General features: G+C 42.3%; 9 protein-coding genes across 11 annotated transcripts; 3 read left to right on the forward strand and 6 right to left on the reverse strand.

Annotated features, from left to right (window-relative positions):
* Positions 1-9,505: 9,505 nt before the first annotated feature.
* Positions 9,506-11,103, reverse strand: LOC135707489 (transcription factor grauzone-like). The gene is made up of 2 exons (XM_065229333.1): positions 10,937-11,103; positions 9,506-10,870 (listed from the first exon to the last, which is right to left on the reverse strand). The coding sequence occupies exons 1-2, from the start codon at positions 11,057-11,059 to the stop codon at positions 9,509-9,511; spliced, it is 1,485 nt and encodes a 494-aa protein (XP_065085405.1). The 5' UTR covers positions 11,060-11,103; the 3' UTR covers positions 9,506-9,508.
* A 9,241-nt stretch (positions 11,104-20,344) lies between these two features.
* On the forward strand, positions 20,345-20,971 carry LOC135707502 (uncharacterized). Its single transcript, XM_065229351.1, has one exon. It carries the CDS (start codon positions 20,345-20,347, stop codon positions 20,969-20,971), a length of 627 nt encoding a protein of 208 aa, XP_065085423.1.
* A 1,108-nt stretch (positions 20,972-22,079) lies between these two features.
* LOC135707476 (transcription factor grauzone-like) lies at positions 22,080-24,798 on the reverse strand. Its single transcript, XM_065229313.1, has 5 exons — positions 24,537-24,798; positions 23,588-24,471; positions 22,875-23,528; positions 22,440-22,815; positions 22,080-22,296 (listed from the first exon to the last, which is right to left on the reverse strand). Exons 1-5 carry the CDS (start codon positions 24,657-24,659, stop codon positions 22,144-22,146), a joined length of 2,190 nt encoding a protein of 729 aa, XP_065085385.1. The 5' UTR covers positions 24,660-24,798; the 3' UTR covers positions 22,080-22,143.
* Positions 24,799-25,404: 606 nt separating this feature from the next.
* LOC135707481 (transcription factor grauzone-like) lies at positions 25,405-27,457 on the reverse strand. The gene is made up of 3 exons (XM_065229320.1): positions 27,305-27,457; positions 25,853-27,238; positions 25,405-25,800 (listed from the first exon to the last, which is right to left on the reverse strand). Exons 1-3 carry the CDS (start codon positions 27,422-27,424, stop codon positions 25,465-25,467), a joined length of 1,842 nt encoding a protein of 613 aa, XP_065085392.1. The 5' UTR covers positions 27,425-27,457; the 3' UTR covers positions 25,405-25,464.
* A 236-nt stretch (positions 27,458-27,693) lies between these two features.
* On the forward strand, positions 27,694-113,156 carry LOC135707522 (uncharacterized). Its single transcript, XM_065229365.1, has 12 exons — positions 27,694-27,832; positions 49,354-49,470; positions 49,536-51,110; positions 51,172-51,357; positions 61,811-62,911; positions 71,619-72,318; positions 72,372-72,663; positions 72,725-73,121; positions 94,775-94,909; positions 94,983-96,175; positions 112,421-112,594; positions 112,649-113,156. The coding sequence occupies exons 2-12, from the start codon at positions 49,354-49,356 to the stop codon at positions 113,076-113,078; spliced, it is 6,300 nt and encodes a 2,099-aa protein (XP_065085437.1). The 5' UTR covers positions 27,694-27,832; the 3' UTR covers positions 113,079-113,156.
* Positions 55,713-57,663, reverse strand: LOC135707485 (transcription factor grauzone-like). Its single transcript, XM_065229327.1, has 2 exons — positions 57,414-57,663; positions 55,713-57,348 (listed from the first exon to the last, which is right to left on the reverse strand). The coding sequence occupies exons 1-2, from the start codon at positions 57,555-57,557 to the stop codon at positions 55,867-55,869; spliced, it is 1,626 nt and encodes a 541-aa protein (XP_065085399.1). The 5' UTR covers positions 57,558-57,663; the 3' UTR covers positions 55,713-55,866.
* On the forward strand, positions 83,405-86,144 carry LOC135707480 (transcription factor grauzone-like). The gene is made up of 4 exons (XM_065229319.1): positions 83,405-83,517; positions 84,081-85,612; positions 85,678-85,858; positions 85,913-86,144. Exons 1-4 carry the CDS (start codon positions 83,410-83,412, stop codon positions 86,117-86,119), a joined length of 2,028 nt encoding a protein of 675 aa, XP_065085391.1. The 5' UTR covers positions 83,405-83,409; the 3' UTR covers positions 86,120-86,144.
* On the reverse strand, positions 92,729-94,548 carry LOC135707487 (transcription factor grauzone-like). Of its 2 annotated transcripts, none has more exons than XM_065229331.1 (4): positions 94,484-94,548; positions 93,724-94,413; positions 93,371-93,662; positions 92,729-93,307 (listed from the first exon to the last, which is right to left on the reverse strand). In XM_065229331.1, the coding sequence occupies exons 2-4, from the start codon at positions 94,406-94,408 to the stop codon at positions 92,752-92,754; spliced, it is 1,533 nt and encodes a 510-aa protein (XP_065085403.1). In that variant the 5' UTR covers positions 94,409-94,413; positions 94,484-94,548; the 3' UTR covers positions 92,729-92,751. The 2 variants fall into 2 exon arrangements, with proteins under 2 accessions (XP_065085403.1, XP_065085404.1); XM_065229332.1 differs by having other exon boundaries at positions 93,724-94,425.
* On the reverse strand, positions 96,994-98,895 carry LOC135707493 (transcription factor grauzone-like). 2 transcript variants are annotated; one of them, XM_065229338.1, is made up of 5 exons: positions 98,839-98,895; positions 98,061-98,694; positions 97,836-98,001; positions 97,603-97,779; positions 96,994-97,538 (listed from the first exon to the last, which is right to left on the reverse strand). In XM_065229338.1, exons 1-5 carry the CDS (start codon positions 98,890-98,892, stop codon positions 97,187-97,189), a joined length of 1,383 nt encoding a protein of 460 aa, XP_065085410.1. In that variant the 5' UTR covers positions 98,893-98,895; the 3' UTR covers positions 96,994-97,186. The 2 variants fall into 2 exon arrangements, with proteins under 2 accessions (XP_065085410.1, XP_065085409.1); XM_065229337.1 differs by having other exon boundaries at positions 98,752-98,895.
* Positions 113,157-143,065: the final 29,909 nt, after the last annotated feature.

The following is a 143,065-nucleotide window of genomic DNA, read 5'->3' on the forward strand; positions in this document are numbered from 1 at the left end:
ATTAAATTCCGAGATTTGTGTAATTGAAAATTCGAAGGCGGCCATTTGTGGACTCTACAAGGAATCACCTTAAGATAATTGTCTATACTAAATCGGTGGAAAGTAAAAATACCCACCAGAGTGGTTCAAAACATTCATATCACGAACAACATGTGAAAAGGGCATGTTAGTTAGTTCGTTTAGGTCAAATTCTTAATTCTAAATTTGTTTAAATACCATTGCTTAAAAGTAAACTTACCACTAGATATATGCACTTAAAAGTATTTATATTAAAATCCAAATCCTAGAGTCAATTATATATCATCCTTTTCGCACCACCCTATTACCTGTAAATCGATGTCGGCCTTTTACATGTGCCTCATATACTCTCACTGAGCCGGGATTATCACAATAGCCTATTCTGTGATAGCACCAGCTTCTCTGGCTCTGTGGATAGTAGGTAGTCATCGAGTCTCCACCCGGTCACCGATCTGGACGTACACACGTTGCTATCGGTCGTACAATTTTATTCGGTGGAAGAAAGACTCGGTCCGTTTGCCTTCTCTTGGTGTCCATAAGATTACCGTGTCGGCGGAGTTGCGAGTTTCGTCAGTTCTCGTTTCGAACATAATAGTAAGTTGCTGATCGAGCCAGCGAGATAGCAGATGCATCGGTTGGTGGAAACCGGCGAAAATTCTGCACATCGTCGCAAGGAAGCCCCGATTAGTACCATCGGCATTTCGATAGTATTTTCATCGCTCTCAAAAACCAGGTGGGTTCGTTCCTTTTGTATTCCGTTGATATTTTGTGGCGTGTCGGTGTCGGTTGGTGGTTACTTGAGGTATGACCATGTCGAAGGAAGCTATGGAGGCCAAGAGGTTGGAGTACGATGTCCGAGGAAACTACCTCATCTCTTCGGTGGCTGCGATCGAAACTCTCGAATCGTACAATGCCAATTTGCATGCGGGTCAGGTATAGGTCAGGTTGGAGAAATTGGAGTGCTTGTACAATCAGTACGTTGAGGTGATCATTCAGCTCCAGCTACTGCTGTCCCCGGAACCAGCAGTCGAGTACGAGACGCTGCTGTTCAGGTTTGAAGCTCAGTACTACGAGCTGAAGGCGCAGTTGGCTTGTTTGTTGGAACGGAAGCCGCTTAATGTTCCGTCGACGTCTCGGAGAAATACTTCCCTCACCAGCCACATCAAGTACTCCGAATTGAAGCTTCCAGAATTTTCTGGAAATCCTCTCGGATGGCGTTCATTTCACGATTTGTACAATGCTGCTGTTCATTCGTCTGACAATTTGAGTTCTTTGGAGAAATTCCAGTACCTGAAGAGTATTCTACGAGGTGAAGCAGCGGGTCTAATTGCGGAAATTCCCATCAGTGACGAAAATTACGCTGAAGTCTGGAAGCGTTTAGTCAACCGGTACGACAACAAGCGGATACTGGAAAAATGCCATCTCGCGGAGCTCTTCGACACTCTTCCGATGAAGCAAGAATCGGCAGAGGGACTGTTGAACCTTGTCAACTGCTTAAATCGGAACATCGCCATCCTCAAAAAGCTTTGGAAACCAACGGACACCTGGAGTACAATTCTTGTCTATCAGCTCAGCCTCCGCTGAATGGGAAAACCATATTGTTCGCAATGTGATTGCGAAGGAAGAGCCGCAGAACATCCAGATGCCAAAATACTCGGATATGGTAATGTTTCTGCAAGGCCATGCTCGCGTTCTTCAAGCTCTCGCCCCCAATCTTGGTCGTTCCCGTGAAGTCAAGGTAAAGTCTTCACCGAAGCATTCAACGTTGCATGTTGCTCAATCGTCGTCTGGGGAAACAACAGGCGGTCGCAAGTGTTTGCAGTGCGGACGCGATCATTTTCTGTACCAGTGCTTCAAGTTTCACAAATTTTCTCCAAGACAACGATTCGATTTTGTGAAACAGCATCACCTGTGCTTGAATTGTATGAAAACCACTTCGCATGGTTGCAAAGACTGCTCTTCGGATGGCTGCAGAAAATGCAAGAAACGTCATCATACGCTTGTAGTATAGTAACGCTATTATATAATCGTAATGCCTGTTGGCTTAGGGGTCTGCGTTGACTGATGCGGAGAGTACAAAGAATAAAGACAGAAGTGTTTTAGAGAGCAGCAGATAACGACGTGTTTTCCTTCCATCTCCTACGGTCCTCGACACTACATTTGGCGGCGAGGAATAAAATGGCGAATTCATTAGGTAAGTAATTGAGCAGAATGTTTGCGGGAACAAGTTTCACGAAATAAATAGATTGAAATGGATCAGTCGCTTAAATGCGGGATACAAAATGTCTGATTCCATTCTGCGTAAGAGGAGGAATTAATTTGGAAATAGAACAGTCGCTTAAATGCGGAATACGAAGAGTCTAGTTCTATTCTGCGAAATAGCAGGAAAAAAAGTAGCACATAGATCGCTTAAATGCGGATAGTGAACGATTTAGCCTGAATCTGTTGGTGATGGAAAAAAATATTTCGATGAATTTCCTCAGTCGATTGAATTTCACACATGGAAAAATAAGGTCGAAAAGCGCAGTCTTCGTACCAGTATGAGATAGTTGCATGCATAACGCTATATACATGAATGCTCTCTTGGGAGAGGCAAAGCGTGTAATAAATAAGCAAACGAACAAGTGCCATGGTATGAGTGAGCGGTGAATCGGGAAAAAGAGACAGAAATGTGATACTACCACAAACGAAGCTTGTTTGTATAGTACTCTATTTGCATTGCGAGGCAAGTTTTGCCTGTTTTACTGTTACCGCAAATTCGTACCTCACTCATGCTCACCTAATTCATACCGACGAGGAAATTCACGAAAGGCTCAGAAAACAAAACAGTGATGTTTGTGTATGTATTTTGCAGATATGATCCGGTTTCTCGGTTTGCAGATGCAAGTATTTGACTACGCATCCCATACTGACGACGTTGGTATCGAGTGGCGTAAATGGTTGAAATCGTTTGAGACGATGGTTCGAGCAAGCCGTATCAGCGACGAAGAGTGGAAGAAGGATTTGTTGCTGCATTACGCAGGTCCAAACGTTCAGCAACTGTTCGATACGTTGCCAGATTTGCCGAGTAGTGAAATGCGTGGCCCATTGATGAATGTGGATAAACACCGAACATGACGAGCTACGAAGAAGCAGCAGCAAAGTTGAATGCGTTTTTCCTTCCTAAGGAGAATTCTACTTATGAACGACACCTGCTGCGGCAAATGAAGCAAAAGGTTGACGAGAGTATTGATTCATTTACGGTCCGATTGCGTGTTCAAGCTGAACGATGTGGTTTTGGAGATAAAGTTGAAGAGAACGTCAAGGATCAAATCATTGAGAATTGTCAATCGGCAGCCCTGCGTAGGGATTTACTCAAACGAGGCGATGCTGATCTGCAAGAAGTTTTGAGAGTATCGAAGATTTTTGAAACAGTGGCCCTGCAAGAAAAATCTTTTACCAGAGGAGAAATGCTGAAACTAGAGTCGGTGTATAATGAGTCACGCCAAGAGTGAAGCCAAGTCTACCTATTGAACTGTCAAAACGGCTACCTATCGTGCAAAGTAAATAAACATTACGATACTATGAAAGGTTCACGAAAGGTATTGCAATAAAATATAAAATATAATCGAAGAAATGAGCATAAACACGCAGTGAGCGTTAAATTGTCATGGGATACGCTCGGTAATGATTAGTAATGAGAATTTCTAATATTTTTTGTTAAGATATTTTGACAAAATCACTGATATAATGATTTACTACAGCCGCAGTATTTTTTCTCTCGCTAGAAGTCATTTGAAGTTGTTGTAGAAGTCCTCTGTTGCCAAGTGAAAAGAATGGGAATCTTTCGAAAACCGTGATGCGAGTTCAACTGTTTTTCTCTTGGCGTGACTCATTATACACCGACTCTAGCTGAAACCACAGATCAGTGAGGTAAACAGGATTGAAGTAAAACCCTCCTACGGCAAGAGAAATCGGTTCACTGATTCGGTGCGAGTGGAATGCCATCGCTGTGGATATTTTGGACACATGGCAAGAGATGAAAAGTGCCTGGCGAGAGGAAAATCATGCAACAAATGTGGCGGACGTGACCATTTCGCGAAAAAGTGTCGTAAGCGAAAGCAACTGATGACGCAGAGATGTGATTTTGTACCAGCGACGGCTGATAATGGAAGTGATGATAACAGGAATCAAGGATCAAATGATGTTAATCAAATCGTCGACACGGAGACGGAATATGTATTCAACGTAACGACCACTAACAACGACGGTGAAGTGCAATGCGAAATAGGAGGTGTGGCTGTTTCCGTGGTAATTGACTCGGGCTCGAAGTACAATTTACTGAGCGGTGGACAACAAACTGGATGAGCTGCTGAGTCAAGGCGTGATCGAAAAGGTGAACGAACCTTCCAAGTGGGTGTCTCCAGTTGTCGTTGTGCCCAAAGGTGAAGATGTGCGCATATGCGTTGATATGCGGCGGGCAAACGAAGCAGTCGAAAGGGAGAATCATCCATTACCGACGATTGAGGATTTCCTTCCAGATCTCGCTAAGGCAAAAGTTTTCTCAAGACTTGATGTAGAAAACGCATTTCACCAGGTGGGCTAAAGTTGATTGATTGAATCCAAATTGACAGCGCTGCTAAATTGAACGAATTGAAGAATTTAGATATATGTTACGAACGGATTAGTTTAGTTTGCTGTACTTGCGTAACGTTATGATTTTTGGGGTTTATCCTAGTAGCCTGATAGAATTCCAGTCTAACTGTCAATTTGTGATACTTTATTAATAAATAAGCAAATGGAATTTTGATGTATTGAGTTTTATTTTTAGGTTGAAATATCTCAGAGATCCAGGGAAATTACAACGTTTATCACGCGTAGAGGTTTGTACAGGTATACCCGCCTGATGTTTGGCATCAACTGCGCTCCTGAATTGTTTCAGAAAATTATGGAACAAGTCTTGAGTGGATGCGAAGGTTGTGTAAACTTTATCGATGATGTGATTGTACACGGATGTGATCAATAGGAGCATGATATACGTTTGGAGAAGGTACGTTGTAAGCTGCAAGAAATGAATGTTAAGCTAAACGATACCAAATGTTTATATGGAGTAAGTGAACTGAAATTTTTGGGGCATATTTTGTCTGCTAATGGGATTAGACCTGACACAGATAAGTTGGAGTCGATTCGTAATTTTCGAGAGCCATGTTCCAAAGAAGAAACTCGAAGTTTTTTGGGATTAGTCAATTATGTGGGAAAGTTTATTCCAAACTTAGCGACCCTAACTGATCCTCTCCGGCAGCTAACTAAACAACACAACAAGTGAGCATCAGGTAGCGTTCGACTATCTGAAAAGTCACATGACGAATCCTACAACCCTAGGTTACTTTGACGTTGAGGATCGAACTCAATTGATCGCTGACGCAAGCCCTGTTGGTCTAGGGGCTGTCCTTATTCAGATTAACGACCGAGGCCCAAGAATAATTGCATATGCGAGTCGAAGTTTGACCGATGTCGAAAAACGATATGCTCAAATAGAGAAGGAAGCTCTAGCATTGGTATGGTCTGTTGAGCGATTCCACTTTTATGTGTACGGCCGTTCATTTGAATTGATCACAGACCATAAACCATTGCAAACGATTTTTGGTCCACATCAAAGCCCTGTGCTAGGATCGAAAGGTGGGTTGTCCGGTTGCAGGGATATAAAGGAACAGTTATATATCGACCTGGCAAATCCAACATAGCCGACCCATTATCACGACTGGCAGTTACATCCAAGGTAGATGGTAAGACTTTTGAAGAATGCACGGAACATTATGTGCATTGGGTAGCTACAAATGCTGCTCCGGTTGCTTTGAAAATAGCCGAGATTGAGCAAGAGTCTGAAGCGGATAGTTCGATCGGATCTGTCAAGACTGCATTGCAACAGGGTATATGGAGTGAAGATGCAGCTCCCTTTAAACTGTTTGAGACGGAATTATGTTTTGCTGGGAAACTCTTATTGCGTGGAACACGAATGGTTATGCCACAAAGCCTAAGAATGCGAACACTTGACTTGGCACATGAGGGTCATCCGGGTATGACGTTGATGAAGCAACGACTGCGTGCGAAAGTATGGTGGCCAAAACTTGATGCACAAGTTGAGAAATACATCAAGAAATGCCGAGGCTGTATGTTAGTAGCAGCGCCTGCAGCACCAGAGCCGATGAAACGAAGAGAACTGCCATCAGAGCCTTGGCAACACTTGGCTATTGATTATCTTGGCCCACTTCCAACAGGTCATTATTTGTTTGTGGTGGTTGATTACTTCAGCCGCTACATTGAAGTCGAGATAATGAAGAAAATAGACTCCAGTGAGACTATTAGGCGGTTGTCTTCGATTTTTGCTCCTTTCGGTCTGCCAATTTCCGTCACAGCCGACAACGGTTCACAGTTCGCTAGTGAGGAATTTCGAGGTTATTGTGAATCGAACAACATCATGTTGATCAGCACAACTCCATATTGGCCACAACAAAACGGCGAAGTGGAACGACAAAACCGATCCATTTTGAAAAGGCTTTCTATTAGTCAGGCAACAAACACGGACTGGCAATGTGAACTAAATAAATATTTAATGATGTATCGGTCTACTCCACACTCGACAACCGGAAAAACACCGTCGGAAATGCTTTTTGGCTACAATATTCGTGACAAAGTGCCATCCATTAACCAACCGAAGGATGTTGATGAGGAGGTGGCTGATAGAGATAAAGAGAAAAAGAATAAGGGAAAATTGTATGCTGATGGGCGACGCAATGCCAGATCCAACCCTATCTCTGAAGGGGATCAGGTGCTGATAAAAAAGATGACGAAGACCAACAAGCTAACACCGAACTTTGATCCAGAGGTATTCAAGGTGATCAAAAGGAAAGGCGGAGATGTATTGGTGGCTTCAGAAGAGTCAGGAGTAAAGTATCGCAGACATGTATCACATTTACAGCGCATCAACACTGATAAGGAAACCAGCAGCACCAATTTGGATATAAGTAAACCATCATCATCATTGCAGGAACATCATGTTGCAGTAGCGGAAAAGGTTCGAGGAAATCTACACCTGATTTGGAACCCAGAGCTATGAGGACAAAGCGACAACCAGCATATTTGCAGGACTATGTTCATCATGTTTAAGATGTAACAGTGAACCACAAGAAGAAGAAAAAACAATAAGAAAAGAGAAAAGTGATGTAGTATAGTAACGCTATTATATAATCGTAATGCCTGTTGGCTTAGGGGTCTGCGTTGACTGATGCGAGAGAGTACAAAGAATAAAGACAGAAGTGTTTTAGAGAGCAGCAGATAACGACGTGTTTTCCTTCCATCTCCTACGGTCCTCGACACTACAACGCTCACCCATCTGCAACCGTTGGAGGCGAATTGTTTAGCATCGTCGTCCAACGCCAACAGCGGTCAGCAATCTACGCCTCCCAAGTAACAATTTGGGTTTTATGAGGGTTCTGTAGACCATGATTTAGACTAGTAGAATGCTATAAAACCACGATAAAACTTGCAATGTTGCTTGGGCTCCCTCCACCTGTCCACCTGATTCCGCTTTGACTCGTCCAGGCCCTAGTGGATCAAACTCTTCCTCAACTCTGGTGTCCGTCCATCAGTCTGCATTAGTACCAGTCGCACCCCTGTCCACTTCGTCTCAGCCCCAATCGAACCCACCTGCGGCGCTGGTGGCACACTCGGCGAAGCTTCCCAACGAAACAGTTCTACTGTGCACGGCGCTGGTCAACATTGAGGACAACTGTGGAGCTCGGGTCGTTGCTAGGGTTCTCTTGGATAGCTGTTCGCAATTCAATTTGATGACAGAGTCCCTTCATCAACGTCCAAAATTACAAGTTTCTCCAGAACACGTCAACCTTTGTGGCGTGGGGCAGCTTATGACTCCGATTACGAAGGCAGTTGAAACTACAATCTCGTCTCGGATTTCTGCATTCGAAAAGAAGCTGAAATTTCTCGTATTGAAGACTATTTCTTGTGACCAACCGGTACACACGATTACGAAGGTAGATTGGGAGATTCCCAATTGGATAACGTTGGCCGGTCCTACATTCTCTACTCCAGGACCGGTGGATGCGCTCCTGGGCGCCGGAACTTTCTTTGAGCTATTGCGTTACGGTAGGATAGCTCTCGGTGAACGCTTACCCCTTCTTCAAAGCACTATCCTGGGCTGGATTGTCTCCGGTGAATGCTCGAATCAATCTGCTTTGCCAATCCAACGCTGTTTTCTCACCCAAAACCAAAAACTGGAACAGTTGGTGGCACGCTTTTGGGACTTGGAACAGTGTTCGCCGACTAGCGTCACTTCGTAGCCAACGTATTTCGCAACGAAGAGGGTCGATATCAAGTTCGTCTTCCAGTGAAAGAAGAACTCCTGCTTCGTCTTCAGAACAACAAACACAACACAGTGCGTCGGTTCCTCGCTCTCGAGCGGAGACTGAACGCGAACCCCACACTACGTGCTCAATACGAAGAGTTCATCAACGAATATTTGCGTTTGAGCCATATGCGGGAGATACCACAGGAAGAATTGGCAGCAGAAAACGACGATGTTCCGCAGTTCTACCTACCGCATCATGATACTGGGTTGGTGTTGAGTGAGTAGCAACAGGCGGGCAGCGAGATGGTTTGATAGGTGGGCAGGAACTCACGGTCTCCCAGTGTTGGTGAGTTCTTTTCCGTTAAGGGCGGGCAGTGTTCGACAGTGCCATCAAACAGACGTGAATACGAGTGCGGGTCAGTTAAAAGACGGCGTGTTACAACGACGAGAGCATGTTTACCGTCGATCCCGTATCAAATTCCAGAACCGACCGGTATATTAGTTCTCTTCCGGTAAAAGACGTGGCCGACGAGCACAAGAACGTGTATCCTGCATCAAGCATCCTGCTAGCGTTATGGTGTTTGGATTGGTGGCTTCCGATGGCAAAAAATGAACCCGGTGTTAATTCCAGTTGGCGACAAGGTCAACACGGAGGTCTACATCGGGATTTTAAGTATGTTCTTCCGTGGATCAAAGAACAGTACGGTCCGAAGCCAACTGTTGTATTTCAACAAGATGGGGCTCCGTGCCACACCTCGAACCGCACTCAGAATTGGTTGCAGGAACATCTTCCGTTCTGGGCGAAGGATATGTGGCCGCCATCCAGCCCGATCTTAATTCGCTGGATTTCTCAATATGGCGCGTCATGAAGGCCAAGGCCTGTTCTAAATGCCACCCGAGTACAGCAAGCCTCAGACAAACATTGACCCGTACCCGGAGAGAAATGAATCCAGACTACATTATTACAGCAAGTGGAAACTCGTTCGATGATTACCATAGTTTAAGAGTCTGAGAAACATCCCCCCTTTGAATAAATAAAAAAACTCGGAAACGAATTTTTTTGATTTTTTTTTTAATTTTGACATTGCTCAATGGTGCAAACATTATCACGCATACGGTAGTTTTATATCATGATTTACTGAACATTCAAGAAACCGTTTCGCTTGATCCATCTTCCCTACTGTCGGAGGTGGCATACTTGGCCAAATGATCCTCTAGCCACTCCTGCGGGTGTTCCTTCTTCCGGTGCGTGTACATAGTGGCATTGGAGAAGAACTTTTTCTCGCAGTACGGACACTGGTACAGCGGCTCTCTAGTATGGGCATTTGCGACATGTTCCCGCAGAGTAGTTGCCCGTGAATACTCCTTACCGCACAGTTCACATACATGTCGCTTCCTATCCGGAGCGTGCTTGTACCTCATGTGCACCTTCAGGGCCATCAAATTGATCGACACGTGACCGCAGACCTCACATTTGTACTCTTTACCCTCCTCTTTGTGCCGCTGTACATGCTTTAGCCAGTATGTATGATTCTTCATCCACTTGTTGCAAACGGGACACTGCTTCCGTAGCTGCTCCGCCGTGAGCTCATGCGTTTTGCGATGCGCCAGAAACATGCCCCGCCGGTAGAACCCTTTCGAACAAATCTCACATATGAAATCGGTTGGCTTTTGGTGAACGGCTTTGACGTGTTTCCTCACGAACAATTTATGACTGAAGCACTTGCCACAGAGCTCACATTTAGCCGTTTCGTTGTCCAGTGTTTCATGTCCCTTCAAGTGACTTCTTAGTATCACTTCTTTGGTGAAGCTTTTCTCACATCGATGGCATTTAAATACGGGTTCCTTCTTGGCAGTGTGATTCTCCTTCTTGTGACGAAAGTAACCGCTCTTAGACTTGAAAGTACCATTACAAATTTCACACTTGAACGCTTCCGGATTCAGCACATTTTGCACGTGCTGATAAAGGATAGCACGGGTCCTGTGCTGAGTTCCGCAGCATACAACCGAATCCTTATTATGCGTTTGTATTCGATGACGTTTGATAGCTCGGAAGTTTTCAAATTCCATATTACATTCATCGCAGAAGTAGAAGGTGTGTTGTTTGATGAAATCATCTTCCGCTTGCCGTGCTTCGGGGGTCAACAGTTTACGCGAATGGGGATTTTTCCGTTTCGCAATCCTTTCACCCGGTGGTCGTCGCGTGTACTTTCGTTTCTTCTGTGGTTCCTGGGTCGATTCCTCCTTCAAGAGTTCAGTACATTTTTCCACTATTTCAAGCTTGCAGTCCACTACATCGAACGGTTGTAGATCATGCACAGGCAGGTCTATGTAATTTTCCTGAAGTTGATTCTCTTCAATCTCGATTTCCTCTTGTTTGATGAAAACTGATAGCGGTGCTGCTTCCTGCTGTTCATGGAGTTTCTGCACATCTCGGTAGAATTGATGGAACTGATCCACTTTTTCCCAACAGATTCCACAGACGATAGCAGTTTGCAGGTCATCTTCCTGTGTTCGGAACGGGGATTTGAAATTGAACTCCCAACTTTGACATTGAATGAATAGTTTGCTTACCTTGAACCAAAAATGTTGACAGATTATGTGGCATATATTCAGTTCGGAATCCGACGTTTTATGAAAATTTACAGTTTCCTTACAGCAAATAAAACAATTTTTACCAGGGAAATTTGAGTTCATATTCGTTTGTTTTTGTTAAAATTGAACTCGACGGATCCAAGGTAAGTATAACAACAGAATCACCGATCAATAAAATAATGCAAAATTGTGTCACACATGAAGCAACAAGAATCATGTTGCATGTATCAGTGTGGCAAAATATGATGTCGCGTACGTATTGTATGTTGCATTTTTTTGTATCGATCAGAATAGGGTTACCAGTAAAGTTTAGCAGGGATTATATAAACAATTTTTAACCATTTACGGTAAGGTCAAATTTATGGTTCGCGTTTATGCGGGCGTGCCCATTCGTCTTCCTCCTGCAGCGAGAGAGGTTAAATTTTAAAACAGCAAATTGCAGTTGAAAATAACTGGAGATTTCCGTTGAAGTGCTGAGTACAATTTTTTGTCAATTTCACGAAGGACCCGCATATACAACGACCATAAAGCTGGGTTTAGACAGGGCAAGTCAGTTGAATTCAACTGACTTGAACGTGAATTGAACGTGTAAACCATGCCATTCAACTGACTTGATCAACTCAGTTGAATTTAAAAAAGTCGAAACAGCCTCAACTTTTCAAGCCAATTGAATTCAACTGAGTTGATCAAATGACTTTCCCTGTTTAAACCCAGCTTAAGAAGCGCCTAACCACCAAATTCGGAATATCATTCCAACTTTGTGTGGTATGGTCGTACCATCTATCGTTAGTGTATGGTACCCGTTTGTTAGGGAAGCGCGATACCCAGGGTGGCCACTGAATTGAACAAATTAAATTCCCGGTTTCAAATAAACAGCTTAATATAGTATAACACGAATATCGGCATGATTGATTTCAGCAATTCAGTATTAATGTATTGAGCGAGATATTGAGCATATTAAAACCTCGATTAAAACAAATTAGATCCATGGAATAACTTTTGAATTCTCGGGCTAAGAATTTTTTGGGGCTTGGAAAACAGTTCCACAAGACGTTTTCAGTAGCTCTCGCCTTTAACCAGGAACGAACTGCCACGAGAACACCACCTCCAGTAGATTGCCGACTGTCACAACGGAAAACCTCGTATTCGGATCCAAACGCCTGGCCAAGTCTCGACACGAACGATGACATCGTAGCACCGGTCCGATACAGCTAAGTGGTAGTCGTGAACATCAGAATTCATTCCGCCTACGTTTTGGTAGTATAAAATGACGTCATGTTTACTACGGTTGGTGGTCGCACGAAGTAAGGCGTTTTCCGTGGAAGTCATGGAAACATCAGGCGGCGAATGAACATTAACAATCTCAAGTGGATACTCGCCATACTGAGTAGGTTGGAAGACCCCCTCACCACATCCAACCACAGGCCCGGAACGACTATGAAGATCGGAAGCGGCAGATAGCAGGACTGGGTCACAGGGATTGAGGGCTTCCACAAAGCTTTCAAACAGGAGTAGAAGCATTTCTTTGATCGGTGACGCATGTTCAGAATCATATTTGTACTTGCCTGACACAGCAAGTTGGAAGACCCCCGATCCACATCTAAGCTCAGGGCCAGGACGACATTGATATACGCTGGCTGGAATCGGAACGACTGAGTTAGAGGAACCGAGGACTTCCAATGTACTTTCTATAATGCATCCCGGGTGAGAATCCTCATCTAGAGGAACCAGGAGCTTCAAAAATGCAGTCCATAGTGCGTCCCGGGCGTGAAGTTAGGTGACTCATGCTTTTCAGTGGTTGTTCAATGCCGTTGGCAACAGAAATGCTACTCAACAGGCTGAAGTCGGTGAAGGATTCGGACAAATATCTGTTGCTAATGAAACCATACTTGCCAACCCTACATGTTGACCTTTCGATTGCCAAGCACTTTAAGGCAGGGAACAACTCTCACGCTATGCAAAGCCACCTAGCGGAGTTACTCAGAACTAAGTATGCCAAGTTTCAACACCGCTTCATGGACGGCTCCAAGGCTGCGGGAAAAGTAGGATACTGAGTAGCAGATACGTTCAACAGTTTATTCTTTCGACTTCCCGATCAATGCTCCGTCTTCTCGGCGGAGGCCGCGGCCATCTATTTAGCCATCACTACGCCCTCCGATAAACCCATTTGCGTTCTAACAGATTCTGCCAGCGTTTTATGTGTCTTGAACTCAGCAACATCAAAACATCCCTGGATCCAAGGCATACAAAAGACCGCACCACCGAACACCTCATTTGTCAACAAATTTGCTACAACAAAGGAAGTTTTTAACGAAGTGAAGGATATGGCCACTTAGACCCCAGTCAACCAATTGTTTTATGACCTGAGGGGTCCATGCGCGGTTATATGCCCAATCCAAGGCCGCTATGTCGATGTGGAGTTCCTCGTCCATCGCTTCCTGAAGTACGTCTCCCAGGCCGGTAAAGTACGTTCCGGTGCCGTGGCCGGGTCTGAACGCATGCTGTCGGTGGTTGAGATGGTTGTTGTCCGCAAGGAACCGTATTAGCCGGCGATTGACCATTCATAACCGTTCCATGACTTTGCTGGTACAGCACGTCAGTGAAATCGGACGGAAATTTTCCGGTGTTGAAGCAGCTTGTCTCTGCTTTGGGATGGGGACTACTAGGCTGTGAGTCCATTCTTTAGGCAGGGTGTTGTCCGACCAAATTTTGTTTATTAGATTTAGCAGTTCGATTTTGGTGTTGGGTGGGAGGTGTTGCAGCATGGGATATCCGATGTCGTCTGGACCAGCAGATTTACTTTTGCTACGGGATAATGCTAGATTAAGTTCTTCAAACCGAAAGGGAGCGTTTATATTTGTTGGCATTGGGTCCTACGAATACTCTGTGTGGACGCGTGGTTTTTTTTTTGTATGAACGCCGTGTCGTAACGATTAATGGCCGAAAGTGAAGCGAAGTATTTTGCTTATTCGTTGGCGATGGTTTGCGGGTCTCGTGTGAGCCCACTTGGGAGACGAAGGGCCACCCCTCTGGCCTTTCTCTTTCCTTTGAGGGCGTTGACTCGGCTCCACAGCTCTGACACCGCTTGGTTGGGGTTGATCCCCTCCAAAAATTCTTCCCAGCTACTTTTCTTAGCAGCCCTGATGATTTGCCGGCATTCGTTTCGCTCCTTGTCTGGGTGATTCATGGGTAGGCGTTTGGCTGCACGAAGAGCTTTTCTTCTCGCTTTAATGGCAGACTTTGCTTCTGGACACCACCAGTGTAAGGGTTTCCGGCCGGGGTTTGAACTGGTCTTTGGAATGGAGATTTTTGCGGCCTCAGAAATGATCTCCATGAGTTCTTCAATGCTTGCCACTGGATGGTCGATGTGTGCCTGAGTCACGGTATCGTTGAAGAGTTCCCAGTTAGCTTGATCGTAGAGCCACCTGGGACGCCTTGAGGTCTCTGGAGGTTCTTCCCCTAACAAGATGATGATAGGATAGTGGTCACTCCCTGCTGGATCATCCAGAGTTTTCCAGAGGAGGCGCCCGGTAATGGCTGGGCTGGCTGCAGAGATGTCGATCGCTGTTTCGCACTGGCCACGGACGAAGGTGTTCGATCCGTCGTTGAGGGTCACTAAGTCGAGGGACTCGATGAGTTCCACTATGGTAGCACCACGGAGGTTTGCTTTAGAGCTTCCCCAAGATGGGTGGTGCCCATTGATATCGCCGAGGAGTATAAGAGGGCCATCAATTGGGAGCAAAACTCGTTGAAGTTTGTGTAGAAGGTCCGGGATTTTCCCGTTTGGTAGGTATAGGTTAATGACTGAGACCGGGAATGGGGATTCCAATTTGGCTCCTACGATTGGGAGGTCGGTATTAAGGTCGATAGGGATGAACGGAATGCCATCAGCAATTCCGAGGGCAACCGAGTGATAAATATTGCTTTGACTGCATTTGTTTTATCCACCGGTATTTGCCTGCAAGTGTGCGGTCTAGCTGCATTATGTTGACTCTGTGGGTCTACTGGAGAGCCAGAATCTTGGGTGAGATATTATGAACCAATATGCAATTTCTTGCCTCTCGGTAATAGAGTTGATTGCGCTTCCAAACAACGAGACTGTTGTTTTAAACCTGGAACATTTCATCAAAGTTACGCACTCGTCACACATCCAGAACAAGTTCGGACTTGAGCGGATAATGTTCAGAAAAGTATTGATCAGCTTCGTGTTCGCGCACCTCATGTGTATTATCCTATCAAAGAAAGCCATACAGGAGGTTTCGCGCATTTGTCACAAGAAGAACTCATGATGAATAGCAACTGAATACGCGTGTGGAGATGCTCTAATACGCTCGTCACTCGACTCGAAGAGGAGGTGGATTCAGCTCGCACAGCACTCTGCGCACTCTGACTTTGATAACAATAACACAGCAGTAAACACAAGATTTCCGGTACGAAATTGATTCGGCACTAAGCCGGCGCCGCGCCTTTCAAAAAGTTTTGAAGACGGAGTGCGAAGTTCGCGTTTTTTTGTCGCATTTTGATTGGAGTTTTCCGGTGAAAATCTTTTGCCAATCGAAGCAAATTTACGTGTTATCGAAAGCGTAGCAGTGATATTTGGTTTCCCGCACCGCCGTGCGCTATATTAAGTGGAAATTTTGTTGAATTCCGGCTACGAACATACAAAGCTGAATAAGTGAAAACTCTCTCTAGTGGAAGAGCCAACATGGCCGCCACGGTTCAATTAGTATAGAAGATAGGATGGATGTAATAAGTGCGGTATTCAGTGGAGAAAACCAAAGAAGGAAATCTTAAATTAGCCTCTAAGTGAAAAATAGTATTAAGAAAGTAAAAAATCAGTTGGCTTTAAATAAAGATTTAATTGAAGTTAATTTTAAGTAAATAATCAAAAATCTACGGTTAAAAAATCGGAAGACATCGGAAAGAAAAGATGCCGCAAGCAAGTCAACCGGTCACAGAGTAGAAAAACTGGGTCATCGGCAGCAGGAGGAGCAAGGCGGGAACCGTCAGGCTTACGTACCACAGCAGAAAGAGCGGTAATCAACGCAACCATGGATGCACCAAACAACACAAAAATCACGCCATCGAAGGTAGTTTATCTCGAACCGATCAAGTATGACGTCCCCATCCCAAGCCATCCAGCAGCAGTCGGAAAAATCCTGATCGACGCCGGGTTTGCGCGGTGTAGCGAAATTACGAAGATCGGCAAATTTCGATTCAAGCTGGAGCTGGAATCAGCAGCGGACTTCCCTCAACTGGAAGGAGCCAATCTGGAGCCGAAGAACCTGAAAATATTCATCCCGCAGGGCCACAAACAAACGTTGGTCTTCATCTCCAATGTACCGCGAGAATTCACGGAGGAGGAGATGAGTGCGTCTATCATCGCCAGCGTTCCAGTTAAGAAGGTCGAGCGGATCAGGAAAAAGGACAGAGAAGGCAAGCTAGTGGACACGAGGAACGTTAAGGTGACTGTGCACGGGAGGGAGGCACCTGACTCGATCAAGTTGTATGGAGTCAACTTTCGTGCAGAACTTTACATCTTCCCTGTAAAGCAGTGTAATCTTTGTTGGAAATTCGGGCACACGAAGACCAGATGCACAGGACGAGCACAATGCAGGAAGTGTGGGAAAGCACATGAGCTGGACGCAGAATGCGACAGCCCTCTTCGCTGCACAAATTGCCAACAAGACCACCCAGCAAATGATAGGAACTGCCCTGAACGCGGACGAAGAAGTAGGATTCTGAAGAAGATGCTGACAGACCGAGTGCCGTATGCAGAAGCGGAAAAGGAGTTCCCGATACTACAGAACCGCTTCGCGCTTTTGGAGGATGAGTCTGAATTCCCAGATTTGGATGGACCGGGCACATCCCGGCGGATCAACACCGGAGCCATTCCAAAGGGCTCAGCCAAGGGCAGAAGAGGTGGAAGGTCCGGAGAATTCTGGAAAATGAGACAGGATGAAAACAGGATCGATGAGGGGAGTCTTGACGAAGGATGGGAGCATGAAAACAGGCAGGAAATAAGAAACCAGGGTGGACTTGTCTCAGCGAGAGGGCAAAGTGGGTCGGAAGAACGGGGCAGAGGCTTCAACTTCCATAAAGCTACGGAACTGGAAAAGCTCATCGCACAGATAAGGAAGGATCTCGTGCGGTTCTGTTATGGGAGGAACTGGTTGGCCCCTATAATCGAGCTCAGAAGGAAATTGGAATCCCGCATAAGCCTGGAGAGAACCGAGATCGAGACGGATCAACTGTTGATTGAGGTCAGCATGGACTTGGAGAAAATTGTAGAGGACGCCACAGTAGACAACACGGAGCAGCAGAATAGACTAACAGGATCAAACAATGGATTATAAAAACCTAAAAATAATGCAACATAATATACAAAGTATCAGACAAACGGAAACAAGAGAAGAACTCTACACATGCATGACCTCGAACAACATAGATGTAGCGCTCCTACAGGAAATTTGGCTAAAGAAGGACGAGAATTTCAAGCTGAAAGGGCACACTTTTTTCTCAAGTCGCCGCCCGGACGGGTACGGAGGAGTAGGAATCTTGATAGCAGATAGAATACTTGTGGAGAGCATCGAAATTCCAGAATTCGATTCGCTTGAAGCAGTAGGAGTAAAAATTAAAAAAGGGTTCCAGCAAATAAACCTTTTCTCAGTATACTTACCACCAACGAGGGGCTCGAGTGACGTGAGCAGAAAGGAGATGACGAGCTTTTTCTCATTCCTGCAAGAATTGGACGGAGAGTCTGTACTAGGTGCAGATCTCAACGCTCATCACATTTCCTGGAGTCCGGAATTCACTACGTGCAGTCGCGGAAGACTGCTATGCGACTTAATCGAGGAGTCAAATCTGATTCTGTTAAACGATGGATCCCCAACAATGATCTCCCCTCCTGGAAGCAGGAATTCAGCTATTGACGTCACGCTGGTGACCCCCGGAATCGCCAGAAAAGCACACTGGTCAGTGAAGGAGGAAGAGTTCGGAAGTGTACACATGAGCATTCATCTGGAAATCAGCAGTGACATCCCCAAGGTAGAAAGGACGATAAAACGGATCAACAAAGAAGTCCTTATTAACCAGCTAAACACGATACGGCCGCAGTTCTTATACTCCCCGGAAGAAATGGTTACAGTGTTCAACGAAGCGGTAGAAAAAGCGTCGTTTAGCTTCAAAAATAAGAAAGCAAACTTCCTGAAAACCTGGTGGACAGATGAGATAACAAAACTGTACACAAGCAAGCGGGAAGCTCTCAGGGAGTACAACCGACAGAAGACCACCTTAAATTTCATCCGGCTGAAAAAGGAAAGGGCACTGTTCAAGAAAGAAGTAAGGAAGACCAAGCGGAGACATGTCAGGGAGTTGACCGAGAAGATCGATGAATCAACCCCACCAAGGCAATTGTGGAATCTTGTCAAGGGGATCGACACAGCTCTTACGGGAAACCATAGAAAGTCAGCCGAAATCACCCGCGAAGAGGGGATAAACTTCATGAACCACTACTTCCAAGGAAGATACAGAGAGATTCCACTGCCTGTAGTGTGCACCGAACGTTCTCTCGAAGGTTACGAGATGGCAATCAAGGAAGGGGAGATACTATCCGTCCTTCGACAACGGAAGAACCATTCTGCTGCAGGACCAAACGGAATGTCATACGCCGTGATAAAACAATTAAATCCGGGAATGCAAAGCAAAATCTGCGAAATGCTTAGCCGAGTATTTGTTTCTGAGGAAATCCCGGACCAGTGGAGGTACACCGAGATCAAGCCAATCCCGAAGAAAACTTGCAGTCCAGACTCCCTTAACAGCATGAGACCAATTGCCTTGATGAACATCGAAATCAAGCTGATAAACTCTGCAATCAAGAACAGGTTGGCAGAAATCGCAACCATAAAGGACTTGATCCCCGAACTGTCCTTTGGTTTCCGGAAGCATGTCTCGGCGTCTACTTGCATCAATTACGTGGTAAACTCGATACACAAAGCAAAGGAGGAGCACAAAGAAGCTTTTGTGATTTTTCTGGATGTGAGCATGGCGTACGACTCAGTCGACTCAGCAATACTGATTGGAACCCTAGCAAAATTGAGAGTACCGGACAAGATTATCTCGTGGCTCCACGAGTATTTAAGATCTCGGTTACTGTTACTAAGAACGGAGGAAGGAACAATAGAAGTCGAAGTATCTGAAGGATTACCGCAAGGTTGTCCCCTCTCACCGATTCTCTTCAACTTGTACACGGCCGAGCTTCATGACCTTTCATCCGATGGCTGCGAGTTGGTGCAATTTGCTGACGATTTCGCTGTCATCATCACAGCAGACTTAGTGGAAGAAGCTGCAGATACCTGCTCAAAGTTCCTACCGCAACTTTACGACAGATTAGAAAAACTAAACCTAAAAGTGAGCAGTCACAAATCAGCGATCATCCCATTCACTAGAAAGCGGACTGAAGGCCTCAAAGTGGCTGTACGTGGGGTCAAAATCGACATTGTAAACACCCATCAGTACCTTGGGTATGTGCTTGACAGAGGATTGGCGCACAGGAAACACATAGAGTCTGTAAGAGACAAGGCGGGGAGCAAAATCGGACTACTTAAAATGCTATCAAGGAAATCAAGTGGAGCAAACCCGGAAACCCTCGTAAAAATAGGAAACGCTTTGATCAGGAGCCGGATGGAATACGGAGCAACAGTGTTCGGAAACGCAGCAAAGACCCACCTGAAGAAGCTACAAGTGCAACAAAATGCATATGTGCGAAAAGCAATGAACTTCCTCAGCACCACTCCAGTTCACGTTATGCTGGCGGAAGCAGGCCAACTACCTATGGAACAGCGGATCGAATCCCTTACGAAAAGGGAACTCATCAGGACTCTTTGGTACAGAACGCCGTTGATGAAGTTTGTCGGAGAGACTCTATATAGAGAAATGGGCAACGAATCTTTTCTAACGGAGATCACAGACAAGCACGTGGACCTACTCTTCCAAGTTCACCCTTCAGACAGGGAGTTCCCCCTGTTGAAGAGAAGGCGATTCATTCCTGAAGTCGAGTTCGATAGGATAATTAGAACATCGTTAGTGGAAGCAAGGCCCAAGAAAGAACGCACCCCTGCAGCAGTATGGCAGGCACTTTTCCAGGAAGCAAGCCAGACCTTGTACAAACAGTATAACAGAATTTATACAGACGCTTCAAAAACGGCGTCAGGCACGGCAATCGCCGTGTTCGATGAGACAGATGAGACCAGCGTAGCGGAAAGCATCAATATCAACTTCACGATTACGAATGCTGAATTGCTCGGCATTCTGAAGGCGATAGAGGTAACGAAAGAGAAAGGCTACAAGAAAACGGTCATATTCACCGATTCCAGGAGTGCCTGCGATATGCTGCTGAACGAAAGTCTATACGAAGCAAATTACCTGCTGTGGGAGATCCACAAGGAATTCCAGGACCTTGGAGGACGAACGATCAAGATCCAATGGGTACCAAGCCACAATGGTATCAAAGGCAACGAGACAGCGGACCAACTTGCCGTGACCAAATCACAAGAAAAACAAACATTCTACCATGGAATAACTGTAGGAGACGCCTTAAGACTCAGCAGCACAGAAATATGGGAGGATTGGACCAGGAAGTACAAAGCAACATCGAAGGAGAAAGGGAAATGGCACTACCAGCTCATGGACCGGCCAAACAAGAAGATATGGAGCAAGGATCTCAGGTTGCAGCCAGATGAAGTGAAAGTCTTAAGCAGAATAAGAAGCGGACACAGTCTGACCAAGGAAAGAAAAGCAAGCTGGGGATGGGAACTGCACGATACGTGTGATTGGTGTGAAGTAACCGAAAACTTAAAGCACATCCTATACGACTGCCCTCGATACAACCAAAGTAGAAGCAAATACATAGTACTGGACTACATGAAACCGTTAGAAATGATCCTGACGGAAAACTGCGAAGAAGAATTGAAACAAGTGGTGAAGTTCTTAAAGGAAAACAACATCCACATCTAAGACGGACAACCATTCATCAAAAACCTACATCTTTAAATTAAAGAAACAAAGCAAATTACTGACTACCAGCGGCGAGATGGACCAGCCATGGTCTTAGCCTGTCTGAAAAGACAAATCCAAAGAAAAAAAATAAGCCGGCGCCGGTGGTGTAATGGTAAGCGTGACTGCTTTCTCACCCCAATGGGTCTGGGTTTAATCCTAGCCGAGGTCGGTGGGATTTTTCTGAGGCATAAAAATCTCTGGTCACGTTTTCCTTCAGAAGGGTCCCGGCCCATGTATGTGTTTGAAGGGCGCGATATCCTACGCAGTTGTGGAAGCTGCCTTCCTGTACATTCGATTGCCGTCAATGGATGGCAATCGATGTCCATCGGTGAAGGGCCACGCACATTAGATCCGGATCGGACGCGTTGCGGCAAAGTGACAGCTAAATCTATTGTCTAACTGTCATATTTACGTCAACGCAACGCAAACGGATCTAATGTGGGTGGCCCTTGATTGGCACTAGATTGCGGAACAGAGACCGACGTTAAATAAAGAAAACAAGAAGATTGGGCACTAATTTCACAACTCGAAATATACACTATAAACTAGATTTCCACGACGAACTTCATTTCACGCTGATTGCTGACGTGTTAATGCAACGATACACAACAGAGAAAATAATATTTATTAAATAATATAACCCGCATGATTAAAAAACATCAATCAAACAAGCTCAAAAATCACATCTATTGTATAGGTAAATCTGTCATCGTCATCTATGGGACTATTTTGGGGATTGTAAATAGTATTCAAGGGAACTCAAAAGCAATTCGGAATGAATTCCAAGAGCATTCTAAGCGAGATGAGTTTCAAAAGAAATAATCTAGTTAAGTTTTAGATTCCATACACAGAAATTTAAGATCCAGGATTAACAAAAATGATGAAGAACTAACGAGCAATCAGCAATCGTAATCGCCGGTCGACGTCGACCCCCTTAAGAGAAGTTTTAAGATATACATTCTCTAACTATGATCATTCTGTGGTGGAAATCAAGAAGGATTGTCATCGACAACGCCAAACTTTACTCGACACAATTAGCATCTTCCCTCTATATATTGGATTAATCAACAAGCTCCAGAATAAATTCATCATGACTTACCGACGACAACACTAATCAAACTCGTTCCTCCCTATCGCTGATGGTATCTATGGGCCATCTTCTCGGCCCACTGCTCTGGATGGGACACCTTCTTGTGGGTATACATGTTGGAGCTGGAGTTGCACGTCCGTGGGCAGAACTCACACTTGTACAACAAATCTCCGGTGTGGCCCGCTTCGTGTTCCTGAAACATGTATTGTTGTCAAGATTGTGCTAATTACCCCGAATTTCCCTTCCCCAAACGCCATCAACACTCATTCGGGGTAGTGTAGCCACAACCTGTTGTCAACACTTCTCAATCGAAGCCAGGAAAAGCAAACAACCTACCTTCAACCGAAGCAGCCGCTTGAACGGTTTTGCACAGAACGAACACGAATACACCGTGGTGTTCGAATGGACAAACTTCTTGTGACCCTGCAGGGAGAACACGTTGGAGCACTCCTTGCCGCAGATTTCACAGCTTACCGGGTCGGACTTGCAGCGCTTCAGATGACTGCGCAAGCTGCGGATGTTCTTCATCCAAAGCTTGCAATGCTTGCACTGTGCCTTCTGGGCAGCCCGGCCCTCCTGGGTGTGCTGCTGTCGGTGGAATTCCAGTGCCGATTTCAACGGGAACCCCTTGGCACAAATGTCACACACCCAGCTGGCACTGAGACCGTGCACTGTCTGTTCGTGCGATTTCAACAGCAGATTGGTTCCGAAGCTAGTAGGGAATAAACGCGAGGTATTATTTAAATCCTTGATCAAAGACGGGGAACTTACAATCGATTACACTCCTTGCAGGCGTACTTCTTCTCCTCCAGCGCCAAGTGGTATTCCATGTGTTGCTTCAGAAGGTAATCCTTCCAGAACCGATTACCGCAAACGTCGCAACGGAACGGTTTCTCCGAGTCCGGCGTGTGCTTCCACATCATGTGGTTCGACAGACCGAAACTGTTCTGAAAGGTTTTCGCGCAAATCTGGCACTTGAAGTGGTGGGGATTCTCGTGAACGCACACGTGCTCATACAGGCGACTCTTCTTGCCAAACTTCCGGTTGCAACAGAGGGCAAAACCACGCGTGTCGTGCTCGTTCTTGTAGTGTACTTCCAGCTTGCTGAATGTATCCCCAACGAAATCGCACGTCTCGCAGTTTAGCGAGCAATACTTCCGGATCAACGCGTCCTCCTTGGCCGATTCTTCGGGCGTTTTACGCCGGACCGGTTTCGCCAGCTCCTGAGACTTTTTGATCGACGATTCCGGTTGTTCTGCTGCTCCGTTTTCCGCGCATGGGTCCTGCTTCATAGAATCATCTCCGACCAGTGATTGCTGCATCAGGAAAGTGCCATCTGTGCCGCTGATGGGGTAATCCTCAGGGTTGATCAGTTCAGGGTGATGGGTTAATGTGTGGTTTTCGAGCATTTTAGTATTTGTGAAGCTGGAAAATTTGTAAAAATATCACACCTGTTTTCGATGTTTTTCTACTGCTATACTTACTACTTGTTACACTTCTGGCACACAATGTTCTTCGGTTCCACCGTGGCGTGCCAGTTGAGGTGACTCGTCAGCAACGTCTCCGTCGCAAAGGCCGTCTCGCACATATGGCAGCGGAACTTTTTCTCCTCTTCCGGCGTGTGATGTAGCAAATTGTGCATATTGAGGCCGTCCCTATTCTTGAAGCACCGGTCGCACTCCTTGCAGTGATGTTTGTAAATGTTCTTGTGTCGGCACAGGTGACTGTACAATCCCATCAGTTTCTGGTAAGGACGGTTGCAGCAAACGACTGTCGCTGGGCAATCGTGAGCTTCGCGGCAGTGCTTCTCCAGCTTGATGAAGCTGTTGAACACTTCGTTGCACTGATCGCATACTAGCTTTTCCAGATGCGTCAGGATAAATGCATCCTTCTGTCCCATCGTAGATCTTCGGCCTCGCCGAACTTGCTTCTTCGCTTGCCTTCGTCTTGCGGCAATCGGTTTGCCTGAATCTTCGTCCGATTCCTCCTCCTCATCTTCGTCATCGTCTTCGCTTTCAGTTTCCTCCTCAGATCCATCGAGCTGTCCTTCTGCCTCTTGCTTGATCTGATTATGTTCCTGAGCAAAAATGTCCCCCGCTGGTTCGTCCTGTTCTGCAACCTCGAGCTTCACCTGCACCGGCACAGGAACGATCAAATCAGTGGGCGGCTTCCATTCGTCTTCGTCATCAGAAACCTTTGTAGTACGCTTCCATCCCCGTTTCCTCTTGCTCGATTCCTGCTTCACCTGAACGAGGTCTTGCAGAACATCAATCTTGTGGACACTTGCTACCTCACAATAAAATTTGTGAAATTCTTCAATCTTCTCCCAGCAACTGGTGCATAACGTGGACAGCTCAAAGTCCTTTTTCTGAAATTAGTTTACATATTACCCCTGATTTGTATATAGAACTTTCCCACACGATAAATACTCACATCGAACCAAAAGTGCCTGGCCAGGATCTGGTCAACGTTCTCGGTGTTTGCTTTGTCACAGATGCGCAGGAAGTTGTCCGTCTTTCGCATACAGGTGAAACAATCCGAGAGGGTTTCGTCCATCGTTTCCGGGTTTTGTCAAAGGTCGGGTATCTGGATTTCTTATAAATTTTCGGAAAAAAACTACTGAGCGTTGTTGATGTTCGGTCTCACGGTTTGTTTATCTTTTCGGTGAAATAAATAAATCCGCGAATCCGCTGACGATGAGATGCACCCGATGTCGGTTTGACAGTTTTATTAAAAAAAAAATGCACCTTTTATTGGCGCCCCAGTGAAAATAATTAGCGCGCTCCTGACACCCATACTGGGAATCATGATGAATTAGATTAAACGGATGATACTGGAGGATATAGGTAAAGGTATTGGAGACTCGTGAACAATCATCCATAGACGAGTGCACGCTCTAATAAAAAATATCGTACCCGAACGATAAACCAAATGATAGAACTATTCCTCAAATGGTTTGGATGATAATACACATATTATTAGGGGCGGATGGATTTAAGAAAAAAGTGCCACAAGCATGAAAGTCTTAATTCGAGAGTGTCCCCCGGTACTCGGACAATGCATATCACTCGATCCATCGACACCGTGGCCAACCGCGTCAGTTTATCAGGAAATCTGTATTCGTAAACATAAAATTATGTGTGGATAGCCGAAATTGGTTTCATTCACCAAATTCCCCTACATTCAAAATGGCTAAAGGCCCAATATTCTAAATGGAATTTGGGATAGTTTTAGAACGAACGAAATCCTCCGTCTTCAAGTTATAAGGAAAGCTCTTATACATTAAACTTGCGCACGCCAAATCAATTTAAAAGAACACAGTAATACCTTACTTACTGGAATGGTACGCACCGTCCGGGATTCAGGAGTAGCCTCCGCCGTCATCGGGTGTAGGTAGCAACGGAAGCACTCCGGCGGGCATCAGACCCGGTGGCAAGAACGGAGGAAGTTCTGCTGGCATAGCAATGGCAGTGGCAGCTCCAGCAGCACTGGTACATGCGTGCATTTCAGCGGCAATGACCCTGGTTGGTTGCGCTTCCACTGGTTGTTTTTTCATCTGCAGTGCCTGCTTCCAGTCGGCGTACTCTACCGGGTGCATTTTCCGGCGGTGCGAGTACAGGTTGGAGTTCGAGTTGAACGTTTTGGCGCAGAACTGGCACGAGTACAGCACCTCACCGGTGTGGATGGTTTCGTGTTCCTGTAAGCAGTAGTGAATAAGTCATTTCGTGATTGCAGAGTATCTCGCTTACCTTAAGATCGATCGGTCTCTTGAACGCCTTCTCACAATAGCTGCACTGGTGAACCCGCTGATCCTGGTGCATAAATTTCTTATGGCTTTTCAGTTGCTCCGGATTGGGAGCCATTTTACCGCAGATATCGCAGGCGACCGGTCCCGTACTCTGGCAGATTTTCCGATGGGTCCAGATGGATTTCTTGTTCTTCATCCACTTACCGCATCGTTCGCACTGGATCTTGAGCTTCTCCAGACCCTCGGCGCTGTGCGAAAGCTGATGGGTGAGTAGATCCGAACGCTGTCGGAACCCGCGTGCACAGATGTCGCACACGTACTTTGCAGCTGCCCCGTGCTTCGAGTGCAGATGTGTCCGGTAGGATTGGTTAGTACGGAACGCGATATCACACTCCACGCAGTAGAAGCGCTTTTCTGCGATCGAGGTATGCTTCAAGCGGTGTGACGTCAGATGATAAGCTTTGGCAAAACTCGCTTCACAGACATTGCATTTGTAGATCCTCTCCTCGTCTTTCACGTGCGTATAGTCCAAGTGAAGCTTCAGAGCCAACCCGCTGTGGAATATCTTGGAGCAAGTCTGACATTTGAATTTGTCCGGATTTTCGTGATACTGGGCATGCTGGTAGAGGAATGACCGTTTGTAAAACTTGTGATCACAGCAAATCACCATCGGATTGCAGTTGTGCGCCGTGGTTGTGTGAGCCTTCAGCTCCCCAAAGGTATCCGAACTAAAATTGCACTTGTCGCAATAGATCGGACAGTATCTTCGAATAAACTCATCCTCCTTGGCAATGTCTTCTTTCGTCTTGCCATTTGAAGCTCGATCTTCGTCCTCCTTCCGAGGTTTTCGTGGAGCATACTTTTTCCTAGGTTTCTTCTCCCCTTTCGATCGCTTCTGTTTAACTGCAAATTCTTCCCCAGAATCATCATCCTGCGGTGGCTCCCAATCGGAGTCATCATCAGACTGAGCTTGTTCTTCCGGATCGACCGTTACCTCTACAGTTGGCGCAGGCTTTACTTTCTGCTCTGCCTCAACTTCCACCTCGGGAAGCTTCCTTTTTCGACCTCGTTTCTTCTTAACGGGCACTTCTTCGCTTTCCTTTTGTTCCAGATCCGTCTCGTCCTTCACCTCCTTCACGGGTTCCGCTTTGGCAGCCAACTTGTCCACCTCTTCCACCTCGCCTTCATCATCTTCCTCCTTGGTATCCAAGTTGATTTCTCGCTTGATCGGTGCTTCCAGCGGTTCAACTTTGATCTGTACCCCGACCGGTTCGTCGTCCGCCCGATTGTCCAGGTGAACATTCCGCACTTCGCAGTAAAACTTGTGGAAGTCATCAATCTTCTCCCAGCAGCTGGTGCACAGGACGCTGCTGGCACATTCCGTCTCCTGATGATTGGAAGGTGTTCACTTTTAAGATCCCGAATGCAAGCGATGTAAACAAACTGAACTTACCGAAAACCAAAAGTGGGTGGTCACGATCCGCTCCACATCGTCGGCGTTGGTTTCGTCCGTGATGCGAAGGTAGTTGTCCGTTTTGCGGAAGCACGTCAGGCATGGTTCCACGGCGGACATGGTCGGATTTTTTTTCTGGCGATCTTGCGGGCACTTTGCTACTTTTTCGCTGATGAAATTTTGACAGAAATTCACATCAACAAACCATTTTTTGTTTGTTTTCTGTTTGGCTTTATCTTTTTGTGCGTTGACTAGTTGCTGCCCTTTGGAAACGTTATCGGATGGAGCGTGGGAATTAATTTGTATTCCTGGCAGCATTGGTTTTGTTTACGCTGTCAAAGAGGACACCAAGTTGACAGATTTGAGTAGGAGTGTGTGATCATTTTTGCGATTCCTTCGGGAAAATTCAGTAAACGGTATCACTTCTTCGGTATATTTCAGTGTTTTCACTCTCCATCCATAGACAAAAGTGTGCTTTCTGTGAATTTAGTGAAATTTATTGTAAGTTTGGGCAGCAATCACATAAAAGTGAGTGAATAAATTCTGCGGTTGAACATGATGAATATGATAAATAGGGGTAAAGCTCCTGACCATCTGCAAGCATTGACACAGTAACATAAAACACCTCAAAATATGCGCTTATAACTTTGTCGCTTATGCCTTGTTCAAACTGCAGACCCGATCAACCATTCGACAAACTTCTTCAAAGATCTTCCTTAATAAACAAATACCATAAACGAACTGTATCCCGGATAGGTAAACTATCCCACACATTTGGATTGGTTGGATCATACCCGGACTCGTCGTTAAGCTCTCTTTTATGGTTATTTTATTAGGGATACAACAGTCGCCCCAGTGTTATGGGTCAGCTAATCACATAATAGTGACTCAGTCAGTTCTGCGTGTTAATCAAATGGAAGTGGCCCATAATTGTGAGTGACCCATAATACTGGGGTGATTCTTTATAAATATATGTATCGAAATCAAACCAACTTTAAGGTATACCTTAAAGTTGGTTTGAATTCGATACATATATTTAAAAATCGTAATTTGATTGATACTTATATTTAAGATAATTTCTTTATCGATCATATGGTTATTTCGCTTAACAGGGTATCATCCAAATCCCTTTCATTCCCTTCAATGCCACAGTGTCCAGGAACCCAATATAAGTTTACTGAGTTCTGTTTGCACAGCTGTCGCAACAAGAGAATACATTCCCAGACAATCTTTGATGTACATTTGTAAGCACGAAGCGCTTTTAGTGCTGCTTGACTGTCAGAAAAAAATACAGATATTTGCACATCTATATTTTCTACTTAGGCAAACACTTACACATTCAAGTATGGCCACGATTTCCGCTTGAAACACTGCTGGACAATGTCCCATCGCTACTGAAATATTTGTCCCAGGGCCAAAGATTCCTGCACCTGTTTGTGTTCCAATTTTTGAGCCATCTGTGAAAAATATGATTGAGCCTTGACGAACGCTAGGACCACCGACTTCCCAATGCGAACGCAACATTTCACATACGTTGAAGGAAGTGTCATAATTGTCCTCTGGTTTCATCCAGTCTCCATTCATACTCATCACTTGTCCTCTTTGGAAGTATTGTAAAATGCTTAGGTAATCAACCAGGTCACCATGCATGACTTTTTTTTAGACCTTTTGAGCCTTAGAGCACTTCTTTCCGCTTCTAGTTGCACGTATTCATGTAAGGGCAGTAGATTGAGAATTGCATCTAACGCTTTTGATGGGGTGCTGCGCATCGCACCCGTTATAGCAATACATGCTAGTCGTTGTAGTTTTGCCAGCTTCCTCTGTGCGGTAGCCCCTTTCGTTTTTGGCCACCACACATTGTCATTGTTGGTTTCAAACCCCATTTTCTACCAACAGTTTTGGAGCATAACCACAGGGCACTGGTTGTTTTGTTGATCACAGAATCAATCTGAGCATTCCAATTCGACTTGGCATCCAATATAACTCCTAGGTATTTGACCTGTTCACTAAGATGGATCTGTTTTCCTCCAAGCTTAAACTCCTTTAGGTTGAACTTCCTCTTTCTAGTGAAAGGAACGATTACTACTTTTGATGGATTAATGTTTAGGCCCTCCTTAATACACCAAGATTGGGTAAACTTTAGAGCTTGCTGCATTCTTTCTGAAATGATAGCGTCAAACTTACCTCTAACTACGATGACTATATCATCCGCAAAGCCCACAACTTCGAAACCTTTCGCCTCTAGGCTTCTTAGAAGATCATCTACAACTAAAGACCACATTAGTGGTGAGAGGACTCCCCCTTGAGGACAGCCTTTCGTTGCCTTTACTGTTATAGATGAGCTTCCCAGCCCAGAAGTGACTTTTCTTTTTGCAAGCATATAGCGAATTTGTTTTTGATTCAGTTCCAACCTGGATCGGGTATCAAGATTGGGTCTGCTTGTTGCCTTTCAAACGTCAGTGTGTTAACGTTTGTTTTTGTAACCTGGCTCGGGTTGAGGTTCGCACTGACAATAAGCTCGGGTTCGTACGGGTTGGAACTGGTTCCAACCTGGATAATAAACAAATTTGCTAATAGTATCAATCCAGTTGACGATGTGCGTGTCGAAGTTTCTTTTCTTCATGGCGTCAACCATAGAACAATAAGATGCGTTGTCAAAAGCTCCTTCAATATCCAAGAAAGAACAAAGTGCGATTTCTTTAACTGAAAGTGATTTTTAGATTTTAGTTACCATAGTATAGAGAGCAGTAACTGTTGATTTTCCAGATTGATACGCAAACTGAAAATTAGATATTGGATGCGTTAACATGTAAGTTGAATTGATGAAGTCATGCAACACCTTTTCCATAGTCTTCAGTAAAATTGATGAGAGACTAATGGGCCTAAATGCTTTTGGCTGCGTTTTATCACGCCTTCCCGAAAAAAGTGAATTTCGCAGTTATCGGAGATGGAGGACCTCCGTTGTTAGGAAGAAACTTCATGCGCGAGTTCAAATTATAATTGTTACCTCTTAAGCGTATCAGTGAAGATCGTAGTGAACAGTTAGAACACGTTTTGAATCGGTTCAAGCATATGTTTTCCGGGAAGTTGGGTAAATATACAGGGGCAAAGATTGATTTAGAGGTACAAGTTGACGCAAAGCCAGTCTTTTGTAAACCAAGGCCAGTGCCATTAAGTTTGGAGCCAATGGTTGATCAAGAAATCGAAACGATGGAAACGAGTGGTGTAATAAGCAGGTGTGACTCATCAGTGTGGGCTACCCTAGTGGTACCCGTTCTCAAGGATGATGGAAATCGAATCCGGTTGTGCGGTGACTATAAAGTGACGTTGAACAAAGTATTAAAAGATGTGCGCCATCCCTTACCACGGGTAGAAGAGGTAATGGGAAAATTGGCGGGGGCGAAATATTTTTCAAAATTGGATTTAAGCAGAGCATACAACCAGTTCGAACTATCCGACACAAAGGCGTATTTTTAATGAACAGACTACCGTTCGGGGTAAAGCCTGCGTCGGGAATAGTTCAAAGGGAACTAGAAAAGCTACTCGCTAGTGTCCCAGGAGTGGTCAATTTTCTCGATGATGTGTTGGTATCCGGTAGTTCGCGTGAAGAACATTTGTGTAGACTCGAGCAGGTGTTGACAATACTAGATAATTCTGGACTGACTTTGTGTAAAGAAAAGTGCAGCTTTATGAAAAGCAGGGTGAGCTATCTGGGCTTCGAAATCTCTGGTAGTGGAATAGAAAAAAACCAAGGACAGAATTCGTGCTATAGAAGAAGCCAAACCCCCTAGTAGTGTGTCGGAAATACGCGCCTTCGCTGGAATGGTGAATTACTACAGCAGGTTTGTGAAAGGTTTAGCAACATTGATGTCACCACTGTGTCAGTTGCTGAAGAAGAATTGTAAGTTTGAGTGGACCAATCAGTGCCAAGAAGCATTTGAGAAAGTTAAGGCAGAAATTTGCAAGGACATAACCCTCACTCATTTTGATCCAGATAAGGAAATAGTTTTAATTTGTGACGCGTCAAAGGACGGAATTTATGCAGTTTTGGCACACAGAATCGATAGTCTCGATAGACCAATAGCTTTTGCCTCAAGAATTTTGAGTGGAGCTGATAGAGCTTATAGTGTGTCACACAAAGAAGGACTGGCTATTATGTACGGTTTGAACAAATATTACTTCTATTTGATGGGAAATCGATTCACAATTAAAACGGATCATAATCCGTTGGTATCTATCTTGGGACCACAGAAGGGTATTCCGGTGATGGCAGCAGGGCGGGTGCAACGCTGGTCCAACTTCATTTCCGGATTTGATTACAAGTTAGAGTACGTGGAATCGGGAGACAACATAGCTGATTATCCATCAAGAGCTGCTGTTGAATCATGGGAATTATGGAAGGAAGATGGTTCATACCTGAATTTCATGAGTTCACAAGAACCGAATTTGGTGGACAGAGCTGCGCTTAAGGTGGCTACGGACGAAGACATAGTGCTACGAAAGCTTCGAGAATGCATACTGGATGGAAATAAAGGCATGTGGTCTGAGCTTATGGACTTCAAAAACGTCAAGGAAGAATTGTCAGTGGAAGACGGCGTGATCATGCGAGGTTATCGAGCTGTAATACCGACGAAATTGCGCAGCCAACTGTTAAAAGTACTTCATTCGTCACATCTTGGAATAAACAAAATGAAGAGTGTTGCTAGGGGTTGCATCTGGTGGCCCAATATCGACAAAGATGTGGAATCACACGCCGGGCAATGCGAATCATGTGCGCTGGAGCAACCGTCACCTGCGTTGGCTAAGCTGATTCCATGGAACGTTCCAGACAGGCCGTGGTCTAGAGTACATGTCGACTTCGCTGGCCCCATCAATGGCCCCATCTTTTTGCCAGCATAGTATCAATCCAGTTGACGATGTGCGTGTCGAAGTTTCTTTTCTTCATGGCGTTGTCAAAAGCTCCTTCAATATCCAAGAAAGAACAAAGTGCGATTTCTGTAGCTGAAAGTGATTTTTAGATTTTAGTTACCAAAGTATGGAGAGCAGTAACTGTTGATTTTCCAGATTGATACGCAAACTGAAAATTAGATATTGGATGCGTTAACATGTAAGTTGAATTGATGAAGTCATGCAACACCTTTTCCATAGTCTTCAGTAAAATTGATGAGAGACTAATGGGCCTAAATGCCTTTGGCTGCGTTTTATCACGCCTTCCCGAAAAAAGTGAATTTCGCAGTTATCGGAGATGGAGGACCTCCGTTGTTAGGAAGAAACTTCATGCGCGAGTTCAAATTACAATTGTTACCTCTTAAGCGTATCAGTGAAGATCGTAGTGAACAGTTAGAACACGTTTTGAATCGGTTCAAGCATATGTTTTCCGGGAAGTTGGGTAAATATACAGGGGCAAAGATTGATTTAGAGGTACAAGTTGACGCAAAGCCAGTCTTTTGTAAACCAAGGCCAGTGCCATTAAGTTTGGAGCCAATGGTTGATCAAGAAATCGAAACGATGGAAACGAGTGGTGTAATAAGCAGGTGTGACTCATCAGTGTGGGCTACCCTAGTGGTACCCGTTCTCAAGGATGATGGAAATCGAATCCGGTTGTGCGGTGACTATAAAGTGACGTTGAACAAAGTATTAAAAGATGTGCGCCATCCCTTACCACGGGTAGAAGAGGTAATGGGAAAATTGGCGGGGGCGAAATATTTTTCAAAATTGGATTTAAGCAGAGCATACAACCAGTTCGAACTATCCGACACAAAGGCGTATTTTTAATGAACAGACTACCGTTCGGGGTAAAGCCTGCGTCGGGAATAGTTCAAAGGGAACTAGAAAAGCTACTCGCTAGTGTCCCAGGAGTGGTCAATTTTCTCGATGATGTGTTGGTATCCGGTAGTTCGCGTGAAGAACATTTGTGTAGACTCGAGCAGGTGTTGACAATACTAGATAATTCTGGACTGACTTTGTGTAAAGAAAAGTGCAGCTTTATGAAAAGCAGGGTGAGCTATCTGGGCTTCGAAATCTCTGGTAGTGGAATAGAAAAAACCAAGGACAGAATTCGTGCTATAGAAGAAGCCAAACCCCCTAGTAGTGTGTCGGAAATACGCGCCTTCGCTGGAATGGTGAATTACTACAGCAGGTTTGTGAAAGGTTTAGCAACATTGATGTCACCACTGTATCAGTTGCTGAAGAAGAATTGTAAGTTTGAGTGGATCAATCAGTGCCAAGAAGCATTTGAGAAAGTTAAGGCAGAAATTTGCAAGGACATAACCCTCACTCATTTTGATCCAGATAAGGAAATAGTTTTAATTTGTGACGCGTCAAAGGACGGAATTTCTGCAGTTTTGGCACACAGAATCGATGGTCTCGATAGACCAATAGCTTTTGCCTCAAGAATTTTGAGTGGAGCTGAAAGAGCTTATAGTGTGTCACACAAAGAAGGACTGGCTATTATGTACGGCTTGAACAAATATTACTTCTATTTGATGGGAAATCGATTCACAATTAAAACGGATCATAATCCGTTGGTATCTATCTTGGGACCACAGAAGGGTATTCCGGTGATGGCAGCAGGGCGGGTGCAACGCTGGTCCAACTTCATTTCCGGATTTGATTACAAGTTAGAGTACGTGGAATCGGGAGACAACATAGCTGATTATCCATCAAGAGCTGCTGTTGAATCATGGGAATTATGGAAGGAAGATGGTTCATACCTGAATTTCATGAGTTCACAAGAACCGAATTTGGTGGACAGAGCTGCGCTTAAGGTGGCTACGGACGGTGCTACGAAAGCTTCGAGAATGCATACTGGATGGAAATAAAGACATGTGGTCTGAGCTTATGGACTTCAAAAACGTCAAGGAAGAATTGTCAGTGGAAGACGGCGTGATCATGCGAGGTTATCGAGCTGTAATACCGACGAAATTGCGCAGCCAACTGTTAAAAGTACTTCATTCGTCACATCTTGGAATAAACAAAATGAAGAGTGTTGCTAGGGGTTGCATCTGGTGGCCCAATATCGACAAAGATGTGGAATCACACGCCGGGCAATGCGAATCATGTGCGCTGGAGCAACCGTCACCTGCGTTGGCTAAGCTGATTCCATGGAACGTTCCAGACAGGCCGTGGTCTAGAGTACATGTCGACTTCGCTGGCCCCATCAATGGCTTTTGGTTCTTGATAATAATTGATGCGTTGACAAAGTGGCCGGAAGTGTTTTACACGAAGTGCATAACGGCTGATTACACTATTGAAAAGCTTATGGAATGTATGGCGAGATACCGTAAATCAAAACATTGCTCTTCGGAAGAATCACCAGCGGTTGCTATGATCAACAGGGATATTAAGACAAGGCTCGACATAGCACGTCCCATCATTGCTTGCAGTGGAGAACTGTGACATTAAGAGAAGCCTGGTAAAGCATCAAACGAAACAGGTTGAACAACACAGGGGGAATCGGGAAGCATCTTTCGGCGTAGGAGAGCCAGTATTAGTGCGGGATTATTCAGATCCTAACAAGGCTTCATGGAGCAAGGCAACAGTTCTGCAAAAACAGGCGAGAGGAATTATCTGGTAAAGCTGACCACTTCGGGTAGAACAATCAAGCGCCACACAAATCAAATTGTCAAGGTCAAGGCATCGACATCGGAGGACACTGAGCAGATTTCGAGAAGAGTAGAGAACAAAGGAGAGGAGATTTCGGAAACACGACAAGGCGGTCAACAAAACCGTGCACCGGCGTGCGACAACGTGTCATTCAAAACCGTATTGAGTGATTGTAGTAATCGATGTAATAATTCAGTTTCCGAGATTGTCAGGGCAGAGGAAGAAGAAGAGGAAGTATTAGGGTTTGGTGAAGGAAATTGGCTTGTTAAACCAGAAACTCGTCGTAACAGGAAACGGAAACAAATATTTGATCTCGGCTTGTTGGGAAAACCTTTGAAAAAAAAGTTTAAAGGACCAGTTTTTGACTCACGTATATTATCTCGTTTACAGAAATCACTCTGTAGAAGTTCATCGAAGCAGAGCATTGAGGTTCCTGGAACTCCGATGCAGTAGAAGACTGTAAGCAAGCCTGAGGATCATTTAGCTTGTTGTAGGGGTGTTCAGTACTGGGTAGTCGAAACTGGTCAACCTTTAATGTATCATCTTGTTCGCTCAATAAAATCAGTTTTGTCTCAGCAGTCAACCCACACGCGTGTTTATTACAAATATAACTCTTACCAATCTCCATTTTGATGGAATGTAGTTTAATCTTAAACTCGCCTTATAAATCTTAGTTAGAGACGGAATCAGCATTGCTTCACCGTTTTGAAGTAGTGCCGGGAATATGCCATCCACACCCGCAGATTTAAAAGGCTGAAAAGATCTCACAGCATTCTCCACTCTGGCAATTGTGAAAATTTCATCACTGGCACTGGCGAGGTCTCTATAGAACATATTTCACCAACAGAATCAGAAATATCTGATTCCACACACAATACCGAACCTGGAAAATGTGTTTCCATCATTAAATTTAAAGTTTCAGAGGAAGATTTGGTAAAACCTCCATCATGACATTTAAGATTACCAAGTTCAATCGTATGGTCTTTCGCAAGAGTTTTCTGTAATCTCGCGACTATAGGAGTACTGTTTATATGTTCACACATTAGAATCCAAGATCGCCTATTAGATTTCCGTATTTCACTATTATATTCAGATAGGGTTTTCTTATATTGAGTCCAATCAGAAGTGATTTTCGCCCTATTGAACATCTTACGTGAAACTTTCCGAAGGCGTTCCAATTTCAAATTTCACCACGGCACATCCCTGTTAGAAGACGACCATTTGATAGGACAGCTACTGTTGTAGGAATTTATAATTCTTTCGTTTACCTTTTCAGAAAATGCAGAAGGTGGTAAATCACCACCACCCCATTCAAACATAATGTGTTTATGATCAGAAGGTGAGATTTCATCTGACACACGCCAATTTCGAGTCTTCTAAGAAATTGCAGTGTTGCAAAATGTCAAGTCTAAAACTTCCTGTCTAATGGCATTTGAAAAAGTAGGTTCATTTCCTTTGTTGCATATGTCTATATTATGCACCAAAATGGACGAAATTTTGGATTTCGGTTCCATTTTTCATGCAGATTACGAATAGGCGTTTACCTCAATACGCCTAGACAACCCAATTGACAGCTCGCCCCATACTAAAGTACCACTGAGGGGCTCTATTATAGTGATTTTTAGCCAATGTGATCACTCTTGTTACAGTGCAAAAAAAAAAAATGAAATTTTAGATTTCGGTGCCAATGGTGGAATATTCAGGTTTTACCTAATATCCAAGGTCTAAAATTCCAATAGATCTCGGTTATGAAAAACCGCCACAAAATTACGTTGGATTCCGAATCCACAAATCCAGCGTCAACTCTCGCTTATGGGGTGTTTATATCTGTGCGGATTTACTCGCGCTAGTGTACTCGCTAACTAACACGAATTTCAGCTGCTCCTGAAATTTCATGCTGGTAGACGCTGATGCCCTGTTTGTGGGAGAATATCATTGACCACCTATCTACACACACCTTGGTAAGGTAGTTGAATTCGAGATACTGATCTGATATTTTTCAGTGTGTAGCGATGTTTGTTTTATTTCTTTCAATAGCAGACAACAACTCGTGTATGTTGGACGTAAATATAATTATGTAGTACTGTAATCGGTTGTTCTAAGTTTCATTATCCGAAGTTCCTTTTTCGTCCTTTTCTGCATGTGTTGCTTCCTGTTGGCTGGTTGTTTTGTCCACAGGTTATGGGCCCAGCGCAGGAGAAGTGAAGAAAAGTGCTGAACTGAAAAAGAAACTGTTCTAGTGTTTTTTATTTTATTTTCTCGCGGACTCTAAACGTGTGGTAGCCGTTTTTTTTTTCATAATGGCGGACGGTGCAAAAGTTTCATTCCCCAAGTTGAGTCAAACGAACTGGGCTTCTTGGAAGCAACGAATGGAATGGTTGCTCGAGAAGGAGGATTTGTGGGATGTCATAAGTGTTGCAAAGCCGGAACCGGAGACGGAAGAATGGAAGAGTCGCGATCGGAAAGCTCGTGCGAACATTGGACTTTTTCTCGATGAAAGTCAATTCAAGTTGGTGAAGAATTCAGACAGTGCTCGTGGGATGTGGAATGCTCTACGGGAGCACCACGAAAAAGCAACAATGTCCACCGTTGTGCATTATCTAAACCAACTGTGTAGTGCAAATATGGCTGAAAATGGGAACATGGAAGAACACTTGAACACGATGGAAGAGTTGTTTGATAAGTTGATTGCTGCGGGGCAAAACTTGGACGAGTCGTTGCAGATAGCAATGATTTTCCGTAGTGTTCCTCCGTCGTATCGAAGCTTGGTGCAAAGTTTACAGTGCCGGGCAGATGCTGATTGGACAGTTGTGCTGGTAAAAGCTCGCCTTTTGGATGAGTACAACCAACGGCGGGAGAGAAGTGATGTTTTGTCGAACGATATGAAAGCGATGAAGCTCGATGCAGGTGAAAACAGAAGAGAAAAAGTGTGTTATTTCTGTAAACAACCCGGTCATTTTCGAAAGCATTGCAAGAAGTTGCAGTCGAAGAAGAATATTTGTGAAGATGAGAAGAAACAGTGGCATCGGAAGGATGATAATTACAGAGGTGGAAATCCTAAAGCAAAACAGGCCCATAACGCGGGTGGTTCTGGGGGATCCGTGTGTTTTATGGCTGGTGATGCGATGCCGGGCTGTTGGGTAATTGACAGTGGTGCGACGCGTCATATGACGAGTGATCGATCGTTTTTCAAGTCAATGAACGCTAGTGACTATTCGAGAGTTACGCTTGCCGACGGTAATAAAACGAAAGTGTGCGGTGTCGGTGAGGGCGTCGTTTTCGGTGAGAACGGACGTGGTGACCGGGTAGAAGTAACTTTGAAAAACGTACTGTACGTGCCGGAACTGGATGGTGGTTTAATTTCGGTGAGTCAACTGGCTGCGAATGGATTCGCGGCGAAATTCGATGCAACGTCGTGTGTGATCCAGAATGAAAAGGGTGAATCAGTGCTAGTTGCAGATAAAGTTAGCAACCTATACCGGTTGCGGATTTATGAACGTTCAATGAAAGTTGGCGGTGAACATCATGAGCGGTGCCAGCATACTTGGCATCGTCGGATTGGCCATCGAGACCCTGATGTGCTGAGGCGAATAGTAGCAGATGAGCTGGTAAGTGGTTTCATTTTACATGATTGTGGGGCTCGCATCGTCTGCGAGTGTTGCATGAAGGGCAAGCTTGCGCGAAAGCCTTTTCCTCCTGTGACTGAGCGGAAATCTTCACAGCCCCTGGAGTTGGTTCACACGGATCTGTGTGGCCCAATGGAAACCACTACACCATCGGGAAATCGCTATCTGATGACGCTCATTGACGATTTCAGCCGGTACACAACCGTGTATCTGCTGAAGAATAAATCAGAAGCCTCAGGAAAGATTCAGCTGTATGTTCGGTGGGTGGAGAATTGTTTCGGGCGTAAGCCACGCGTCATTCGATCCGATGGCGGAGGCGAGTACGTCAACCGTGAGCTGCGGGAGTTTTATGAAGCTGAGGGCATAAAGGCGCAGTACACCATGCCGTATTCTCCGCAACAAAACGGCGTCGCCGAGCGCAAGAACCGATCAATACAGGAAATGGCGATTTGTATGTTAGCAGATGCTGGATTAGGAAAACTGTATTGGGGCGAGGCTGTCTTGACGGCAACTTACCTGCAAAACCGGCTACCATCCAGGGTTGTAGTGAAGACACCGTTCGAACTTTGGACAGGACGCAAGCCAAGTTTTGAACATCTTCGTGTATTTGGATGTGATGCTTATGTGCACATACCTGATGCAAAACGATCTAAGTTAGATGAGAAGTCTATTAAACTAACTTTCGTTGGCTATTCTGAGGACCATAAGGGATATCGTTTTCTCGATTTGGTTACTAATCGTGTGACCATAAGTAGAGATGCGATGTTCATTGAGCTTGGTAATGGATCGGAACGATTGGGTGAACGGAAATCTGAGGTTGTGTCAGAGGAGTTGGATGATTCCGTTGTTATCCCGATCAACCCGGTGACGACTGGTCGAAATGCTGTAGACGATGATGTTTCTTCTGATGACTTTGAAGGTTGGAGTTCTGCGGATGATCCGTCAGAAGAAGATTTTCAAGGTTTCAGTGATGAAGGTGATCGCCAAGAGGAGGAGCAAACATTGCAGCGTATTCAAAGGAGAACTAGAGGTGTTCTACCAAGACGGTATGACAATTTTGTTGTGGGTATCGCTGAGTTTTCTTCATTTGAACCAACCGATTACCGGAAGGCGTTGGAGATTTCGAAATGGAAGGAAGCGATGGATTCGGAAATTGGATCACACAACTTGAATGGAACCTGGGAGCTGGTTCATCTACCGGAAGGAAGAAAAGTGGTTGGGTCACGGTGGGTGTTCAAGCTAAAACGTAACGAAAGTGGAGAAGTCGTGAAGCATAAAGCAAGACTGGTGGCGCAAGGCTACAATCAACGCTACGGTGTTGATTACTTGGATGTGTTCGCTCCGGTAACGCGGCAGGAAACTCTACGTGCGCTTCTGGCAGTAGCAGGGAAGAAACGTATGGTAGTGCAACACATGGATGTTAAAACGGCGTACCTACACGGTACCATCGAAGAGGAGATCTACATGCGACAGCCCCCCGGATATGAAGTTGCTGGTAAGGAGAACATGGTGTGCCGACTCAGGAGGAGCATCTATGGCCTCAAGCAGTCAGCACGATGCTGGAATCGTGCATTACATGCGGTGTTGATGAAGCTAAAGCTTGAACAATGTGAATCAGATCCCTGTTTGTATGTTCGACGTGATGGTTCGAAGACGGTATATCTTCTTGTATACGTCGACGACATATTAGTTGCGTGTACGCAAACAGCAGTTATAGATGCTGTGTTCGAAGCACTTCGGAAGGAGTTCGATGTTACAAACCTTGGAAAGGTGAAGCATTTTCTTGGTCATGAGGTGCGCTGCAATGGAGGATTCTACAGCCTACGCTTGACAAGTTACATCGATGCTTTGATCGAGAAGTTTGGTCTCAAGGACTGCAACCCTTCTAAATCACCAATGGATCCGAGCTATGTCAAATCGGATAGCAACAGCAAGCCGTTTGAAGATGTTACTCTGTACCGAAGTTTAGTAGGTGCCCTCCTTTACGTGGCGGTAAATGCTAGACCAGATGTGGCAGCAAGTGTATCTCTTCTTGGAAGAAAAGTGAGCAATCCTTCAGAAATAGATTGGAAAGCGGCGAAGCGGGTAGTCAGATATCTAAAGGGAACAAAAGACCTTAAGCTGGAATTTGGAGCTGGAAAAGGATGGATACTCGAGGGCTACTCAGATGCAGACTGGGCAGGCGACCAAGCGACTCGGAAATCTACAAGTGGGTACATGTTCTTCTTTGGAGCTGGACCGATTGCATGGGTGAGTCATAAACAATCCTGTGTAAGTTTATCTTCTATGGAAGCGGAATATGTGGCATTAAGCGAGGCGTGCCAGGAGCTAATCTGGCTGCGTCGATTGATGGAAGATCTTGGGCAAGTTCAGCAGTGCACAACAGTCTACGAGGACAATCAAAGCTGTTTGAGTTTCATCAAGGCGGAACGAACAAGCAAGAGATCCAAACACATTGATACAAAGCAGCATTTCATCAAGGATTTGGTAAATCAAGGCGTTGTGAAATTGGAGTTCTGTCCATCAGAGATGATGATAGCTGATGCACTAACAAAACCGTTGGGAGCGACCAAGTTTCGACAGATGTTGGAACAAACTGGACTCATCGGATGAATTTCTGCGGTGATCATTGAGGAGGAGTGTGGGAGAATATCATTGACCACCTATCTACACACACCTTGGTAAGGTAGTTGAATTCGAGATACTGATCTGATATTTTTCAGTGTGTAGCGATGTTTGTTTTATTTCTTTCAATAGCAGACAACAACTCGTGTATGTTGGACGTAAATATAATTATGTAGTACTGTAATCGGTTGTTCTAAGTTTCATTATCCGAAGTTCCTTTTTCGTCCTTTTCTGCATGTGTTGCTTCCTGTTGGCTGGTTGTTTTGTCCACACTGTTTACATTATGCTAGTTTGACAGATAAAATGAGGTTTTAGTGGATTTTCCAATGTCTCGAGGGGTGCATCGATTAGTTTGGGACCGAAGATAGTACTAGAGCTGAGCCAAAAAGTTGAGCACGTTTCTTCGGGACCTACTTGTCTTAGAGTTACCTATATGGTGCTGCTGCTGAACCGTGTGTTGCTAAGCCGCAAGAGGATGAATCTGTTCATTCGTCTGACTGTTAAAAGAGGGGTTTTTCCATGCATTATGCAATAACGAACGGTAATACATTCAGTTATGTAAACACTCCACATAGCTCATTAGCGCTAGTGAAATAGCATAAGTGTAAACACCCCATTAGGGGCGTCTAGCGTGGAGGCAAAACAGCGTGCGCTAGAAGAACGTCAGAAGAGACAATACGAAAAGCTGGAGGTAGAGCTGCAGCTGCAGAAAAAGGTAAAAAAAGATACAGTGTGCGTTCGAAAGGAAGAAGATGCAGTTGGAGCTGCAAATGCTCGTGGAAGAAGAAGACCAAAAGGCTTGGCAAACGGAGATGCTCAAGAAGAAGATGGAGTAGATCAATCGGATGAAGGTGAACCTGAAATCGTTCGAGGAACAAATGGCGGATCTTGATCAGGAGTTAGCGGGGCTTTCGGCCGTCAAAAAACCCGTAGAGGTAAATAAACTAGGCCGAAACAAGATGCAAGCGGGACCTAGCAGCAAAGACAACAAAAACCAACCGTGACCGTAAAGCTGGGTAAGGAGAACGTGAGGAAGCTACTAGAAGACCACGAAGAAACCGACGATTCCGATGATTCAAGCCAATCTGAAGCATTCCTGGAAGAGGGGTGAAGGCGATAAAGGGCAAGAGGATTGGGCCGACAAAGGCCCAGCTGGTAGCGAGAAAAGGATTGACGTACAACTCTGCGTATCCCTGATGATAAAATCCCTGGTTGCCAAACTACCCGATCGAGAAAAGCGTGAATGGGTTCACTACCGGAGAGGCATAATGGAACCAACGTTACAAAAGCTAACGGATTACACTTGTGAGGCCAATGTCGATTTCAAGCCATTATACCCGTCAAAAAGTGGGCCATCGTCCGGGAAGAAGAAGTCGAAGGAGAAGGGTGCGCTGTACTGCCACAACGAAGCCAATCGTTCAGGTCCTAGTTCGACCGACCGGAAAAGATTGAAGCCGTGCAATCAATGTCACCGTCTTCGGCACCGCGCGGATTTTAGGAAGCTTCGGTATGCGGACCGGATGAAGGTAGTAACTCGCGACAAACTATGCAACGTGTGCCTCAATGACCGTGGGCATTGTAAGTTTAAAATCCGCTGTAACGTCGGCGATTGCAAGGAGTTCCACCTTCCGCTGATGCATCCAGTGGGAAACGCTGTTGGAATGAGCACACATATATGAGCACACAGATCGACGAATACCAGGAAAAAGGCTATGCACACCTGTCTACCACGGATGAATTGGCTGGACCTTCTTTGACGAGGTCTGGTATCTCCCAATCAGCGTCGTGCAAAACCCCACAAAAAAAAGGTAATGTACGTCTTGTGTGGGATGCGGTAGCGACTATGCAAGAGGTTTCTCTGAATTCGCAAATGCTGAAAGGGCCCGACATGCCCTTTCGCGAATGGCGAATGGCGTTCGGTGGAGATTTGAAAGAGATGTTTCACCAAATGAAGATTCGCGCCGAGGACAAAGAAAAGCAGCGGTTCGTCTTTAGGAAATCTCCTCACGACTCGCCAAATATCTACGTCATGAACATGGTGCCATTCGGATCGACAAGCTCCCATTGCTCGGCTCAATTTGTGAAGAACCGCAACGCTTAAGAATTCACCGCTCAGTATCACAAAGCAGTTGCTGTCATCATGCATCACCACTACGTCGATGATTACTTCGACAGCGTCTACTCAGTGGAAAAGGCTGTGAAGTTTGCGCAGGAGGTGTACTTGGTCCACCAGAAAGCAGGTTTCGCGATCCGGAACTGGATTTCCAATGCACCAAAATTTCTCCAGGCTCTGAGCATGAGCATGAGCATGATTGACCGGGGGTTGGGTTTGCAGCATGGTTCGTTTTGGTAAACGATAAGCTGAATTGATGTCCTAACAATCATATAACGCGAAGGAGCTTGGGATTGAACCCACGGTCTTCTGCTCAGTAAGCAAAAACGTTTGCCACTAGGCAGACGAGCTCCTTTTTAATCATCGAGTTGCTGTTATTACCATGTAGTCATGTTAACAAATAAAACGATTGACGAATCTTGAATGTGGATGGGCTTGAGATTAGACTCATGATGTTCTGCTCAGTAAGCAAAACCGGTTGTTCTAAGGCCACCGAGCCCCTCATATCACATTATAGCGTTACTCAAGTTTTTATAACTATTCAGACCCGGTACCGACGACAATGAAAAGTTTCACAAAATACACGATAAACAAGCGATCTTACCATACATTTTTAATATGAAAGGATCTGGGACCGCGTTTTTCTGTTCAGTAAGCAAGCCACTGCAACCGACGATCTTTGAAATCCTTAAACTAAAAGCTACAAAAGAGGCCTTCATTAAGATCCATTTTCACGCGACGTTAAATGTTTCGATTTTTTCTTTACGCATGGTTCAGGTAATCATAACAAGCTATGACCGACGTGACGATTGTTTGAGACCTGGTTGAACAAGCTTCTTCTTCTTCTTCGCATTTCAAGCTTATTGCATATTCGATTTCAAATCCGCATACGACACAATCGATCGAGATCAGCTATGGCAGATTATGCACGAGTACGGATTTCCGGATAAACTGACGCGATTGGTCAAGGCGACGATGGATCGAGTGACGTGCGTTGTTCGAGTATCGGGGACACTCTCGAGTCCCTTTGAATCTCGAAGGGGGTTACGGCAGGGTGATGGACTTTCGTGTCTGCTGTTCAACATCGCGTTAGAAGGTGTGATCAGAAGAGCTGGGATAGACACGAGTGGCACGATATTCAGGAAGTCCATCCAGCTCCTTGGTTTCGCCGATGACATTGACATTATGGCACGGAACTTTGAGATGATGGCGGAAACGTACATCAGACTGAAGGCTGAAGCTAGACGGATTGGACTTGCCATCAACGCATCAAAGACAAAATATATGAAAGCAAGAGGTTCTAGGGAAGACAATGTTAGCCTCCCACCCCGAGTTCAGATTGACGGTGACGAAATCGAGGTGGTCGATGAGTTCGTGTATTTGGGCTCACTGGTGACCGCCGAAAATGATACCAGCAGAGAAATTCAAAGACGCATTATGGCAGGGAATCGTGCCTACTTTGGACTCCGGAGGACGCTCCGGTCGAATAAAATTCGCCGCCGCACGAAGTTGACTGTCTACAAGACGCTGATTAGACCGGTGGTCCTTTACGGCCACGAGACCTGGACTATGCTCGTGGAGGACCAACGCGCCCTTGGTGTTTTCGAACGGAAGGTGTTGCGTACCATCTACGGTGGAGTGCAGATGGATGACGGAACGTGGAGGAGGCGAATGAACCACGAATTGCACCAGCTGCTGGGAGAACCATCCATCGTCCACATTGCAAAAATTGGGCGACTACGGTGGGCTGGGCACGTCGTAAGAATGCCGCACGACGACCCAGTGAAAATGGTTCTAGAAAGCGACCCAACAGGAACAAGAAGAAGAGGCGCGCAGCGGGCAAGGTGGATCGACCAAGTAGAAGGCGACCTGCGGACCCTTCGCAGACTACGAGGCTGGCGAACTGTGGCCATGGATCGAGTAGAGTGGAGACGACTTCTTCGGACAGCAGAGGACAACAAGGCCTTAGCCTGATTGGTAAGGTAAGGTATATTAGCTTATTGCGTGCTCTCAACTTAGTGTTCTAGATGCACTTCCACAGTTATTAATTGAGAGCTTTCGATGCCTGTACCATTTTTGCATTGATATGATTGTGTGGCAAGTCCAATCATACTTCTATGCCCAGAGAAGTCGAGAAATTTTCCAACCCGAAAAATTCCTAGACCGAACCGGGAATCGAACCCAGCCACCTCCAGCATGGTCTTGCTTTGTAGCTGCACCTTTACCGACTGAGCTAAGGGAGGCCCCAACAAGCTATTCAAATGAAATTACGTTCTCGAATTTTACTTGGCATGTAATGAACAACAGAAATACGCGATAATTCATATTTTCAGCGGTTGGTGGTTAATTTTAAATATACTAACGGTACTGCCTACGACTACGACGGCGATTACGACAGCGACAATAGCGAATTTGTAACTTGCCATTTGTCAAGGATAAACACCTTTGCCCGGCACCTCCACTGGTTCTTAATGTCCGCTATCTGTCACTGTTTGCAAAATATCTAATATCCAAAACTTCTCCAGGCTCTGGGAGAGCAAAAGCCGGCCGTTCCAGTACACTTCGGGCGCCACTAGGAGACATCTAAGGAAAGAGTTCTGGGAGTCATTTGGTATTCGGACATGGATGAGTTCGCATTCTCAATGATGCACCGCGAAGAGATGATACCGTTCGAGGGAAAACGACCGACGAAAAGGCTCGTTGCAAGCCGCGTGATGGGATTTTTCGATCCGCTCGGACTACTATGCTACTATCGCCGTTCACCATCCACGGGAGAATAATAATGCAACACATTTGGCGTTCCAACCTCGGTTCCAACTGCGACCAGGTCGACCGAAGTTGATTCGCTGGAAACGTCTTCACCGATGCCAGCAAACATGGATACGGCTGCGTAGCATACTTGAGAGCGGTCATCGATGATGAGTCAAACGATCCTGGGAACGCACTCGAATCAGATTAGTCTTCTGAACGGATTCTCGAACCGTGTGCAGTTGGCTCAATTCCGACCAACACCGATTCATGCAATTCGTTGCATTCCGGGTTGATGAGATTAAAGAGCTGACAAAGGAAGCCGATTGGAGATGGGTTCCGACCAAGATGAATATCACAAACGTGATGACGAAGTGGGGACAAGGTACGCCGTTGCAAAGTGAAAGAGAATGGTTCAACGGACCGGTGTTCCTGTATCGGTCGCAAGAGCAGTGGCCAAGTGATTGGAGAGACGGATGAGGAAACAAGAGGTGTAGTGCTGTTCCACAGGGTGATCGACGTTGAACCGATTTCGCGCTGGATAAAACTGTTGTGGGTGACAGCCAGCGTATTACGCTTTATCGCCAACTGCCGACGAAAAAGAAGAGGCAGCGAATTACGCTTCGGACAGGATGAGCTCCAGCAGGCGGAAACAATTCTTTGGCGGTAGGCACAGTGAGACAGTTTTCCGAACGAAATGAGCGTGCTCACGGACAACTTTAAGCGTCATCCGGACGGAACAGTGGCGACTGTGAATCTACAAATGTTCACCGGTGTTGGATATCGAAGGCATACTACGTATGGACGGTCGACTTGCGAATGCCGAAGCGAGTTCTTTCGACAAAAGGCATCCGATCATTCTGTCCCGATTCCACTACGTGATCCAGAAACTGATCCAGCTCTATCACGAAGAGTTCGGGCACGCAAATTCGGAAACCGTGTTCAACGAAATGAGGCAGCATTTCCAGATTCCAAGAATGCGTCCGGCGATCCAGAAGGTTAGCGATTGCGCCTGGTGTAAGGTAAACAAGTGTCGTTCACGATCACCGATGATGGCTCCACTTCCAGTTGAGCGAGTCACTCCTCATCCTCGGCCATTCAGCTCTGTGGGCATTGACTTCCTGAGCTGAGTCCCGTCGACGTTACGGTTGGGCGCCGTAATGAGATGTGTTGGGTGGCAGTTTTCACCTGTTTGGCCGTGCGGGCAGTGCACCTGGAAATATACAGAATACTGAACTGAAAACAGCTGCAGATTTTTAAATTCTCCCTGGATGGAAATCTGAGAAACGAAATCTGAAATTTTGAATAGTTGTAGATCTTTAAAATGAAAGTCATGGAAATATCCAGGGAACTTTATTGATATGTCATCGGAAATCCGTGTGTATCAAAAAAGTTCTGTAAAATTTTACGAAAATTCCTTAACTTCTACGAAGATTTCTGTACTTCCACAAAGTTTTTTGAATACAATCTCAATTACGTGAACTCAAAAGAAGCTCCCTGAACTTCTTTCCAATCCATTGAGCTTATCGGGAGTTTTCAGCCTTCCAGTAAAGATCCCTGAACTGTTTCGCAAACTTCTGGAAAATGCTGTCAACTTTCAAGAAGTTCCCTGAACCTCTAAGGTTTTCCATAGGCTATGGAAACTTTTCTAAACTTCTAGCAAGTTAACTGAATTTCTACCAAGTTTGTTGAGCTTGTTCGAATTTCCTATAACTCATAGAATATACGCTGAACATCTACAAATTTTTATTAACTTCTAAAACAAATTCGCTGCTTCTACGAAGTTTCTTGAACTTGTAGCAAGTTCCATAAGTATTAATTCTACTAAGATCTTACAACATATATGAACTTGTCAGAACTTCTGGGAAGATTTGAACCATTTATGTTAATATTGCTGAACATCTGGGCAGTTTCCTGGAATTAAACTAAGTTCTCACAACATCCAGGTAGTTCAGTGTCCTATTCTGACAAACTGCTACGAAGTTCTCTAAACTGATAAGATGTCCGAAGTACTACGATATTCCCTGAATTTCTAAGATGTTTGCTGAGCGTCAACCAAGTTTACCGAACGTCTTAAAAGTTTCCTGAAATAGAACAAAATTCCCAGCACTGGTCATTTTACGAGTTTTCTCGAATTGCTACGTAACTTCTTCAAAGTTCGTTGAACTAACTTAAACGAAGTTCCCTAAACTTTTAAGAATTTCGTTGATTTTCTACGAAGTTTCCTGAATCCAAGTCCATGTTTGAGACCTCCCTTAGCACAGTCGGTAAAGGCGCAGCTACAAAGTAAGACCATGCTGGAGGTGGCTGGGTTCGATTCCCGGGCAATAGAGTATGATTGTACTTGCAACACAATTATACTAATGCAAAAATATGGTACCGGCATCGAAAGCTCTCGATTAATAACTGTGGAAGTGCATCTAGAACACTAAGTTGAGAGCATGCAATAAGCGAATATGCGATAAGCAATAAACTTGAAACGCGAAGAAGAAGAAGAAGATTCCAAGTCCATTAAAAATTGTGAAAATCGCAAGCAGAAGGAAACTGTATCCTACACGCAGAGAAATGGTTTTTAAATTCAAATGGATATATTTTTGACTCAGGGCCTAATGTATTTTTGATATTGTTTCAAATATATTATTAGGTTAATTCAAAGAAAAATATTTTTGAATCAACAAACCGGTTGTAGAGTCAATAATCTGTTTGTTGATTCTAAAAACCATTTTGTTGATTCAAAAATATGTTTTGTTGAAATAGTGATACAATATGTTTGAATCAATAACAAAATACATTAGGCCCTGAAACAAAAATCCATTTTTCTGCGTGTACACATAATGTCCAGCAGAAACTGTTGCGTACCGCGATACCCCGGGAATGGCATTTGGAAATGTTCGATACATCAGGTTAATAAAAACGTGGACGATCAACCGCTAGAGCAGGTCTGCGTTGCCGACCTTCTCGGTTGACACGTAGTCGATGTTGTAATCGTAGAGAGCAGCAAGTAGTTGAGATCGTTGAAGGCGGTTTGCAGTGCATAGACTGGAATTCCTTTCTTGGACTCGAAAATGCAAAGTAGAATGGGTAATGATTGGTCTGCAGCCGGAAGTGCCGTCCGAAGAGCATCTCGTGGAACAAACCTTCACGGTCGGGCTGAGTGTAGTGCTCCAAGAGCGTTGAATTGGACTTGGCTGGGTCAAGGCAATTATTAATGTCAATATGTTACTGGTGATGTTTCGTTGGTAGTTCAATAATGTGGATGTAGCGATTCTGCCCGAAGACTTGAATGCGTAGGAAACTAGTTTTATCTTATCGAATGTTTTAATCTTCCCCAGATGGCGACCAGTGCCTGCATAACCTGCATCAAATCCATCGGATGGGATGAACCATCTCTCACAATTAGCGACAGCCAAGATGTGCAGAATGCCCTGAGCAAACATTTTTGGTTCGGTGTAAGTAGTGACACATTGCTCGGTTGCATTTCTTAACATTAAACAATACGGCCATTTTCTCATAGGAAGATCAATGCCTCAAAAGTATTATTTGTCAGCCATGTTGGCATAAAATTGCCGAATTCAACCGATTCTACTGCGAAGTCGAGCAGCTACACGCTCAACAGACGTACCCTCCGATACATCTACTGGAGATAAAGCAGGAAGTAAGTCTAAATCAGTTCACCCCGGAACTGGACGAACCCGATCATCTGGATACCAGTGAAATCAAAGATGGAGCCGGGAATGAGAAAATAGCCGACGATCAGAGTGACGATAACGATAACGATAACGACGACGATGATGACGAAGGCGACTCCGGCGAAAACATCTCTTCAGATGACGATGATAATGATTCTGATTTCAAACCCAAGCGTCAAAAGTTGAAAAAATGCGACATGGAGGAGATTCAACAGTTCATAACGGCAAATATCAAACTGGAATGTACCGTTTGTTCGGAGAAGAGCGAAACGTTCGAAGATCTCCAGAGGCATTCCTTGATGGAACACGAAACGCGGGCTCATGTGTTTTGTTGCGAGCGAAAGTTCATCAACGCCTACCGACTGAATGGACATGTTCAGTTCCACCTGAATCCAGATTCCTTCAAATGTTCACACTGTTCAAAACAGTGTCCCAACAAAGAAGCATTGAGGAAGCACTTTCAAAAGGTCCATACACCGGAGGAAGAGAAGAAGTATCACTGTAAGGTTTGCCCGAGAAAGTTTACGACTCGAAGTGCACTGTCACTACACGAAAAGAATCACGCAGAAACGGATCCAAAAGACGACGGTAAACCAAGGAAGCGTCACCATGCGAACCGAACCAAGCGCGATATAAATAACGAAAAGATGATTGCCGAAAATGTCAACCTGGAATGCGATTCGTGTCAGAAGAAGTTCGATACGTTCGTAATTCTGCAAAAGCACTCGATGGCAGAGCATAAGAAGCTTTCGTACGTATTATGCTGCGGTCAGAAGTTCAACAAAAAGCCACGTCTCGTCGACCATGTGCTTTTCCATCTGGATCCGACCACGTTTCAGTGTAAGGTCTGCCACAAGAATCTCCCGCACACAGAATCGTTGAAGAGACACATGGACAGTAACCACACGCCGGTGGAGGCAAAAACGCTCAAATGCAGCATGTGTCCGAAGATGTTTTCGCACAAGAAATTCCTAAACACTCACGAACGGTATCACAACCGAAGCTGGCAATGCGAGATCTGCGACAAGCGGTTCATATGTGAGGCGGTAATGAAGCAACATCATCGCTCGGTTCACACCAAAGAGCTGAACTACGTGTGCCACATATGTGCCAAGACGTTCCACATCTACTCGTCCTATCGATCCCATCTGCAAACGCATGACGAGCCTTCTAAGCGGGTGAAACCACGGAGGCCGCCGGTACAATGCCCAGTATGTGGCACAATGACACCCAAGCTATCCCACCACATACGCTTGCATTCCGGGACGAAAACGTGCGAACTCTGCGGTCAGGTGTGCAAGAACGTGATAGCCTATCAGTACCACATGAGGCAGCACGAGAACGGGGATTTCGTTTGTTCGGTTTGCGGAAAAGGATTCAAACGGGATATCACGTTGAAGGTAGGTTGGGTGGTATTGTTTGTTTTAGGTTAAGCATCCGGTTCACTGTGGATCATTTCAGGAACATATGGCATCGCATACGGGCGAGGTGCTGTACAGTTGCGACTTCTGTGAGCGGACTTTCAACTCGAATGCCAACCGTGCGGCCCATCGGAAGAAGATGCATCCTCAGCAGTGGCTCGAGGACAAGTTGAAGAAGAAAGCCGCTAGGCAGCAAGCTCAGCTGGGTGTAACGGAACAAACGGAGTGAGGATATGGATCAAGGTAGGTCGCGGTATAAGGTATGCATAAATTTCTGTCATTGTATTTGGAAAAGCATTGTTTGTAGGGTCGATGTTTTGAAGAATCCGCTAGTTCTGAAATTGGCCATTTTACGTCTTGTTCCTAGGTATACTCACCGTCTTTCCAGAAGTCGTAGTTCGTCAATGTAATAATAATTAACCGGCTGAGTGTTATTCAGGTTAGGTACATTCAAGCTGAAGTCTATCTAGGAAACAATAGAATTGGCGACCTTCTACACACTTAGATTTATTTGCCGAATCTCGCACAGCTGAGTGCTCGGCTATAAGTGTTACTGAGATCTCAGCATCTCAGACATCTCAGCAATGTCTAAAAACTACAGGAACTCAGCGCTGTGTACCTGGAGTTTTTACAAATTTATCACACAACTGAGTAGAAGTGACTTTCGCTCTGAGTTATTCTCATTGGCCATGTTGTACCTATATAAAGGCAAGCGTTTAACCAACAGGTGGAAACTAACGATTTTAAATTGGCTCACTGCTTGACTAGCCTATTGGTCCCAAGCAAATCGATTGACGTATCCCATTGCAGTCAAAATTCTAGTACTACACGATGTTTTGATTCGCTATGAAAGTTTGACAGATAAAATGAGGGGCTCGTGGATTTTCCTATGTTTCGAGGGATGCATCGATTAGCTTGGGACCGAAGAAAGTACCAGAGCTGAGCCAAAAAGTTGAACACGTTTCTTCGGGACCTTCTTGCCTTAGAGTTACCTCTATGGTTTAACTCGGTTTGCAGTGGTCGTTTGATTTGTGTAATCTCCATAATAACCCCAGGAAAGCTTTGAAATTGTTGTTTTCGGCAGGAATATTTGGAGGAAGTCTACAGAAGATCTGGGGGAAGTCCACATGAATAAATGGAGAAAGTCCACAGGAAGATCTGGAAGAAGACCATTGGAAGGTGTGAAAAAAATCACTAGAAAATTTGGAGGAAGTCCACAAGGAGACCACGTGAAGATCTGAAAAAAAAGTTCACAGAAAGATCTGGAGGAAATTCACAAGAATATTTGGAGAAAATCCACAGAAATATTTGAAGGAAGTGCACAGGAAGATCTGGAGGAAATCTACAGGAATATTTGGAGGAAGTTCACAGGAAGAACTAGAGGGTCGACATGAAGTAAAGTCCCTGAAGATACCCATAGGAAGATCTGGGAGAAACCCACCGTAAGATCTAGAGGAAAACCGTAGTAAGATTTGGAGAAAGCTCGAAGCAATTTCACAAGCAGATCTGGAAGAAACCCATTTGAAGATCTGGAGGAAGTCCTTAAGAAGCAGTGGAGGAAGTCAACAGAAAAATCTTTAGAAAATCTACATGATTTGGAAGAAGTTCACAGGAGGAAATCACATTATAGGAAGAGTGACAATGGAAGATCTAGACGAAGTCCACTAGGCTTTAGGAAGGAAGTTCGTAGGACTTCGATAGAGAGTCTTCAGGACTTCAGGACGATTTTCACGATAGACTTAGTGTAGATGTTCTGATTAGATTTCCCCTAGAAGACGTTCTCAGTTCTCTTAGAAATGCTTGCGCTAGAAATCTAATGCAGTTCCCATGTAAGTCTTGTGGATTTTTCTTAAGAGTCCTGCATGGTTCATCTTTTAGAATCCTACCAAAAACCCTATGCATTTTGTCTATAAAATTCTCTTAGAAGTCCGGTCGGGAGGAATTTCGGTAGAGGAAACAGCCAGAGGCGAAAGAAAAGGCCTTTTGTTTTGTACGAGAATATAGCCTAAGCGACGGACAAATTCCAGTTGGGCCTTATTCTTCTTTCCTTTATTTAACGTCGATCTCTGTTCCGCAATCTAGTGCCAATCACCGACGGACATCGATTGCCATCCATTGACGACAATCGATGCAGGAAGTCAGCTTCCACACCTGCGTAGGATATCGCACCTAAAGAACCTGAATTTATAAAGATACGACATGTCAAAATTGGAACAATCTATTATCTGACAAAGTCATTCCAATCGAGCAGAAAACCTGTCAAATGGATAATATGTCGTCTCTTTATAAATTCAGGCTCTTTAATCGCACCCATTCAAACACACATGGGCCGGGACCAACGGCTTTACTTCCCTTCCGAAGAAAGACGTGACCAGAGATTTGTATAGCTTAATTGGCTTAGATAAAAAATTTTCCGCGAATACGGGGACAGCTCGACGACCTCCGCTAAAGCCTGCATGGTCTAACCCACGCCTACGCGTGCTAAAACGTCAACGCTCTGCCGCCCTCCGAAAGTATTGTAACTCTCGCTCGCCGTACTACAAACGACTGTTCAATTTTGCGAGTCGTAGTTATCGAAATTACAATCGTTTTTTCTATAATCGACACGTGAGACGCACGGAAGCGAACCTTCGCACGAATCCGAAAAGTTTTTGGTCGTTTGTCAACTCAAAACGGAAGGAATCCGGATTGCCTTGTTCCATGTTTCTCGGGAATGACTCGGCTAATAGTGAAAGAGAAAAATGCGACTTGTTTGCTCGTCATTTCAAGCAAGTGTTCAACGATTTCTCCGCTTCGCCAACACAAGTGCTGGATGCTGCTGTTGGGATGCCACGTGATGTGTTTAGTTTCGTTATTCCGCGCATTTCAGAAGACATGGTGATAGCCGCAACACGCAGAATGAAGCTATCGTTCGCCTTCAGACCTGACGGCATTCCGTCATCAGTTCTAAAACGTTGTGTAGCCAATCTCTGCCTTCCACTTGCGAGGCTATTCAATCTCTCGGCACAGCAATGTGAGTTCCCCTGCCGCTGGAAACTTTCTTATCTGTTCCCAGTGCACAAAAAAGGAGATAAACGGAATGTCATAAATTATCGTGGAATCACCTCCCTGTATGCCTGCTGAAAACTGTTCGAGATTATCATAAATGGTGCTCTGTTCGCACGCTGCAAAAATTATATCGATACAGAACAACACGGTTTCTACCCAAAGCGCTCCGTGTCCACGAACCTGGTGCAGTTTACTTCTAACTGTCTGCGATGCATGGATTCAGGATGGCAAGTCGATACTGCGTATATGGATCTAAAAGCTGCATTTGACACGGTGGACCATAATATCCTGCTGGCCAAGCTGGAGATACTTGGCATCTCGTCAACTGCTGTGGATTGGTTCAGATCTTACTTGGTGAATCGCTATGTACATGTCAAGATTGGCGCTTCGGAATCGGATGTTTTCTCAAACAACTCGGGAGTCCCGCAAGTCAGTAACCTAGGACCGCTACTATTTTCGATCTTTTTAAACGATGTCGCCTTGCTGATACCATCAGGATGCCGCGTTTTCTATGCAGACGATACGAAAATCTACAAAATTATTAAAAGCCTCTCGGACTGCTGGGATCTCCAAAATATGTTAGGTATTTTTGCTGACTGGTGCTCAAGAAATTTGATGAGTCTAAGCATAGAAAAATGTAACATTATTTCATATCACCGAAAAATTGAACCAATCATGTTTGACTATGTTCTCTACGGACGCTGTCTTGCTCGTGTAGAGCACATAAAGGATCTCGGCGTTACCTTGGACTGCAGACTCACTTTCAGAATCCACTACAATGACATCATCTCCAGAGCTAATCGACAATTGGGCTTTATTTTCAAAATTGCCGACGAGTTTCGTGACCCGCTATGTCTCAGGTCACTTTACTGCTCGCTTGTGCGATCCTTATTGGAGTCAAGTTCAGTTGTTTGGTGCACTTTCCATGCTAGCTGGATCACTAGAATTGAATCCGTTCAACGCAAGTTTGTGAGATATGCTCTTCGTTTCCTCAACTGGCGTGACCCAACGAACTTGCCACCGTACGAGGAGCGTTGCCGTCTCCTGGGAATCGAGCCATTAGAGGTGAGACGGACGGTCGCTCAAGCTATGTTCGCTGGAAAGCTGCTTACGGGTGACATTGACTGTCGAACACTGCTGTCACAGCTAAATATGAGAGGTCTCTTCGTCAACGCGACTTTCTGTTTTTGGAACCACGGAGCCGGAATTATACACAACACTAGCCAATTCGAGCAATCAGCCGACAATTCAACAACTTTTTTTTATATGTTCGACTTCAATGTATCAGCTGACGTGTTTCGTCATCGGCTACTTGGCCTTTTCCGTACCGTTGACCGTAACTATTTAGTTTAAGTTTTATTCATTTAGACAGTATTTGTCAGTTGAATTTTTCAATAAACAATAAACAATGTCAGTAGTGTGCTTTGAACAGAAATTTAATGGTATTTTCTATGGTCATTCATGGCGGTCTGTACCATACGGAACGCTTCTAGAATCTAGAGAAACATCGCCAGCTTATTGGCACCGCTATGTCATCTGTTCCCGAAGGCTTCCTCGCTAAAAAAACCATAAACTAAAGGCTTTCGGAAGAACAAAGGAGCTCCCCTTCTGGTCACTGCGTTTGAAATCTTATTAGGTATCAATATCTAAGACAGTTTACCGCGAATCCATATACGCGGCTATCCTGCTATTCGAACGTATTTTGCTGAACCTCACCCGTTAAGTTCAGACCGGTCACGGTCGGCAGTACACCTACCGGCGGCAGGGCCATTCCACCGCCGACGCCTTCCCGACTGCCGTACTTTGCCAGCCGTTGTTCCAGCCACTCCTTCGGGTGCATCTTCTTCCTGTGGGAGTGCATATTGGCGCTGGAGTTAAACGTCTTCACACAATGCGGACACTGATACAGGACGTCTCCGGTATGGGCGGCCGCCACGTGCTCTTTCAGCGTGATCGCCCTGGCGTATTCTTTTCCACAGAAGCTGCACGGAAAAACCCTTGGACCGGAGTGCATCCGCGCCTTGTGTCCCTTCAGTGCCATCAAATTCGGCGACACATGACCGCAAACGTCGCAGCTCAGCTCTCCTTCATTCTTGTGCCGTCGCACATGGACGCGCCAATAATCGTGATTCTTGCACCACTTGAAACAATGCGGACATTGCTTGCGAAGCTGTTCCGCCGAAACTTCATGCGTCTTTCGATGAGTCAAAAACGTCGATCGCATGTAGAATCCTTTCGAGCACACATCGCAGATGTACTCCATCTGCTTCACGTGACGATACTTGACATGATTCTTCAGTATATTAATATTGCTGAAACACTTGCCGCAGGTTTCGCACTTGGCCGTTCCCTTGTCAAGTGTTTCGTGATCTGCCAGGTGCCGTTTCAGGGCACCTTCCTTGACGAAACTCTTCGGACACCGGTGGCACTTGAAAGCGCGCTCTTCCTCCGTAGCGTGGCTCTCCTTTTTGTGCCGATTGTACCCGAATCGATTCTTGTAGGTCTTACCGCAAATCTCGCACTTGAACGCTTCAGGATTCAAAACGTGCTGCACGTGTTGGAAAAGTACCGATCGCTTCCGGTGCTTTATGCCGCAGCACGTGATATAACCTTCTTTGTTATGCGTGTGCATGCAGTGACGCTGGAAGATGTGAAACTGATCAAAATCGACGTTACAGTCTTCGCAAACGTAGCGCGTGTGCTGCTTGATGAAAGCATCTTCCACTTCCCGTTCTTCCGGTGTCTTGGGTGTGTACGGATAGGTATCTTTCTTCTCTTTCTTGACGCTCTTTTCCCCAGGTGCTCGTCGCGTATATTTCCGCTTCTTACGTGGCTCAGGAGCCACTTCCTCCGGTTCATACTCGGATTGATTGTCATCGGAGAAATCATCGTCAATGGTTTCGTCCTGCTTTTCAGAACCTTCGTCGATCAGTTCTGACGGTGGTTCCATCTTGATCACTGGAACTGCTGGTGGTTTTGAGTTTTCTTCTGCAAAATTCATCTGCTGTTCGATTTGGTTCGGACAAACATCCTCCTCCTTGATGAAAACCGGAAGCGGTATAGGGTCTCGATGATTGTGTAGCTTTTCCACTTCTGTGTAAAATTCATGGAACTCGCTGACCTTCTCCCAGCAGACTTTGCAAATAATATCACTTCGAAGCTCATCTTCCTGTACATTGCGAAATTGGTGGAATGTAAGAATTCGGTCACCCAAGCGAAGTATACGGGACTTACCTGGAACCAGAAATGTTGACACAGTACCCTGCAAATGTCCAGCTTTCGATCCTCTTCGGTCTGAATCGGGTAGAAATTCAACGGCTTTCTGCTACACGTCAGACAGCTGCCTTCATCGGACGGCGGCGGTTGCATTTGGCTCATGTTTACCAAGTAAAAATCCGGATTTTCAACCACAGCACTGAAAGTGAATGCGAATTTTTCAACGCTCAAGAAAAACACTAATGATACCTGGGTGGTAGCAAAATGGAGCTTTCCGTGTCAAAAACAATCGTTCATAAAAATGTTGCACATTAAAATCGGTGCAACAGTGTTATGCGGCGTGCGAGCGAGATGATGCGTGCGATTCTGAAGGGCTGCGACCTGCGACATGTACACGGAAACATTCATAAATAGTACTCAGATTATCGGAGGTCCACGGTAGAGTCGGTGTATAATGAGTCACGCCAAGAGAAAAACAGTTGAACTCGCATCACGGTTTTCGAAAGATTCCCATTCTTTTCACTTGGCAACAGAGGACTTTTACAACAACTTCAAATGACTTCTAGCGAGAGAAAAAATATTGCGGCTGTAGTAAATCATTATATCAGTGATTTTGTCAAATTATCTTAACAAAAAATAGTAGAAATTCTCATTACTAATCATTACCGAGCGTATCCCTAGACAATTTAACGCTCATTGCGTGTTTATGCTCATTTCTTCGATTATATTTTATATTTTATTGCAATACCTTTCGTGAACCTTTCATAGCATTGTAATGTTTATTTACTTTGCACGATAGGTAGCCGTTTTGACAGTTCAATAGGTAGACTTGGCTTCACTCTTGGCGTGACTCATTATACACCGACTCTAGTCCACGGTATCAAGTTAAAGACTCGGTCAAAGATTTCTGAAACCACTCCCGAAAAAAAATTATTATAAAACAATGATATTACAATGATTTTTGCTGTTGAATTTCGAGTACATTAAAATTTATTGTTAAATTCTTGTACACAGCAAAAAAAAAAAAAATGTAATATCGATCAATGTAATTCAAGCTGATGTATGAAATAATGATGTAATCAATGGATGTAATTTTGTTCGCAAAATCGATGTACATCGTACAACGTTATATTACACAACCGATTGATTGACCTGGTTGCAGCATTTTGGATGTAATATTCAACAACTTTTTTTTCTGTGTACGGGAGAAAAAGTTGGTGGGCGTTGGCCAGATTTGGATTTTTCAGATATAATCCTAAATAGGACCTAGATTATTTAATACTCTAGTAACCTCAAGTCCGTGCTCTGTCACAATGTTTCATTGTGATTAATCAACACTCAAAGGGGTAAAATATCAAATTTGGGGTGAATTTGAAAGAAAGGGAACTTGGAGTGTAGAGCGCACTGCTGTAGCATATTTGGTTGTAGCATATCCAATGACTTGAAATTAGGTTGAGCGCAAATGACACGAAACATGCATGCTACAAATATTAACCAAGCCTTCATTTTTGAATCGTATGTTCCCATACTTCTGACCATTAACTTCGTGAAGGTTTATAATTGATGACTTTGTTGTACAAGTATAAACCTCCACTCCAAGCTAAATTATTGCAAACACTTTTTCTCATGTAACGTGGGAAACGTAGAACAACGACCTATGTTATTGCCACTTCAAAAAAAAACAAGACCAAACGTAATACGACTCTTTCTCTATCATAACACAAAGTTCCCACACAGGACACTTCTACCCAATCAATAAAGTTTGGCTTTAGCGTCGATTTCTCTTTGACAAATCGATTCCTTATTGGTTAAGCAAAGATTAGAAGCAACTCCAGGCACCTCCTACCTAAGTGTAGAGAAATGTAAATGTGTAGAATTTAAGTGACATGTAAACTGAAATGCAAAGGAATAAAGAGACGAGATTGAACCGTCAAACAAGATTGTTGATGTCAAGGAAGATATCACAAGTCATATTACACTGCCCACTGGACGATTCTGAAGCCTGGCCATGTGAGTGGGGTATGGGTTTATTTGATTGAACGTCATTTCCAATGTATATATTGATGCATTCAAACCATTGGCATTTGAGATAAGACAAAGATAGGATGCGGAGGGCCCGCTTAGGGGAAGCGTAACCCATGTTATGGTTTCCATTTATTAAATAGTTCAGTTAGGCTGGAAATGACAGGTTCATAGTGAGAAAATGTACCAGATGGGGCCCGTTCACTGATCAAAATCAGATTCACATCGTCAGACCCTGCTCAAGAATAAGAGTGGATTGACGATGTCTTGTCAAGTTTTATTTTGAATTTGCGTTTTGCATTTAATACTCTAGTAAATCTCGCGTCCGTGCTCATTCACAACAGTGTGATGTGTCAATACTCACTGAGTTATATGTCTTAGACCAGTTCCAGATTAGTTTGCTATTAATATCTTCTGCATCGCAGTTCGCGATAGATTACTAAATATGGGTTCTCTTTTCCGACCATAATAGTGTGAGGGAAGGGGGTGAGTTAAACGTTGCTATATGAGAGCGAATAGAGGCAAATAGACAACACCATGACCCAAATAAGTAACCAATGCATGCGGCTCACACTTAACTTGTTCTATTTCTTTCTTTCTTCCTAACATGTAGTAATATTAACTGCCTGAGGACAAATGGGAACACGACCAGAAGTTCAATAGGAGAAAAGTAGCGAGAAAATTGGAACAAGAAAAGAAGAATTAAACTTGCACCGGCAAGAGGAAGCAGACAGAAAGGATCATGCCGGTTGGAAACAGCCAATGTATACTGGACGAAGCTTGTATCTAGGAAAAGTCGTATGTACAGGAAACCGTAAGTAGGATAAGAATCGTAAAAGGTGTGTGCTTGCTTGATAAGATCCTAACTTTACTTTAAATACACGGTAGGAATCGAATATCCATTTATGATTAAGGTTTTGCCCATTTTTCAGTGGGAGTGGCAATTCTCATTGATGAGTGATTTATCGTACCCATTTATTAGTAACCGTTAGCAGCTAATGATTAATTAATTAGTTTCAGCATTTTCGTCATTATAATCAAAAGGTGAGTTTTAAAAGTATAATTATATGCATATAGATAAGTTAATGTACCAGAACCTGGACGGACACGAGCCTACCCAGGGGAGGACCCGGATACGACCACCCATGTGTGTCTAGAGTATCGCACGAGCTGACGAGTGCAACGGGAAGGACAGTAGGTGTATAGACTAGGGAGTTGGTCCCTAGATAAGCTTTCTTAGCGGAAGGCACAGCCTATGCACTGAACAATTACAATTACAATTAAATTCTTGTACGGGAGAAAAAGTCAATTTCAATTTTTAATGCTCAAACCATGAAAATTAGAGTGATGAGATCAAATTTGTTCGCGATTGAAGCGAACGTAATGTGTTGTAGAAGTAGTAGTAGTAGTTGTTTTGTGTAATCGTCCTAACCACTTACCCAATCCTTTAAAACTCTACTAACCCCGAGGCGACCGCGGGTAATCGGTTTCCGAAACTAACCCTAATGTGCTACATGTGTAATTTGTATCAAGACCCTGAAAACAAGCTTTGATCATTTCCTTACGCTGCCGCTGGCTTGGCACGAGCATGCAAGCAGCAGCACCGACCGAGCGACGAGCGACCGACCGACCACAAACCAACGAGCGTGCAGCGAGTGCTGATTGGTTATGAATGAAGGAGAAATGAATGAATGCAACATCAAGAAGAAGAAAGCCAAACACATTTAAAGCAACGCATTTTGCGCGTCGCGATCATACAGTCCACAAGCTTTGTAAAGCAAACACCGAAATATAGCGCCGTTGAAAGTTTTAATTCATTCTCGTTTTTCCTCTTTGGACAAGCCGAAGCCAAAACAGTCCTTTTCAGGGCTATGAGTTGAGTTGGATTTCAGTCGAGCTTTTCGTTGTGTTCCTGTTGGCATTCCCACAGGGGGAATTGGCCAAATCAGCTGGAATCCTCCGAGCCGAGGATTGCCACACCATCTCCAGTGTCCGTGATCGGACATTTTTGGTCCTTCGAGCCGGATCCGTGTGATCCCATCTGTTTCTGTTGCAACCGCAACAGCGTTTCAACAATCTGACGATTGTCGAAAAGTTCCTGCCTTTTGTCGCTGTGATCAGCCGATCGGATTTTCTGCTACCTCACGAAAAGCTCGCAGAGTTTTGTTTTAGAATTTTCTTGTGGCTTGGCTAAAAGGAAAACCGCAAGTTTCTTCGAAAGTACAGTCGCGAGTGAAATCGAACCTGTTCGTCGTCGCGTGTGCAAAACAAAACGTACGCGAACGTCTTACGTCGTGTGCAAGTGGTGGAACGTGTTTATTCCTGTCCGTTCCTGCCTACCGTTGTGCAGGTGATCGCTGTGATTGATGCCAATTCAACACACACCTGTGAAGAACGAAAAGGAGAAGATGGCTGAAGTGAAGACTCTTGTTCACCTTCGTGGGCAAGCGAAGGCCAAAGTGACGAGGATCCGGAAGGCCGTTGAAGAAGCATCTGGAGCTGGAGCAAGGCAATTGAGTATGGTGCAGCTGAAAGTCTTCACACGCAATTTGGAAACGCACTACCAGGAGTATTGTGATATTCATCGGCAAATCGTCGCTTTGACTCCCGCCGAAAAACTAGTGGACCAGGATGAAACGTACATCCTATTCGAAGACCAACACAACGAGGCTTGCATGTTGGTCGAAACATTAATCCAGTTGATGACCGAGCCGCAACCTCGTCCGATGTCATCGTCCCAGCGAGAAGGGATTCCTCGCATCATCGTACAGCAGCCACCACTCAAGGCTCCCATTCCCACCTTCGATGGGAAACCCGAGAACTGGCCACGTTTCAAGGCCATGTTTCTCGACGTCATGAGAACATCCACCGATTCCGACGCCATCAAACTTTACCACCTTGATAAAGCGTTGCTTGGTAATGCCGCTGGAATCATCGACGTCTGCACCTTGAACGAGAATAATTATGCCGGAGCATGGGAGCTGCTGGAAGAACGTTTTGAAAACAAGCGGCTCATCGTAGACACACACATCCTGGGGCTGCTTAGCCTGAAGAAAATGAACCGAACAAGTGCCAAGGATCTTCGGGAATTAGTCGACGAAGTATCCCGACACATCGATGGATTGAAGCTCATGGAGGAAGTGATGAACGGTATGTCGGAGCGTTTCGTTGTCAACCTCTTGGCAACAGCTCTGGATGCCAAAACCCGGATGGAATGGGAATCAACCGTTCCCCACAAGCAAATTCCCACGTACAAGGACACGATGGAGTTCCTAAAGAAGCGCTGCGCAATCCTGGAGCGGTGCGAGGATGCGATCGTGAAGCCGCCCGTTACGAAGCCATCTGTACCAAGCAAGAATCAAGTGAAGAGCATCTCTACCAAAGCTTTTGCTGTCACCGGAAAGGAGTCCTGTGACGTGTGTGGAACTGGAGCCCACCCGAACTTCAAGTGCGAGATCTTCCGAGCGATGACCGTCGTGCAACGCCAAGCCAAGGTAAGAGAGATCAAAGCTTGTTTTAATTGTTTGAAAGTGGGTCATTTAAGTAATTCGTGTACATCGTCATATACGTGTTCTAAATGCAAGGGTAGACACCATACCCTTCTGCATAGTGATAAACCGGTTTTCCAGTCTACCTCGAAATCCAATGTCTCGAACGCTGAATCCCAGTCTGTTTTTGAGGTTTCACAGTCAATTTCGAAGTCTCAACCTTTTCCTGATGCTTCGCAGTCTGTCTTGAAATCGAATGTCCCAAATGTGCAATATCAATCTGTTCCTAAGGAATCCCAGTTCAATAGTGCAGTCTCGCGTTCACTGAAGCAACCCCCACGTCTGAGTCATAGTTTGTTGATGACGCCTAGGGTTCAGATTAAGGATTCGGATGGAAATCTGAAATACTGTCGAGCATTTTTGGATTGTGGTTCCCAGGCTCACCTTACTTCTCGTAGTCTGGTTAAGTCTTTGAATCTACCCCGTTTCTCTACTAACGTTGAGGTAGTCGGAGCAAATGGTCAGCGTTCAACGCTATCTGAGATGGTTAGAATTGAGATACGTTCTTGTAATTCTAACTATGCTGCGCAACTTGAGTGTCTTGTTGCTGACAAAGTTACTGGCCCTATGCCATCTGTTCCATTTGATATAAGGAAGTGGAACATCCCTCCGAATCTTCCACTTGCAGATCCTGAATTTCATATTCCTGGTGAAATTGACTTGCTGATTGGAATTCAGTTGTTTTTCAAATTATTGCTGCCAGGTCAAGTCAAGATGGCTGATGAACTTCCAATCCTCCAAGAAACTCGGCTTGGATGGGTTGTTGCTGGTTCTATCGAAGAGTCTCATGTTGCACAACATTGTTACTCTGTGGGTCTGCAAAGTCTTGCTGATTCTATGGAAAGGTTTTGGTCGATTGAATCCGTGGATTCATGTAATCCTCTCACCAATGAAGAACAGTTGTGCGAAGAAATTTTCTCCTCCACAACCCATCGCGACCAGAATGGTCGTTACATTGTTCAATTGCCCCTGAAAGATTCTATTCATCGGGTAGAAGACAATCGTTCGATTGCTCTTCGTCGATTCTTCATGCTGGAACAACGGTTCCTGAAAAACCCTGAGCTGAAAAAACAATATGCAGAGTTCATCAATGAGTACAAATCCCTCGGTCACTGTATTCAGATTGATGAGTCTCAAGATCCTCCAAAGCTTTTGAAGTATTATGTCCCTCACCATGCGGTTTTGAAGCCTACGAGCTCTTCAACGAAGCTCAGAGTTGTGTTTGATGCTTCATCGAAGGGTAATGGACCTTCCCTGAATGATGCTTTGATGATCGGACCAGTGGTCCAAGATGATATCTTAACGATCAACCTGCGTTTTCGTAAGCATCGATTCGCCTTCTCTGCTGACGTTAGTAAAATGTACCGGCAAATAGCATTTGCCAGAATCCACACTTCTTTGCTTCGAATTTTCTGGAGAGAAAATCCAAATGATCCCTTACAAGTTTTGGAATTAACGACAGTAACCTATGGTACATCTTCTGCGCCATTCTTAGCCACAAGGGCACTTCAGCAGCTTGCTATTGATGATGGTGATCAATTTCCGATTGCAGCCAAGATCGTTCTTGAAGATTTTTATGCTGATGATGTTTATGTTGAAGTTCATGGCTTTGCCGACGCTTCTGCCTATGCGTATGGAGCATGTCTTTATATCCGAACCGTAACCCATGATGGGGTAAAGGTATCTCTTGTCTGTAGTAAGTCGAAGGTCATTCCAATCAAAGGATTGACGATTCCCCGATCCGAACTGTGTGCTGCATTGTTGCTAATCAGATTGGCCATGAAGGTTCTTCCGGCAATTAAGATGAACTTCCACTCAATCCATTATTGGTCGGATAGTCAGATCGTTCTTTCATGGTTAAAAAAGCCTCTATCTCAACTTGACGTTTTTGTTCGCAATCGAGTTGCAGAAATTGTTGATCATTCTGTTGATGCTAATTGGAATTACATCAAGTCGTCCGAAAACCCAGCTGATGTTGTCAGTCGTGGTCAACCCTCACAACTCCTTGCCTCGAACGAACTTTGGTGGAACGAACCTCCGTTTCTGCGAAGTCATAGCTATCAGATTGATGAGCTTAATCCTCTTCCCGATGATAAACTACCGGAATTGAAACCAGTAACCGCGTCTACTGCCGTTCTTGTTCCTGAAACCCTTCCAGTTATGACTGCCTTTAGTTCATTCCGAAAGCTTCAGCGAGTGATTGGATATGTCAGGAGATTTGTTGTGAATGCAAGGTCTCCCAAATCGGAACGCATCACTTCGGAATACCTAACTGTGCGAGAGTTGAAAGAGTCATTGAATTTGATTGTTAAGTATATTCAAGGAGTCGCATTTTCTGACGAAATTCGTCGGCTTGAATCTTTGCGTCGACTCAGTAGTCTGAATGTTATTATGAATGATGGTGTGTTGAGAGTGGGTGGAAGACTGAAGCATTCATGTTTGCCATATGGTTCAAAGCACCAAGCCGTACTCCCTGACAAAAACCCAATTGTCGAATCGTTGCTAAGAGCAATGCACTGCGAAATGTTGCACATTGGTCCGTCTGGTCTCATTTCGTTGGTCCGCCAGAGATTCTGGCTTCTGAATGCTCGTTCTGTTGTCAGGAAAATCATCCGGTCTTGCGTTACATGTTTCCGATCCAATCCGAGGTTGCTTCAGCCATCTATGGGCGATCTACCTGAGGTTAGAGTCGTTCCAGCTACACCTTTCTCGAAATCAGGAGTTGATTTCGCAGGGCCAGTTTTCATTCGCCAAGGCAGTATGAAACCTGTTCTAGTGAAGGCTTACATTTGTCTTTTTATTTGTATGACCACCAAGGACATACACTTGGAATTGGTATCGGATTTGTCTGCTTCATCCTTTGTTGCAGCACTTCATCGTTTTGTTGCTCGACGAGGTCTCATCGAGGAACTGTTCTCGGACAACGGGACAAATTTTGTAGGAGCCAAATCTGATCTGCACGATTTGTTCCAGTTGTTCAAAAGTGATCAACTGCATGGACAGTTGAATGAGTTCTGTCAGGTTCGGGAGATAAAATGGACTTTTATTCCACCCAGGGCGCCCAATTTTGGGGGGTTGTGGGAAGCTGGAGTAAAGAGTACCAAAACACACCTTAAAAAAGTTCTTCGTGATGCTTCGCTGACGTTTGAGGAGTATTACACTGTGCTCACACAGATCGAGGCGATCCTTAACTCCCGACCACTGTTTCCGTCCTCTTCAGATCCCAATGAGCTTGAAGCTGTTACGCCCGGGCATTTCCTCATTGGTCGCCCATTGACTGCTATTCCGGAACTTTCACTTGAAGATGTAAACATTAATAGACTTACACGCTGGCAGCTTGTCCAGCGTATCCGTGACCATTTTTGGAAGCGATGGTCTCGCGAGTATTTGAATACCCTACAAACCCGTCAAAAATGGACAAAGGGTTCCAAGAATGTAACTCCAGGGATGGTAGTATTGTTGAAGGAAGATAACCTTCCACCTCAGGCGTGGAAACTGGCTCGAATTCTGAAGGTCTACCCCGGATCAGATTCAATTGTTAGGGTTGCAGATGTCCAAACCTCTCATGGTATTTTCCGCCGCCCAATCTCGAAGTTGGCCCCTTTACCCTTTGATTCAACCCAGCCCTCTGTTGTTCATCAAGTTCCTCTTTGCCCGGGGGGAGAATGTTCGCGATTGAAGCGAACGTAATGTGTTGTAGAAGTAGTAGTAGTAGTTGTTTTGTGTAATCGTCCTAACCACTTACCCAATCCTTTAAAACTCTACTAACCCCGAGGCGACCGCGGGTAATCGGTTTCCGAAACTAACCCTAATGTGCTACATGTGTAATTTGTATCAAGACCCTGAAAACAAGCTTTGATCATTTCCTTACGCTGCCGCTGGCTTGGCACGAGCATGCAAGCAGCAGCACCGACCGAGCGACGAGCGACCGACCGACCACAAACCAACGAGCGTGCAGCGAGTGCTGATTGGTTATGAATGAAGGAGAAATGAATGAATGCAACATCAAGAAGAAGAAAGCCAAACACATTTAAAGCAACGCATTTTGCGCGTCGCGATCATACAGTCCACAAGCTTTGTAAAGCAAACACCGAAATATAGCGCCGTTGAAAGTTTTAATTCATTCTCGTTTTTCCTCTTTGGACAAGCCGAAGCCAAAACAGTCCTTTTCAGGGCTATGAGTTGAGTTGGATTTCAGTCGAGCTTTTCGTTGTGTTCCTGTTGGCATTCCCACAGGGGGAATTGGCCAAATCAGCTGGAATCCTCCGAGCCGAGGATTGCCACACCATCTCCAGTGTCCGTGATCGGACAAAATTTGTTCGAGAAAAATCAGTTTTTTATTGTTAAGATGCTTAACCCCCCCCCCCCCTTTTTACTGTTAATTTCTCAAATACCATGATTTTCATTGTTATGACTGTACCTCATTGAATTACAATGACAATAAAAATTATTGTATTTTTATTGGATTTTTTTACGGGTTTCTTAATTCAATCCACCAATCTTCATCTCTCACTCTTTACAATTCGGTCTTATGGTCTATTCAGCTCAATAGCGTTCGGCCAAGTGACCTTAATACCAACAATCAATATGAAACTATCGATTTGAAATTGGCTCACTACTTGACTAGCCTATTGGTCCCAAGCAAATAGATTAACGTACCCCATTCTAGTCAAAATTCTAGTACAACACAATGTTTGTTTTGATTCGCTATGAAAGTTTGACAGATAGAATGAGGGGTTATTGGAATTTCCTATGTTTCGAGGGGTGAATCGATTAGCTTGGGACCGAAGATAGTACCAGAGCTTAGCCAAAAAGTAGAGCCCGTTTCTTCGGGACCTTGTAGTCTTAGGCCGTTCGCAATGCTGAGTTTCAAATTTGTTTTGAACGACTCGACAATTCTATAATTTGAAACTGTCAAAAATAAAACTGCAACACGATCAGTGCAACGCACAGTTCCAAAAGATGTTTGTAATCATCAAGTTCCATAAACTTTACTGTTCTCCATGAAGTTCATAGAGTTTTTTGTGAAGCTCTACGAAACATCTTTAAATACATCCAAAGAAATTTGAAACATAGTTCCATTCGTGTTTTAAACTCGCTCAGAAATAAAACAGAATAGTCGAGTAGTTGCAAATCTGGTGCAAAATAGTGCTCGAATAATGAAACTGCAACTCAGCATTGCGAGAGGTGCGTTTCTGTTCTAGTTTCAAATTGAAACAGTCCTTATAAAATACAACAGCATTGCGAACGGCCTTAGAGTTACCTCTATGTTAATACCCCGTACATACTATGGCTTATATCATGTATTATAGGCTGTCTTGCAATGAGAATTCATACATAGGATTTCCAATGAAAACTAGATGTTTGAGTGCTCATTGCAAGACAGGCTTTATTACAAGATATAAGCCATAGTATGTACGGGGTATAACAATATTGGTCAGGGTTGCTTCCACTCACTTGATATAAAAAATTGTTTTTCGGAATTATGAAATCATTAGATGTTAAAATGGTTATTAGTACTTGAAGGTTAAAAGAAGGGGTTGTGAAGTATGTATTTGACACATAAAACCTGTCAATATTGCTTTCAGTGCGTCACAATCTAAGAGGAAGAGGAGACAACTGGCTTCTTACTCTTTTATCTCTATCTATATCTATCTCTATGCCTATCTTACGTACTACAAATCAACCAATCACGAGCTGGTTCGCGTTTGACAGATAAGTGGTTCGTTTTCGCCTCCGTATTGTCTCCTCTTTTCTTAGGTCACAATCAGCGTTTTTACGATTCGTCAGCGCTCACTCTGAGTGATCGCTCATGAATCAAAAGATCACTGATTGTGACGCCCTGAAAGCAAAATTGACTGGTTTTGTGATTCAAACACACACTTTTCACCCTCTTCTTGTTACTTGCAAGTACAACATATCATTATATCATCTAATGATTTCATTATTCCGAAAAAAAAAACATTTTTTATAGCAAGTGAATGGAAGCAACCCTGATATTGGATAACCAAAAGTAAATGGTACTGTCGATTTTGCAGCAGGTCACTGGCCTGGTCAAAACTGAACCTACCCGAAAATGGGTAAACTGTGTTGGAAGTGACAAGTTGACAAATGAACAACATTGACATGAAACCGATCGACGTTGTTTATTTGTCAACTTGTCACTCCCAACACAGTTAACCCTTTTTGGCTAGGTTCAGTTTTGACTGATCTGGGTGGATTCTTCCCTAATTTGTGAAATTTTGAAATAGCGTGTACGTTTGGGTTCCTGCACTTAGAGCACCCGCACCAATGTGTTGCTATTCGGGCTGCTAGTTTGACAACTTTAGCCATTGCTATTGGCAAACCAAAGTTGGCGCTCGTGGAGAATAGAAGAACTATAAAAGTGATGATGGTTTCAAAATTTTCCACGGGGAAGTATACGAGTGCAATCTTAAAATGCTTTTATTTTGCAAATGGAACATTTTATTTAAATCTGGTTGCTGCTACAGTGGTAGAAAAGCTCAAATCTATGTGTACACCTAAAAATCTGAAAAGAAATGAATTTTTCTATATTATTTGTCTATTGAGTAGTCCTTAAGTTTTCTACTAACATAGCACCAACCAGATTTAAATAAAATGTTCCATTTGCAAAATAAAAGCATTTTAAGATTCCACTCGTATACTTCCCCGTGGAAAATTTTGAAACCATCATCAGTTTTATAGTTCTTCTATTCTCCACGAGTACCAACTTTGATTTGCCAATTTTAGTAAGCAACTTGTTTACGCACCGGTTGTTGCTATCACGATTGTGAATTTACGTTTTCGGCTTTCGCACCGATAGTTGCTAAACTTATCGTCGATTTCGAACTGAAATTGATCACAGAGTTTCGTAATTGTTTTTTTTACGTTAATATTGATATCCCTAACCACGAAGACTGAAGATTGAAGATTAAGATCCAACTACACAGGTACTCAAGAAACGGTCCTTCGGAAGATCTGAATAGCCCAGCGATTTTTTTTAAAATCACTTGTTGAAAAAATCTCACATTAGCGAATCAATCTACGACAAATCTATTTTCATCTCTTGCATCTAAACCCATCTACTCGCATCGCTCTCCACCTTTTTACAAGAAATCTTCAAAATCATTATCAATCGTGTTTCTATCTATTAAGCGCAAGTGCATCTCACAACAGCAAAGCAAAAAATTCCTGCATCTTAGAAAGAGTCGCCCCCTCTCGGATTTTTTGGGAAGTTCTCGGAACTTCGCAGATGATTAGAGATCTTCATATCTGTTCGAGGGGGACGACTCTATCTACGCTGCAGGAAAGATTGTGTTGTGTTGTTGCTAGCTGCTCGCACGCTGAGTAGATAGAAAGAAGATTGATGACGATTCTGAAGATTCCTGCAAAAAGATGATGCGTGATGCAAGTAGATGCGAGAAATGCAAGAAGATTTTTCGAAGATTGATTCGCTAGTGTGAGATTTTTTGAGTATCTAAAATTGAGATTTAGATGTGTCGCCCCCCTCGTATCTGTTTCATTTATTTAAGGAAAATTGCAGGATATTTCAAGGAATTCAAAGGAATTATGGGATATTTCAAAAATTTCATGAATTTTGCGATACTTCAGAAACAATGCGAGGTCTTCAGGAAATTTTATAAATATGATTGAAATTTCCGGAACAACAGAAAAATTAATGAACTTCAGGAGATATTCAAAACCTCACGGAAGTCCAAATAAAACTAGGATTTTTACGCGAATTGTCTACTTTTGTGGTTGTTCAAAATCTTCCCGAGAACCACACCGCTACCTGATTGCGTATGCTAGTCCTAGATCCTAATTCATACATGAAGCTTCAGAATAAGGGAATCGTGAAGCTCTTGAATATTTTTTATGAATTGATTACTTTTACGCATGGTCCGGAACTCCCGAAAGACCGGGTTGTGGCCAGCAGAGTTCGCATGCTGGTCTCAGATCCAAATTCATTAATGTAGTGATTTTAAAAAAATACGGAGCTCTAGAATATTTTCTATGATTTACGGATGTTCCGGATCTTTCGAAGGACCGTTCCATGGCCACCAAAGTGCACATACTGGTTTCAAATCTAAATTCATTCATGCAGCATAACAACAAGTTGATTTAAAATTCTAGATCCTTTTTTACTAATTTTCCACATTTATGGATGTTCCGGGTCTTCCAGAGGAATGCTAAGCTGTCCCTTGGGTCCACATTTTTGTCCCAGATCCAAATTCATTTATATAACAATGCTCAAATGAAAAACCAAACAAACATTTCATAGATAGCAACGCTTGGACCGGTTGCTCTCTTTGGAGTCATTATTGGGTATTTTGCTCACTCATAATCGCCAAAAGTGCAGGAACTCAGCGATGAGTTAATTTGCCTCATGTTTTTCCAGGTTTTTCCAGGATTTTCCAGGGAAAAATTCCTGAATTTGAGAAAAGTAAAGATTGGATTCACTCAGTCTATTCTCCAAGACTGAATAAAATTTTCGTCAATTTCCTCATTTTCCGGCAGATTTTTAAGGTTTTCCACAGGAAACCATTAGACAAATTTTACTCATCGCTGAGTTCCTGCACTTTTGGCGATTATGAGTGAACTAAACTCAAATTTGGGTCGTTCTCATTCGCCGTGTATATACCCACCACTAAAGAGGTCATTACCCACCACGACAACAAACTCGTTCAGTCAAATTAAATTTTCTATCAACAACAAACTAACAAATTTGTGCGAGGAAAAGATGGAAGTGAAAATTGAGCCACAGACCTGGAGCCGGTGCTTCACCTGCCTGGACCATTCGGAAGAATGTATGCAAATTTCCAGCGAAGCAAGTGATTCCGATTCAGTGACCGTGGTGGAAGCGCTGACCAAACACTTTTGGTTCCAGCGGAATGAGTTCACCAAAGCACAGCACGTAATTTGCGAGAACTGCTGGAACCGGCTGGACGATTTCCATCGATTCTATCAGGAAGTGGAAGAAAATCATAGGAGTCTAAATCAAAAAACGCCTAAAGTGTGCGAGGGTACGGAACATTCCAACGTTCAAATACATCCTGAAATAGAGGTAAAGGAAGAGGACAATTATTGGCATCAATCTGAAGACGAAGAATCTGAGAAGGAATGCAACACAGCATCCTTGTCGGGTGAGGAACAGAAAGAACCGACTTTGACGGAACGAGTATCACAGCGGCGATCAAAGCGGAAAGTAGAACAAAAGCAACAAGTTAGAGAACTGGATGACGATGATGAAATTATTAACACTCATATGCAATACAACTGTTCCATCTGTGGGAAGAATTGCATGACGTTCCACCAACTTAAACTTCACCTGGTAAAGGTGCATAAAATGGAAGGTAAGTCTATTGTTAGTTTTTTCGACGTGCTTTTTGCATTCTCTTGATTACAGCGAGCATCATCTGTTGTGGTAAGCGATTCTACAAAAGGGTCGGTTTGTTGGAACACGTGCTAAAACTGCAGGATCCGGATCGATTCAAATGTGACATCTGCGATAAAATTTTAACCAATAGCTGTGCAGTCCGGAAGCATAAGCGAGAGATACACGTAACGAATAAGGAAAAGAAGTATCGCTGCGATCGGTGTCCGCAGCGATTTGTGAGGGCTAGCTTGCTGAAGTACCATATCAAAGGACATACTAATTTGGACAAAGGATCGATCAAGTGTCCCTACTGCCAAAAATCGTAAGCGTTTTGTGAAACTCGTACAATAAATAGGAGTTGCTTCAGTCCATTACTGTTTCAGATTCCCGATGATCCATCGAATGAATTGGCACATCAAACTTCGGCACGCAAGCAAGAGTTTTGTCTGCGATCTATGCGAAAAAGGATTTGTCTCGGAACTGGATTTACAAAGGCACGAGGAACAACACAACATGTCTCCTGAGGAACTGCAAGCCCAGTGTGAAATTTGCCACAAATGGTTAAAGAACAAGAATACTTTGAAAATGCATAGCCGGCTGCACACGGGTCCAATGAAGTGTGATATCTGCGGACTTGTACTTGAGCATTACCAAGCCTTAGCGAGACATAAGTATAGAAAACATAAAGTAAAACAAAGGTACGGGTGCGAGAAATGTGGTAAGAAATTCCAACGAGCCATTGAACTGAAAAAGCATGCGACCGTGCACTACGAAGGGACAGTGGAGGCAGAATAGGAGCAAGTGTGCCACCCTCAATCATTTTGAAAATAAATACATTTGCAATAGTGAAATCCATTGTCGTAGTGGTTATAACAAATGTAAACAGCTGTCAAACGTAACTCGCATCATTTTTTAAATTGAAAATTTGACTTTTTCTGTACGTTTTGGTGATCAAAAAGCTTATAAAATTATAGGAAAAGTAGTCTTCTACAAAATGATAACTGGCTTCAATAATATAATTCTAGATAGAGCTGGAATTAGGGCGTAATAGCTTTTGTAAACAATGACTTCTCTCGTTGATTTCTAGCAACTAGAAGGGACGCCTACACAAACCAACATATCCATCGGGTAGGGAAAGTCATCCCCTATTCGATGGTAATGTTGATTTGCCAGGGAGAGTCATGTCTTTCGAGAAATCATCGAGGGAAGTCATTGTTTACAATTGCAATCAGGAAAAAAGTTGATTTTTAGATTACATAATCGCAAGCTCCACCGCTTAACATTTTCTTTGTTGTTGCAGGTTCGTTGCATTATCCCGGGATGCAAACCAGGACAAATTTCCACTATTTCGGGTTCAGAATTCGGGGAGCAACAAATTTGTGCAGTGGAAAAAGGTTGCCACTGTTTACGGATATGCTCCCATCATTTTGTTGAAGCAGACTTTTTAGAATATAAGTCCCAGAGTTTGTTGTCGTGGGTGGGGTAAGCTCAGATTAATTTCATGTGGCAGATCCCCGGGATGGGAACTTTGCAGCACAAACCCATTCCCCTTAATTATTGCTTTGCTGCTATCGCCCAGGTACGCAATATGCTAGGTCTTTAAATCCGCTAGCATGGAGTCCCCAACATAATCCAGTATATCCAGCAGACTGACTTGGACGTCGATTTCGGGATGGAAATCTGCAATCATACAAAACATAACCTAAATTATAAAAACGTATTTCCATATTCTTTCAATGACATTGCAATGAAAATTAACATAACATTACATTGTTCGACAAATTTCCCACATGTATCATCCATAATAATGATCGTATCACACTAATGATTTATCATTCAAACTCTGGAATTTGAACCGGTTGTTATAAATTTATCACCATCGACTAGTACTTTTCCCCGCCACTAGTGACGCATACATTTCACTTGGATTCTACTATGCTATTTAGCTATTTTGAATATTTCACAAAATTATATCTGACCATCAAACAATCTTGGGAGAATATCTGAAAGACGTAATAGAAATATATTGTGCAGGTTAAGATCTTCAGAATAATACTTGATCAAATAAAACTCTTGAATGAGTACTTAAATGAAGTATTCGATCAGCTGGAGATCTTTTGATATTTTCCTGATCGACCTTCCGTCTTGGGAGATTATCTGTGTTATGACATTTTAATTTTTGAGCTTCAAAATAGCACTTGATCGCTCGGAAGTCTTAAAAATATCTAGACGACTTTATTGTTGTCTGGGATCATCAACGAAGCTCTCACAAATTCAACAAAATTTCCTAAATTTCTACGAAAGCTCCTGCACGCAGAGAAACAAGTGCATTGAATTTTTAATTTAAACTCATGTTTTTTCTTGAACCAAAGAAAGAAAGCTCTGTTTCTAATGTACAGCAGCGTTCATTCTTTAAAGCTTTGCTTTTTGATTAAAACATCTTTTGGGAATGATCCTATTTTTTGTCTATGTGTTCACCGCCATTTTATTACATTACATATAGGATTCGGCAGAGGAAAAAAGTGATAGAAGAGCTGGAGGTAGAAACGCTCGGTGCAGAAGATTTGAAATTATCAAAATTATTGAAAACATTTGATTTGTGCAGGGATTTGAGCGAAGAAGTAGCCGCCCAAATAAACGTGTACCATATACTGACGATATCTTAGATGGTGCGACCATACCACATAAAATTGGGATGATATCCCGAATTGGTGGTTAGGCGCATCTTATGGTTATTGTTTATGCGGGCGGTGCTTTCATCGGTAGGAAAATTCTAATTTAATACAATCATTTTAATTATTTCAGCGAATCGATACACACTTGACATCTTGAAAATCACCGATGTGATGAATAATATGTTTTTGGAACCAGCAATAGATTTACGAGAATCTAAAATATTAAATGCACCAATTTACGAAAAACATAAGTCCCTGTTGAGTACTTATGGTACGATTGATAATATTTTTTTAGGATGCGTGGATAAATTTAAAAAGCAAGGGATGATTTTCAAGCCAAATGTGTTATTCTATATAATGCAGCGCAGCCTAATCAGCATTCATGAGCTAGATAAGATAATACTAAATAACGATGAACAATTAATACTTATTTGTTTGAAATGAAAACGATTAATTTACCCAAAGTAAATGAAAAATTGTTGTTTAGATACTGTAATTTTGTAAGTATAATAAATATTGTATCCAAAAAATGATTTTAATTATTTGTTTTCATCTTAAATTAAAAGAAACAAATTAATACGGCAAATAATCAAATATCAGGTTATTTACATTAAATGTTCATTTTTTTTTAGAATCAACAAAAGATTTTCTTTGAAACAAAATGCGTATTTATTTTGTTTAAAAAAGAAGCGCGTAATCGAAAGAAAATAATATACTTGTTTTGATTAAAGAAAGAATATAAAAACAATTAAAGAAAAATATTGTTGAATTTACTCACAGTCACATGGAGAGTTGACTCTAAAAACAACAAGCAGTTTTTTTTTTTAAATCTAATCAAATTAATTCAAAGAAAAAAACTGCATAGGCCCTGAGTCTACAATATTTTTTTGTTGAATTCAATGTAATTTATTTTTGAAATTAAAAGCCATTTCTCTGCGTGTGTGCTTCCACAATGTTTCTTAAATAAATATACTCAGTAAAGTGACTGAATTGGGTAAAGAGGCGACATCTTATCCATTTGACAGGTCTTCTGCTCAGTTGGAATAACTTTTCCTATGACTTTGACGGATAATCGATTGTTCCAATTTTGAAATGTCGTCTCTTTATAAATTCAGCCTCTTTAATACTCCGTTGCATGAACTAATTTTAGTTATTTATTTATTTAGTTATTTATTTATTTATTTATTTATTTATTTATTTATTTAATAAGTCATCTGACAAAGTTGTCTTAATGAATAAACTATTCGTCTTAAATAAGGTTCAGTCTTCTTACTCTATTCACAAATTGAGGTGTGGACATACCAAAATCAAACGTGGACTCGACGGATACAAACATACGAACCATTGCACAAATAGGCTGGTTGTAGCCATAGAGAGTACGATAAAAGCTCGGTTGCATCAGGGATTGCTGACGTAACATCCTACCTGAAGCACGGAAATCAAGCATTAACAGAAGATGAGAGCAATCGACGTCACCATTGAGTAATTTAGCTATAAACGTAGCCTGTTGTAGCTTACGTCTTCGATCAAGCATTTCGAGGTCAAGCAGACGGCATCTATCGGGATATGCTGGAAGGTTCAAAGGATCACGCCACGGTAGGTTTCTGAGCGCAAGTCGTATGAATCTTTTTTGCACACGCTCGATTCTTAGATTCCATGATACGTCGTTTGGAGCCCATACAACTGAAGCATTTTCTAGGATCGGCCTTACGAGTGAACAATACAATGCTTTTAGACAGTGTGGATTCGTGAAATCCTTGACAATCTTAGAGATGAAGACAAGTTGACAATTAGCCTTGGAAATAATCGATCCATAATGGGAATGAAAGGAAAGCTTCGGGTCCAATACGACACCAAGATCCGTCACTTGATCCACTCTGCTAAGAACAGTATCATCGATGTGGTATTCATAAATTAACGGGTCTTTGGACCGATAGAAGGTCATCACATGAAATTTCGCGACGCTGATGACAAGCTTGTTCGAGCGGCACCAGTGAACGAACATGTTGAGCAACATTTGCAGGTGAAGAATAACACAAACAATAACGGTCCCAAATAACTTACTTGCAGGACACCGGACGTGCTACACAGCAAAAAAAAAAATGTAATATCGATCAATGTAATTCAAGCTGATGTATGAAATAATGATTTTTTTTTTTTTTTTTTTTTTTTTTTATTAATTTATTTATTTGTACAGGCTCAATCGAATAAACTTTACAGAGCCGAGTTATCATTTGCATTATACATGATTCATGTCTTAAATCTAGAGTTAAAGGAATTGAACCGATTACTCGCGGTCGTCTCGAGGTTAGTGGAGATTTACAATTTTTTGGATGGGGAAAGGGAGAAGGAGGTTTGAAATATGATTTATTATACAAATATTTAATTAATCCTAAAACATGAACTTTTTTCTATTCATCTTGAAGACAAACATAAAAAAAAAAAAAACTACACGCACAATACACAAACTAAACACAAGGTTAATCAAACTTACAATCTAAGGTTAGTATTCTTAAAGTAAACATATATGAGTTTCATAAACTCCAGATCACGTCTAGCCAAAATATCCCGAACTGGAACATTAGGTTGTCTACCTCGAGCCCGAAGGGAATCGCATAGCTCAGATCTGACTCCACGATGCTCAGCACAAGACCAAAGGATGTGATCGGCGTCTTGGGAAATAATGATGTAATAGCAAAAAGCAGATACAATATTACATCAATGGATGTAATTTTGTTCGCAAAATCGATGTACAGCGTACAACGTTATATTACAAAACCGATGGATTGACCTGGTTGCAGCAGTTTGGATGTAATATTCAACAATTTTTGTTTCTGTGTATAGCAAATGGCGATGAAACATAAGATCCGTGTTTAACGTACATCGTTCTGCCAGTCAAGTACGATGACAACCACGACACCAATCGATTTGAGGCTCCCAATCGCGATAGCTTGCAGGTAGTTTTTAACATCTCGTCGGTCACCACTTTTGTGCACAGTAAACATGTACGATAGTTTCGATCTCATGGGAAATTCACCTATCTCAAACGTACGGTTGAAAATGAAGGCTAGCGGCTCAGCTACTGCGCATGCGCAGCGACGGAAAACAGCAGGAGGGATACCATCCGGGTTAGGAGTAAATGAATTCTTCAACTTTTTTGAAGCACCGATGATCATTGCAGATGAAATTTCTTCTTCTTCTTCTTCTTTCCTTTATTTAACGTCGGTCTCTGTTCCGTAATCTAGTGCCAATCACCGACGGACATCGATTGCCATCCATTGACGGCAATCGAATGTGCAGGAAGACAGCTTCCACACCTGCGTAGGATATCGCACCCATTCAACACACATGGGCCGGGACCAACGGCTTTACTTCCCTTCCGAAGGAAGACGTCACCAGAGATTTTTATGCCTCAGAAAAATCCCACCGACCTCGGCTGGGATTGAACCCAGACCCATCGGGGTGTTAGAAAGCAGTCACGCTTACCACTACACCACCGGCGCCGGCTAGATGAAATTTCGAACGTGTCTAAATCAACTGCATCCAGCACGACATTTGACGCAGCCAGTTTGCTTCTTCTTCACTATTGGACTCTTTGCCATCATAGATCACATTAGGCGGAACTGATGAGCTTTTCCTCTTGCTGTTTACGAAACCCCAAAACCATTCCGGATCGCGGCGTAAACCAAACTGCTCCCTCAAAACGTGTGATTTGTAGAGTGAAGCATTCAACTTTCTGTACCCGTCGCTCGCTTGTTTGAAGTTAGCTTTTGCTAATACGGATTTATGCACCCGGAAATAACGTTACCACCGATTGCGTTCTTTCTTAGATTTCCGAAGAAGGGGCGTACTCCAGGGAGGAGAGACAGGTTTTCTCTTCGTAGGAACGTTTAAGTTCAACCATTGGCGGATGATGGCACACAAATTTGAGGCCATGTTGAGGACTGTCGTAGATACAATTCCAGTCGAAAGCACATCAAAGTCGATTTTGCGGTAATTGAGTGCTCTTTCGAATTCATTTGCCACCGGAAGTGGCCTGCAACATTAACGCGAATATTAAGTGGGGGGTGGTGCAGATCTACTGGCAGCAATGGATCATCAGCAGAATATACTACAGAAAAGCTACCCACGGGCGCGAAAACCAAATCGAGAGTGCGACCCAAATTATTCAGCTGCACGTTAACTTGATTCAGGTTCAAGAAGTCCATACCGTCGAATAACAATGTACTCGCCGGAGTCAAAAGCGTCGAAGAAGCAAGACGAATGCCATTTTCATCCTCAGACCAACATTACGGCTTTTGTCCGGAGATCGACATTACGGCTTTTGTCCGGAGGACTGTAGATATTGCACATCAGGAACCGACGACCACGAATATTGGCAGAAACACACACTTGCTCCAGTCTCCTGCCATTGCAATGTTCGTATCAATGCGCGAGCTGCCATGTCGTTCGGCAGCGCTTGTTGCTATTCAAAAGCAAACCCCACACGCATCAATATATTGACGCGAAGGGGAATTATTGACAATAATATTGATGATGTGAATTCAGAAATATTGTCAATCTCGATATATTGACGTCAATATAGCATGTATTGACAATACGATTATTGTCAATAAAAGCAATCGTGTAGGGTTCACTAAAGGGGAACGATCACAACGGAAAACGTTGAATGAATTTCCAAAACTTTCTTCTTCTTCTTCGCACTTCAAGCTTATTGCATATCGCATATTAGGTTATTGCGTGCTCTCAACCAGGCATGGAAAATCATTTACATTCATTTCATGCATTCATTTACATTCATTTGCCTCTAACTTTTTTCATCAGCAGCATTCCGCAAAATGATGTATAGAGCTTTAGTAGGTTTTGTGATTAGCTACAACTTTTGCTCATAACTAAAATCTGTATCTCTTATCCATCACGAATTAGAGTGGGCAGAACTCTTTACTGTTTTCAGTGATTGTAAAATACATTCACTGAAAAACAGTAGTGGATTCTGTTTGCTCTGGTTCGTCATGCATAAGAGATACGAATTTGAGTTCTTAACAAAACCTACAAAAGTTCCATACATAATTTTGCGGAATTCTGTTGATGAAAAAAGTTAGGGGCAAATGAATGTAAATGAATGTACGAAATGAATGCAAATGATTTTCCATGCCTGCTCTCAACTTAGTGTTCTAGATGCACTTCCACAGTTATTAATTGAGAGCTTTCGATGCCTGTACCATTTTTGCATTAGAATAATTGTGTGGCAAGTACATAAAATCATACTCTACGCCCAGGGAAGTTGAGAAAATTTTCCAACCCAAAAAATTCCTAGACCGGACCGGGAATCTAACCCAGCCACCTCCAGCATGGTCTTGCTTTGTAGCTGCGCCGACTGAGCTAAGGGAGGCCCCCTGAATTTCCAAAAACCTGCAGGGAATTGATGCTGTCGTCTAATCCTGTCTCCGTTAGCATAATGACATCGTAGGTACTGTCGAGAGATGCCAAAAAAATGTCGTCCAGTTTAGTCCTCAAACCTCTCACGTTTTGATAATAAATCCAGGCACCGATGGTACTGGAACTCCTAGGGAACGAGAGTTCTACGATGCTCCCTCAACTTCTTCCCAATCCCTTCAGTTTATCCGAAGTTTCCTTGGCCTCTATTATGTTCCCTGAACTTGTGGGATGTTCTGTTAACTTCTACGAGCTTCCTTAAAGTTCTATGATTTCTACATAGCTCATACGAAGCTCCCTCAGTTTATACGACGATCCCTGTAGTTCTAAGAAGTTTGTTGGATTATTCCGAAATTTACTGAGCTTCTATGAAGTTTACTAAGCTATTCTAATTTTCTAGGAAGTTCACTGAATTTCTTTGAAGTTGCTCAATTGTTCTATAACTTATAGAATGATACCTGAATCTGAATATCTAGAAAATTCTCTTAGCTTCTGGAAAATGTCCTCAAATTTTTCAAAGTCTTCTGAACAACTTCCTAATTCCATATTTTTCTAAGCTCTCTTAATTCTAACAAGATCTCGGAGCATCTATGAACTTCTCCAAACATACAGGGTGACTCTCAACCGGTTCTAACCGAGGTTCTAACAATATTCCTGAACATCTGAAAGGTGTCTGAAATTCTATAGCAAATGCATCAAAGTGTCCTGAAATTGTAGATCTCCGAACATTTGTAGGGTTTGTGAAATTACACGATGTTCCCTGAACTTCTATGAAGTTTCCTAGACTCCTTCAAAGATTCCACTTCTTCACGTTATACACACTTAAACAGAGACCCTGAGTTCGGTAAAAAAATTACCGTCTTAGATCGGTAATGCTAACAATTACAGATGTTTCGGTATTTTCTCGCATTATTGCTGAAAACTGTAAATGAAATGACCGAATTTCGGTAATTTCATTTTAATTTACCGAAAACGGTAAACATTTTTACCGGTAGTTTCCTTTTTTTTAGACTTCCGTGGGCGTTTTGTTCTCGTATGGTTCCTTGAATTTATACGGAGTTCTCTGAAGCTCTACGAAGTTTCTAGAATATCTACCAAGTTTTCAGAGCTGATGTTCCTTGAACTTCTACGATGTCCCTGATGTTTTACGATGTTCCCTGAAGTGTTAAATAAAAATCCCTGATCTTCAATGAAGTTCCTCAAAGTTTTACAAAATTCTTCTAGAGTTAACTGTTTTTCTACAAAGTTTGATGAAGCTCTTCTGAATTTTTACAAAAAAATTCTAAACTTCCATAAAGCTCTCAGCACTTCTACACGCAGTTTACTGAACTTTTGCAAAGTTTGCTGAGCTTCTGCAAAATTCTTTGAACTTGGCAGATTTGCCAGCACATCTCGCCCCTGGATATTCCCTAAACGTCTGTAAAGACTCAGTTTTATGAATCAGAAATAGTGTACAGCCTCACCTGCTAGCAAATTTGAAAAGTAGAGTTGAAGCTCTAAATACACGGCATTAGGCCAAATATTGAATCTAAATCCTTTTCTTTTTGTTTTTGCTTTGAACGAATCAGTCATTTCAGTGCCAACATTTCAAAGGGGCGTAATTGCTTTTGTAAACAATGGCTTTAGCCGTCGATTTCTCGCAAATAAAAGCCCACTCTTCCAAATTACCAATGTTAGCTGGTACAGGAAACATTTCTCTACCTGCTGGTGTCATTCATTTTTATGAGTGAGCTTTCATTCACGAGAAATCGACGACTAAAACCATTGTTTACAAATGCAATTACGCCCCTTTGAAATGTTGGCACTGATTTAACGAATGTGTTAGCACACGGATCTGCATCTCACTGGTCTTTGTTAAGACACATGGCCGAGGCTTGAAACCTCGGTCAGGTCACGACAGAGGCTACGGACTTCAATCTATTAACAGGTAGGGAAGGGAACAATGAAAAGGTACCCTAATAAAAAATAACCATAAACGAACGATAACCCAAATCATTGAACTATTCCACAAATGGTTTGGATGATACCCAGAACACGTCGTTAAGCAAATTAACCATACAATTTTTATTAGGGTACACAAAGATGTGATTGATATATTTATCTCCACTGCCGTTGAATGGCTGTTTGATCTCTCTCGACTGATGACTGATGGTTGTTTACAACTGCAACGAAACATAAACAGAGGGGCGTGGGAAGGGACCACGATGAGAGAACAGGTACTAAAATTTATACACGAACAGACAAAACTCTACCACACTCTCAAACGTTAGTATTCTAAACTGCAAAGTTGGTGATCGACGAAAGCGATGGCCATTTAGAAGCTAGTTGCTTTAAACATGTTTTCAAGTTTCTCATGGAGTTTGGAGTTTAATATTTCGAGAATGCCATCCACAATTCCCGAAAACGTAAACATGGCTTAGAATTAGCTCTATGGCTTCATGTTGTCCTGGTTGTGGAACTAGAACATCTGGAGCCTTGGAAGAACCTGGAAGTCGCGGAAAGTCCCTAAAAAATCAAATGAGTTGAAACCCGGTGGAGGGGCTTTCGGAACATTACCGTTTCTTCCTGGTTTCTTCAAGATGACTCGAGGTTAAATACGAGAGGCCTCCTGAGGCTGTTGCGCGGTAATTTTGGATCACTTCCTAGGTGGGGCTTTGAAATGACTTTCCTCTCCAACTCTTAGCCCATTGTTTACGCCTGCGACTTTGGCCCTTATGTAAAATAACCGTCGAAATAATATGCATATTAATTATTGACACTGACAGCTGTTTGTTATTGTTTACTTCAATGTTCAGTTCGATTCGCCCAGTGAATTTTGGTTTTGTGCTGAAAATGCAGAAAAGACGAAAAAGTTATTTAAATAAACTGTAATTAGAGTAAATAAAAAAACTATTAAAGGTAAGACTTATAGCAAACATTTTGCAATACACACATTAGTTTCGTCCTCCTATATACAGATGACAACCTGTTTAACATGTACGAATGCTGCGGAGCCAGCCGGTTCGATTCCGATTTGTAATAATGGAACCATACAGGGCGCACTTGCCAAGCACTTTTGGTTTAGCGTAAGTATGATTTCTACATCCACGACTAATAGACCGACCGTGATCCAGGCGGAAATTCAAGCAATTCTTCTATACGTTCGCTTGCGTCGATATTATAACCATTTGAATATCTTCATCACATCTGCCAGTCAAGCAGTTTTAAAATACTGCTAGACTTGAATGGAACTATGTAAGTAAATTGTAATTTATTATCGTAACGTTAGCCTGTCGGTTACACCATTGCTCAGGTCAAGGAGAACAAAGTAAAGTTCATAAAATAATAGGTTTTTTGTAAAGAAGTCAACGTAAATTGAGCTACCGGCGATTAAATACAAGATGTTTTATTGAAGAGGCAACCTTTAAGTAAGGCTTTGATCACCTCAATTCATATCACAATATTCTGTGGTGTTTCTGTTTGTTCTCTCAGGAACACTGGGGAAACGCTTGCGGAGACCAACTGGAGACATTTTCAATGAAAGTTTGCTATTTGTCAATCCATTTTGATCGCTTGAAATAATAGTGATAGCACATGGTAATTTCATTCACGCTTCATTACAAAAAGACATCCTTATTTCCGATTGTAGGAAGATGAATGGGCCGAGGCCGTCCTTTGTCAGCCATGCTGGAGTAAAATAGACGATTTCCATCAGTTCTACTGCGAAGTTGAAAGAACACATTCCCACCAAAGTGATCACCCGATCAATGTGCTGGAAATCAAACAGGAACAGCAGTTCATTCCCGAATACGAAGCATCAGATATTAAATGTGAACGAGAAGACGTTGACGACGACGACGACGACGATGAGGACGCAAGCGAAGATGGCGAGGAAACAGATGAGTACTGTCCTAACGAGAAGGAAGATGTAAGTTCTGCGGAGGAGTCTGATCCGGATTTCAAAGAGGGCGATACAGGTGATTCAAAGGACAAACCCGTCCGCAAAAGGCGTAAGAGATTGACCAAAGCTGAACAGGCCAAGGTTAATGAGTTCGTCGCGAAGCACTTGAAGCTAGATTGCAGTGCATGTTCGAAGAAGCATCCCACATTTGATAGTCTGCAAAAGCATTCGATGGCGAACCACGAAAAAAGGGCCACTATCATTTGCTGCGAACGGAAATTCTGTCAGAAGTCACGGTTTTTCGATCATATTCGGTATCACTTGGACCCGGATCAGTTCCAGTGTTCCAAATGCCCGAAGCGGTGCCCCAACGGGGAAGCACTGAAAAACCACATGTACGTCAAGCACGCGACGGAGGGGGAGAAGATTTACCAGTGCGATGGATGTCCCAAGAAGTTTGCTCAGAAGAAGCTGGTGACTGCACATCGAAGGAGGTGCCATGCCGAAAGCAACTTCGAGAGTGAAAACGATTCTGCGGCGGCAAATGATGACAATGATCCTGAGTTTGATGCAGGGGACGAGGTTTCCGACGAAGAAGAGCTTCCGAAGGAAAAGGGGAAGACTCGAGTGAAACCGAACCCGGTTGGTCGCCCGGTCAAGAGTTGGCAGAAAACGATCAAAGACGAGGAATTCATTGCACAGAACATTAATCTCGAATGCGACACGTGCCTGCAGAAGCATGACACATTCCAGGAATTGCAGAAGCATTCAATGGACGAACACGAAAAGCGAGCATTTGTCCGCTGTTGCGATCGAAAGTTCACCCGGAAGCCCCGATTGATCGATCACATCCAGTTCCATCTGAACCCGATGCAGTTCCGGTGCGATATTTGTTCGAAGCAGTTCAAGCACAGTGAAGCCTTGGGCAATCACAAAGCTCAACGGCACGCCGAAGAGGAAAGCAAGACGTTCCGGTGCAGCATGTGCCCGAAGACCTTTTCGCGGCAAAAGTTTCTTAATATTCACGAGAAGTACCACCGAAAGATAAATGAGAAAAATTGGCACTGCCAGAAGTGTGATAAGTATTTTGCATTCGAATCGTTGCTGAGACAGCACGATCGGTTGGTTCACACGAAGGAGTTCTCGTACGTGTGCCACATTTGTGCACGAGGCTTCCAGGTACTGTCCTCGTACTCTTCCCACCTGGCGTCGCATGACGAGGAAGCCAAGCGGGATAGGCCACCGGAGGAACGGGTGCAGTGCAGCGAGTGCAATATTTGGTAGGTTCGGTAACTTATTTAACCCTGGTAGAAACGTATAAAACAATTCCCATCTTATCGTCAAGGGTCTACAAGCAAAACTTTCGGAAGCACATGCTGCGCCACTCGGGAACGCAAACGTGCGACGTCTGCGGTCAGGAGTGCAAAAGCGTCATGGCTTTGCGGTATCACAAGGCTCAACACAAAAGGGATGATTGCTTCTGTTCCATTTGCGGGAAGACATTCAAGAAGCGGTTGACATTGAAGGTATGGCGTGTGACAATTTTTGTTAACCTGAGTTGACATATTTTCCTTTGACAGGAGCACATGGCATCGCACACGGGCGAAGTGCTGTACAGTTGCGATTTTTGCGACCGAACATTCAACTCGCACGCCAATCGGGCGTCCCATCGGAAGCGGATGCACCCGAAGGAATGGCTCGAGGATAAGCTACGCAAAAACCCCAACTTTGTTCAGGAGCAGAAGGATCTGAACGTGCAGCTGCAGGAAAGTATTACGCAACTTTAGGGTATTTGACGGTAGAACTGCTATATGAAGTAAATGGATATGGCTGATGATCACTGAACTATATCCAACCTCTTATTGCTTCTTGATCTTTGTTTTGAAGATAAAATCCATAATCCATCCGATTTATCTCCGTTATCGGGAATCGAGATTTGGACGGTTTGTTCCAATTCATAATTATCAGGCTGGCGGGTATGGAAATCTTTAAATCGATTTATCTCTGTAAATACGGCTCTAATCGAGATTTGGAGGGTTTTCAGGTGTCAGAAAAAAATCCTTAAAAAAATGTCCAAATCCATAATTTTCAGGCTGGCGGGTATGAAAATCTTTAAATCGATTTATCTCCGTAAATACGGCTCTAATCGAGATTTGGAGGGTTTTCAGGTTCAGAAAAAAAAAAATCCTTAAAAAAATGTCCAAATCCATAATTTTCAGGCTGACGGGTATGAAAATCTTTAAATCGATTTATCTCCGTAAATACGGCTCTAATCGAGATTTGGAGGATTTTCAGGTGTCAGAAAAAAATCCTTAAAAAAATGTCCAAATCCATAATTTTCAGGCTGGCGGGTATGAAAATCTTTAAATCGATTAATCTCCGTAAATACGGCTCTAATCGTGATTTGGAGGGTTTTTAGGTGTCAGAAAAAAAAATCCTTAAAAAAATGTCCCAATCCATAATTTTTAGGCTTACGGGTATGAAAATCTTTAAATCGATTTATCACCGTAAATACGGCTCTAATCGAGATTTGGAGGGTTTTCAGGTGTCAGACAAAAAAATCCTTAAAAAAATGTCCCAATCAATAATTTTCAGGCTGACGGGTATGAAAATCTTTAAATCGATTTATCTCCGTAAATACGGCTCTAATCGAGATTTGGAGGATTTTCAGGTGTCAGAAAAAAAACCTTTAAAAAATGGCCAAATCTATAATTTTCAGGCTGACGGGTATGAAAATCTTTAAATCGATTTATCTCCGTAAACGGCTCTAATCGAGATTTGGAGGGTTTTTAGGTGTCAGAAAAAAATTCCTTAAAAAAATGTCCAAATCCATAATTTTCAGGCTGACGGGTATGAAAATCTTTAAATCGATTTATCTCCGTAAATACGGCTCTAATCGAGATTTGGAGGGTTTTCAGGTGTCAGAAAAAAACCCTTTAAAAAATGTCCCAATCCATAATTTTCAGGCTGACGGGTATGAAAATCTTTAAATCGGTTTATCTCCGTAAATACGGCTCTAATCGAGATTTGGAGGGTTTTTAGGTGTCAGAAAAAAATTCCTTATAAAAATGTCCCAATCCATAATTTTCAGGTTGACGGGTATGAAAATCTTTAAATCGGTTTATCTCCGTAAATACGGCTCTAATCGAGATTTGGAGGGTTTTCAGGTGTCAGAAAAAAATCCTTAGAAAAATGTCCCAATCCATAATTTTCTGGCTGGCGGGTATGAAAATCTTTAAATCGATTTATCTCCGTAAATACGGCTCTAATCGAGATTTGGAGGGTTTTTAGGTGTCAGAAAAAAAAAATCCTTAAAAAAATGTCCAAATCCATAATTTTCAGGCTGACGGGTATGAAAATCTTTAAATCGATTTATCTCCGTAAATACGGCTCTAATCGAGATTTGGAGGGTTTTCAGGTGTCAAAAATCCTTTAAAAAATGTCCCAATCCATAATTTTCAGGCTGACGGGTATGAAAATCTTTAAATCGATTTATCTCCGTAAATACGGCTCTAATCGAGATTTGGAGGGTTTTCAGGTGTCAGAAAAAAAATATGTTCCAATCCATAATTTTCTGGCTGGCGGGTATGAAAATCTTTAAATCGATTTATCTCCGTAAATACGGCTCTAATCGAGATTTGGAGGGTTTCCAGGTGTCAGAAGAAAAAAATCCTTAAAAAAATTTCCAAAACCATAATTTAATTTTTAGGCTGACGGGTATGAAAATCTTTAAATCGATTTATCTCCGTAAATACGGCTCTAATCGATATTTGGAGGGTTTTTAGGCGTCAGAAAAAAATCCCTTTAAAAATGTACCAATCCATAATTTTCAGGCTGACGAGTATGAAAATCTTTAAATCGATTTATCTCCGTAAATACGGCTCTAATCGAGATTTGGAGGATTTTCAGTTGTCAGAAAAAAAAATTCCTTAAAAAAATGTCCCAATCCATAATTTTCAGGTTGCCGGAAATGAAAATCTTTAAATCGATTTATCTCCGTAAATACGGCTCTAATCGAGATTTGGAGGGTTTTCAGGTGTCAGAAAAAAATCCGTAAAAAAATGTCCCAATCCATAATTTTCAGGCTGACGGGTATGAAAATCTTTAAATCGATTTATCTCCGTAAATACGGCTCTAATCGAGATTTGGAGGGTTTTCAGGTGTCAGAAAAAAATCCTTAGAAAAATGTCCCAATCCATAATTTTCTGGCTGGCGGGTATGAAAATCTTTAAATCGATTTATCTCCGTAAATACGGCTCTAATCGAGATTTGGAGGGTTTTCAGGTGTCAGAAAAAAAATCCTTAGAAAAATGTCCCAATCCATAATTTTCTGGCTGACGGGTATGAAAATCTTTAAATCGATTTATCTCCGTAAATACGGCTCTAATCGAGATTTGGAGGGTTTCCAGGTGTCAGAAAAAAAAATCCTTAAAAAAATTTCCAAAACCATAATTTAATTTTTAGGCTGACGGGTATGAAAATCTTTAAATCGATTTATCTCCGTAAATACGGCTCTAATCGAGATTTGGAGGGTTTTTAGGCGTCAGAAAAAAATCCCTTTAAAAATGTACCAATCCATAATTTTCAGGCTGACGGGTATGAAAATCTTTAAATCGATTTATCTCCGTAAATACGGCTCTAATCGAGATTTGGAGGATTTTGAGGTGTCAGAAAAAAAAATCCTTAGAAAAATGTCCCAATCCATAATTTTCAGGCTGACGGGTATGAAAATCTTTAAATCGATTTATCTCCGTAAATACGGCTCTAATCGAGATTTGGAGGGTTTCCAGGTGTCAGAAAAAAAAATCCTTAAAAAAATTTCCAAAACCATAATTTAATTTTTAGGCTGACGGGTATGAAAATCTTTAAATCGATTTATCTCCGTAAATACGGCTCTAATCGAGATTTTGAGGGTTTTTAGGCGTCAGAAAAAAATCCCTTTAAAAATGTACCAATCCATAATTTTCAGGCTGACGGGTATGAAAATCTTTAAATCGATTTATCTCCGTAAATACGGCTCTAATCGAGATTTGGAGGATTTTGAGGTGTCAGAAAAAAAAAATCCTTAGAAAAATGTCCCAATCCATAATTTTCAGGCTGACGGGTATGAAAATCTTTAAATCGATTTATCTCCGTAAATACGGCTCTAATCGAGATTTGGAGGGTTTTTAGGTGTCAGAAAAAAATTCCTTAAAAAAATGTCCCAATCCATAATTTTCAGGCTGACGGGTATGAAAATCTTTAAATCGGTTTATCTCCGTAAATACGGCTCTAATCGAGATTTGGAGGGTTTTTAGGTGTCAGAAAAAAAATCCTTAAAAAAATGTCCCAATCCATAATTTTCAGGCTGGCGGGTATGAAAATCTTTAAATCGATTTATCTCCGTAAATACGGCTCTAATCGAGATTTGGAGGGTTTTTAGGTGTCAGAAAAAAATTCCTTAAAAAAATGTCCCAATCCATAATTTTCAGGCTGACGGGTATGAAAATCTTTAAATCGGTTTATCTCCGTAAATACGGCTCTAATCGAGATTTGGAGGGTTTTTAGGTGTCAGAAAAAAATTCCTTAAAAAAATGTCCCAATCCATAATTTTCAGGTTGACGGGTATGAAAATCTTTAAATCGGTTTATCTCCGTAAATACGGCTCTAATCGAGATTTGGAGGGTTTTTAGGTGTCAGAAAAAAAATCCTTAAAAAAATGTCCCAATCCATAATTTTCAGGCTGGCGGGTATGAAAATCTTTAAATCGATTTATCTCCGTAAATACGGCTCTAATCGAGATTTGGAGGGTTTTTAGGTGTCAGAAAAAAATTCCTTAAAAAAATGTCCCAATCCATAATTTTCAGGCTGACGGGTATGAAAATCTTTAAATCGGTTTATCTCCGTAAATACGGCTCTAATCGAGATTTGGAGGGTTTTTAGGTGTCAGAAAAAAATTCCTTAAAAAAATGTCCCAATCCATAATTTTCAGGTTGACGGGTATGAAAATCTTTAAATCGGTTTATCTCCGTAAATACGGCTCTAATCGAGATTTGGAGGGTTTTCAGGTGTCAGAAAAAAATCCTTAGAAAAATGTCCCAATCCATAATTTTCTGGCTGGCGGGTATGAAAATCTTTAAATCGATTTATCTCCGTAAATACGGCTCTAATCGAGATTTGGAGGGTTTTCAGGTGTCAGAAAAAAAAATCCTTAAAAAAATTTCCAAAACCATAATTTAATTTTTAGGCTGACGGGTATGAAAATCTTTAAATCGATTTATCTCCGTAAATACGGCTCTAATCGAGATTTGGAGGGTTTTTAGGCGTCAGAAAAAAATCCCTTTAAAAATGTACCAATCCATAATTTTCAGGCTGACGAGTATGAAAATCTTTAAATCGATTTATCTCCGTAAATACGGCTCTAATCGAGATTTGGAGGATTTTCAGTTGTCAGAAAAAAAAATTCCTTAAAAAAATGTCCCAATCCATAATTTTCAGGTTGCCGGAAATGAAAATCTTTAAATCGATTTATCTCCGTAAATACGGCTCTAATCGAGATTTGGAGGGTTTTTAGGTGTCAGAAAAAAAAATTCCTTAAAAAAATGTCCAAAACCTTATTTTTTAGGCTGACGGGTATGACAATCTTTAAATCGATTTATCTCCGTAAATGCAACTCTAATCGAGATTTGGAGAATTTTCAGGTGTCAGAAAAAAAAACTTAAAAAAATGGTCAAATCCATAATTTTCAGGCTGACGGGTATGAAAATCTTTAAATCGATTTATCTCCGTAAATACGGCTCTAATCGAGATTTGGAGGGTTTTCAGGTGTCAGAAAAAAATCCGTAAAAAAATGTCCCAATCCATAATTTTCAGGCTGACGGGTATGAAAATCTTTAAATCGATTTATCTCCGTAAATACGGCTCTAATCGAGATTTGGAGGGTTTTTAGGCGTCAGAAAAAAAAAATCCTTAAAAAAATGTCCAAATCCATAATTTTCAGGCTGACGGGTATGAAAATCTTTAAATCGATTTATCTCCGTAAATACGGCTCTAATCGAGATTTGGAGAATTTTCAGGTGTCAGAAAAAAATCCGTAAAAAAATGTCCCAATCCATAATTTTCAGGCTGACGGGTATGAAAATCTTTAAATCGATTTATCTCCGTAAATACGGCTCTAATCAAGATTTGGAGGATTTTCAGGTGTCAGATTTTTTTTTATAATTTTAAGGCTGACGAGTATGAAAATCTTTATATCGATTTATCTCCGTAAATACGGCTCTTATCGAGATTTGGAGGGTTTTTAGGTGTCAGAAAAAAATTCCTTAAAAAAATGTCCCAATCCATAATTTTCAGGCTGACGGGTATGAAAATCTTTAAATCGATTTATCTCCGTAAATACGGCTCTAATCGAGATTTGGAGGGTTTTTAGGTGTCAGAAAAAAAAATTCCTTAAAAAAATGTCCAAAACCTTATTTTTTAGGCTGACGGGTATGACAATCTTTAAATCGATTTATCTCCGTAAATGCAACTCTAATCGAGATTTGGAGAATTTTCTGGTGTCAGAAAAAAAAACTTAAAAAAATGGTCAAATCCATAATTTTCAGGCTGACGGGTATGAAAATCTTTAAATCGATTTATCTCCGTAAATACGGCTCTAATCGAGATTTGGAGGGTTTTCAGGTGTCAGAAAAAAATCCGTAAAAAAATGTCCCAATCCATAATTTTCAGGCTGACGGGTATGAAAATCTTTAAATCGATTTATCTCCGTAAATACGGCTCTAATCGAGATTTGGAGGGTTTTTAGGCGTCAGAAAAAAAAAATCCTTAAAAAAATGTCCAAATCCATAATTTTCAGGCTGACGGGTATGAAAATCTTTAAATCGATTTATCTCCGTAAATACGGCTCTAATCGAGATTTGGAGAATTTTCAGGTGTCAGAAAAAAATCCGTAAAAAAATGTCCCAATCCATAATTTTCAGGCTGACGGGTATGAAAATCTTTAAATCGATTTATCTCCGTAAATACGGCTCTAATCAAGATTTGGAGGATTTTCAGGTGTCAGATTTTTTTTTATAATTTTAAGGCTGACGAGTATGAAAATCTTTATATCGATTTATCTCCGTAAATACGGCTCTTATCGAGATTTGGAGGGTTTTTAGGTGTCAGAAAAAAATTCCTTAAAAAAATGTCCCAATCCATAATTTTCAGGCTGACGGGTATGAAAATCTTTAAATCGATTTATCTCCGTAAATACGGCTCTAACCGAGAATTGGAGGGTTGCTCAGATCAACACAAAAGTATGCATTCAATTATCCAATGGCCGTACCGTTATCCTTTTTGTTGGAAGAAGAACGGCCTGCGAGGATTTCGAAGCCAACAAGTACGCCATCGCCCAACATTGCAAACGTAATTTTTATTCCACAATAACCACACAGAAAAGTCACTGCAAACTTCCCGCTGCAGTTACTCCTTGCTGCGCTGCCAGCTGCGCATTCTTCTGCTCTAACCACTCCCTCGGGTGCATCTTCTTTCGATGGGAGAACATGTTGGCATTGGAGTTGAACGTTTTATCACAGAAACTGCACGTGTACAGTGCCTCGCCAGTGTGTGAGGCCATGTGCTCCCGAAGTCCGATGGCCCGTTTAAATTGCTTGCCACAATCCTGACAAGCGAAACTGGGCTCCGTTCGATGTAGGTACCGCTTATGCCGGGCCAGTGCAACAGCATTGGGTGACACATGCCCACAGATATCGCAAGCCGATGGGCCCTGGTTATGGCGTCGGTAGTGCTTTCGCCAACTGAGCTTATTCTTCAACCATTGATGGCAAATGTCACACTGGACCCGTAGATCCTCCGGACGCAGTTCGTGCAGTTTCTTATGTCGAAGGAACTCCGTCTTCGAGTAGAATCCTTTCGCACAGACATCGCAGATGTAATCCGTGGGACGTGTGTGTCGAATTTTAACGTGCACCTTCAGTTGCGACTCCGTCTGGAAACTGAAACAACAATCAACTATGATCAAGAGTTCTTCATCTTAAGGAAACTGATGCCAAACTTACACTCGCTCGCAGGACAAACATTTGGCCGTTTCGTTGTCTAGATTGTCGTGCCCTTTGAGGTGGAACGCCAGCTGACTTTCCTTGGCGAATCGCTTCGGGCAACGATCACAATGGAAAATCTTCAGCTCGTCTGGGACGTGCATTTCCTGCTTGTGCCGCTGAATCCCGTGATTATTGACGAAACTTTTGTGACAGACATCACACTTGAAGCGATCCGGATCCTGAAGCTTCTGCACGTGTTCCAGTAAACGGACCTTCTTGTGGTACCGCGTTCCACAGCAGGTGATACATCCTGTTAAAGTAAAACAAAATCTTCAAATTGCTGTTAAATACCGTTTCAAATCGTCATCTACCCTTCATTCCATGCACGTTCGTCATGTGCTTTTGAAGCTGCGTAAACGTCGGACAGTTGCTGCCGCACGCCTCGCAAATGTACTGCACATGTGTCTTGATTATGTCGTCTTCTTCGGCCAACTGCTTAGCATCCTTCACCTGATAGTTCGCTTTCCGCTTAACCACCGGTGCCTCCGTCTTGATTCGCTTTGTATACTTTCGTTTTGGTTTGATCTCCTCCGGTTCGCTCTCATTCTTGTCACTGTGCTCCTCATCCGAAAGGCAGTCGTCCGCTTTGGTTTCCTCATCGGAGGCTTCCTCTTCGAATTCGTCCAAATTCTCCACCTTCACTGCCATTTGAGCGGGTTCGGTCGCTCCCAGCGCATCCAGTGGTTCTTCTTTACGTTCCTGTTTGACCTCATAGTTGCCGACCTCCGGCGTCGCTAGGTTCAGCGAGCAATGGTTTCGTTCCACTTCCAGATAGAAACGGTGGAACTCGTCCAACCGATTCAAGCACTTCCGGCACAGAACATGGTCCGCGTTGAAATCATCGTGATGGAACCAGAAGTATTTGGTCAAAAGCGCAACGACAGTTACCGAATTCAGAACGCTTGTTGTGTCGCATAGGATTTGCAAGGAATCTTCCGAATGTCGCAGGCAGGCAAAGCAGTTGTGCAGGATCTGAAGTTCATTTTTGAACTCCATTGAATCTTGTTTTGAATCTGCTGGAGATAATAATTAAGAAGAAATTGTTATTGTAAGCATTGACTTCAAACTTACCGAAGCTATCGAGCGGGAGACAGAGGAAGGTTTTCGTTGTCCGGAAGGTTGTAAACCTTTGGTGAATGGCAATGTTTACAAACACATTGCAAAGTGTTGTTGGGGAGAAAGTCGCAACAAATCTGGGCATCCCTAAGCACACGAGGGACTGCCCGGTAGTTTGACGTTTCCGATATTTCGTAAGTTTGTTTTGATTCACGTTCGCGTTGTTTTCCGAAACACATCAAACATCGGCAAAGTTTGCGCAGTTCGGGAGTACTAATTTTCATTAAAATTTAATTGTTGAAATAGCCAAAATATCGCAGTAGAATGGATCATTCACACGGTCACTGTTTAACGTGCTTCAAGACGGCGGACACGGACAATGCTCACAGCACTAGAGATCCGGACATTTTCCGGATCGTCAGAATGCATCTCTGGTTTGCGGTAAGTTTCGACGAATTTTATAATTATCTACAAATCAATCACTGTGAATGTACTTACTGTTCCGTTCCCCCAGGAGGTAGACCTAGTGGATGCATTGATTTGTTCCGCTTGCTGGGACAACATTGACCATTTCCATCGGTTTTACGTTACTGCCGAACATTTATACGAGCAGAAGGAGATCCCCTTGATGCTGGATGATGAAAAACCTATCAAGAAAGAAGCCACCGAAGTATTTCTAGTGGAAATGGACTACGATGAGGACGCGGATATCAAGGAGGAATTGGACAGTGATTTGGGAGAAAGTGATGCCCTCCAGGATCAAGAGGAAGAGGCGGACATGATGAGCGTGGCTCCAATGGAATTTGAAGAATTGAAAGACGAATCTGAGCCTGAAAGTGACGACGAGGAAGACTCGGTGAATGCGGACAAAGAGGAAGAACGGGAAGGCGAGGACCCGGATCAGTTTATAAAGCAGCATGTGGTTCTGAACTGTGATCAGTGTGAGGCGAGTGATTTAACATTCAAAGGGTTAATAACGCATCTGCAAAGAGTTCATAAGGCCACAAAGTGTTTCGTCTCCTGTTGCGGGAACAGATATCACACTAGGATTAGACTCGTCGAGCACGTGCAGTACGTGCTAGATCCAACGACATTCAAGTGCGAACAATGCGAGGAAGTGCAGTACTTCGTGAATGGTCCGGCATTGAAGCGGCATTTAAAAGTACGACACGAGGTACAATTTCCGAAACGGCCGTACAATCTTACGAATCGGTTGAACAAAATCAAACTACCGGTGGAAAAGTCCGAAGAGCAGATCAAGCGAATGGAAGAGCTGGAAAAGCGTCGCAAGGACCGGCTCGACGAGGACAAGATGATGCGAGACCACGTGCAGTTCGGTTGCATCCCGTGCGGGACTACGTTCGAGTCGTACACGGAGCTGTTCCGCCACAGCCGGGTGGAGCACAAACAGAAACCGGTGGTCCTGTGCTGTGGCAATCGGTATCACAACCGACCGCGCCTGCTGCAGCACATCCAATCGATAGTGAATCCGGTTGCGTTCCGGTGCGATCTGTGCTTCCGGTGCTTCCAGAGCGACTACGCCCGGAATAAGCACGTGGCCGAGATGCATCCGACGGAGGATTCGGTCAAGTACCAGTGCGAACGGTGTCCGAAATGGTTCGTGCGGGAGATCAAGTATCGGCAGCACATGCAGGACCACGAGGACTGCGACAAGGACCAGATCAAGTGCGAACACTGCGGGAAACTGTGAGTATTGGATGTGTTTTTTTTATGATTCGAACCGTTTGGATTTGGGGGTACAATTTTAGAGCCCTTAGGAGTCTATGGGTTGGGAAGCCTTTGACAGGATGACTACCTGGGAAAAACCTAGAATTTTTAGGGAATTTTCTAAATTCCTTATACTATGAACTTTAAGTTCGGAAATAATTTCAATTTGGGTTCTTTAATTTTGAAAATCTTGTTGGTTTTTATTCATCATTTGAGAGCGCTTCGTTTTCTGAGCACAACGATATTTTTTTTCGAACCCCTAGTCTTTCAGCTCGATTAAAAAAAAAAAAGATTTAAAGCACAAAATCTCCACTGTTTGACACTGCTCTCATGTGAAGTCCCATCGAGGGGCGCTAAGATGGTGATTTTTTGCTAATATAACCCCAATACTGCATACCACCCTAAGAGAAAGAGGAGACAACTGGCTTCTTACTCTTTTATCTCTATCTCTATCTTACTCACTTCAAATCGACCTGAAAGTCTCTTTAATAAAGAAAGATAAGATTCTAGATAGAACTGGAATTAGGGCGTAGCTGCTTTTGTTAACAATGACTTCTCTCGATGGTTTTTACATAACCGTCGGGTAGGAGAAGTCTTCACCTACCCGATAGGGATGTTGATTTGCGTAGACGAGCCTTGACTGTCTAGAAATCATCAAGAGAAGTCATTGTTTACAAAAGCTGTTACGCCCTAATTCCAGCTCTATCTAGAGATAAGATAAGTGGTTCGTTTTTGCCCCCGTATTCCTGGAAATATTCCGGACGAAGAAAAGGATGCTGTCAGATACATTGCATTTGACCAACTGAGCAAGGATTTCCGGTGTCCAGCCCTAGCACCATTGCTTTCACTCTCTCATAAAAATTCCAAAGACAACTCAAACCCCAAACTAGCTCAAAGCATCTGGGAAACCTCGCACGAACCCTAATAGGGAAGTCATCGCAATGAAACAGCCGCAGTTTCCAGTTCGATTCGACTTTTCATTTGCACTACTTATTTCGAGTAAAACTTGATCTGCTGTTCCGCCTGCCACTCGTGCGGGTGCATCTTCTTCTTGTGCGAGTGCATATTGGCGTGCGAATTGAACGCCTTCAAACAGAACGGGCAGCTGTACAGTACGACGCCGGTGTGAACGGCGGCCACGTGCTCCTTCAGCGTGATCGATTTGCTAAAAGTCTTCGGACAGTAGGTACAGGCGAATTCCGGCTTCTGGTTGCTGTGCTGCCGCCGGATGTGTCCCTTCAGTGCCCGCTGGTGCGGCGAAATGTGCCCACAGATGTCGCACTTGGCATCCGTTCCCCGGTGTTGGTGCATGTGTCTGCGCCAACTTTCGCGGTTCTTTAGCCTGATCCGGACAAAGCATGTTGTTTATAGAATTCAATTTAAATGGCAGAAAAATAACATCTTACCATCGCGAGCAGACCTGACACTGCACCTTGAGCTCCGCAGGAGCTTCGTGTTCCATTTTGTGCTGCAGAAACAGCGACTTGAGGTGAAACCCCTTGGCACAAATGTCGCATATGTAGCTTGTCGGATCGGTGTGGTTGAGTTTGATGTGATTCTTGAGAATGTGACGCGATTTGTAACTGCAAAGAAACATAATTCACACTCACATCATTCCACAAAAAACGAAGAAACTTACATTTTACCACAATGCTCGCATTTGCAGCTCTGACTGTCCCAATCCTCGTGATCTTGCATGTGCCGTTTGTATTTGTACTCCATGACGAAACTTTTATCGCACCGTTCACACTTGAACATCTTCTCAGCCTCGGATGTGTGGAATTCCTTCATATGTCGTTTGATTCCTAAGTTCGAAAACTGATTAAAACAGCAGCTAACTATGACAATCGTGACCCCCTCCTACCCTCAGCATCGCCATAGTTCTTCTGGCACAGCTCACAACGGAACGCGTCCGGATTGTTGATCGCCTGCACGTGCTGGTGCAATCGAACCTTCTTGTAGTACCGCTTTCCACAGCAGGAAACAAAGGCCGACTTATTCCCGTGAGCTTCCAGCGCGTGCTTCAGGAACAACGTAAAAGTTTCGCTATCTTCTCCGCACTGCTCGCAGATATACTTCACGTGTTGCCCAATGTACTCATCTTCCCTCAGCCGTTCCTCTACCGTTTTGGTCGGGGGCTTGCAGTAGGTTCGCTTTGGCTTCAGATCGTCCTGATTCTTCAAATTGTTCCTGGGATTTGTATCCGTCTCTTCTTTCACCGGCAGCAGCATCTCATCGTCATCGTCGTTGGATTCGTCTTGCATTGAAAATTCCGAAACTTCCTCCTGCTTAATTTCACCACCATCCTCTATCAAGTCCATGAAGCTCTCGTCCAGGTATTCAATGTCTTCCGCCTCTGGTTCACATTTAACATCGACCGCAGTAGACTTCAGGACTAGATTTCCATGCAATTCTTCCACGGTCGAGTAGAAACGATGAAAGCTATCCACCTGCTGCCAGCAAGATTCGCATATAAAGCCTCTTTGGAAGTCATCCTCCTGGAACAAACATCCCAATTAGCAGAAAGATAATCACTGATTGGTCACAGGATTTACCGTAAACCAAAAGTGCTTGGCCAAGGCATTTGCTATGGTGGTGGAATTCCCCTCCTCGGCATTAACACTGAAACTCAATAGACTTACGTTTGCTGCTTGCTGAAGGCACGTTAGGCAAAAATCTTCCGGAGACTCCTGCATGGTTCTGACATTTCATTCGAACTATTAATATTATTTGAAATTTTGATTACGTTTCGCTGCGATGTTCTGAAACAGCAAGCAATGTTGCGAAAGGTGAATAGCGATGCGATGCAATCAAAATGATGCGAATGAAGAGAGAACTAAACAAAATGAGAAAATGTCAGGCAGGATCGAGGGGTCCCTTAAAGTGGATGTCGTATACACGCTTATTATGGTCAACTCAAAATTGAGTCGAATGTACTCATCTCAGCGGCAAGTAGGGCTATTCAAAATTGGGTTCTTTAAGCGTATTGAGGTAAATGCATAATCGTAATCTGCATTAAAAATGGAACCCAAACCCAAAATTTAATCAATTTTGGTACACTGGAACTATTTTAAATAAGCACGATTACATTTGCAAAAATCACCTTATTATTATTACCCTCGGTGTCACTTTGTATGGGAGCGAGCTGTCAGTTTGTTAGTTAAACCTATAAGAGAAGAGGTGACAATACGGGGGCGAAAATGAACCACTTTTCTGTCAAACGTGAACCAGCTCCTGATTGGCCGATTTCATGTGCGTAAGATAGAGATAGAGCTAGATAAAAATAGAGATAGAGATAGAAATAAAAGAGGAAGAAGCCAATTGTCACCTCTAGAGTCGGTGTATAATGAGTCACGCCAAGAGAAAAACAGTTGAACTCGCATCACGGTTTTCGAAAGATTCCAATTCTTTTCACTTGGCAACAGAGGACTTCTACAACAACTTCAAATGACTTCTAGCGAGAGAAAAAATACTGCGGCTGTAGTAAATCATTATAGCAGTGATTTTGTCAAATTATCTTAACAAAAAATAGTAGAAATTCTCATTACTAATCATTACCGAGCGTATCCCATGACAATTTAACGCTCACTGCGTGTTTATGCTCATTTCTTCGATTATATTTTATATTTTATTGCAATACCTTTCGTGAACCTTTCATAGCATCGTAATGTGTATTTACTTTGCACGATAGGTAGCCGCTTTGACAGTTCAATAGGTAGACTTGGCTTCACTCTTGGCGTGACTCATTATACACCGACTCTAGTCACCTCTTCCTCTTAGAGTTTAGCGTCAAACAGTGAAGTTATTATTTTGCTTCAAACCTTGATTTAAAAATCGAGATGAAAGTGTGTGGGTTCGAAAAAAATATCGCTGTGCTCAGAAACTGTTGACTCACTTTTGAGTACACGCTAACTTCTGCTTACTCACCAGGTGAGTCGATTGTACTCACTTTCGTCCGATGTATCGAGTTGTCAAAAATTGAGTAATCGAGAAATGTCAAACTGAGTAAAAACCACTCAGTCAGCAAAATCCTGGACTTGGAAAAAATGCCAGTCACTTTTGGAGGTAATCTTATAGAAAATGTTATTTTAAAACCGGCTGAAATGCCTTTGGGTAAGTACGAATTGCTTAGGGAAACGGTGTTGAACCATTTTCTGCTCCGGTAGAATGAATCCGGGGCAGGCAATTTCCATTTCCTTAAATAAAAATCAAAACAAAAACCCTCCCCGCAACTGAAAATACCGGCGAGTGGATTTGACTCAGTCTACGTGAGAATATCGTTTACTCAAAAGTGAGTCAACATAAAGCTACTCAATTTTGAGTAGCCCTACTTGCCGCTGAGATGAGTACATTCGAATAAATTTTGAGTTGACCATAATAAGCGTGTAAACGACGTTCTCCGTAGACCAAGGTGACTACATATAGGTGTTCTAATGTGTCACATTCATGAAGATTCAGCCATGTTGGATTTTTGTATGGGACAGCGACCGAGTTTGTTTACAATTTGCTCTAAAACCGTACTTTCCCCCCCCCCCCCCCGACCTCCTCGCCTATATAGTGACAAAGCTGTATCACCATTTATATACCCACCATGACGTAGACTGAGTCCAATAGACTAGAGTCGGTGTATAATGAGTCACGCCAAGAGAAAAACAGTTGAACTCGCATCACGGTTTTCGAAAGATTCCCTTTCTTTTCACTTGGCAACAGAGGACTTCTACATCAAATTCAAATGAATTCTAGCGAGAGAAAAAAAAAATGCAGCTGTAGTAAATCATTATATCAGTGATTTTGTCAAATTATCTTAACAAATATAGTAGAAATTCTCTTTACTGATCATTACCGAACGTATCCCATGACAATTTTATGCTCACTGCGTGTTTATGATCATTTCTTCGATTATATTTTATATGTTATTGCAATACCTATCGTGGACTTTTCATAGTATCGTAATGATTGTTTACTTTGCACGATAGGTAGCCGGTTTGACAGTTCAATAGGTAGACTTGGCTTCACTCTTGGCGTGACTCATTATCACCCCGGGAGCTATTTGACAGCTTCAGTGTAATGTCTATGTACCCCGAAAATTCTGGTACTCTGGTTCTGTCAAATCGAATAATGGTGGAGTAAATTTACAATTGGTCTTATTTTTGATTAACTCTTTTTTTCACGTTTTTGAGTTTTTGTTGTTGTTTCTATTTTGTGTAAAAACATTGATATTTTTAATATAATCTGTGTGTCTGTCTATGTATGTATGTATGAGAGCGCGTAATCACAATTTTCTTAAACGTATTTCTCGGCAACCACTCTACCGAATTGAACGCAACAACCACCAAATGAAAGGTACCATGATTTTATACAATGTTAATGAACAGATTTTTAATCGAATAACTGGTTCCGGTGATTTGGACGGAAAAAAAAATTCGAAAATCACGGAATTCGGGAACTAAGTGGTGTTCTCGGTAACCACATAACCGAATTAAACGAAACAACCAGCAAATAAAAGGTAATTTAGAATCGGTCAACTATTTTTAGAGATATGGGCGGCACAATTTCCGAAAAACATACATTTTGGGAACTAAGTCATATTTATCGGTAACCACTAATGCGAATTGCTCGCAACAACCACCAAACGAAAAGTATCATGATCCCATAGCCTCACCTATAGAACATTATTGAACGGATTCAGAATCGGTCAACTGGTGCAGGAAATGTGGTAGGAACATGTTCCGGAGAATGTGAACCATGATACTAAATTTGACCGGTAAGGAATAAAACCTATCATGGGACAAAACGAATTATTTCAAAATATGATAACCAAATGAATTGTGGCCATTTCGAGCGTTAGAGATGAACTAGCCTAAGGCTAAAAATCTCTTTAATAAAGAATTAAAAAAAAAACATTTCGAGCGCCCCGGACCACATTTGTCAGTTTCGGGCATTTCCCATTTGCCTTATATGAGGAAAACAATGCAACATCAGTAATACGTCTCACTGATAATTTATTCTTGGCTTGAGTTCGACGACCACATGAAGTGAAACAAAAACATATTTTCTGATGTGGGAAAAGTTGTGCCACCAACGATGGCTGACCCCATTGCTTACGTACGGTGGAGACATCTACAATTTGTAAGTGGGTACGTGAAACTAAGGTTTTCTGTCTAGATACTCAGGGGTTGCTCATTATACACCGACTCTACAATAGACCTGTGCACGGGTGAACTTTAGTTTATCTACTGAAATTTTTTGACACAACAGCGGGGCCCTGTTAACTAAAAATGAACACATGAATAATGCTCACGTAATATTTGACAAGGGCCTATCAACTTTTGTAAATAATTTGCTAGGTCGTTTTCACGAGAACCGAAGTACGCCCACGCAAACCAAGAGCACTATCGGGAAGGGGAGTTAGTTTGCGTGAGCGTATTCGGTTCGCGCGAAAAAGGCTTATACCCCATTCACATTACAGCGTATATCACGTGATATACGCTGTTTTGCAATGAGCACTCATACATCTAGTTTTCACTGAAAATCCTATGTATGAGTGCTCATTGCAAGACAGCCTATATTACGTGATATAGGCTGTAATGTGAACGGGGTATTAACAAGTTTTGTTTACATAAGTTGATATAGACTCGTTTCAAATGTTACGTGAGTATTATTCATGTGTTCATTTTTAGTAAACAGCTGTTGTGTCAGTTTTTGTCGAGTGAGTGAACTTAATTCCCCAGTCTAGGATTTTGCTGACTGAGTGGCTTTTACTCAGTTTGAAATTTCTCGTTTACTCAATTATTGACAACTCGATACATCGGACGAAAGTGAGTACAATCGACTCACCTGGTGAGTAAGCAGAAGTTAGCGTGCATATTGGTTCAGTGTACATTCACAAATATAACTAAACGAAGAAAGATTAAAATTTAAACATATTATGGTTAAGCAATGTTTATGCATTGATCGGCTTAACATTTGATCCCATAATTATTATACTAAGTTCGAATAATGGCGAGGAATACGTCCAATATTTATTAAATTGCAACGTTGACAGGATGACGCTCGCAGTTGTCCGGTTAGTTTTTAAGATTACAATTCAGTTTTTTAGTTCTTACACACTTAATCTAGCTCAGTAAAATCTCTAACAGCCGATTGCCTCGTCATTTACTTTTGCTGATAATTATGTCTGCAAATTATCTGTTTGCTAGCTGAGATCTCAGCAAAATCTAATTTGTTAGCTGAGTCTCGACAAGTGTTTTACTGAATCTCAGCAAAATAAATTACAAAACTACTCGGCTGTTGGAATCTCGGCGAAAAAATAATAAGTGTGTAGCAAGGTTCTTAATCAGACACTCAGGAACGCTGACATCACCGTGGATTTCTTCCGCTGGCCAGCCAGTTGCATGCATCGGAAGCATTGAAGTGTGCGAATGAGCGATCGCCATAGGGCCATCGACCACTTTGAAATCCCGTCGACTTTCCTGGCAAATTCTCCGCAGTGAGGAGTTTCTCAAGTGTTTGATTGCTGGCTCGAGTCGAGTCCGGTTCGATGCCCTTGACACAGAATCACTGATTGTCCTAAGCAACAGCTTACCGACTGACTTCATTGGCGAGGGAATCGATAAGACGCGTGGCAGTTGGTCATTTCAACGGCCTTGTTCAACAAGCAGGGTGGCCAGATTATTTTTTCATTATCGGTAGGTTCTCAAAACTTTTATCGGTAGTTATCGGTAGGCCGTCTTAACTTGAAACCTTTTGTAAGCGGAGGAAGAGGGGGGAGGGGGGGTTTATGAAAACAAATCACACGTAATTTCGCACTTTTGAACCGACTTTTTTTTTAATAAGTATACGATTTCCTAGGTGTCCGACATTCTATTAGTTTTAAACACGAGGTAAACAGAGAGAGATCCGTCCTACAGTGATCAGTTCAATTATAGGAGTAATTCGTACCCCTAAAAAATATGCGAATATTAAGAATAACAATTAAGAATAACAAGTGCTAGTAGGACGAACGGAACACGAAATCAAAAAAAAAAATGGAGAAACAGAAAATAGCATCAGACAGAGAAAGTCGATTAAGCGTAAAAAAAAACTCTTTCGTACACGGTAAGAAAAAAGTACCCAACGGCCAGTTCACGTGACAACAACTAACTTACTTTTGGGCAGAAAGTTAGTGGAAAATTTCATACGAATTTCACACAAGTTAATGAAAACTACTTTGACCCGCTTTACCTACTGTTTTGTTCCTGCACTATCCAGTATTTTACGATCGCTTATGGCCGCCACAATTTGGCTGAGTTTCTGGTAGGGAACATAAGATTTGAAGTTTGGACTGTGTCGTTTGACGTGTAAACGATCAAATTTGAACGTTTACACGTCAAACGACACAACCCAAACGTCAAACTATATTTTACCTACCAAGACTCAACCAGATTGCGGTGGACATAAGCACTCATAAAATGCTGGATAGTGCCGAGATAAGTGAAAAGAACTTAATTTTGCTTTTTTCTTACCGTATACGTTGGATTTGAGTTGCAAAACACATCGCATTCGATCAAACTGACTGACTACACAGAAAACAAAACATAGGTTTTGAACATTTTTCAAGATTACTAAGGCCGCAGCCAGGGTAGACGCGACACGCGACGCGATGCGACTCACGCAAGAAATAATAAAGAATAAGTTTCTTTTCAATTGGTCGCGTCGCATCGCGAAACGCTTCTACCCTGGCCGCGGCCTAAGGCTGGGTTCCAATGGTGAATTTTCATTTAAATTTGAGATATGTAAACCTTTCAAATAAACCTGCTATTCCAGCAGACTTATTTCTGACCGATCACGAATCAATCTTGACAAATACCTACCTTCTCAAAAATCGGACGAGCAACAACAGAGGGATTTTCGAACACTATAATTTATTTTCAAAGTGTAGTGAAAATTCACCAAATGGAACACAGTAGGAAAACCTTTCGTCTGTGAATCGGTAGGCATCTCAAAAATCGGTAGGACTGGTTGACAACAAGCCCCCGTTCAAGAAACTGTATTGCACCAAGATAATCGGTGCTGGCTAGTGATTCGATGGAGGTGGTCCACAAGTGCGATGCGGCTGAACTTAATTAACTCGGTACCGTGCCCGGTAGTGAAGGCATTAACAAACAATAGCAAATTTAACTGACAGAAAAAGCATACTCTAAATACAAATAAAATAGCGGTTATGCATCGAATAAATACAATCACTTTATTCTATCTATGTATAAACAATGTTTATACTAAGTTCGTATTCTCTCACTTTAAACTAAGCTGGCGCATACGGGATTTTTTTGAGTGTACTGAAATAGTACAGAGAAACCATTTCGGACCGCAAATTGACCAAAAAGTTCGGTGCCGGATTCGTCTCCGGGTAGGCTTCAAGTCATACCGTGCCTGTTGACCATATTCAAGGGTTGTTGCTTCATCGATGATGAAACCTACGCGAAAGCCGATTTCAAACAGCTACCGAGACAAACATTTTACTTGGCTATGGCTCGGGGAGATGTTCCTGCCAAATTCAAGTTTGTGTTTGTAGATAAATTTGCACGACAATACATTATCTGACAGGGCATCTGTAGCTGCGGTAGGAAGACAAAGATTGTCATGACTGATAAGACATTCAATAAAGAGCTTTACAGGATGGAATGCTTCCAAAAGCGAATATTGCCATTAATCCGATCCCACAAGCAACCTGTCATGTTTTGGTAACATCTTGCTAGCTGTCATTACAGTAAAACCAAGCGATGGAATCTTACGATTTTAAATTGGCTCACTACTTGACTAGCCTATTGGTCCCAAGTACATCTATAAGCGTACCACATTCTAGTCGAAATTCTAGTACTACATTACGTTTGTTTTGATTCGCTATGAAAATTTGACAGATAAAATGAGGGGTTACCTAAACCACCAGCGCGTGCCATGACTTTTGGCTGTACTATCTGTGCGATGTCTATCTGGAGTGCTTGAAACTATAGTCGCTATATTCATAGTCTGGCGGTTAGAATTTCGATCTATCAAAAAGCGGAACAAATTCAATATATTGTAGACCAACAATTGAAAAGCTACTATCAACTTTTATAAACAAAACGTTGATTATTCTTTCCTCACCAATCGAAGGTAAATTACCAGTATCATCGTATAGGGGAACCTTTCTACATCCTAAAAATGGTGTTAGTTTGTGTAGGCGAGCCTTGAGTCACGAGAAAACAGTTTCCGAGATTTTGTTCGCAATAGCTGATGTGCTCTTTTCTGTTGTTGGTCGTGATTTGCTCGATTGGCTCCGCTATTTGACAGCTCAATTGGTTCCCGAGATTCTATCCGCCAGACTATGAATATAGCGACTATACTTGAAACTGGTGTTCCGGTACGGATCCGAGGGATCTAAGATCTCCATCCGGTAGACGTTCTACACTTGCTTGAACCTTGATTTGAAGCTTCGATCGCCCTGCATGCCTTTTATCATTGAGAAGCTGTACTAGCGGTAGCCGTGTGCCAACGTGGAGCAGGGTGGCCAGCTTATAGCTTATAGATGTACTTGCACGAAAACTGTTTGCATAGCCGTGGTTATAAAAAAGAGAAAGTCGATGAAGATAATCGATCAAAGCAGATAGGCCCTTTTTCCAGCTGTGTATAAATTTATGTTTTTTTTAAACATAGTTTAGCAGTAGCTGAATCCCGTTAAGGTGATACTCTAAGGCTCTAAGGAAGCCTTAGCGTGAAACTTCAAAGGCACAAATGTCAGCTTTGACAAAACATACAAATTTGAAATTGCTACTCTCTGTTTGTAGTAGCACAGCAAACAAGGAGTAGCAATTTCAAATTTGTATGTTTTGTGGAAGCTGACATTTGTGCCTTTAAAGTTTCACGCTAAGGCTTCCTTAGAGTATCACCTTAAATCCTTTTTGTATCTACTTATAAATAACTTGACGCATCTGCTGATTGAACATGATTGCTTTGTTTGTTCACATGTGACGTTTCACTGTTAGCGTATCTGCAATTTTTTGTGTTATCATCTAAGAGAAAGATGAGACAACAGTTGTTGGCTTCTTTTTGTCTGTGGGGGGGGGGTGGCTTTGGCCAGATTTGGATTTTTCAGATATAATCCTAAATAGGACCTAGATTATTTAATATTCTAGTAACCAAGTGGCCAAGTAAGTGGGTTAGGGCAAATATATTATATTAACAATATGATCCATTCATGCCTTTTCCAAACATTGCACTATGGGCAAAAATGGGTCCAAAATTACCCAAAATTCAATATCTCAACAGCACGCTGAATTCCGGCCATGAAAAACAATTTTTCCGAAGGGAAATCGTCCGGGGAATCGATTGCACGTAGTCCCATAGACCGGATAGCCTTGTAGGTATGTGTTTTGAACAATTTAACCCCATTTTCCCCTACTTTTAGGAGGAAATGTTTTTTCACAGCTCTATTTTTCGTTAAACATAAGCAATTTATACATGGTTTAAGAATACTATGTCTTTAAACAACAGTTCATGAGATATTAGGGGAATACGGGGTACACTTTATAGGGGAGTAAGGGGTAAAAGTGAAAAAAACAATCAATTGTTTTTAATACAAAATCCTTTTTTTTAAATATCTTAATATTTTTTCTTAAAAATACTTTTATTTGGTATTTTGAGTTCCGTCATCGGCCAACAGTTCAAAAGTTATAAATTTTTGAAAAAAATAAAAAAAAAAATTTTTTTTGACCGCCCTAATATATAAATAGTCACCCTTATGACAAAATAAAAAATAAGGGTCTAATATGTTGCGACTAGGAACAAAACTAACAATTTTTACAAAATTCTGAGAACCACTATATCGTTTTGCTGTATACAGACAAAAAAAGTGAAAACTCTTTTAAAATAGATAGCAGTAAAATAAAATTTATTTAACCCCAATTAACCTTAAAATTTCAAAAAAAATCTTATTATAGCATGCAACCTTTGGGTTCATTCAAACAATCGCATCGTTCAACATTTTTATGAATTAAAATAAATTTAGCAAGGGTTCACTTTTACCCCTTACTCCCCTATAAAGTGTACCCCGTATTCCCCTAATATCTCATGAACTGTTGTTTAAAGACATAGTATTCTAAAACCATGCATAAAGTGCTTATGTTTTACGAAAAATAGAGCTGTGAAAAAAACATTTCCTCCAAAAGTAGGGGAAAATGGGGTAAAATGGTCCAAAACACATACCTACAAGGCTCTCCGGTCTATAGGACCACGTGGAATCGATTCCCCGAACGATTTCCCTTCAGAAAAGTTGTTTTTCATGGCCGGAATTCAGCGTGCTGTTGAGATATTGAATTTTGGGTAATTTTGGACCCATTTTTGCCCATAGTGCATTGCAATGACGACCCGAAACATATTGCTTCACCCACCATCTAGCGTTGAAAAAGGTCCGCAAGAATCATACAATTACATCGAGGGGCGTGAATATAGCTCTTATTACAAAAATAAAATTCAAATTATTTCCATTAATTACATTTCGTATATTACATGAAAATTTGTCTGACGTGTCACTGTTGTCGTCAAATCAAATAATATGCGGAAATACATACATTTGAAATATTATGCAAATTTTCAATTGGTTTACCCCTTGGGAAGATAAATAAATACAGTGGTAGCCTTTTTGGCCACATAGGCGCTTTCATCGCTAAAAATTCGGTTCGCCAGCTAAGCGAAAGAGTGGATCATATTGTTAATATAATATATTTGGTTAGGGTCTAATGATGTCTCTGAATGGACAATACAGTGCAGGTGAATGTTTTATTTTGTACTCCCTAGAATCAGTTTTAGGTTTTTGGGTTAAAAGCGGCAAACGCGGAGGGACAGCTTAACTCGTTCTATTTCTTTCTTCCTCTCATGTACTAATATTCCTGCCTGAGAACAAATGGGAACTCGGCAAGATGTTCAATAGAAGGAAAAATAGCGAGAAAGCATGAGCAAGAAAAGAAAAATTAAATAAGACATGCATCGGAAAGAGTAAGCAGTCAGAAAGGATCACGCCGGTTGAAGACAGCCAACGGGTAAGTAGGATAATAATTGTAAAAAGGTGCGTGCTTGCATGATTTACCTATTTTAGAATTACCTATAAGCCACATGAGAACCTCATTTCCTTCAATTATTACTATTAATGATCACTAACCTTCATATAGTTTCAGCATTATCGATATTATAATCAAAATGTGAGTTGTAAAGTACTAATTACCATGCATAGAGATAAGTAAATGTACCAGAACTTGGACGGACACGAGCCTACCCAGAGGAGGACCCGGATAGGACCACCCATGTGTGTCTAAAGTATTGCACGAGCTGACGAATGCAACGGGAAGGACAATAGGTGTATAGACTAGGGGGTTAGACCCTAGATAAGCCAAGTTAGCGGTTTGCACAGCCTATACACTGAACAATTACAATCATCTAAGAGGAAGAGGAGATAACTGGCTTCTTTTTTTGTCTGTGACGTGTTCTTCTTCTATTTTATTATGAGCGACACAATCGACTGTTGAAATACAAGAATATAGATTCCCTGTTTTAAAAATTCTCGCGTTTCTATACGTTCGCCCGACCAGTCAGGCGCTGGTTCGCGTTTGACAGAAAATTGGTTCATAAAAGTCCCCCTAGTGTTTCCTCTTCCTCTTAGGTTATCATCACATTTTGACGGTTAAGTCATGTTGACAATAAAAGGGTGCATCAAAACCATTTTAAAAACAATGAAGGGCGTTCATTAAATATACATAATTTATTAAAATTTCAATCTTTGTTTTTAATTAACTCGTCACGCTCCTTCAATGTTACTCAAAAGTGAGTAAAAATCTACTCTTTTTCGGTAACAGTGGAACTACTCTAAAATGAGTATACCTATAGTTACTCACTTTTGAGTAACGCTAGCATTTGTCAAAATCAGAGTAACTGGTACTCAGTTCTGATTTGCGGTAAAAAAGCATATCTGAGTAAATGTTACTCAGTGCTTGTAAAATTTACTGTTTTTCATGATATTGATAAAATATAAAAAAAAATTAAAACGATAAAAAAACAATTTAATTAAAAGTTTAAAGAAAAGATGTGCAACCGAAATATATTTAAAACATTGTGTTTTCGGCGACTTCCTATGTGGCTTCTATAAAAGCAATGGCGAGGCTGATGACCAACGCTCTTTAGCTAGACTAAATGCTTTGCACATGACGCATTCCAATCCCAATTATCTCTTCGGAAATCGTCGATGTTCCATCGGTATTTCTATGTTGTCTGCTATCGACTACGTCCGATGTATCATCCAACATCACATTTTCTAGATAGTCCTCTTGTTTCTCTTCCGATTCCGGAGGATGGTTCATAATGATGTGCCGCTCTAATGTTTTGAATCCGGTGTGTTAACACCCACATTCGGAGTATTTAAACGGCAAATCAGCATTGATGGTATTCAAATAATGATCATGTTGATGAAGGATTTTTGTTCTTCCACATATCCTGGGACAAATCTTGGATACACGGGGAGATGGCCACCAAAAGCTTGTAAAAGAATTAAATTAGGTGCTTTTATTTTCAAATGCTTCGTTTTCTCATCTTTTCATTTTTCGGAACGAATCCCATACCACTGCAGCCACTTGATTCATTATTTTTTCCTAAATTTACAAACTTGAAAGGGTAATCAGAAGTTAAATCACCGTTCAGATTTTTTACAAGTATTTGACATTAGCACGATGAGTAAAATTTGTACACGAAAGGTGAAAATATTTTCCTCTTCCTATGCTTCACGGTGAAAATTTCCACCCTCATCATCCAATAGAAATTAAGCGATTGTTTCAACCTCTGGCGGTGAATAGGGGAACCCTCAAAAGAGTGATGAGGGTGGAAATTTTCACCGTGAAGCATAGGAAGAGGGAAATATTTTCAACTTTCCTGATTAATTTATCCACCGCATGTGCTTGAAATCATCATCCACGTAGAATATTTTTTTCTGTATCGGGTTTGCAGTGATCCGGCTGGTGCTTTCAAATATTTTTGATGTGAAAAATTAGGATTTATAAAATCGTCCCAGCAGTTATGATCTTCCGGATTTTTAATGTGTGGTTATTTCAGCTGTAAATCAGCTCAGATCTGTAGATAATCGAAAAATAAGACCACTCCCGATGGAAATTTGCAAGTTGTGCAATAAAATGTACGTTATTTTGAGTTTTGAAAATCGTCATTATGATGTAAACAAATGGATTGGATGACATTTCCTCTAAAAATCGGCTAGCGCACTTTACATTGATGGTGCATGAAAAGAGCCTATAGGCCTATTAGCATAGAGGTAACTCTAAGACTAGAAGGTCCCGAAATAACGTCCTCAACTTTTTGGCTCAGCTCTGGTACTCTCTTCGGTCCCAAGCTAATCGATTCACCCCTCGAAACATAGGAAAATCTACTAACCCCTGATTTTATCTGTCAAACTTTCAAAGCGAATAAAAAAAAAAACATTGTGTAGTAGTAGAATTTCGACTAAAATGGGGTACGTTAATCGTTTGCTTGGAACCAATAGGCTAGTCAAGTAGTGAGCCAATTTAAAATCGAGAGTTTCGTATTGATTGTTGACTGTACTGTGTGCCGCACTGAACCTTTTCGCCGCCCATGATTCTTTTGGACTGCCCTAATGACCTTAGCTCGTAGTTTTCGGTCATATGTTCCACTTCTACGTTTGTTTTGTTTTGCACGATCCAACGTTAGTGTTTCCCGGTAACGTTTAAGCACGGTATTTACAGTTGATTTTGGAAATTTGAGAGCCTTTGCAATCATTCCTCCTGACCACGTTGGATTTTGCACGTGAGAGTGTGGAATTTTTTCACGCCTGTCACGTTCCATCTGCGATAACTTTTGAACAAGTATCCTGATGAAATTTTCACTACTAAATAAACAATCCTTCCGGATCAAAACGCTGTCAATAGCTACAGTAATTAAAAAGAAACGGCAAAATACTAACTGGAACCAAAGACTTCAAATCAAGAGGGTGCACAAACCTTCTTCTGAGGATGTAATCTTTGCTATCAAATTCGTTCGAAGCATTTACCTTTGAGCGGCAGATGACGCGATTGTACCTGTCTCATAGCATCGCTTGATGGTCATTTTTATTTAGTAATAGTCGCGGTCGGATTACACTCCGTTACCCAATGAAGTAAGTATTTCTAATGCATATATATTTTTTCCCTTTCCCAGGTACAAAAGTCGGCACATTCTATACATGCACATCCGCAACAAGCATCAGGATCCCCGTTTTGTCTGCGATATCTGCGCCAAACCGTTCCATCTGCAGTCGGAGTTCAAGAAACACAAGCTGCAACACGAAAATCCTGACCAGCTAAAGATGCAATGTCAGCATTGTCTGAAATGGTATGTTCGTGACTCACCATTTCCAACACTAAATCAATTCCAATTTCTCAACAGGTTGAAAAATCGCGAATACTGGCGAGCGCACATCCGGCTGCACGTGGTCGGTGAGGTGAAATGCGAAATCTGCGGACGGGTGACTCCGAATCGCGTCGCGTACCGATCGCACAAGAAGAACGCCCACGGAGCTCGGAACCAGAAGTGCGAATGGTGCGGTAAGTGTTTCAACAAGGCGATCACCCTGCGGGAACACATCGCCTCGCGGCACACGGGGGCCACCCTGTATAAGTGCAGTTTTTGTCCGAAGACATTCAACTCGAACGCCAACATGCACTCGCATCAGAAGAAGATGCATCCGGTAGAGTGGCAGGCGGCACGGGACAGTGCCGCAGCGGGTGCCGAACCGGCGTCTGTGGCTGTGCTGGCTACCGCGGTCGCGGCTGAAGTGTCCAGGGATGAAAGTGAGGAGGAGTCGTTTGATACATGAGGTATGATGCACTCTTTCTCGGTTGAGAACATTTAGTATTGTTGCGTAGAATAATTGGGCAGTTGAAAAAGAGTTATAATTAACAAAGATTAAATCGACAGCCATAATTCACGGCAAAGTTATGAAGAATCATTTTGGGAAACAAACTGCAACTGATCGTAATTTACGGTCCAGTGGATGCGAAACCACATTCCACCAGTCATCATCCTCCATTCATTGATGTAAAATCGAAACCAGTTTCGCACACTTTCCTCGCGGTCGATAATTTTGCAAGTCTCGCGCGCGAGCGCATCCAAAATGTCAAACGGTCAAGTTGTGTGCGATAATGCGACGATCGTTTGTGTCACAACCACAACCTGGTTGGTCGGAGATCCGCAGCACAGACGTCTTCGGTCAACAATGGTGCTGAAGATATTAAAAAAAAATCGCCCAAGGTCGGTATGTATTTATCCCAGAAATCTAAATAAATACGCATGGCGACCTGGTGGTATTTTTCCCGGATGGTGTTGACCGATAAGCCAAACGACTTCTTCAGCGTAACAAACATTTACCGACGCCGTAGTGGGTGTGGCGCAAACTGTCGCTGTTTTATGTTGTTTGTAACAGATTTTTATGGAAATTCACGTCCCAAATCCGTGTGGATTTTTTTTTCTCCATAAACAAATTCATTCGAACCTATGGGGCACACCTGATGTTTAATAGAGAAATGTGAACAAATCAAACTTGACGTAACACACGCGGGCCTGGCCAGGAGAGACAAAGGCTAATCTGTATGACTATATACCTTCCTAACATACCGAAACCACGAACGAACCACCTTAACCGGTGGATTTAATTTTGCATGTGTGGTGTAATCGTGGTCACTCTGGACGACCGACGGTCGGAGATGATTGAGATTTTCTCTCTCTATCCAATAATTAAGGTTCGTTTCTTTCCAAGGCGTTCAAGTCACTGAAAGAGATGCGAAGCTAAATATGAAAGAAATCGTCGTGTCATCGAAGCGATATGGACAACCGTTGCTTGCAACAAAATAAAGTTGGATTCTGAATGGGATTTCTTTGACAGATGGGTTGATGAATCGAATTCATTTGCGATACACGGACCGTACCTACATACCTTTGCGGTGATTGAAATGTTTGATTCGATTGCAGTTACACATTGGTTGCGTTCTTGTCTTTCTGGTGTTGCTCAACAGCTTTAAAGTCCCGTCGTTGGCTGTTTTAATTATTGGATTCAATTATAATAAGTAGCAGAGGCAACTTTCAAAACGTGTATGTAACGTACTTGTTGCACACATATTTTTAAGATTGTTGGAGTTTTAATCAAAACAGATTCACTGAATTAATTATTGTGGGTAATTAGATATAAAATTGAGAAATGGATTAGGAAAACCTGTAAGAGGAACCACCTGCGCGAGAAAGAGTAATAAATTGGGTTCTTTGTGCACTTATGCTGGTTCACTAGCGTTGATAGTTTTTCTGCTGACAAAAAATGACCATCAGCATGACACTTAGGACACAATGCGGGTGTCATTTTGATTGCGTTGGTCGGTTGTACGTGTTCTGGTCTGGTGGTGCTATATTTGAATGTTTGGTTAGTTGTCCTTGTGGGGGTAGCAGTGGTCGTGGTTAATGCTACTTCGCAGTTTTGACGTAGAAACCACCGACAGCACCCTTCGTGGTGGGGTCTACTGTTGGCAGTAGTGTCATGTTCATTCCGATTAAATCGAAGAGGCCGGTTTCTAGGAGAAAACCTTTGAGGACCGCAGTTCTGGTCGGGTCATCCGCCAAGGCATCCCGGATGCTTCCAGCAATGCCATATAGCATGCGTGGGCCCTCGTATTGAGTGCAGTGGCAAAAGGCATGTTCGACGGAGTGTTGTACTTGGAGTGTTGGAGGATGATACGGATTTGATTATACGACTGACGAATGGTTGGATGATGATATGGAAGTTAGCAGAAACACCTGCAAATATGTCAACTGTATGCTGCTCAATACATCAACGAGGGAAACATGAATGTACACTCCGATTCTGTTTTCCAATCGATTCGGAATAATGGAATAATTTGACTCGGCAAATCCCATTCCGTATTTCGTTCTTTGTTATTGTTTTCGAACATCTTTCGATCGAATCTGTCCGAACGTCAAACCTATTCTGTTCGAGCGACTATTTTTTGTCGAATTTCTTCCGACATTTTTTTTCTTGTGGATCTAGTGAATTGTGAAGATGTTAGTTTATTTTAATTTTGGGTTTTCTTCCTAAATTAATGTTTGTATTTATAATAGGTAAAAAAAAGAAAAACAAAACGACCACAAGGCAGCAGTTTGCACGGATAGTGCTGATTTTGGAAAAAAGAGCCGGACATTGCCAAGGGATTTTCCCGTGGGATAACCTTGCATCCGAAGTGAACAGTTTAGGCACAGACAAACAGACATAACACTCACAATCACATTCATCGCAAATAATGTTTTAGTTGGGAATGTGCTTGCATTTGTCATGGTGGCGCCACTGAAGCATTGAGCAAGTCACCACATTTCGATCTTATCAGTGATGCCAGTTCTTTTTCACGTCTAGTAGTAGATGTCAGCTCTTGAAAATGATAAGTGGTTAAGGCATTCCACTGGAGACACATACCACATCTGACGAATACAGAAAAAAAGTTGTTGAATATTACATCAAAAGTGCTGCACATTAGTCATTCCGTTTCTAATATTACACATTTAAGTGATGAGCGGTGGTAGAAAGGGCACTATTTAGTAATGCATTACCTCGTTTAAACACTTGTTTCCAGCAAAAGAAAAAGCATACTAAACAAGCAAAACAAATCCCTGAAAAAAGTCTTAGCTTCTGTGAATTGTCCGGATCCGTATTTCTGCAGAATTCAATCAATTCTATAGATATACAGAAAATTTCGTAGAACTGACATCACTGACTTCCATCTGTTTTGTTTTTATTCAATACAGCTGACGCGTTGACAGAACGAGGGAAAATCAACTGGTGAAAAAATGGCATGAGCGAGGGATGCTCTGGTTGCACATCAATGCTTGGGAATGTGGATGATAGATGGTGCTAGTGCGCATGCAAAATACGCTTGACGATATTTTTGAAGAATTTTCTTCTAAGAGTTATGTCTGTTTGTCTGTGGTTTACGGCTACCCATCCGTGCACTGAACCAATATGACATATTCCTGTTATGTGGAAGTCTAATAAATTTGCGCTATAAGATAATCCATTGAAAATGATATGATTGGAAATGTGTCAGGTAAATTCTATATGAATATCTGATACATTTACAATGCTGATTATTTGGTAACTTTTATATGATCGTCATATGATAAATGAAAATCGGTTATATTATAATAAATAACTGAAATGGATTTGAAACCCATAAGCATAAGCATTAATTTTCACCACAATATAATATATGTGTCATAAATTAATCGAAGTAAAGTTTGTGTGAAAATCACATGAAATTTACATCTTCTTTTGACACATATGTTTAATCGATTTCTAAAAATAAATCGAAAAATAAACATCAGGAGCTTCACAATTGTGTCTTTTTTTATTGTAGCTGATTTGGGATTCGATCAAGAACTGTTGAGGTGTGATGCTTTCGGTGTCTGCGCTCGATTCCACTGGGCCAATGCTGACTTCAATATTGAGCTCGTTTAATTAGCATGAAGTAAGAACAGCTCTCCCGACATGGAATGTAGTGTAACGTTATGCTCGTTTTGCTAGAGTGAAGAAAAATAACACTGACAAATGTATGCTCCGTTTCGGTGGTTTCGTGTATTCAAATCTTTCTTAATGCTCCTGTGTGCAATAAAACAACGACTACATTATATGAGTTCATGGAACTGGTTTATGAAGTTCGAGTACTAGTGCTAGAATCTGAATTAGCCGTGTAGAAGGCTTACAGTGAGAATCTTAGCAAAGTAAATATTGCAGTAGAATAATTTTTTTTTCAATCTTAATTCATTCTTTTCCGGAACCCCTTATCTTATGGAACAATAACAAACAAAGATTATTCAATACAGTATCATTGTTGTTAGAAATATTTAGTTCGACTAATAATTTTAATGAGTGTACGATAACATCGTTGAAAATTGTTTCAATAATTTATAAAGAACAATCATGTAAGATGTTTTATTGGGAGCAATATTCATCCCAGAAAACCATACCAAAACAAATATTTGCTGTTGGATTTCTTAAAAGGCAAATTTATATGACTATATAATGATTGAGATAGATCTATTTACAATCTTTAAACCTCAACCATCAAAGGAAGCTATTTCCATGAGATATACATGGTTTCCTATACTGCAAAGCTAAATGACAGTCCAATAGTTTCTACATGTCTGTTTACACGCGACATATTAACAAACGTCAAACATCGTTAAAAGCAACTCCAATAAAATATGCATGATTATCTTATAAGATATATCATTCAGTGAGCAATATTCATCATGAAAACAGGTATATTTTACTGAATTTTCTCATAGTGCAAACTTATATGATTTTCCATTAGTTTCTAGATGTCTGTTCCCACCCGTTACATATCACCAGTTTTTCACCATGAAATATATCAGACACTATTCATATACATCTTACCTATCGCAAACCACGTTCGAAGCAAAGTTTTATCAAGTACTAAGTATGTGAAATTACGATAGAAATCATTCCATATCGCAGTCATAGTTTTTAAGTGATAATCCGATGGAATCTAACAATCATCACATAGAATGAATAAATCTGCTGACATTGCTATGTTATAAGATGGATCCAATAAACGGTACATATCGATTTGTTTCAGTGTGGTGGCTCTGGCTGGAAAAAGGTATCTACTAAAATAATTCCGAAACAACCATATTTTGATTCGTTTTTATGGTTTCTGCAGGTGTGGGCGGACTATAGACCTTTTTGACGTTTAATCGTCTTTCTCTATCCAGCACACAGGGATGAACGGTTGGTTTGTTTTGCCACTAATCTGTTCTTCTCTTGCTCATACTCCTTCAGTTTAAATGGTGCATTAGTGTGCGCCGTTTAGACGTCAAAAAGCTCTATAAGTCTAAGCTGAAATGAAAGCTCAGTCACAACAAACGAGAGCAAAGAGCAACAGGTAGAGGACCCAACAAACATTTTTATTTGTCAGAGGTTGATGAGCAAGCTGTTCACCTTACCGTGTTATCTCAAACCGTGGAAGGAATCCCAGGTAGCTCATCCCATGGGACCCCAACGAAATTGAGTGCCACTCACCAGCTGCCATTCGCGCTCTTAAAAATCTGGATATTCATACACGGATAGAAATCTCCTTTTACCTTTTGACAAATTTCTATTGCTGATTATTCATAAAATGTATAAGTCAACTAATAAGCTTGGTACTGCGTTGTCGATCAATTTTATTTTGCAAGCCAATGGAAAACTGCTTGAAAATTTTCTCAAGTTTAAAACTGGTTTGCTCTTTCTCAGTTGATTCCCGCCAAAAGCTCTGAGCCAGGAGTGCTCGAGCCCCCATGACTCTATCAAAGTTTGTTTACAAACATGTTTCGCCAAAGTATGTTTTACTGTAATTGAAAACTCAGCTGCCTCATAGAAACTATGCTGGTTTTTATACTTTCATCACTAAGTATAGATCATTTTTATGATATAACAATGCTTGACAGTAGATATGAACAGTAACTGCATTTGCTGCTTCTGAATGTTTGGCTCGTGCTTGACAGTTCACACTGGCTCCCAAGTGACAAGCACCTTGAGTGAGTCCACAGTACTCAGCTAATAAGCAGACGCCTTGCAAAAAGTTAATGTCACACGTAGAAATACTCAGAAGGAGAGATGGGCGGAGAGAATGTTTTGAGCCAAATGAACTGTCAAAATCTGAGCCAATCGAACATTCCTTTTAGATTTTTTCCGATAATTTCTTATTCTTACTAGAATAAATTTAAGAGTATTGCAATCGAACAGAAATTCAATCACCTTTATGATTTGTGTGCTTCTCAAATTCAACTAGTTTTTGGAACCAAAACAATATTCTAACTCTATTGATTAATTTATCTTCGTTGGTTAATGAATGGCACCAAGAAATGTGCAAAATATTGCGATACAATCAATTATTATTTTGCACGTAAATCGAATCAAAAATAAAAGTCATTTGAAATGCTAGCTTCTTGCAAGGGTTGCAAGATAAGTTAGGAACAAATCCCTGCTGCCGAATTGTATTTTGTTTTCTCCGCCTATCTCTCCCTCTGAGTATTTCTAGTTACACGTACCTTTTATGCATTCTAATAGGACTTATGTGGATTGTCTTATGGAATGTATAGGGCTGATGTTTTGGCAAAAATGTATAAGTGAAACACATGGATAAAATATTTTTTTTCCTTTATTAACGAGACTTTCAGCCTTAGGCTGGTTCATCTCTAGGATAAAATAATTGATTTTCGTTTCGTGTAGGTTGGCGGATAGAATTTCGATCTACACGGAACAATCTACACTGAACGCAATACTTCGAAAGATTATTGCATTGCTCGAGCCCTTTAACAATATACTTTCGAATTTCGGATGATTGCCTTATGGTTGAATTCGTCATAAGCTGATGAGCATTAGACTGATGCAAAATTTGAAATTTTCGCTCCACAGTGCTCAAACGGTTCCAAATTGGGCCCTGATTAGCCTCCCAAAATTTGAACACATTTAGTTAGAAACTGACTTGGCACAAACCATTTGAAGTTTATATGGGAATTACTATGGAAAACCCATAATTTCGGTTCATATCTATCTCAAAATTCACCAGTTTACTTTACTTTAAAAAACGATAGCTAGGCTTGTTGAAATTTTTTTCAGTTATAACTTTGTTGAAGACCACTTTTCGATCAAATGAAAGGAACAAAAATTATTAATGATTCAAGCCACTGATGTCTTATGATTATGCTCATTCAACTGTTCAGCAGGCAACATTGGTGCTTATGGCACGTAGAATAGAGGACAAACATCATGGCTACTATGTCACACTGCAGAATACAGTGTTGCCCACAATACAGTTGCTTAATCTTGCCATAAAATTATCAATCTCTTAAACAATTAATAACTATTTAATTTGACGTTTGGCTGAAAAATGATTTGCTGCAAAGTTGTAGTTGATAAAAATTCCGATAAGAATAGCAATAGAACATGTTAACAGTACAAAATGTAAAAAGGCTAGAAGATAATGGACAAAAAGCTTTGTTTTCCCATAGTAATTTCCATATAAACTTCAAATGGTTTGCGCCAAGTCAGTTTCTTATCAACTGAGTTTAAACTTTCGTAGGCTAATCAGGACCCGATTTGAAACCGTTTGAATACTGTGGAGCGAAAATTTCAAATTTTGCATCAGTCTAATGAGCATCCATAGGACTATCCTCCAAATAATGGATGATACTCGGGATGATACATATTTGAAAACATAGTCCTTTGACAACAATTTAAGAATAGGATAATGTTCGTACCCAGTGATAATTGACTGCCTTTGTTTCCGACATTTGCAAAAGAAGCTATCAAAGTACGGTACCAAACTAAAATGTCATATGATAGTCTCTGTCATACGACATTGTCGTCGAAGACCGTCACCTATTTAGGTAATTTAGATTTTCTCATAATAAGAGCTGCTGTACTTGTGTGAATTCTGAAAATAACAAGCAGTGATGTTCTACTCGAGCTTCTACTAATAACATTTTTGATCAGAAATGGAATAATTTAGACAAAATTGAGGAATTAGATCGAAATAACACATTGTCATCTTATTTGATAATTTCCTATATGCTCGAATGAATGGACAGGAGTTTTACCTCGAGTTTTACACTGAAAAAGATAAGTTCCAAGTGGATGATCGTTTCATGAAAAAGAAAATGTCGAAATTTGCATTAAAATACCTTACTTGGCAGGCTAGCTGCACCTGTGGAAAAATAAGTAAAATATTCATAAAAATGAATGCCCCCGGAAACGTATGCTGCCATTTTTGAGGCAGCACAGTGAAAACCATTGTTTTGGCTGGACTTAGCTGAATGTCAATATTCTAAAAGCGTGCTGGAATGGTATATGTGTGTCGTGTGTAGTCCCTCTAACCCCACTGGCCGGCAGTGTTATTTTGAAAAAAAAACTCTCTCACAATGTCGTATTTATGGTCATTGTAGACAGCTTTAGTCCGGGAGTTAGAAGGTGAAAGCTCTATTGCAGATCCAGCAACCCATTTCAGAATGTCTGGAGAGTCACGCCCATTCCGAGGTTACTTTCACTTACAATAAGCCCCACATGTATGTATTACCTCTATCAATTGGATATTAGTATTACACACACACTTACAGTATAAAATTTTTCTTTTGAATCCTGGCACGTATTTAGTTTGTTTTTTTTTTTTAATTGTAAAAAGTATTTAGACTGGTCCCACCATGTTAATTTGATCCTCCAATCCATGGGTTCCGTAGTTTTGTTTTCTCTACGCTTTGCATCTCATTTCGTGATTCACCTTTGCCATAATACTTCCTTCAACGAAAACAAATTTTCTTACATTGCCATGATCATCTAGGAGGAGGTTTGCGTCTAGTGCTTTCCCCAGGAACCGTTTGCAGCCACCAGCTACCGCCCGTCCAGTCTTGGGCGTATCCAGCGAGACATCCTTCAGATTGCTCACAATCTCGGACACCGGTTAGAAACCAGCAGCCGAGCACTTTAATAAACGGAAAACATGCTGATTCACGGCAACGTCAGCCACCGAATCACCACCAAAACTCGCGACGGACACATTATCAGCACGTTCCTGGGCCAATTCACCAACCGGACCGGGTTCCAACTCGCCCACGGTGACGAATCTCTCAATAGAACTACACGCCGAAAGTGTGGTATCCAAACTCGGAGAACCGGGCTCCCTTACTTACCTTACCAATCAGGCTAAGGCCTTGTTGTCCTCTGCTGCCCGAAGAAGTCGTCTCCACTCTACTCGATCCATGGCCACACTTCGCCAGCCTCGTAGTCTGCGAAGGGTCCGCAAGTCACCTTCTACTTGGTCGATCCACCTTGCCCGCTGCGCGCCTCTTCTTCTTGTTCCTGTTGGGTCGCTTTCTAGAACCATTTTCACTGGGTCGTCGTGCGGCATTCTTACGACGTGCCCAGCCCACCGTAGTCACCCAATTTTTGCAATGTGGACGATGGATGGTTCTCCCGGCACCTGGTGCAATTCGTGGTTCATTCGCCTCCTCCACGTTCCGTCATCCATCTGCACTCCACCGTAGATGGTACGCAACACCTTCCGTTCGAAAACACCATTTGGTCCTCCACGAGCATAGTCCAGGTCTCGTGGCCGTAGAGGACCACCGGTTTAATCAGCGTCTTGTAGACAGTCAACGTCCTCCGGAGTCCAAAGTAGGCACGATTCCCTGCCATAATGCGTCTTTGAATTTCTCTGCTGGTATCATTTTCGGCGGTCACCAGTGAGCCCAAATACACGAACTCATCGACCACCTCGATTTCGTCACCGTTAATCTGAACTCGGGGTGGGACGCTAACATTGTCTTCCCTAGAACCTCTTCCTTTCATGTATTTTTGTCTTTGATGCGTTGATGGCAAGTCCAATCCGCCTAGCTTCAGCCTTCAGTCTGATGTACGTTTCCGCCATCGTCTCAAAGTTCCGTGCCATGATGTCAATGTCATCGGCGAAGCCAAGAAGCTGGATGGACTTCCTGAAGATCGTGCCACTCGTGTCTATCCCAGCTCTTCTGATCACAGCTTCTAACGCGATGTTGAATAGCAGACACGAAAGTCCATCACCTTGCCGTAACCCCCTTCGAGATTCAAAGGGACTCGAGAGTGTCCCCGATACTCGAACAACGCACATCACTCGATCCATCATCGCCTTGACCAATCGCGTCAGTTTATCCGGAAATCCGTACTCGTGCATAATCTGCCATAGCTGATCTCGATCGATTGTGTCGAATTCGAATTTGAAATCGATGAACAAATGATGTGTGGGCACGCTGTATTCGCGGCATTTCTGCAGAACCTGCCGAATCGCGAAAATTTGGTCCGTGGTAGCGCGGGCACCCATGAATCCCGCCTGGTATTGCCCCACAAACTCTCTTGCAAATGGTGACAGGCGGTGGCATAGAATTTGGGAGAGTACCTTGTAGGCGGCGCTCAGCAGTGTGATCGCGCGGTAGTTGCAGCAATCCAACTGGTCGCCCTTTTTGTAGATTGGGCATACGACACCTTCCATCCACTCCTCCGGTAATATCTACTCCTCCCAAATTTTGGCAATTACCCAGTGCAGTGCTCTACCCAGTGCTTCACCACCGTATTTTAATAGCTCACTTGGTAGTTGATCTACACCAGTTACTTTGTTGTTCTTCAGCCGACCGATCTCCTCCTCAACTTCTTGAAGATCAGGGGCCGGTAGCCTGTCGTCTTCTGCGCGTGCTCCAAGGTCTGTTGCCGTGCCACCTTCGTTTTCTGCTGCATCATAGTTGCTCGTCATAGTACTGCTTCCACCTCTCAATCACCTCACACTCGTTCGTGACAAGGTTACCGTCCAAGTCCTTGCACATATCGGCTTGCGGCACGTAGCCTTTGCACGAACTATTTAGCTTCTCGTAGAACTTCCGTGTGTCGTTTACGCGGTACAGATTTTCCATCGCCTCGCGATCTCGGTCTTCCTGCTGACGCTTCTTCCATCGGAAAACCGAGTTTTGTTTGTTCCGCGCTTGTCTGTATCGCTCCACATTCAATCTCGTGTGGTGTTGCAGCATTCTCGCCCGTGCTGCATTCTTCTCCTCTACTAACAGTTTGCATTCGCCGTCAAACCAGTCATTTCTTCGGTCCGGGATTGCAGTACCTAGTGCCGCTGCAGCAGTAATACCTATGGCGGAACGGATTTCCCTCCAGCCATCTTCAAGAGAAGCTGCGCCAAGCTGCTCTTCCGTGGGTAGTGCAACTTCCAGCTGCTGCGCGTAGTCCTGGGCAACTCCGCCGTCCCGTTGCATACTGCAACTAGGTAGTGGTCCGAATCTATGTTCGCACTGCGGTACGTGCGGACGTTGATAATGTCGGAGAAGAATTCCCCGACGATTAGAACGTGATCGATTCGGTTTTCTGTGTGTTGGTCAGGTGATCTATAGGTGGCTTTGTGGATATCCTTGCGGGGGAAAAAGGTACTTCAAACTACCATTCCTCGAGAGGCTGCAAAGTTCACGCATCGTTGGCCGTTGTCGTTCGATACGGCATGCAGGCTGTTTAGCCCGATTGCAGTCCTACCTGAGCGTTCATGTCGCCGATGACGATTTTGACGTCCCGTTGCGAACAGCCGTCGTACACCTGCTCCAGCTGCGCATAGAACGCTTCTTTCTCGTCGTCGGGTCTCCCTTCGTGTGGGCAGTGCACGTTGATGATGCTGTAGTTGAAGAAACGGCCCTTAATCCTCAACTTGCACATCCTCGCGTTGATCGGCTGCCAACCAATCACGCGTTGGCGCATCTTACCCAGCACTACAAAGCCGGTTCCCAGCTCGTTGGTGGTGCCACAGCTCTGGTAGAAAGTAGCCGCTCGATGCCCGGTTTTCCATACCTTTTGTCCCGTCCAGCAAAGTTCCTGCAGTGCTACGACTTTGAAGTTGCGTGGTTGAAGTTCATCATAGATTAACCTATCGCAGCCCGGAAAGCCGAGCGATTTGCAGTTCCATGTTCCGAGTTTCCAATCGTAGTCCTTATTTCGTCGCGTAGGTCTGTGCCGATTGTTCCGATTCGTATTTCTTTCTTCAGTATTTGCAACTTTATGTTTTTTCCAGGGCGGCTTGTTGGGCCTGCCCCAACCCCCTGTCTCGCCGGGGGACCATCGTGAACAGCTCTGTTTAGAGTCCCACGCTGGCACTAGGACAGTGAACAGCCGCTCCTAACATGGAGAACAGACGCCGGTTTTGAGCCGCACCTCCATGGTGAACAGACGCTCGGGTTTGGTGAAGCATTTCCTCTATCACCGTACTATGGTTACCGCGCCAGTGTTCGCGTCGCACCTCTTTACTTTGCTATTGCCGGACTGGCAACATTGCCCAGGCTACGCCACCCAGCTGTGTCCATGTTTTAGCTGGTAGTCTTTTGTTATCATATGACTCGGGGAGCCGTGAAGTAGGAACTTGTGAGGACCAGGGCTAGGTATTCCGCTCCTTCCAGTTTGTCAACTCACCATTTTGTAGCCCAATCACTCACACACTCTAGATTTCTAGCTGTCAGTTCCACTGAGAAACGTCTCTTGGATCACCTTATTCAATATGTTGTAGACCAACATTTGAAAAGGTACTATCAACTTCTATAAACAAAACTCTGATAAATCGTTCTTCGCTTCTTCTTCTTCTTCTTCTTCTTCTTCTTCTTCTTCTTCTTCTTCGCATTTCAAGCTTATTGCTTATCGCGTATTAGCTTATGGCGTGTTTTCAACTTAGTGTTTTAGATGCACTTCAAAAGTTATTAATTGAGAGCTTTCGATGCCTGTACCATTTTCGCATTAGTATAATTGTGAGACAAGCAAGTACAATCATACTCTAAAGCCCAGGGAAGTCAAGAACCAGTTACCTCCAGCAAGGCCTTGCTTTGTTGCTGCGCCTTTACCGACTGAGCTAAGGGAGGCTTTCTTCGCCAACCGAACGCAAATTATAAACATCATCGGATAGGGGAAAATTTCCCTACCCAAAATTAAGTACTTTTCCCTCAATTTCGGGGTTCAGCCCAATAACCCAAATTTGAGTAGATCGCATATAGTAGTTTCCATTTAACACCAGCAAAAAAAAAATACGTACTCTTAAATATATTCTACCCAAAATTAAGTTTAATTCACGTAAATTTGAGAATATGCAATTTCCTCAAAAGTAACTTATTGGGCTGAACTATATCGTTGGGTCGAATCTCTCGTTCCAATCGTTCGTTATCGACAACAATAAACAGTGCAAGTGAGAGGTTGAACTCAATATTAAGTAAAAAGAACTCAAATTGTGGGTAGTAGTTATTCTCCGTTTTGGTTTGCGTAGGTGAGCCTTGAGTCATGAGAAAAGGGAGTCATGAGAAAAGGGTTGTAAGGGTTTCGCCACGTTTTTCCTATACCTAATGCAGCAATGCTTGTCCAAAAATGTTACACCCCCTCCCCTCTTAGAGCGTGACATAATATATGTATCACCCCCTTTCGGTTATTTGACAGCTCAATTCAAGCTGAACATTGCATTAGGTCCTAAGTAACATTGACAGATTCTCTTCGTTGACTTTCTCTTTTTATCCCCACGGCCATGTAAAGATCCAGGTATTTATCTAGCATCTAAAGGGTGATACGGTCAAAATTTGGTCAATATCAACTTGACGTATTTCTTTCAATTTTGCATTTAAAAAACCTGAACACCCCTCATTTTGAAGGTGTGTGTGTGTAGAATGTTGCTCCTATTTTGATTTTAGAATTCACTCTTCAGTTGTCAAAATGCCGTCCAAGCAAGAAGAGCAGCGTATCAAAATTTTGCTCGCGCATCGCGAAAATCCGAGCTACTCGCACGCAAAGTTGGCAAAATCGCTAAAAGTTGCCAAATTAACCGTTACAAATGTAATTAAAGTGTTTGGGGAACGTTTGTCGACAGCCAGGAAGTCTGGATCGGGGGGAAATCGAAAACCGGAAGCCGCTGAGACGACAAAGAGAGTTGCCGTTCGTTTCAAGCGAAACCCTAACCTCTCTCTCCGAGATGCCGCAAATAAGCTGGGTGTATCGTCTACAACCGTGCATCGAGCCAAAAAACGAGCCGGACTATCGACTTACAAGAAGGTAGTGACTCCAAATCGCGATGATAAACAAAATACGACGGCCAAAGCGCGATCCCGGAGGCTGTACACGACGATGCTGACGAAGTTTGACTGCGTGGTAATGGACGACGAAACCTACGTCAAAGCCGACTACAAGCAGCTTCCGGGACAGGAGTTTTATACGGCAAAAGGAAGGGGAAAGGTAGCAGATGTTTTCAAGCACATGAAACTGTCAAAGTTCGCAAAGAAATATCTGGTTTGGCAAGCCATCTGTACCTGTGGCTTGAAAAGCAGCATTTTCATAGCTTCCGGGACTGTCAACCAAGAAATTTACGTGAAAGAGTGTTTGAATAAACGTCTGCTGCCTTTCCTGAAGAAACACGGTTGTTCCGTACTGTTTTGGCCGGATTTGGCATCTTGCCATTACGGTAAAAAGGCCATGGAGTGGTACGCCGCCAACAACGTGCAGGTGGTTCCCAAGGACAAGAACCCTCCCAACACGCCAGAGCTCCGCTCAATTGAGAAATACTGGGCTATTGTCAAGCGGAACCTAAAGAAGACCAAAAAACTGCTAAGGGCGAGCAGCAGTTCAAGGCAAACTGGCTTTCTGCGGCGAAGAAGGTGGACAAGGTGGCTGTACAAAATCTGATGGCAGGGGTCAAGCGTAAGGCCCGGCAATTCGGATTTGGAAAAGCGGAAGCCTAACTGAATATTTTTCCTGAATTTTATACTAATTGAACTTGAAAAAGAAATTTAATTTGATTTTTTAAATAAACGATTTCACCGATTTACACGCGTTTTCCCTTGACCAAATTTTGACCGTATCACCCTTTAATACGACAAATACAACAAGAATCGGTTATGTGCTCAAGTTATAAACGAAAGAGAAAGTCGACGAAGAGAATCGATCAATGTTACTTAAGACCTAATGCAATGTTCAGTTTGAATCGGTTCCCGCGATTCTATAAGTCAATTTAAAAATATTCCCAAGTTCTTGATCGATTTGGGCTAAATGTCCAGAAACAAGATTCAACCATATAGACAAACAGATGTATTTAGATTTTAGAAGCGAAAAGCTCCTTATTTCGTTCAAATCAACATTTTCCAGTTTCCTGCTTACAGCATAAATTGCCGTAACGTTTTTACTAGCGACATCTGTTGCAAAAATCAGCCATGCGTTTAATCCATTGATCGGCTGATTTGAATGTTTATTAGTCAGGGCATTTTATGGTCAAAATTGAGTGATCAAGGTATTTATTTACCTCTCCAAATGGCGCGTTTCATCCGAAAACATTCATCAATGGAACCAATCTTGACAATTATCGGTCAAATTTAGAGCCGTTGGCTGTCGCAAAAGGTTTTCTCAATTCCAGCATTATGCGTATCTCGCTCACAACTTAACAACGCGAAATACTCTCAATCTCGTCCCGTTTGCACCGTTTGGGACCTGTCCCTTCGAGATCCAATGGCCGAACAAGGGAGTTGCAACGCACGAAAGGGAAATCGCTGTGGTTCGCCATATATAATACTATCGATCGATTGGCCGGGGACCGGTTGCGTAACCCAAAAACACCATTCGACAAACAGCTTCACAGCTCCTTCGACCACTGAGTAACAGCAGTCGAGAGTTGGTAAGGTACTTGACTGCTCTGTAGTGGCCATGTACGGAATGCACCTTTCGCGCGAATGATCAAGAAACTTGTTTTCCCCTCGTGAAGCAGGAGCAAACATTCGAAATGCGGTGCTCATCTTAACCCTTTTGCACTTTGCGTGTTACGACGACGGGTGCTGCCTTTAAGGTATCATACATTCGATGTTTGGAAGATGTAGGCGACCCACTGATTGACAATTTGTACTCTTTTAATGGTTATTTGCCTGGCGGTGTTTATTGGCCGGATGAAGGGGGTTCCAACAAACGCGTCTTATAAGTTGATTTGCCACTTCAATTTAGATGGCCGTCCCTAACTTGCCTGCAAGTCAGCCGCGTATCTATGCGCGCTGTTGGTTGTGACCTTGCACCCTTGAGCCACACAATGAAGGTGAGTTTTGAAGAGTTTTCGATGAGTGACAGTTTGGTTGAAGTGATGCGTGTGTGGTTGGAATGGTATTGGTATCGTTTATAGCACCACGGGATTGAAAATTAAAAATTAGCGTTTTGAATGAGCTCTCAAAAGAAGCTTCCTTTAGCTTTTCTTTAGAAGCTTTTTCTTTAGAATCTTCTTTAGAGGCTTGTTCTAGACGATTGCCCGTCGCTCCGCTCCTCTGACTAAATAACACCGGCAGGACAGTAAATCTGAGTAGCTACGCAGTAACAGAGGATTTCAGGATAAGGCAACTATTGTAAAACGGTCTACACTGATTGACGATAAATAAATAAATATTGCAAAACAATTTTCTCGATCGGAAATAGGGGCTTGATGCGCATCACGAGCAGTAGCTTCACCAATCCCAGTAGTTGGATACCTCTTTATGGAAATATCTTCAATTTGGTCAACTTCATCAGTAGCTATTCAGTCGAACATAGAAGATGGCATCATGTTGGCACTCTAGCAGACGCATGATCGTTTTCAGTTTTTCTTCACGCCACCGGCCACAGCCATTACTATTAGGCGGTGAGAATTGAGCAAAGTGTCTTTGAACTCCTCCGAAAAGAGATAACCTTTACAGTGAGTTACAATCTCCCTTTACAATGTTGATTCGATTTGTGTCATGTCTGTGTCGTGTTCATGAGATTTAATGAAATGGTGTCATCATGTGTGCGTTAATTCACTGTTGCCACTGGAGTGGATATCACTGCAAGTACATCAACCTTGGGAGTTTGCATGCAGTGCTTTGAACCCATAGTTGATCAGTCGTTTAAACGATTCATAAATCGAATTTTCCGAATCGAACCCGCAGGAACTAATTAATTTAAAACTCGTTAAAGTTGATTGAATACCCTGATTGATTGCAATTTTCAAATCACGAGTTTGTGCGTCCAAAGCCCGACACCTCCAGTCAGTATGATCACCGAACGGTCGTTGCTTGCATGGCTCGATCAGCCGTTCGTAATTGATCAAAACACCACCAATCGGTTAATACGGGCCCCTACTTCACTAGGCGCGTGGTTATTGAAAATCACTGCGATTAAGTCATACATTTGCTCCATTTCACTTGCGCATTGAAGATAGTATGTAACTATATTTGCAGGTACTCAAGACTCGTTACATTTGCGGTTGCAGATTTGGCGCGCCTTTCATCGAATCGAGACAAGCGGGTGCCACCACATGACTTGCTTAAGTTCGAATCGATTTCCTCTAAGCTCACCCAAGAGTTTGTAACAACGTCATGTCCACCAACCGCCGTCGTCGATGATTAGCTAAATACGGTATTAGACCCGATATCCTGGCGGGTTGGTGATAATGCCTTCGGCGTATTAGGTTAATGTGTCAAATGTGCTAATGATGGATAATTTCCACCATCCATCATGCTAACATGGAATAAGCAAAGAGTTATCTTGTCACATATGAACTTGAAATGGCCAGTGCTGACAACTGAGTTAAAATATTTAAGGAATCAGCTGGTCGATTACGCTGTATAGAACATCAGAGTTATGGGTAAAGTTATCATAAATCGGTGTTGTCAACTCGAGATTCTACTGCTCGGGTATTAGCGAATCAAAGCAAAGTCAAAACGGGTCATGCAACACCTAATTTTCAGATCCGCAATTACAAAAATTATGATGTAAGGCCTGTACTCGAAAAAAATGCACCAGACAAAAGTGTTCGCAAAAAAAAAATATTTTAAGTCGGATTTTCTTGAAACTAACAGGGAATGAACTAATACATATATGGATTATGTTTCGGCATAATTACTTTATTCAATTTCCTTCCCATCGCTGAAAGCCCGCACCTTTCCCTTAAGACCCCTCATTACATTTTTTGCAATGGTGGAGCCGACCTTTTTGGTCACTTTCATCCATTCTTTCTTCAACTCCAGCTCGTTCTTAAACACCTTGGACGATTTTTGTACTTTGGCCTTCATTATGGCCCAACATCTTTCCACCGGACGAATCTCAGGTGAATTTGGGGGGTTGGCGGTTTTTGGTACAAAACAACGTTATTGTCTCTGTACCAATCGAACGTCGATCGCGCGCAATGGCATGATGTCAGGTCCGGCTAAAATAATGTCTCGCCTCCGTGGGACCGCAGGAAGGGCAACAGACGCTTCTGGAGGCACTCGGTGCGGTAAATTTCGCTGTTGATGGTACCCATTGTGATGTACGGTTTACTAAGTTTACCGCATTGGCATATGGCCTGCCAGAGCAAGTATTTTTTGGCGAATTTGTCCACTTTCTTCTTCCTTATGTCTTCCGGAACATCAAACCGTGATTTGGCAACGAAGAACTCCAGCCCCGGTATCTGCTTTGCGTCTGCCTTGATGTAGGTTACGTCATCCATAACCACACACATCGGTTTCGTTAACCACTCTCGATACAGCTTCCTTGCGCGGGATTTGGCCGCCGTGTTTTGTTGATCACGCCGGTTCGGTGCCTTTCGGACCTTGAATACACGAAGCCCAGCTCGTTTCATGGTTTGCTGAACGAACCAGGCGGGAAAACTTTGCCTTCAGAGCCGCGTCGCGAATCGAAAGGTTCGGATTACGCTTGAAATAATCCAACACCTTCCGGGCCTTCACAGGGTCAGCTGTCTTCGATTTTCTTCCACTTCCAGCCCGCCGCTCGGTCGTCTGGGACTCCTTAAACGATTTTACCACCCGAGACACAGTTGTATGGGTGATTCCCAGTTGTCTTCCGATCCATCTCATGGTCGCAGTCGGATTTTCCATGACGGCGCGCAAAATTATCCGGTGAGTTTCTTCTTGTTTCGATGACATCTCAAAAACCACTGAACCGATTGTTATGAAATTTTGCACATGTAAACAATTCACTCCAAACTAGTTATATCCAGATTTTCATTAATTTTTACCCACGGATAAAAAAGTTACACTCGGATAAAAATGGTGCATTTTTTTCGAGTACAAGCCTTACTAAAAAAAAATGTCATGCAATTTGACAGATATCAAAACGTCATTACCATTCTTACCCATTCACCATCTGTGAGGCAATCGTCACTTTTGTCGTTTTCGTTTTTGCGGTGTAGCACCGGTGTAATGTAAGCAGGAATAAGCGCGAGTCTGTGACAGTTCAACATCATTTTTTTGTAAACAAAGGTGCATCCTATATCTACACTAGACTGTTTCAAAATAGGTCAAATCTGGGATTTCAAACGCTACCCTCTGGAATGGTAGTTTTGGGGGTCAGAAACACCCTGCCACAATTTGAAGTCATTTGGTTCACGGGAACCCCTCGCTCAAACGGCTTGAAGTTTGTATGGGGAAAATCGACAAAATGTATGGGGGAGCGAGCCACTTTCACATTCGCGGCTCAAGGTGGCGCTGTAGTGGGTCGATTTTCTTCGTGTACAAAATGTAGCACCTTTGAAGTATTGGGAACATCTTGGCTGAAGACCGGATGTGAATCCGAGTTACCTCCGAAAAGTTATTAGCGTTTCAAACGAACACCACCTGCTTCACTTCTGGGGAGGGCCTAACGCGCTTGTGCAGTTTTTATTTTTACGAACAGGTATACGAATAGCAATGTTTGCATAGGAATAACTTTTTTGTTTAACCATGAAATTGGTTGAAATTTTCACAGTGAGTAGAAAAATGTTCGAAATTTTGGTCTATTAAAAATTGGAACAGATTGGCCAAGTGGTTCCGGTTTTATTCCGGGTTCCGAGAGGCCATCGGGGGGAGAAAAGGTACCAGTCGTCTACAACAAGGTGGTGTTGAAAATCCACAGCAACAGACATCTATGGGTAGTGCTGATTAATATTTTAACAAAATCAACCCATAACCTGGTTCTAAATACTGAGCGTCCACCGGAAGGCCTTCCGATGACCTGGATCAACCTTAATCTGGATTATTATGTATTTTTGATCAAAGTAGGCCTTGATTATTCTCTGCAACTATTTTTTTTTCTTTTTTATTATAGTCACTTGAACACTCTTGGGTCATTCGTGACTTGTCCGGGGGTGAGATTTGAACTCGTGACTTTGGCGTGAGAGGTATGGATGTTAACCACTACGCCGGGGTCGCCCCCACCAAGATGATGGATATTTCGTAGTCTGAATCGTGGTTATTGTGTGTGACTTAGCTTCTTTGGCTCATCCTATATAGGGTCGCGGATGGTTTGATGGGTGTAGTCCTTCAAGGAATGAAGACTCCAAGGGTTCCGTGTATGGGGTACTGGCTCGATGAGTTTTAGAGAGTGCCCGCCGACGGAAACTAAACTCATCGGTTAGGGTTCCAATAAACGGTGGCAATCCCCCTGGACCTAACTGGGCCTTAACCTCAAAAACTTACTAACTAATAACTTCTGAACCAGTTAATCAGGATACTGGTTACACACTACACCAGTTTAGCAGGTACCTCGCATTGTGTTGATGCTGCTGCTTCGAACCTTCGTGTTCTCACGACCACAGTACTTGAAAGCATAGTGAACTTACTGTTTACTTTCGCCGTTTTCCGTCCACCGTTTCTTTACCACTACATGAGCTTCATGGTGTTTCTGCCCGAGCAGTGTATTTCGACGCTACTGCTGCGGATTATTACTCTGGCTGCGGGAAGGATGCTGCCCGTGAGGACAATGCTGCTTAACCACTACCACTGCTTAATGGCGAATACTCCCATGTATGATTACTTTGACTCTGTCACTCCATATTTGTAGTCCGTTCACCGAGAGAAATGCGTGACGACGAAAGAAATGGTCCTGTATAAGCATGGCGATTAGCTTCCAGCTATGACTAAATTAAATCGGTTTGGTTACCTCATATAAGGGCCTTTTTCTGACTGGAATGCATCTAGGTGTCTGTCAGATTCACCCATCCCGATGGGAGCTACAAGACAAATTATAATTAGAACATTTTCTCCCAGCAAAATTATTCATATTTCTAATTCGAAAATGTTTGTAGGACTCGTTGTGGAATTGTTCTCCAATTCGGCGGGGTAAGGGATGGTTTAGAACTGTGCTGAAAACAACACTCAATTAGTCAGGTTTCCATTAAGTGTGCTGGTGACATTACCTCTCCAGGCTTTGATTCTAGGGGCGGAGGACAAAATTCGGTGTCCTGGCATCTAGCTCTTTTGGTTTCTTCGGTATTCATAGAACCGTGGAGGATATCTACGAAATAGCCGTTCTTATTTTTGAGTTCCGAGGGGATAAAAAGCTGCTGTTCGGTATTGTGCTGTCGCTCCTGACATTTCACAGTCGGCGGGGGGTTTGTTGGGAGTATGTACCAAGAAACTTTTTTCAGGTTATTCTATCAATGATTTAAACCAGCGTTGTGTGGTAAGTACTACGAAGGCGAAAATAGTTTCTGCGCCACCGCTGCCGATGACATGACTGGTTTACAGGTCTACTTGAAACATGCTTTTGCATGAAATAGTCCCTTCAACCACAATATTTGCCCACTTCCAGATAGTATACATAAAATAAAGTCTCCGGAAGAAATAAGCAAAATGAGTTGCTGAGTGAAATACGGCCTCAAAGGTTTTATTGGAGATATAATAGTCAACAAACAAGTAACGATTACAAGAAGCAATTTAATATAGCTGTTTTTTAGGAATCGAATTTAAACAATTTTTAACTCCAGGAGCATACTGGAGCAAAAAGGAAAGCAAAAGTTATATATTTATGAAATTATGAGTTTATTTTTCCAGTGTACTCTTAGTTTTTTCAGCAGTAGTGTATACCCGTCCTTTGCATATTTTGTTTAAAATTTAACAAACAAAATTTAAACATCATTTAACAACAAAATACTTGGATACTTTTTCCTTATTTGCGTGGAATGGTCTTTGTTTTGCAAAAACACTTCAGCCTATTGCTCTTTATATAATACTAATACCAATATTTTTCTATTCAAAACCATCTATTGAAGAAGCCATTGAACAACTAATGTATCTAAAATCACCATTTTACTACACTCCACATAGTTGCAGAGTAAAATCAAGGCCTACTTTGATCAAATTTACACAGCAATAAATTTATCAGATTTTCCGGATCTTCCACCACTCGGAACAATTGAACCGCTAATATAACAAAAATCACCATTTTACTACATTTCATGTAGTTGCAGAGCAAAATCAAGGCCTACTTTAATCAAATTTACGCAGCAATACATTTTACGGATGTTCCGGATCTTTCGGCGAGCCACTTGGAGCCAGTGAACAGCTAATATATAAAAAATCATAAATTTACTACATTATATACAGTTGCAATGAAAAATCAACGCATACTTTGAGGAAATTTACGTAGCAATCAATTTTACGGATGTTCCAGATCTTTCGGTGGGTCATCTGGTGACCATTTGGAGCCAATGACCAGCTAATATTTCAGAAATCACCATTTTACTGTATTCCATATAATTGCGGAGGAAAATCAAGGCCTACTTTGATCAAATTTACACAGCAATCAATTTTACGGATGTTCCGTATCTACCAGCAGACCATCTGGTGATAACTCGGAGCCATTGAACAGCTAACATATCAAAAATCATCATTTTACAACATTTCTCATTGTTGCAGAGCAAAATCAAGGCCTACTTTGATCGAATTTATGTAGCACTAAATTTTACGGATGTTTCGGATCTTCCGGCGGATCATCTGGTGACCACTTGGAGCCATTGAAACGCTTATATATCTAAAATAATTAATTTACTACATTTCATATAGTTGCAGAGAAAGTGGCTCGCTCCCCCATACATTTTGTCGATTTTCCCCATACAAACTTCAAGCCGTTTGAGCGAGGGGTTCCCGTGAACCAAATGACTTCAAATTGTGGCAGGGTGTTTCTGACCCCCAAAACTACCATTCCAGAGGGTAGCGTTTGAAATCCCAGACTTTGACTTTTTTTCCATATAACGCTGAAACACTCTAATCTACACCCAAGTTATTTCGGTGTAAGTCAGTGTAGCACCGGTGTAGCTACACCACAAAAACGAAAACTACATTTGATTCTTCACGCTAAGAAAAAAGTATGCATTAATGTTTAAATTTTAAACAGTTTCGAGAAAACCCGCACATATTCATAAAATGAATAAACGCTGTTTACTCATCGGATGAATAAACACGTTTTTCTCGAAAGTGATTAAATTTTTAATCATTAATGAGTAAAGGCAATTTTCTCAAAAGTGGTTAAATTTTATACACCGGAACGATTTTAAATGGTTGGTTTCGTGTATTTTCAACATATTATACAAACAATTACATTCAAATAAAAATCAACAAAAAGTAATATTTATTTCTTGTACAATAAAAACAATAAGAAGGTACACTACAATGTCGGCCATTTTGTCATCGCTCGACATCCCGTCCGTCCAGGTGGAACTCGGATGTTTCTTTTCACGATTCCTTCGTCAACCTTCCCGTGTCGTGCTCGGCAACCATTCCGTTGCGTTGCCCGACGAACTCGATCCGAATCGTCGTGGTGCCGCTGGCAGCCCTGTAATGGAGATCAAAAGTTACAAAATAATGAGAGTAGATTCGGATCGTCGTGCTGCCAATTGAAGTTCTCTGTAATAGGGATCAAAAGTTACAAAATAATGTACCTTGCTACACAGAAAAAAAAGTTGTTGAATATTACATCCAAACAGCTGCACAGAGGTAATTCCGCTGGTGGTGTAATATGACGTTGTACAATGTATACCGATTTTGCGAACAAAATTACATCCATTGATGTAATATTGTATCTGATTTTTGCTATTACATCATTATTTCGTACATCAGCTTGATTTACGTTGATCGATAGTAATTTTTTTTTTGCTGTGTAGATATACTTACTATTAGCATCGGCCATCTCTTTGGCCTGATCCCACACGGCGACAGGATATTTCAGTTGGCATGTCCAACCGTACCGGACAACGCTTGTAGCAGCTGAATCTGCAGCTCACTAGCTCCTCTGGAAAAACTTTTAAAGATAGCGGTGACTCTTGAAATAATAAGAAAATTATAAATTACTATTAAATTGTATCTAGATTATAAATAATACTATAAACAATCTATCTACCTGCAAAAAGTTGACCAATGATGGCCGCTGCTTTTCGGAAAATAATTGTTCCCAAGTTTTTTTTCAGCCACCAGTGAATAAAATTTAAACACTTTTGTTGAAAAATGGTTTTCTCTGAAAATGTCTAAATTCTATACACTTTTTTGCTATAAATTTCAACCACTCTATGACAGCTCGAACAAGCTCCCAAAAGTGGTTAAAAAAATAGTCATCAATGCATAAACTCGTTTTTCCGTGTTCGATTGCAGGCGTCGCGACGTCAACCGTCAGGATACCGGAGCGTAACTGTAAACAACATCGCAGCAAACAGGTAAAAATTTGAGAGTGAAAAATTAATCACATGTGAAAAAAAAGTCGAGTTAATTAGATTTGCATTACGATTTGCGTTACGATTAGAAAAAAATTGAACTCGGAAACGGCATTTCTGATCGAAATGTTGACTGAGACAAAGTTGAAGAAAAAATAGAGTATTTCTTGGAAAAAAAATCATAAAAAAAAAATAAAAAAATAAACATTGTAAAAATTAAAATATCTCAAAATGTTTCGGCCCAATTTTTAAATTTTTTGTTTAAAAATAAATCTTAACGGCGCCGGTGGTGTAGTGGTAAGCGTGATTACCTCTCACCCCTGCAGGCCTGGGTTCAATCCCAGTCGGCGCCGCCGGGATGTTCTGAGGCATAACATCTCTGATCACGCCTTCCTTCGGATGGGAAGTAAAGCCGTTGGTCCCCGGTTCATGAGTTGATGGGTCGATAGGTAGGGTCCAGGTGTGGGAGCTGCCTTCCTGGCACGTCCGTAGCATTGGTGCTCAGCACGGAAAACAAGATCGACGGAAAAAGACAAACCAAGGAAAAAAAAATCTTATGAAGTACACTCAAAATAATGTTCACGTCAATGCTACGTGAAAACATACGTAGATTTTTTCCATCGTACTTTTCACGTAAGTGCTACGTGATTCTGATGTAGGGGCACTCATTTCATGAAGCTTAAACGTCACAGGATTATCACATAGAAGTTACGTGATACTGTCGATAGATTTCATAGTGATTTCTTATACCATTATTTTTACTGCTGTTTGCTGTTTTTTCTTGATTTTAATGCTTATTACAATCAAACTAATGGAATTTCTCTATTCGCATTAAAGCTTTAAATTTATTATAAACAAAAGAAAAAAACATTGCTATAAAACCCAAGCAGGAGCTCGACGTTTGGTCATCGTGCCTCCATGGGACAATTGTACTTCCCGGCTTCGTTGTAACTTCACCTTCGTTTGAGCTGCTTATTATGTCTATGTCAGCCATTATCTTCCCGTTCCGGTGATGATCCGTGAACTGCTCGACTGGTGCAGTTGAGCAAAGTTGAGCTGTTTTTTTTTAATGCAGGAGCCGTGCATGTTCGCTTCCGTCGCTATCGCTTATCACGCTGATAGAATCCTAGGAGGATCCATGGTGGGGCTGGAAAGGACGAACTGCTTTTACTACTTACCACCTTCAAATAAACTAATCAAAACACGAATATTTTACAGCATTATTCAAATCTTATACTTACGTTTTCAACCAGTCAGAAAAACAACAACTTTAACAAATCTGCATCTTTACACTCATGCCACCATGTTGAACACCCAACTGAGTGCCTTACTTTTTTCATACGTGGAATTCAATTAATACTTACGTGAAACGCACATAGATTCGAGATATGTGAAAATCACGTAATTTTCATTGGATAAATAAATGTGTGTAATTCGAATTTCTTTTAAAATTCAGGTGGCATTGCATAGATTTTACAAGAGTCACGTAAAGTAGACTGAAGTGGAAAGATTGAAACCTTACGTGATTTTTCACGTAGTATTAAAGTGTGGATTATTTTGAGTGTAGGTTAAATCAAGCATAACTTTTCAAAAGTACGTAAGTCGCAAAAATAAACAAATCGATATTTTGCTTCTAAACGAATTTTTTTCTCGTTAATCCGTTTATTTGTACAGGCTCAGTCGAATAAACTTTTCAGAGCCGATGTATTCTTTTTCTTTTACAATAAGAATCTTAAAAATAGAGTTAAGGGGGTTTAACCGATTACTCGCGGCCGTCTCGAGGTTAGGGAGTTTTACGATTTAAGGCTGGGGAAACGTTGAGAGGATTACAAATTTCATTTGATTTAATATGGTAACTATTTCTAAAACACTTACCTAAATTTAAAGAACTGGTGATTTCAACATGAGATGAACATGAAGGAATGTATACACACACACACACTCTTTCTCGCAAACACATTAATCCTGACAAACATACCAAATTAATTAAGAAAACAAACTATCTACAACCAAAAGTTAATGAATTTCAAAAAGTCGTATATGAGTTTCATATATTCCAAATTGCACCCAGCCAAGATATCTTGAACCGGAACATTGGGTTGTCTACCTCGAGCCCGAAGCAAGGGGTTGGTCACTCTACACAGTGTGCCAAAATCAAACTTGGCCACACCCGGGTGCAGTCATTGGCGTTGTTTGGCACCCATGGTTATAATTTTTATGATCTTTAAAGCTACTGGCAACACTGAAATTTTTCTGCGCCTGCGTATTGTGCATGTGTCAAAATGTTATTGATGTTGCCACTCCTAGTCAAATTATTTTCAAAACAACCGTGAATCAAGTCTCGCCATGGATTCTCAAAATCGTTACACCCGTGACGGCAGTCGCATCCACATTTCCTTCCAGACGAAGAACAGCTAACAGCGGTATCTTGATCTGACCGAGGTCTCCGGTCATGGCTACACGAGCTAGCGATGCAGCTCCGACGGCTGCGGCTGCGACTGCTTCCAATGCTGCTGCTGGTCCGTCTTTTTTTTTTACGAATTTTAGAGGAAACGGACCAGGCAGCAGCAGCAGCAGCATTGGAAGCAGCCGCAGCTGTGGGAGCTGCATCGCTAATTAGTGTAGCCGTGACTGACGCTGGAAATCGTGGGCCGGTCGCGACAAGCGGTGCTTGAGTTTCAATCGGAAAGTCAACAACCAAACAAAAACTATACCATCCGACCATTCGAACTGCTCGAATACATCCATGGCGGTGGCTGCTACACCAATCATTCCTCGATGAACATTTCAAATGGTCCTATCTGCTTTGATCGATTCTCTTCATCGACTTTCTCTTTCGTTAATAACTCAGCTTAAAAACCTTTCCTTGTTCTATTTGACGTTTTGGACGCTAGATAAGAACCTCCTTTATCAAACTATGTGGTAGAATTAGCGCGAAATCTGTTTGCATACACGCTAACTTCTGCTTACTCACCAGGTGAGTCGATCGTACTCACTTTGGTCCGATGTATCGAGTTGTCAAAAATTGAGTAAACGAGAAATGTCAAACTGAGTAAAAGCAACTCAGTCAGCAAAATCCTGGACTTGGAAAAAATGCCAGTCATTTCGGAGGTAACCTCATAGAAAATGTTACTTAAAACCGACTTAAATGCCTTCAGGTAAGTATGAATTGCTTAGGGAAACGGTGTTGAACCATTTTCTGCTCCGGTAGAATGAATCCGGAGCAGGCAATTTCCATTTCCTTGAATAAAAATCAAAACAAAAACCCTCCCCGCAACTGAAAATACCGGCGAGTGGATTTGACTCAGTCTACGTGAGAACGTCGTTTACTCAAAAGTGAGTCAACATAAGGCTACTCAATTTTGAGTAGCCCTACTTGCCGCTGAGATGAGTACCTTCGACTCAATTTTGAGTTGACCAGAATAAGCGTGTAGCAGTGGTTATGAAAAGAGAAAGTCGATGAAGAGAATCGATCAAAGCAGATAGGACCATTTGAAATGTTCATCGAGATTCCATCTTCCATCTTTCAACATATAATGGCGGAGGACCGTCTTGGCAAAATCTCAAATAGTTCAACAAATTATTTTTACTCCTACCTTTTTGCACTTCCAACTAACAGCTTCATAATGAACGGGAGTTTTGTGCATTTGAGATCGATCGTGCTGTGGTTGCACTTCATGATGGCGTTCACCGCCAGGGCTACGCTCGGGAACTCGACCAATCCAGAGGAGGAACTTCCAATTTCAGCGGGAACATTCGCACTTGCGACGGGTGGCAGTCCTTGGTGGTGAATGCAGTCAGCAGCAGATCCTCGGACAGCATACGGGTGGGGTATTGAAGACGAGGAGAATGCGATTTTTGCTGGCCTGGGAAACGATTGTTTTGGAGGCGCCGTAGACCTAGAACCTGATTGAATTGTCCGGCAGGGTGTGGACTCTGACAAGTAGTTCTGCTTGGAAAATTGGCTCGTCCGTTTCTGGTCAGCGGTGCGTCCTTCATCAGTCCGACGTGTGTTCCGGCCGGTGTTGGTTTCCAGTTTTCTGACGGATGATGCTCGGGCGGTGAAAAATTCGGTGAAAATCCGTTTCCTCCACCAGCTCCCAGAAGACTTGGTTGACTAATGACTAATGAGTCTATGTCGTTTTTGAAAACATTGAATAACAGAACAAAAACAAGAGCTGTTAAAATACCGGGTTGCCAAACAAGGCATTATTCACAAGAAATCAAATGTCAGTTCAATGCAGAGCTGCCAGGTGGTTTTATAAAAAATCTGTATCCACTCTATTAAAAAATCTGTATTTTCTGTATTGACGATTTTTTTTCTTAATTAATCATGTTTTGTTGTTTTACAAATACAGTGCATACAAAATAACCATAAAAAGTGCTTAACCACCTATTCGGGCTATCGTACTAACCATACGGGATATAATTGCGCCATTTGTGATATCGTCCGTACTTATTTATAAGAGTGATATGAAGCCGTTTGAAAAAGTATGGAGATTTTAGTTTATATTCATTATCTTCCTGATAAGCAGTTTTAAATGCAAAAAAGTGCAAGAGTTCATTACTATTTGATATTTTTAATATAGATGAATACAATTAATTACATCATTTGTGTGGTAGTTACACCGAAAAGTCGAGAGATGTCGCCCCGCCAGTGCTGGTAAAATCATGTTTGCAGTATGGAGAATATCAGAAAATCCGCAATTTCATACGAAATACATTTTCAATGCAAGTGAAATGTTTACAAGTACTTGTATTTGTACCATTTTAATGTGCTCGGGCACTTTTCTTGTATTTAACATACATGCTTATATTGGAAATATTCAATTCATACTGTAAATCCCCATACAATCTCAAATCGTTTACTACCAGCTCCATATGAATCCGAAAGCGGTTGGTCCTCTTGTTGTGAATGCTGTCAAAAACACCATAACATTCATTTTATAAAAATCTGTATAAATCTGTATTGTAATTTAAAAATCTGTGATAAATCTGTATTCTGTATCGGGTCTGTATTAAGATTAAAAAATCTGTATAATACAGATAAATCTGTATAAATGGCAGCGCTGGTTCAATGACTTCTTGGCACTGCCGGTACAGCTGTGGCACACTGAGGTACACTGATAAAAAAAGTTGGCGCAAAACAAGTGTGTAGAGTGACTACCCCTTGACCCGAAGGGAATCATACAAATCCGGAGTGATTTGAGATTTGGGCGTAATTGTATTTGTAAACAAACATGTCAATCGCCGATTTATCGCGAATAAAAGCTCAATGTCGAAAACTAATAACACTATGAGGTAGAGGTATGATTCCTCTATCATTTGGTATAGTTTGTTTATAAGATTGAACTTTTATTCACGAGAAATCGGTGATTGACCTGTTTGTTTACAAATACAATTACGCCCAAATCTCAAATTACTCCGGAAATGTGATCTGACTCCACGATAGCGTCCTGGTTCTAACCGAATATAATATACATGCTTTTCCTACGAGTTAATGAAAAACAAAGTTGGAAATTTTAATGAATTATGGAAAATATATTTAATGAACGCCCTATGTGATCTTCTTTCATTGTTTTTAAAATGGTGTTGATACACCCTTTTATTCTTATGAATGTGGGCGTCTTAGTGGAATACCCGTATAAAGAGAGAGCAAGATTAGTAATTTCCATTTAATTCCACTACCTTATTTGCTTATCCTTGATAGATACGCGTATTTCGTCTACAATGTGCAGACTTCTTCAGTGTCTTGTACTAATACTCGACTATTAGTACAAGACACTGAAGA

This window comes from Ochlerotatus camptorhynchus, unplaced genomic scaffold, assembly GCF_037179485.1.
Source record: "Ochlerotatus camptorhynchus isolate MF236.1 unplaced genomic scaffold, CSIRO-AGI_Acam_v1.1 ptg000313l, whole genome shotgun sequence".
In the NCBI taxonomy this organism is placed as follows: Eukaryota; Metazoa; Arthropoda; class Insecta; order Diptera; family Culicidae; genus Ochlerotatus; species Ochlerotatus camptorhynchus.

What these genes read in the sequence shown, in the direction of transcription:
- LOC135707522 (XM_065229365.1), top strand. Translation starts at nt 49,354, where the DNA reads ATGGCGACCAGTGCCTGCATAACCTGCATCAAATCCATCGGATGGGAT. An exon ending in TCGTGCAACGCCAAGCCAAG is followed by an intron (nt 62,912 to 71,618) that starts GTAAGAGAGATC and finishes CCACCACTAAAG; the next exon opens with AGGTCATTACCCACCACGAC. An exon ending in TGTCCCTACTGCCAAAAATC is followed by an intron (nt 72,664 to 72,724) that starts GTAAGCGTTTTG and finishes TTACTGTTTCAG; the next exon opens with ATTCCCGATGATCCATCGAA.
- LOC135707489 (XM_065229333.1), bottom strand. Translation starts at nt 11,059, where the DNA reads ATGAACTCAAATTTCCCTGGTAAAAATTGTTTTATTTGCTGTAAGGAA. An exon ending in GTCAACATTTTTGGTTCAAG is followed by an intron (nt 10,871 to 10,936) that starts GTAAGCAAACTA and finishes TTCCGAACACAG; the next exon opens with GAAGATGACCTGCAAACTGC.
- LOC135707502 (XM_065229351.1), top strand. Translation starts at nt 20,345, where the DNA reads ATGCTGCTGAACGAAAGTCTATACGAAGCAAATTACCTGCTGTGGGAG.
- LOC135707476 (XM_065229313.1), bottom strand. Translation starts at nt 24,659, where the DNA reads ATGGACGAAACCCTCTCGGATTGTTTCACCTGTATGCGAAAGACGGAC. An exon ending in TGCAAGGAGTGTAATCGATT is followed by an intron (nt 22,816 to 22,874) that starts GTAAGTTCCCCG and finishes ATTCCCTACTAG; the next exon opens with CTTCGGAACCAATCTGCTGT. An exon ending in AGCGGCTGCTTCGGTTGAAG is followed by an intron (nt 22,297 to 22,439) that starts GTAGGTTGTTTG and finishes TACATGTTTCAG; the next exon opens with GAACACGAAGCGGGCCACAC.
- LOC135707493 (XM_065229337.1), bottom strand. Translation starts at nt 98,892, where the DNA reads ATGCAGGAGTCTCCGGAAGATTTTTGCCTAACGTGCCTTCAGCAAGCA. An exon ending in CCAAGCACTTTTGGTTTACG is followed by an intron (nt 98,695 to 98,751) that starts GTAAATCCTGTG and finishes TGTTTGTTCCAG; the next exon opens with GAGGATGACTTCCAAAGAGG. An exon ending in GAACTATGGCGATGCTGAGG is followed by an intron (nt 98,002 to 98,060) that starts GTAGGAGGGGGT and finishes TTTCGAACTTAG; the next exon opens with GAATCAAACGACATATGAAG.
- LOC135707485 (XM_065229327.1), bottom strand. Translation starts at nt 57,557, where the DNA reads ATGAGCCAAATGCAACCGCCGCCGTCCGATGAAGGCAGCTGTCTGACG. An exon ending in GTCAACATTTCTGGTTCCAG is followed by an intron (nt 57,349 to 57,413) that starts GTAAGTCCCGTA and finishes CGCAATGTACAG; the next exon opens with GAAGATGAGCTTCGAAGTGA.
- LOC135707480 (XM_065229319.1), top strand. Translation starts at nt 83,410, where the DNA reads ATGACAACCTGTTTAACATGTACGAATGCTGCGGAGCCAGCCGGTTCG. An exon ending in CCAAGCACTTTTGGTTTAGC is followed by an intron (nt 83,518 to 84,080) that starts GTAAGTATGATT and finishes TTCCGATTGTAG; the next exon opens with GAAGATGAATGGGCCGAGGC. An exon ending in TGCAGCGAGTGCAATATTTG is followed by an intron (nt 85,613 to 85,677) that starts GTAGGTTCGGTA and finishes CTTATCGTCAAG; the next exon opens with GGTCTACAAGCAAAACTTTC.
- LOC135707481 (XM_065229320.1), bottom strand. Translation starts at nt 27,424, where the DNA reads ATGTCCGCCGTGGAACCATGCCTGACGTGCTTCCGCAAAACGGACAAC. An exon ending in CCACCCACTTTTGGTTTTCG is followed by an intron (nt 27,239 to 27,304) that starts GTAAGTTCAGTT and finishes TCCAATCATCAG; the next exon opens with GAGACGGAATGTGCCAGCAG. An exon ending in AGAGACCGATCGATCTTAAG is followed by an intron (nt 25,801 to 25,852) that starts GTAAGCGAGATA and finishes TACTGCTTACAG; the next exon opens with GAACACGAAACCATCCACAC.
- LOC135707487 (XM_065229331.1), bottom strand. Translation starts at nt 94,408, where the DNA reads ATGGAGTTCAAAAATGAACTTCAGATCCTGCACAACTGCTTTGCCTGC. An exon ending in GAACGTGCATGGAATGAAGG is followed by an intron (nt 93,663 to 93,723) that starts GTAGATGACGAT and finishes TTACTTTAACAG; the next exon opens with GATGTATCACCTGCTGTGGA. An exon ending in TGTTTGTCCTGCGAGCGAGT is followed by an intron (nt 93,308 to 93,370) that starts GTAAGTTTGGCA and finishes TTGTTGTTTCAG; the next exon opens with TTTCCAGACGGAGTCGCAAC.